At 43.3% G+C, this 121,111-nt stretch overlaps 5 protein-coding genes and 2 long non-coding RNA genes across 7 annotated transcripts; 4 read left to right on the plus strand and 3 right to left on the minus strand.

Moving 5' to 3' along the window:
* Positions 1-9,303: 9,303 nt before the first annotated feature.
* LOC111949276 (zinc finger BED domain-containing protein 4-like) lies at positions 9,304-16,083 on the minus strand. The gene is made up of 7 exons (XM_023966148.1): positions 13,024-16,083; positions 12,778-12,869; positions 12,488-12,694; positions 12,308-12,421; positions 11,955-12,212; positions 11,224-11,848; positions 9,304-11,140 (listed from the first exon to the last, which is right to left on the minus strand). Exons 1-6 carry the CDS (start codon positions 13,100-13,102, stop codon positions 11,540-11,542), a joined length of 1,059 nt encoding a protein of 352 aa, XP_023821916.1. The 5' UTR covers positions 13,103-16,083; the 3' UTR covers positions 9,304-11,140; positions 11,224-11,539.
* A 1,718-nt stretch (positions 16,084-17,801) lies between these two features.
* LOC111949273 (interaptin-like) lies at positions 17,802-20,594 on the plus strand. The gene has a single exon (XM_023966136.1). The coding sequence runs from the start codon at positions 18,085-18,087 to the stop codon at positions 20,440-20,442; it is 2,358 nt and encodes a 785-aa protein (XP_023821904.1). The 5' UTR covers positions 17,802-18,084; the 3' UTR covers positions 20,443-20,594.
* Positions 20,595-30,300: 9,706 nt separating this feature from the next.
* On the minus strand, positions 30,301-31,961 carry LOC111949284. The gene is made up of 3 exons (XR_002875294.1): positions 31,771-31,961; positions 30,658-30,806; positions 30,301-30,549 (listed from the first exon to the last, which is right to left on the minus strand). It is a non-coding gene; the product is annotated as an uncharacterized LOC111949284 (long non-coding RNA).
* A 2,228-nt stretch (positions 31,962-34,189) lies between these two features.
* LOC110013973 (interaptin) lies at positions 34,190-37,158 on the plus strand. The gene has a single exon (XM_023966135.1). The coding sequence runs from the start codon at positions 34,649-34,651 to the stop codon at positions 37,004-37,006; it is 2,358 nt and encodes a 785-aa protein (XP_023821903.1). The 5' UTR covers positions 34,190-34,648; the 3' UTR covers positions 37,007-37,158.
* Positions 37,159-51,755: 14,597 nt separating this feature from the next.
* LOC101161122 (peroxisomal acyl-coenzyme A oxidase 3) lies at positions 51,756-71,835 on the plus strand. The gene is made up of 19 exons (XM_023966140.1): positions 51,756-51,876; positions 52,076-52,238; positions 53,332-53,429; positions 53,502-53,637; positions 57,594-57,668; positions 58,338-58,427; positions 58,510-58,653; positions 60,872-60,960; positions 61,197-61,293; positions 64,353-64,535; positions 65,100-65,222; positions 65,350-65,470; positions 65,541-65,663; positions 65,852-65,965; positions 69,041-69,156; positions 69,691-69,865; positions 69,931-69,998; positions 70,075-70,161; positions 70,650-71,835. The coding sequence occupies exons 2-19, from the start codon at positions 52,119-52,121 to the stop codon at positions 70,767-70,769; spliced, it is 2,079 nt and encodes a 692-aa protein (XP_023821908.1). The 5' UTR covers positions 51,756-51,876; positions 52,076-52,118; the 3' UTR covers positions 70,770-71,835.
* Positions 71,836-74,874: 3,039 nt separating this feature from the next.
* On the plus strand, positions 74,875-77,148 carry LOC110013669 (polyamine-modulated factor 1-binding protein 1-like). Its single transcript, XM_020700130.2, has one exon. The coding sequence runs from the start codon at positions 75,567-75,569 to the stop codon at positions 76,557-76,559; it is 993 nt and encodes a 330-aa protein (XP_020555789.2). The 5' UTR covers positions 74,875-75,566; the 3' UTR covers positions 76,560-77,148.
* Positions 77,149-96,919: 19,771 nt separating this feature from the next.
* On the minus strand, positions 96,920-99,916 carry LOC110014245. The gene is made up of 2 exons (XR_002289369.1): positions 99,754-99,916; positions 96,920-97,395 (listed from the first exon to the last, which is right to left on the minus strand). It is a non-coding gene; the product is annotated as an uncharacterized LOC110014245 (long non-coding RNA).
* Between the last annotated feature and the right edge of the window lie 21,195 nt (positions 99,917-121,111).

Consider the following 121,111-nt stretch of genomic DNA (forward strand, 5'->3'; position numbering starts at 1 on the left):
CCCGGATAAGCGGAGGAAGATGGATGGATGGATGGACCTATAGGTTGGGATAAGATAGACTAGGCAGTGGTCGGAGAGTCCCAGGGCAGCGCGGGAAACAGAGTGATATGCGTCCGTTATTGTTGTGTAGCAGTGGTCCAAAATGTTCAAGCCTCTGGTGGGGCAAGTCACGTGCTGTTTGTATTTGGGTATTTCAGCCTTGAGGTTTGCTCTGTTGAAATCCCCGAGTGTAATCACCAGAGAGTCGGGGTGGTTTCTTTCAACCTCTGTGATCTGGTCAGCGAGTTGCTGTAACGCCTCCGTTACGCACGCCTGTGGTGGAATGTAAACACCGACCAGCACGAACGAGGAAAACTCCCGCGGAGAATAGAATGGTCTACAGTTTATGAAAAAAGACTCCAAGTGCGGGCTGCATGTCTTCTTTAGCACAGTGACATCTGTGCACCGACCTTCGTTTATATAGAAGTATATTTATAACAAAAACTCTTCCTCTCACTCTTTTCCTACAACTTTCATGCTCCTCCTACAATAAAGCTTGACTAAGCTCCTTTCAATGCAAGTAAAAAACCTGCACAAATAAAAATAAAGTAAAAAATGAAAAAAATAATACCCTTAAAAACCTACGGCAATAAAACAGAACTTACAATACTACCAAGTATCTCTTAAATTTATACAATTACAGTCCAAATACATAAAAAAAACGATTGGAAGACAAAGCATTTTTTAAGTACAGCTTTGCCTTCTAAGCAAAGAACTAATCGGCGTCAAATGTTCAGTATAATGGCTGATATCACAATGGATCCACCCACATCTTAATAAAAACAGTGATCTCTCCTTCATTTGCTACATCTATCTTTTCAAACATCCAGGACCTCTTTTCATTCAACATTTGGTAAGAATTGCTCTTCTATGTTCTCATGAACATAGAAGTAGACAGCATTGCAAAGGGAGGAGTGGTTAATCTGACCCCTGCAGACCTGCTGACCCTCTGGAGAGAAAGGAATGTGGCTGCATTTTTAATCAAAGACAGGCAATTTAAAACTTATGGAATGAAAAAAAATCCTTAAAATTCACCAGTGAATGTTATATTTCTGCAAATATTCAGGTACCATTCGTGACATGCATAGCTATAAGTCTATGAAGTTTGGTGTTGGTAGTTGAGAGATGATAAAAAAAATTTGTTTGAAGTCCAGATGGAAAAAAAGCACAGAATTTGTGATGTAAAAATATTTGAAGACGTACCTGACTTGCCCATGGATTCTGAAATTGATGGTAAATTATTTAAGCTCGAGTATTGTGAATATGACTAATGGTATACCATTTGTACCATTTTTAAAAGCATTTAATTGTTTTTTTCTTTCACAGAAAATGGCAAGCCCCACTAAGCTTCCAAAATATGACACACCTGAAGTAAATGACCTCAGAGTCAAGCTACAAATTCTGGCACTAAGTTCTAGACTGAAACTGGGACTTTAAAAGCCTTATTTCCCTTTTTTCCCAATAACTGATATTATATTTTTTTGCTTTTTAGAGCAAGAACCCTGATAAAACAAGTGCAGAACTGAAACAGATCATGATAGGAATCTATGTGATCAAACATCCATGTGGAGATGCTGCTCAATCACCAGAGGACATAGGGATCCTCGTTGAAGGTGTTACAGTCCTTCAGGAACTCAAAGATGTTGCCAGTGCTTATGCACTACTGTTTGGCCTCGTGTATGGCCTTAACCTGAGCTACCCTTCTGACCTCAAGCACACTTTTGAGTATATTCAAAAGGTCCTCATGGAGCTAGAGTCACATCAGCTTTCAACAAAAGTCCAGAAGTTAAAGTACAAGCTGCTGAACTAATGTCCTACAGTTTTTGTTACCTTGTTCATTGTGCATAGAGATTTTATGTTGCTTTCCGCTGATTGGCTATACCTGTTAACTTTTTCATGAACTGGTATTTAAAGAAAAGCCTGTTTTGATGGTTTTGTGCTCAAACTCTAGAAGGTGCTGTTAAGACAAATGTTGTTGCTGTTACCCCAGACATAGTATATGAAGATATGGGCATTTTCTGGCTGGAACAGTTAACTAAAGAAAAAGACCATTTTGCCTGTTTAAATAAGACCTATGACTAATTTGGTCAATTTTCTTTTTCCCCTTCCACCTTAAAAGCTTTATTAATATATTAGGTAATTTCTAGGACAAACTAAAGTCAATTAAGTTTAACTTGACTACACTGAGTCATTCTAATTCAATAACATTGTTTAGCTTTAATATATTTTCATAATATTGACTGAACTTAACCACATAAACATATGTTCAATGTGAATGTTGTACATAGAAACAAAGCAAACCATTTCAGTAGCACCAACTTAAGAATGCACTGTACAACATATTCCTAAGAAAACGCTGTACAACGTACTTAATTGAAATGAGTTTTTGAGTGCAGAAGCCATCTTTCATAGTTTTGTTTCTGCATTTATGAGGTTAAACATTAAATATACAAGCAACATAACAGCAGGCTACAAAAGAATGTATTCTAAATTGAACGTTTGAATAGATTTTGTAAGAAGTAGACTGCTGCTGGGGAATCTCATCTCTTTGAACTGGGATAAAGCTTTCGTCTATACTGTACCTAGGACCTTCGAACTTTTTAAGTTTTGCATGTAACCCTTGTGCTTTCCTAGGCACTTTAACGTTGGGTGTTGGCTCATGTAGACCCACTAGACAGTGCTCTGAACCTTTTTTCTTCAATGATTTGTGATCTTTACTGGTGTCCATGGATTACATGAAATCTTTCCACCTTTATCATGGTAGGAATAACACGTCAATGCAAAGGTGGGGTCATCCAAGATAGCACAAGGGTTATATCTTCACATTTGACTTTTGTGACAGCCAAGGAATGCTCCAATTAAACACTAGATGTGTGTTTTTAAAAATTAACTAGTCAGGTTTTTGGCTTTTCAACCTGAGTAGTGATAATTTCTGAGACATTTCCAGTGAATCCCATAGCAGCCTAAAATATTTAAGACAAATAAGAACTTTGTGATTCAAGCTTTTCAGACAGTTGACTCAGCCAGTAGATATCAGGGTTTAACAATTCAGAAAAGGGACTTTTTCCACATGTAGACAATAGTATGTGCAGCTGAAGATCGCAAAATGTAAATCTAAATGAATATGAAAGTGGCTGGAAACAAACAAAAGAATCTAAGAAGCCATCTCTACTGTGAATTAGAGAGATTATATCATTTCAACAAGCCTTTGGGCTTTAATTTCTGCCACAGAAATGACAATGAGATGACAAGGGCAGCACTGAAACATGCTGATTAAATACTGAAGAGAAAACGAGGAGCAAGGAACAGCTGAGGCAATTCATGACCAGCAGGTGAACAGTCACAAGCTACAGCTTTTATACAGCTGTTGTATTACAGCTTCTATGTAATACAAACAAAGCATTTAAAAATAAAAGTAGGGGCTCGGAAAATAACTTTACAATCTGGACAAAAAACAAAAGAAAAATATTTTCAATATAGGATCAAAATCAGAAAGTCAGAAGAATACAGCCTTGGAGTGTGGGGTGTCCAGTAACCTGCCACTGCATTTTAAAAAATTTGGCTCTGCTGTGAGGAAACTGTATTTGGGAATCTCTTCATACCAGGAACCAGCCTGGCGGAACATCGCCACAGTGCACACCCAGACTAGGGCGCCTGGAGTCATATACTTTCCCAGCATATAGGCATTTGTGTGCTACTGCTTCCTAAATATTTTCAGAATTAAAAAAGCTACAAGTGAATTTTGAGACAATTTTCATTCCAAAAAGGTCAGAAAAGTTGTTTTTAAGAAAACTACGAACACACACACATATGTATATAGATATGTATAGATATATATCTATATATTTAGATATATGTATATATTTTTATATATATATATATATATATATATATATATATATATATATATATAGATATATATATATATATATATATCTATATATATATATATAGATATATATATAGATATAGATATAGATATAGATATAGATATAGATATAGAGATATAGATATAGTTATAGAGATATAGATATAGTTATAGAGATATAGTTATAGAGATATAGATATAGAGATATAGATATAGAGATATAGATATAGATATATAGATATATAGATATAGATATATAGATATATAGATATAGATATAGATATAGAGATATAGATAGATATAGAGATATAGATAGATATAGAGATATAGATAGAGATAGAGATATAGATATAGATATAGATAGATATAGATAGATATAGATAGATATATAGATAGATAGATAGAGATAGATATATAGAGATCGAGAGATCGAGATATCTAGATATCTAGAGATCGAGATATCTAGAGATCTAGAGATCTAGATCTAGAGATCTAGAGATCTAGATCTAGAGATCTAGAGATCTAGATCTAGATATCTAGATCTAGATATCTAGATATAGATATATAGATATATAGATATATAGATATCTAGATATAGATATCTAGATATAGATATCTAGATATGTAGATATCTATATATAGATATCTAGATATAGATATATAGATATCTAGATATAGATATCTAGATATCTAGATATAGATATCTAGATATCTAGATATAGATATCTAGATATCTAGATATCTAGATATAGATATCTAGATATCTAGATATCTAGATATAGATATCTAGATATAGATATATAGATATCTAGATATAGATATATAGATATCTAGATATAGATATCTAGATATAGATATCTAGATATCTAGATATAGATATCTAGATATCTAGATATAGATATCTAGATATCTAGATATAGATATATAGATATCTAGATCTAGATATCTAGATCTAGATATCTAGATATCTAGATATCTAGATATAGATATCTAGATATAGATATATAGATATCTAGATATAGATATATAGATATCTAGATATAGATATCTAGATATCTAGATATAGATATATAGATATCTAGATATAGATATCTAGATATAGATATCTAGATCTAAATATCTAGATCTAGATATCTAGATATCTAGATATCTAGATATAGATATCTAGATATCTAGATATAGATATATAGATATCTAGATATAGATATATAGATATCTAGATATAGATATCTATAGATATATAGATATCTATATATAGATATATAGATATCTATATATAGATAGATAGATATAGATAGATATCTATATATAGATAGATAGATATCTATATATAGATAGATAGATATATCTATATATAGATAGATAGATATAGATATATATATAGATATATAGATATATATCTATGTATGTACATGTATATATATGTATGTATGTGTATATATATGTATATGTATGTGTGTGTATGTATATATGTGTATATATATATATGTGTATGTATGTGTATGTATATGTATGTATATATATGTATGTATATGTATATATATATGTATGTATATGTATGTATATATGTGTATGTATATATGTATGTATATATATGTATATGTGTGTATATGTTTGTATATGTGTGTATGTGTACGTATATATGTATATGTTTATATGTGTATGTATATCTGTATATGTGTATGTATATATGTATATGTGTATGTATATGTGTATTTATATATGTATATGTCTATGTATGCATATGTATATGTCTGTATATGTGTATGTATATATATGTATATGTCTATGAATGCATATGTATATATATGTATATGTGTATGTATATATATGTATATGTGTATGTATATATATGTATATGTATGTATATATATGTATATATTTGTATGTATAGGTATATGTATATAGGTATATACGTATATGTATATACGTTTATGTATGTATATATACTACATTCAGCGAAGCCAACACAAGTTTCTGTAACATGACTCAAAGACTGATGGTTTTTTCTTTAATTTGCTGTAATGAAATAAAGTGACTTTATTGCTAAATAGTCCATTCAAAAAATAACAGATTAAATATTCATGTGTCTCACCTTCAGCTGATGCTCCAGCAATTCTATTTCAAAGTCACATTTCCTTATTTTACGCTGGAGATAGACCTTATAAAGCTCTTTGGCAGGCAACTACAAAGACTAAGTAATTCCACGATTAGTATTTGACGTTTGCAATACAAACCAAATATTAACATGAGATATTGTATCTGCAGAAATGTTCTTACACTGCCAAGATTTATGGTGGAGCTGCATTGACAGTCATCTGCAGTAACATCCCAAGCAATACTGTGAAATTGCAATGACAATATGTATCTCATTGAAAACATGAATTAAAAGCCTGGCGGGACATCACATACCTCAATGGGTCTAGGTCTGTCAATATCTGTCACTGCAGATGCGGTCTCTTCATCCTCATCCTGCAGTGTAATTATGTAAAGATGTTTGATGTACCAAACAGACAACTAAGGATCTAAAGACATTAATCACTTACAATTATGACAGACTGTGGTGATGCAGGAGGCTCCATCAATATGTACTGACAATCGGCATCTGCAATACAGTAAAAACAGTCAGATACTCCATGGATTTTCTCAAGCAAACACCTAATAAAGGAGAATCAGTATTCATTAGACATCATATGCAGTAATATTGAATAGGGGGGAGCCGGTTTAGCTCGTGCTGGTTTGCAGCACCTTCCGTCCGTGAAACCAGGGTTCAACTCCAGGCTGCTCCCTGTTCCCTTCTCTACCTCTGTGCCAGTCCCAAGCCCGGTTGCTTTGAGAGGGTTGCATCAGGAAGGGCATCCGGCGTAAAACATTGATAAGTTTACCGTGCAACTCATTCGCTGTGGCAACCCCTGAAGGGAAAAGCCAAAAGGGAAACAACAACATGCAGTAATATTGAATAAAATATACAATAGAAATGCATAACACATAAAAGTAATGACTGAAATATGCTTTCTAAATTTGTTTAAATGGTGAATGTAGATTTGATGTATTCAACACTGAAGCACAGTAAAATCGTCAATTCTTCATGTCTTATAATGTGAAATACCTACATTTAATTAAACCACTTATGTTTGTTGCCACTTCTGATGAGGTGTTCCCTGGAATCCCATTCACAGGTCTCCCTGTAATTGATGGAAATTACAGGGTGAGTGAAGGTGCAGGTTAACCCCTGCCTGTTTGACGGGCCTCAGCCTTTTTTCTATTGGCTACATAATCACATTACATGGAATATTCCATTTCATGACAATTCTGAAAGTTGGTATCTTGATATTAATATTTTACCTTGTTGGAGAATCTTCTTGTGCTTCATTTTGACTTGCGTCAGGGTCCTCCTCGTTTTGGAAGTATTACAGCTGATAACAAAGGAACCACAAATCATATATTAGTCTTAGATATATATGTAAACTGCTTCTCATCTCCCCATAAGCAGTTTGCATTGCTATGACAATGGAAATAAGATTATACTCATGCGTTCACTCTACCCGTGATTTTTGTTTTTGTTTTTGCCAAGCAGCCATTTGCTCTCTCGTTGATGCAGCGGTATTACTTTTCCTGGTGATTATATGCTTAAATTCCTCGTATGCCGTCATCAAAATCTCCAACTCCAACGTCTTGCTACGTCTTGCTACAGTAAAGGGCTCTCTTTTTTCCTCCACTCGTTTCCATGGTGACTCGTGAAATCTGCGATCCATTGAGAATGTCTTTACGTACCTGCCGTTTGCGTGCATTAATCCAGTGTTAACAAGTCCAGCGTAATTACGCTTACTCATATCCAGTCTTTTGGAACCCACATACCCAAATTAAGCAAGTTCAGGCGGATTTTAGCCAGAGTTCAGGGTTAAAGTCAGTGTGGTTTAAACATGCTTCCTGGAATACTTCCCTGGTATCATCATTATGTGTTAAAATGGAAGTAGTTCACCTGTAGACCAGGTGGTAGCTATTAACGCGTTTTTCAAAAATGTTTTACATATGTCGGGACAGACGAGGATGTGGAGAGATTGATCCGCCTGCAGATGGAGAAAGAACCTGTTTTCAGGCAAAATATTTGCCTCAGCTGCTGGATGGGAGTAAAGATACAGCTCAGATTTTACTCATTTACCATTAAAGTGTTAATCGTTGTCATTTGGGGAAAAGGTTTTTGCTGTTACCTTGTATTTAGAGCAGTGATACGGGAACTGGGGCTGACAGAATTTATTAGTCCAGCCAGAGCCGCAAAAAAATGGGAGAACCTAAAGTAAACATACAAGGTTTGTGAAGAAATAAAGCCCTAGAAAAGTCTGTGTAAACTTAATTAAGAGATTTTTTCACAAGTGTCCTTTTGGTATTTCAAGGAACTTCTAAGGCCTACCACCGGCAGTGGCACTGAGGCAGGGGAAGCTTCAGCAGCATCCTGGAAGTATGTGGTTCTCCCTGATGCATGAGGCAAAAGGCAGCAGAGCATCTGTTAGGCCTCCATGACTCATGCTGGGAGAACCCTTCCACATCCTCTGGAGCATCCTCTGCCTCAGTCCAACTGTCAGGCGTCGGGGTCGTCCCCGCACACCTGCTTGAGGATCCGGTCTTGCACACCTGTTCAGCATCCAATCAGGGAACCTATTTTAGTCCATCTTGCCCTCCAGCCAGTGTCGGTTCGTCTGCTCTAATGAAGGACTCGCCGATCCAAGCCAAAGCCTACGCTAAAGCCTACTCTGAAGCCTACGCTGAAGCCTACGCCAGAGCCAACGCCAAAGCCAAAGTCAATGCTTAAGTCTATGCCAAAGCCTACGCCCAGCCAAAGCCAAAGCCAAGCCAAAGCCGACGCCCCAAGCCAACGCCAAAACCAACATCCAAACCAAAATCATCAGAACCCAAGCCACAAGAACCAAAGCCACCAGAACCCAAGCCTCCTGATCAAAAGCCACAACAAACTCTGAATCCACCTCCACAGAACAAAAACCCAAAGAACCAAGACCAACGCCAAGGATCCAACACCCAACCCCTTCTTTTCATCCTCCAATAAAACACACTAAATCATACCAAGTCCCTGTCTGCCTTTTTGGGTCCAGCAACTCCAAACCTAACACCAACAACAGCAGCAGCAGGCAGGGGAAGAGGAGGATGAGCGACCGCCAGCTAAGAGGCCACGAGGCAGCCTAAGAGGCAGCCTTTTCAGTATTTTAGAAAAGGCAGAGAGCAGAGAGGAAGAAAGAGCCATAAGAGAGGAGGAAAGGGCCAGAAGAGAGGAAAAGAGGCAAGAAAGACTCTTACTAGTTCTGGAAAAGATTGTTGAAAAAATGTAATGTTGTTTTTATTGTTTCAATATGTTTAATAAATTCATGAACAGAAATGAATTATTAGCAAGTATTATTTAAACCTGAGCCATTTTTAACAATCTCAAAAACATTATCAATCTCATAAACATCAGAGGTAAATATTTACAATTTCATCTTATATTTAACCTCTTTTTTTATATATCTTAACAATAATCGTGGTCTTCTAGAGCCATTTGTGGCACAGTTGGAGCTGACAGGAAACCAGAGATTTGTCCTCGCAGACGGATGCCACTTTGCTCGTCCTGCTGGTTCCTGTTGTCGTCCTGCTGTGGCTCAACAACTGTGGGCTCCAACCAGTCCCCTTCACTGATGCACATATTGTGCAGGATGGCGCTGCAATGATTTTGACGGCAAATTTTGTTTTAACTTCCAACGACCCCAGAAATATGGCTCTCCACCTCGTCTTCATCATTCCAAAGGCTCTCTCCACCACAGAGCGTGCCTTGGCGTGGTGCCGGTTGTATCGGGCCTCAACTGCATTTCTCAGGGGTTCCCTGTAGGGTGTTAGCAGCGTGATGGGTTGCGCAATGCAGGGATTCCTACCATCACCTAAAAGGATGTATCTTTCAGGTGGGTACGTTTTATTGGCGTAAATTGGGCTGTTGCGCAGAACCCGTGAGTCATGGACCGATCCAGGATATCCAACAAAAATGTCTAAAAATTTGGCATTCGAGTCACAAACAGCCTGCATTTGAATTGAATAAAATTAGCTTCCGGTTAAAATAAGAAACTGGATCTTCTTTTGGGGCCTTGATTCTGATATGGCAGCCATCGATGCTCCCCACGATTTTTTGGAAGGCAGCAGACCCAGCGAGCTGCTCAAAACCGGAGGCGACTAATGGTAGTTCAGCCCTACTGGGAAGGCGGATGACCCTGGACATCAGCTGGAGGATGCGGTCTGCCGTCCTGTGGACAATGTCACTCACAGTGGACCGTGGCATGTCAAAGGCCCTGGCTACCACACGGTAAGATGTTCCACACGCCAGCCAGAAAAGGAACATCAGGACCTCAGTGTCCTGTACCCCCCCAGAGTGTGAGGAACCCGAAGCTGCTCCACCAGATACTTGATGGTCCTGCGGGTCAACCGAAAATCCGGTCTTGTGTCAGACTGACCGTCAGCGTAAAGGGCCAGGACAGAAACCTTTATGTTGGGAAGGCAGTAGATGCGCGGAAGATCCTGTAAAATGGAACATTATTTCATTTTGGAAACTAAATCTCAGTTTTGGAATGTTTCTATTTATTCTGATGTCTTACATTTTAGTTTATAAAGTATTTTTGAATGCTGGAAAATCTCAAGTTTCTTTGGCTGGGTATTTGGGTTTTCATATTAATTTTTAAAAATGAAAGCATTTTTGTATAAAACAAGTGTGCTGCAAATCTTTTTTCTAAATAAACTGGTATACAATACTTTGTGTTGAAGAACAGCGGCATCTGGTGGCAGACAGGACGTATATCATCTACTCCACTAATTTCCTTGCCCTTGTAACACTTCAGTGTGGAAATAAAACAAAGACGATGTTTGAACATTTGTGAGAAGTGCTTGTGTTACATTGTGAATGCCATATATTAAGTGAGAATGAGTGGTTGTGAACCAGGGTCTAACATGACTGGGTGGGATACATGTTATAGATTTTTATTTAAAAACCGAATTTTCTCCACTGTGCTGGGCTTCAGCCTGTTTCGTCTTTGGCTGACGATTTCGCCAGCCTTGGAGAAGATCCTCTCACAAGGCACAGATGAAGCTGGTGTGCATAAAAACTTCATTGCCAGCTTGTAGAGATGTGGGTATAAAACCTTGTGGGTAACCCAGTATCTCAGTGGGTCCTGAGTCCTTGGGATGTGAGGTTCCTTTAAGTACCTAGAAGGACATTAATAGCCTATTGTCATGCACCAGTCTAAAATGAGCAGAAGTTATGATGAGGATTCTAATCCTTACTTTACCTCTGAACCTCCACTGTTGCACTGGCAGTTGTGCTGGTCACCTGCTGTTGAACCCCCACATGCCTGTCCAGCAGGGCCCAGAGACCACCATCTTCCTGCTGACTTGAAGGACCTTCTCTAGGTGGCGACTGTGGCTGTGCCTCTGGAAGTAGCGCCTGCACTGTTGCAGCACACTCTTTAGTGAGTCGCTCTATGGCCGTGTGGGCAGAGCCTTGGCTGCAGAACCCCAGCTCTTTAAACCTTGGGTCCAACAAGGTTGCCATTGACAGAGCAGTGACCTTCTCCAGAGCTGAAAACCTCTCATGGAGATTGTTCTTCAAGTTAGTGGCCAGTTTTTTTCACCAAGTGGGTGTGTGATCTGACCACACCTGCTTGAGATGTAATGTTTCAGCATTTTGACCATGGGAATGACTTTGGATGCTGACACTCGTTTTTCTGTCGAAAGCTCAACTGTGGCCTCTTGAAACGGTGAAAGAACACTCAAGCAGTGGTGTATGGCCTGGTAGTCCTCTGAGGTGAGTGGAGGAAGGTCTGTATGGAGGGTGGCCAGAGCTGCCCCCAGTGGCTCTCTCTCCTTAAACAACCTTTCCAACATATTAAATGTGCTGTTCCATCTTGTTTCCACCTAAGATAAGACAGCAAGCACATTTTAAAGGAGAGAAGAAAGTAACACAATAAACAACTGCAAAAACATGTAAAATCTTAGATTTAAAAAAAAGAAAATGTTTCACCTCTTGCATTAATTTGTGCTCTGGCCTGGCCAGCTGTCGCTCCATCTCTGACAGCTTCTCCTTCGCTGTGGTGCTGGATTTAAAAAGACCGACAATCCTACGCCCCTTACTTCGGACATCCTCTAGTTCAGGGGTTTGGGCTAGGGACTTTTTCACCACCAAATTAAGCATATGTGCAAAACACATTATGTGCCGAAGCAGTAATATATTAGCACATGCAACCATGTTGGGAGCACAGTCTGTAACCAGGCCTGTCACCTGGAAGAAAGATTACATGTTCACAAATCATGTATATTAGGTAGTGGGAGGCCATGTTGATGAATGATCTCGTACTTTATTGATCTGGCTCGCACCTTCCCTTTAATTCCCCATTCTTCCATGAGAAGATTTTTGGCCTCAGCCAAGTGAGCTGCGGTGTGGGTTTGGGGAAACTTCAGAACCCCCAAGACCACAGAGGCCAGCTCCACCTAGAATGAACAAAATCAAACTGAGATACATAAAACAAAGCATTGCACAAAGCAGGGGATACCTACCTCCTCGGTGATAAAATGGCTTGTTACAGCCAAGTAAGCGTCCATGTTAATGGATGTCCACATGTCTGCTGTAAGGCTGACAGCAGAGGCCCTGCTAACCACATCTAAAGCCTTCTCCTTTTTGGCTTTGTACTTCTCCTCCACCATTGTCCTCAAGGCCTTCCTATTAGGAATTATGTAGGATGGGTCCAAAAGGTTGACAAAAGCCTAATAGTGACAAATAAAATACAGCTTATTATGTACACAAAGACATAAATAATGTAAATGCTATATAATATTAGCCACCTTACCTTGAAGCCCTTGTCTTCAACAATTGAAAATGGTTGTGCATCCATTACAATCATATCCACCAATGCAGAATCAAGTTCTTGCTTTCTTGACACTGCAAAATATACATATGAAGATAAAAAAAAATTAATTGTAGAAGCTGAGCCTCAAACCCACAACCTCAGCATACTCATGTCACTGATTTTTCCACTGAGCTATCTGTTTAAGTTCTTACTTAGTGTGCCATTAGTTGGATATATTCTTATTACCAATATGAGGTGGATTGAAGGCTTGATTTGCCGACTGCGGAGTTTCAACATGATGAACGGAGCGGAGATGTCGCATCATGGAGGATGTACTGTCATTAAATGCAAATTCATGTTTGCAAATCAAACATTGCACCTAAAAAAGAAATGGAAAGAATAAAAATGATTCCTTTCAACTGACAGACATATCTATAAAACTGACATAATCAGCAATGGCAACTAATAAAATAACGTTAATAGTGTATTACCTTATTTGGAGAAATCAAGTTGAAATGATCCCAAGCCACAGAACGTTTTTTTTACCGGGTGCCATGACGTTGATTCTTACGATACACGGGAAACAACAGAACTGGTCGGGAAACGTTGTTTGGGATTCATCTGTATTTATAGACAACAGCGCGCCCTTCTGATCAAACACACCTGAGATCTGAAACCTGGTTCAGGTGAATGATGCATTTGGCGCGTCATACGTCATCAATCACGTGATCTGCGCTGGTTGACACACGCTTCGAAACCTTGTGCCGAAACACTCTGTTTCATGAAGGTGAACCGCGCGCCGAAGCCCCGTGTCAAACGGGCCATCCCTACTATGTTCCCCGTCCCAAGATCCAACCTCTCACGAGTGACGGCAGCGCGGACCTTTCATTCTACGGCTCAGGAGATCGGAAACCCTCGGCACCCGCTAACCGTTTCTAAACCCTCCAGCCTCGCCACAGCCACGTCTAGTCTGGACCCTCTTCAACCATCTTCACCTCTGGAGAAAATAATAAATCCTTTCTCATCATCCACTTACCTGTCTTCCTTCTGGGTTGCAGCAACTGGGTTCCTCATCTTTGTGAGATCATGACAGAACAAACTGGCCCAATTCCGGACCCAGCTGATCCAGAGGGACTTCGTTTTGCCGTCAGCCAGCAAGACATCGCCCTGGGCCGTCAAGCCGACGCTCTGTCGCAAGTATCCTCTGCCCAACAGGAGCTTTTTTCGGCGTCTGGACGGCCTAACGCAAACATTGATGAACTACCCCGAAGCGCCTCCTCCCGCTTCCAGTATCGCCGCCACTTCCGCCTCTGGTCCGTCACCTGAAAACTACCGCCTACAGCCGGAACCATTCTTCGACTACGTCGAAGCTTGTGGAGGGTTCCTGCTGCAATGCAGTCTCCTGTTCCAGCAAGCTCTGAGGTATTATGACTCCGACCTCAGCAAGATTACGTTAATCATAAACTCACTCCGCAATAAAGCGCTGCAGTGGGCTCAGGCTTACCTGGCTGCCAGTCCTGTCACCCTTTTAACGTACAAGCGCTTCATTAATGAATTCAGGCTGGTTTTTGACCAACCCCGTAAGCGGGAGGAAGCCTCACGGAAGCTTCTCGCTCTTAAGCAGCGAAATCGGTCAGTGAGCGACCACGTCATAAACTTTAGAATTCTGGCGGTGGAAGCCGGCTAGACTGATCCAGCATTCTGGGGTTCTCCTGGCTTCGTCACCACAACCCGCAATTTGATTGGGTCCATCATCGCATTATCGGTTGGAGCGAGTTCTACCTCGCTAACTGTTTGCAATCCGCTGTTCCACCTGCTAATTCTGCCTCCATTAGGTCTCCTGAAGAGATCGATCTGTCTAACGTGCCTAGTTGCTACCACGATCTCCACACCGTCTTCAGTAAAGTTAAGGCCGGTACCTTACCTCCCCAACCGGACTTACAACTGAGCCCGAGCCGCTCACATGGCTGCCGTACAGCCTGTACCCCGCCTTTGCCCAACAGTAGCTGGGACAGGCTCCAGCAACCCTGTCACTCTGAAAGGGATACAGCGGGTTAAGAACTCTGAACTTTGAACTCTTGCCTCGCTGCTCAAATTCTGCTGCACCCGTTGCTCAAATCACGCTGCAGGACTTCAGATACCATTGACTTGACATTGAAAGTGCTCCTCCTGACGTGCAAATCACGTTTGTTGTTTATGCAGCTTCAGATGCTCAAACATTTAGAAATTTAGAAAATAAATGTAATGAAAACATTATTCTAATCTTGTCCATAAAGTCTAACCTGATGATGCTGCAGTGGGATTGAAATCATTACGTCAGTGTTTGTATTTTTTGTAATATTTGCTTCATCAGTTTGACATTTTCATGCATTTAGTGCTTGTATGTATGTTTGCTACAATAAAAATGAAGTTCATTTTCTTTGTACATATGATTTCTATATTTTATAATGATCTTTACAAAGTTCTTGAAATCTTAAATTTCACTTTTTTAAATCTGTGACCATCTTGACAGTGTTTGTATTTTTTTCAATTTGAGTATATTTACCAATTTGATTTACTTAGTTTGTTTTAACTTGTGGTAAAACCAGCATCAGCTCAGTATGTTGTGGTATTTATTGGGATCAATAGATCAAACTCTCAGGGATCTATTGATTGCTGAGAGTTTGTTTGTCTGGAAAAACCACATGTATGAGCTTGCATACGCTGTTGTACTCGGAAGAATCCGTGAATAAAACACACAAAATGTTCAGTGGTCTGCTGTTCATTTAAAGTGTGCAACACATTTCTGAGTATTTCTTTATTAATTCAGGAGCAGATGAAAAAGTGCTGTTTGAAAAACCAAGTAGATCTGATGGGTGGGGGGCTGTAAGATAGCAGGAGAGTGTAAACATAGGGATGATTGGAAATTGGAGCAGGCTTCTAAATTACTCCATGCCATATGCTCCGCCCAAAATATAGAGGTGAATTTCTGATGAACTCTGCAAAAAACCCAGTTTTATTTTGTTTTTGTCTAAAATCGGCATAATCATTATTAAAAGACCACTGGCAACACTTTTACTATGAATCAAAAAATGACTGGAACAAAAAACCCGTGCCATTTTCCAGGACATAGTTTCTGCAGAGCGACAGTTTATCACAAACTCACCTCTTCACAGTTTATCTGCTCCATTCTATCTTTATCTCCATTCTCCTGTCCACTTTTATCATCATCCTTCTTTAGGTCTCCTTGGTCCCCTTTTCTAGTTCTCCTCATTATTTCCTCAATTCTCCATTTGGACTGTTGGCGCAGAAGTGAGCCATGACCCCTTTGTTTACACTCTCTTCCACTAACTTACAGCCCCTCACATTACCGGTGCAACAAAAATGGTGAGCAATATTGACTTTTTGATCCAGATTCCAGCTCAGACGAGGTAAACAAAGACGTTTATGGATCTATTTGTCTGTAAGTGGATGTTCTCAAAAGTCCAGTTTTTTTTTCCACAGAATCTACAGCTGCTTGTCCTTCTCTTGTCTATGAGGTGAAATATTTAAAATCTTTTTTGTGTTAATAGTTCTGAGCTCTCAGGTTCTGGTTCTCTGGTTGGGTGGTGGACACAGTGCTGTCAGCAGATTAGTGTATTTTACTGATAAAGCCTGAGTTTATAGGTTGGGGATAATTAAGTCACATTGTTGTGGGACATGATGACAAACATTGAAATGAGAGACTTTCTAATGAGCTTAGGCAAAGAGGAAGGGGACAGTTGGAGGTTGGTGTGGTAAACATCAGGCTCCTCCATGACGGTGGCCTTTACCTCCTGAGAGTATCCTGGGGGACACGCCTCAGTAAATACAGAGCAGGACTCTGTGCCAAGTCTCACTAAACGACAAGTAGTCTGTTTTTTGTAAATTAAATGGTATTAAAAAGGCTTTGTTTGACGAAGACTGGGACATTTTCTAAAACAGAAACAGGACTTGCACTTTAGGCGAAGGTGGAGCTGGCCAAAGTCCGTGTGTTTCCCAGTCGACCGGACTGCCTTCACCCGTTAGTGTTGGTCCTTTGTTAGCGGCCTTTGGATGATACAGCCAGTAATGTGTTGGCTATAGGCCAAAGTTGGTTTATTTTTTCCAACTGAACAAAGGATAACATGCAGCATCAACGCCACAGGCGTGCAAGCACCAATGGAAAAAAAGACTATTGGAGCAGAATTTAAATCAAGTAAAATAAGGGGGAACAAACAGATAATTAAAAAAAAGAACTTTCATTATGAGATAATTTCTGCATCATTTTAGGTTTTAAATCTTGTTTATGAACGAAAATGTGATTAAAAGTCATTCTTAAAGAAGGAATTGGAACATTTAACACCCCTCCATTAGCAGTTGTGAAAGTTCTATTTTGTTATTCTTGGTATTTTCAAGGGTTGTAGACAGGGCCTCAATAAGAGGTGTCAAACTGGTTTTGGTTCGGAGGCCACATTCAACCCGTCTGATCTCAAGTGGGCCGGACCAGTAACGTAAAAGCAAAAAAAAACAGCTTTGTTTTTCTTTTTTTTACTGAGTTAGAAAAAAGGCCTCAACCAACATGGTATCCTTTTCACTTATTATTACACATTCATTCATTCCCAGAGGCCAATGGATCTCAAAGAAAATGCATTTCACTTTTAAAAAAAGTCTGTTTGTTCAATTTGATGCAGACTGAATATTTTACATCTGACACTGAAGCAATCCTGATAGTAAACTCAAGAGGGGGCTACAGAAAAAAATGAAACCCACTGCCTAAAATGTAAATGTGCAAATCAATGAAAAATTCAACTAAATTGAACTTGAAACATTTGTGAACATAACAAGAATTTGGAGTTAACCTCCCTTTCTCTCCTGAAACTTCACCCGGCTGTCAATATCGGGATTCAAATCCTTTTTAGGTTGTTTGATTGTGTGTGTTTTCCAAAGGTGTGTTTTGTATGCTTCCTTAACATAAAAATAGATTTTAGGTAAAAATTTTAAGTAATACACCCCCCCCCCCCCCCCCATATCAAAGCTGATTGCATCACTACGCATCACACCACCAATGACATAACTCATACATCACATTAGAACATATGATGTCATATCACTTCAAATGAAAACATTTGATGTCAAATGATGTCATATGATGTAACATCATCTGTCATGATGTATTGTTAAAAGTTCCTTTATAGAACCAAAATCTTCAGATTTTCATCCACACAAGGTTCGTCTATTGCAAAGAACCAAGTATTAAGTTGAAGAAGTGCCATCAGTTACAAAGAACTTTTCTTGTCAAACTGATTAGAAACCTCAATAAATCGTACCATGGAACCATCAAGACGCCGTCCTGTCCGAAAAAGCACCAAGAATTTGCAACTCAGCTATTTTGATTCTGTTGTGGAGAACGAGTCCACTTTTTATTTTAGGTTTGATTCTACCCGTCCTAAAAATCTAAACACTTTCATGGACTGGGATGACACTGACGAAGACAATGATTACCCTCCCCCTTCAGATGATGATAATGAGGAGGAGGAATTTCCTGAGACTCCAGGAACTCCTCACTATGATTATTCTCCCCTTTCTGAAAATGAGGATGAAGAATTTACTGAGATGCCAGAAACCCCTGAACCAAAAAAACAGCAGGATTGGGGAAACCTCAAGCCTAAAACCTGCCCAGAAAACCAAACCTTAGGGTTAAAACCCTTAAGTTTTGCTCCACCCGTCTCCTTTCGTCCAGCTGCATTCTTTCCTGTGAAGCCGGTGTCTGTCCCTAAATCAGCTCAGCCTGAAGAAATCAAACCCTTGGGAAAGGGAAAACAAAGTGCAACTGCTTTGGATGAGCCAACTTCAACCTCTGAGTCGACCTCAGTGGAGAACGCAGAAGCACTTCAAGTAGAGAACACTGCTCTGAAAAGTGAAGTAGAGCGTCTGAAGGAGCTTCTCCAGCAGAAAGATCAGAAGCTGGCGGATGCTGCTCTCAAAGCTGATCACTTTGAAGAACAGATGAGCCACAAGACAGAACTTTTAGCAAAAGAGCGTCTTCTAAATGACCATCAGCTGGCATTAACAGAAGCCAAAAACCATCTGGCTAAAGAAAGAGAAGAAAACACCTCCCTCAAGCAACAAATGGCTGAACTAAGAAAAGCTCATGAGCAGGATAAGGCCGCAAATGAAAAGAACTTTCTGGAGGCGCTCTCCAGTAAAGAGAAGAGCATGGAACAGTTAAGAGAAACCATCACAGGAAAAGAGACCATCATGAGCAAATTTGAAAAGGTCTCCAGGACAAGGATCGTAAAACTACTAGGTCAGATCGACGACCTAAAATTGGAGCAACGGAAGAAAGATTATATGCTGCGGGAAGCCGCTCGGAAAGCCGATGAGTTGGAAGAAGAGATGAGCCAAGAAAGACAGCAATGGCAGGAAGAAAAGTCCTCTGTCTTCCAAGAAATGGCTCAGCTAAAGTCAGTTCAGGAGGACAAGGAGACCCAGGTGACTGAGTCTAAAAGAGTCTCCAAGAAAAAGATGGTCCAACTACTCCGTCAGATGCACGACCTAAAAGTGCAGCATGAGCAGGAACATTTGGACCTCACCAGCAAATGGGAAATGGAGAAAGAGTGTCTTCTAAATTACCATCAGCTGACATTAACAGAAGCACTAACTCAGCTGGCTAAAGAAAGAGAAGAAAACACCTCCATCAAGCAAGAAATGGCTGAACTAAGAAAAGCTCATGAGGAGGATAAGGCCGCAACTGAAAAGAACTTTTTGGAATTGCGCTCCAATAATGAGAAGAGCATGGAACAGTTAAAAGAAACCATCAGAGAAAAAGATGTGATCTTAAGCAATTCTGTAAGGGTCTCCAAGAAAAAGATCGTCCAGCTCCAAAATCAGATTGAGGGTCTAGAAAGGAAGCAACAGCAGGAACGTTTGGAGCTTACCAGAAATTTGGAAAAGGAGAAAGGGGATCTTCAATATCACTATGCTATGATGTTGGAGACAGAACAAGATCAGATGGATGAAGACAGAGAAGCATGGAAGAGGGAAAAGGACTCCATGCTGGAAAAAATAGCTGAATTAGAAAGAAAATGTGAGGAGCATAAGGCAGCCTGTTACCAAAGTGAAAAGAACATTTCAGAATTGCTCTCCAATAACAAGAAGGCCATGGGAAAATTAAGAGAAACCATCAAAGAAAAAGATGCGGTCATAAGCAATTCTAAGGTCATCTTGAGGGAAAAGCTGGAGCAAAAAGACCAACAGCTTGAGACGGTAAAAAAGGCCTCTGACAAGAAGAATTTGGACCTCAGCATGAAATTACACCAAGTGGAAGAAGAGCTTAAACAAGAGAGGGTCAAAACAAATCAAGCCAAACACAGCTTTGACCTGGAGGTAGAGGAGTCCACCAAATTAAGAGCTGCTTTGGTCCAGAAAGAACTGGAAGGCCAGCAGCAGCTGGAAGAAGAAAGACAACAGCTGGAAGAAGAAAAGTCCACCCTTTCACAACAAATCGCTCACCTAAAGAAAGTTGTCAAGAAGAAAAAGACCATCATCAGAAAAACTCAAGAGGATTTCCAGCTCCAAGTTCATCAACTACAGCAGCAGGTGGATGAGCTGAAAGAGAAGACGACAAAGAAAAATGTTGGTCGGAGGTTCCTGAACCTGTTTAGAAGATCTAGAAAAAAAGACTAAGTGGACCCCCCACCACAGCTCTGGAGAGAGAGCCTTCTACCCCTCACCCCCACCACACCACCACAACCCTGAAACGACCGCGGTGCAGCGGTAGGGCGGTCGACCCCTGATCGAATTGTTGCAGGTTCAATTCCTGTCTTGCACGCCCTTGTGTCCTTGGGCAGGACACTGAACCCCACCATCCCTCTGGTGGAAGGTTGGCGCCAGTGTGTAAATGTGTGTGTGAATGTGTGTGTGACCGTAAAGCGCTTTAGGCCTTCAAAGAAGGTGGAAAAGCACTTTATAAGTAAACGCCATTTACCTCACACAGACCAAGCCCCCCCCCCCAACACCCACACACATTTAGGCTTTAACCCTTTAACACCTTAGATGGAGTTATGACCGTCCAAGAACGGCCAAACAATAGGAAAAGCTCCAGTGTTAAAGAGTTAAACATTGAATTGTTATCGTGTGGGTAAAAACTAGAGAGGCTTTTTCCTCTTTTTCTATTCTAAATGTGTATCTTGTAAATGTGTATCTTCTAGTTTATTTTTTAATTTATTGTTTTAAAGGTAACTTTCCACGACTCCCCTTTTACGTCTTAACTAGGTTTTTCTTTGACTACTTCAGTTTTGTTTTACTTTTTGTCTGAATTTTTATTTTGTTTGGTTATGAAAAAAAAGTTTATTTTAATGACTGTACAGTTTTAGTTTAGTTCCCTAATAATTAGAATAAAAAAATAAATAAAAAGAAATGACAAAAAATAGCAAAAGTATTATGTATTTTAAAAGTTACAAAAATCCCCCCTCCTTGAATTGCCACCTTATTGCGGTGGAGGGGTTTGCGTGCCCAAAAATATAAAATATGTAAATCAAGATTGGTCAGGGTTCAGATGCTAGTGGGAGTGTGTGTAGTGATTGAGTTCAACTTTTATGGATTTATTTTAATTAAAAAAAACGGGCTGCATGGTTAAATTGGCGTGTTCTTTCCATGCATGCGTGGGGTTTTCTCTGGGTGCTCTAGTTTCCCCCCACAACCAAAAATATAAAATATGTAAATCATGATTGGTCAGGGTTTAGAAGCTAGTGGGAGTGTGTGCAGTGATTGATTTCAATTTTTGTTTTTTTGTTTTTGTTTTTTAATTGAAAAAACGGGCTGCATGGTTAAATTGGCGTGTTCGTTCCATGCATGCGTGGGGTTTTCTCTCGGTGCTCTAGTTTCCCCCCACACACACAAAAAAGTGAAAATCACGATTCCTAAATGTAATGACACAAGACACTGGTAATATCCAGGAAAACATTGAAAAAGATTTTAAGAACATTTATTTTTTGTGGTTAAATTGAAGCTTTTAACAAAAATGTTCATGTTTACTTCCAGTCATTAATTAAAACTGTATTATATTTTATTTCCATGTATTTATGAAAATGTATATAATGTACAAAAACTAGTTATGTGTTAGCATGTAATAAAAAATTAAAATTAAAAAAAGGAAAAAAAAAACATATATATAATCCAGCCTCAGAGAGTCACTAAGCTGTGTACTTTCTGTGATGGTCCCAAGCCCATAGAAATGGAGAGGGTATATATGCTGGTTGGACTCCAGGTTTTTCTTTGCTTCCATGTTCAGTCAAAAAAGCAAAAGGCACTGGTAGATGGAACTCTGGCTTCAGCTAGACGGGGTTCAACTCCCTGCAGTGTCCTTGATAATTCTTTGACATGAAACATCAAAGTAAATAGTCTTCCAAAAAATATGATTCTAAAGTTTTAAAGATTATATGTTGATAAGAATTGATCAGGCATTGATGAATATAGCAATATTAAATGTATTTCATGTAAATGTATTCTTTTTTAACTCAGTTGCTTGCATTGGTTTGTATTATGATTGTACCAACCTGACACTTTTTCCCCTTAAGTTTCAGATATGAGGAGGCAGCTGCTGTTCCTGGAAATGTCTTCATGTCAAACCAAAGATTGAGCTCCAGTTGAAAAATGCTTTAACCTCTTCTGTTCCAGAAAGGTTCAACACTATTGGGTTCAGAGAAAGTCTTGTGTTTTCTCTTCATAGTAAAACCATAGTAGCCTTCAACACAAAGTGTTTCATATTTAAAAAAAACAATTGAAAATCCAAAATTCTAGCCAAAAAACAACATGAGATTTTCCAGTATTAATACTTTATAAATGAAATTGTGAGACATCAGAATAAATAGAAACATTCCAAAAATGAGACTTAATTTTTAAGTGGGGGGGTACAGGACACTGAGGTCCTGGTTGGCGTGTGGCACATCTTACCGTGTGGTAGCCAGGGCCTTTGACATGCCACGGTCCACTGTGAGGGACTTTGTCCACAGGACGGCAGACCGCATCCTCCAGCTGATGTACAGGGTCATCCGGCTCCCCACTGTGAATGAACTACCATTAGTCGCCACTGGTTTAGAGCAGCTCTCTGGGTCTGCTGCTTTCCAAAAGGTCATGGGGAGCATTGATGGCTGCCACATAAGAATTAAGGCCCCAAAAGAAAATGCAGTTTATTTTAACAGGAATCTTTTTATTCCATTCAGATGCAGGCTGTATGTGATTCTAATGCCACATTTTTAGATATTTTTGTTGGGTATCCAGGATCAGTCCATGATTCACGGGTTCTGCATAACAGACCAATTTATGCCAATCAAACATTCCCACCTGAAGGATACATCCATTTCGGTGATGGTGGGTATCCCTGCATTGCTCATCCATCATGCTGCTCCATGCTAACAGAAGCAAATCACATTTTTTGCAGTTGGGAGGGAGCAGGAATAACAATGACAATGGGATGCTTGAAGTACCCACAGATATCCTTACCATACAGGCCATTGGCTGGAACAAGCGGAAGGTGGAAAAGCTTGACCAGACACTAGCTAAAAGATGCATCAAGGTAAAAACCAGATATGTTTTTTTAAGTGTTTTTACTTTTTTCATTCAAACATTACTCAACAATTTTGCAATGTTTTTGACTGTAAAAAGGATTTCTGAGGCATCAGCAGACCTTGATCAGCTGACAACATAACTATTGATACAAGAAGACACTGTCCAGCAATGGGTGTCTGATGTTAAAAAGTGGGCTGCAGGTGCTGTGGAACTTAATATACTGTATATATTGACACTTTTTTATGTCCAATAATTACTCTAGTAGTGAACTCTAGTAATATCAAGTGAACGCCTTTTTATAGCATCTTGCCTCAAGTCAAAATGTCCAAATACTTTTTGTTCCTAAAAGAATTGTGCTAACTTTTCTCCCCACAAAAACCAACCTTGAAAATCCATTGAAGGACTTTATCTGAGCCCAGCAGAGGAAATATGAGCAGTATCACCAGACAGGTGAGGGATAAAATGCAAAGATCTTGAAGCAAATATTATTTAATTTCATTTGCCACTTAGAAAGTTTTGTTTACAATGTCTTGGCATACATATTACTTCATATAAAACAAGTGGCCTTAAATCATTGCAATAAGAAAGATGTGCTGTACAGATATGTACCCTTGGATTTGTATCAGTATGAAATAAAAAATAAAGAGCTTTACATTTCATCAAAAATGTTATGTAAGGTTTTCTTTTTTGCCTCATTGGCTTATTGTTCTGCTTCAGGCATTTGGAATTTTTTCAGCTGTTATGAGACAGCTTTATGTTTCTGCTCATCACTCACTTATGGAGCTTTACTTGACCGTCATGTATACCAGCAGGTGGCAGTAGTAAACCAGAACATTGTTTCTGGAGACTAATATTTACACAGCTGTATTTTCAGCTGTTCATGACAATATTTAATGTTTCTTTTAAATAACATTTTGAAAAAAGCTGACATTTCAAAGCTCAAAAACAGTGAATGTGTGGAAGCATTTGTGTAGCATAGTTAAAAATAAAAGTCAAAACCAGAAATACTTTTTCATTTTTAAAATAAGCTGCATTTTGTGGCTTTGTGACGGCTGTGCACTGTTGATGATTGTACACAGCTCATCAGGACTACGTAGCAGCATTTCCGCCTTCCGCGGTCCTCCTTCAGATGTATAATCATGACCGTTAGAAAAGCACATTTAGAAGATATTCTCCTGCAGCTTGGCGCTGATTTTGCTGTTCGAGGACAGCTGGAGCCCCATCAACAACTACAGCACATTTCGCCATGCTAAACATTTGCCGTTTAGACCAACACGTATCGTCTAAATGTCCTTTTATTACTGTTATGGTTAATATTAAGGGCCTGCTCGCTCATAATTGTTTAATCTGTCTGGTCAGTGCTTTTTTCTTGGCTCCAAGGACCCGATAGAAGGGTTAGCATGAGGCTAATACGTGCTAAAAGCATTAGCCATGGAGGAACTCCATAATGCAATAATTAGCATCTTGGATGTAAATATGTGGGAATAACATCAGCCTTTATTGTGTCTGGACACCACTGGAAAACCAAATTCATATAATGTTTTAGAGTTTCTCAGATCACTTCGGCGATCTGGAGCTTCGGATGGCGGGGCGTCGCGCTCCGCTCCGCTACGCTACAGCTCTGCCAGTCCGAAGACAAAGCTAGTCCGGGGGGAAGTTTCGCCGAAAGAGGACCGCGGAAGGCAGAAGTCTCGCTGTACCATGCCAAGCCATGCTTCTTCTTAAGGAGGGTTGCAGGGGCCGCTCCTCTTAGAGTTTTCTTTTATCTTTGTCAGATTATGTTTGTTACTCTCTTTATTTCTCCATTCTGTAACTGTTTTTTTTAATGTTTTCATGTATTTCTGGGTTTTCATGTCAAATGGTCGAACATGCTTCATAAGTTTACATTTATTGGAGAATCTAAATTGTCCCGATGTGTTGATGTGAGTGTGTGGTTGTGCGGCCTTGCAGTTTGGCCAAACAGAATCAACTATTTACCCGGACCATGGTATCATTTCTGATATGTACACTTCGTCAGCCATTAACCCTTACGTAACTTCATTCACATAACAACTACTTCACTATACATTTAAAGATACATTTCCCGACAATGGTACATTCCTTTTTTATGGCAATGGTACATTCCATTTTCATAAAGTCCCTTAAGGGCGGCCGAAAAAGCCTCAAGGGAGGGAAGGACAGACCTTTGCTCCACCGAGGATCCAAAAGACCCAAAGTCCCACAGCAGCAACACAGGTCAAACCCCCGTATGGGTGCATGTGACTACGGCTTAATGTGTTAGAGAGAACAGCTCTGATAAAGTCAAAGTGTGCTGACCACACCAGCTGATGATTAACAGACCACTCCCAGAAACAGATTTTTGTGTTGAACTTTGGTTATCCTGTAAGTTAAAAGACACAAACTTCTGTGATATATTTGCTTTTGTCTTGGATCATATTTTTAAAATGGTAAATACTTTAAAATTGTTAGCATATATAATGCAGCGTTGAAACTGGCCTGGGTCGCATTTGAAAAGATCGGATCTGTGTCATTCAGACTGTCATGAAGAGATCGGAATTGGGGCAAAAAAATCGGAATTGGGTCGTTTCAGCCTGCAGTATGAACGTAGCCTAAGAGGCAGCTTTTATGTATTTTAGAAAAGGCAGACAGCAGAGAGGAGGAAAGAGCCATAAGAGAGGAGGAAACGGCCAGAAGAGAGGAAAAGAGACAAGACTCTTACTAGTTCTGGAAAAGATTGTTGAAAAAATGAAATGTTGTTTTTATTGTTCCAATATGTTTAATAAATTCATGAACAGAAATGACTTATTAACAAGTATTATTTAAACCTGAGCCATTTTTAACAATCTCAAAAACATCAAAGGTAACTATTTACATTTCATCCTATATTTAACCCCTTTTTTTATACATCTTAACAATAATCGTGGTCTTCTAGAGCCATTTGTGGCACAGTTGGAGCTGACAGGAAAGCAGAGATTTGTCCTTGCAGACGGACGCCACTCTGCTCGTCCTGCTGGTTCCTGGCGTTGTCCTGCTGTGGCTCAACAACTGTGGGCTCCAACCAGTCCCCTTCACTAGCCGCGGTTACATGGGCAGAATATCTTGATCGGATCAATGGTCGGGTTAAAATTCACCCGTGCACATGGGCACAGAAAACCTTTTTCCGATTAGAACAAACGTTCCCATGGCTCACACTCTCGTTCGGAATGAATAATTTGGGCATGCGCAGTAGTGTAAAATCACCCGGATGAGGAACTAGGTCCCGTTGTAAACAAACCGCTGCCACAGACATTTATGCAGCAGCTCGGTAACATACGAGACGATCTTCCAAACGTGCTTTTATTAATGTTATGAATATTATGAAGTGCCTGTTCGCTCATCGTTATATTTAATCTGTGTGGTCTGTGCTTTTTTTTGGAAGAATTTAGATGGACGTAAGCTAAGGACAGGCTAACACGGGCTAACATCATTAGCCTGATGGATGGACACAAAATCCAGGACCGTGCGGGAAACGCAGCAATCTGCAGCTTTCTAAGGACTGAGTGACATTTATTTCTGCTCTGAAAAGTTCACACAGACCGCCCCAAAGCCACTCTGTGAGCTAGCGGCCCAAGCTCTGTTCGAACACGGTTCCTCCTGAGTCCTGCAGCCGGTAACCCAGAGCGGCGGGACGGCTCGTCGCAGTCTGAATTCTCCCACACAACAAAACAACAAAACGCACATGTAAAAAAGCACCCCCCCCCCACACACACACCCACACACACAAAATTATTAATCCAGCTGCTCTGCTCACTCAGGTGCCAGTGGACCGAGTGAGCGTCGGGGCCACGAAGCAGTCCTCCTCTGAATCTCCCCCGTGAGGGGTGAAAGAGAGGGGAGAGCCGGAGGGGCGAGAGCGGAGTGGCGTTTTTCACGGGGCGTCCGCAAAGCAGCTGGTCGGTCCCGTATGCGCTCCAAAGCTTTCTCTCAGCGAAACACCGTCTATGCATGACGTAAACCAGAGCAGCAGTGACACACGATCGGAATGACCGTTTACATGCTCCACGATCGGATAAACGATCGGTATAACCCACCTATCTCGATCGGAAAGAAATTCTGATCCGATTGAGTCTGATCGGGGCAGAGTATTCCGAACGGCGCGTTTACATGACGCATTTTCTTTCCGATCAGGCGTTCATTCCGATTACTTTTGTCAGGACCAGGTCTTGAGGACCAACAAAATATGACAGACCCAGGAGTGAGAACTTCAGAGTTTATTTGAGGACCAGAGCAGGCAGGATGATGGCTGAAACTTGACACCAGAGGGAGCTGAGGCAGACTTGTGGGTGATGAGGAATGAGAGGAGGAGGGGAACGGAGCAGAGTCCAGAGCCGGTCTAGGAATGAGGAAGTCCGTGAACACAGAGTTTTGTAGATGAGGAATGTCTTACTGCTTGGTATCTTGAGAGAGGACTTGGCAGTGAGAAACTGGAGGTCACAGGCAGGTAGGTTGATTGTTGGAAGCTTGAGGCAGGCAGGCAGGCAATCTGAGAGCGTGGAGCAAAAAGCAGGCTTGCAGACAGACTGAAACCACAAAGCATGAGTAAGCTGGGAATCAGGCAGAAGACTTGACGTTCCAGCAGTGAGTGGAGCTGCATGGCAGCAATATATACTCAAGTGAACAGGTGGAGTGAATCAGAGGTGACGAGCAGCAGCTGGGGGGGCAGGGCAGCTGCTGTCATGACAACTTTTGCCCATGTAAACGCGGCTACTGATGCACATATTGTGCAGGATGGCGCTGCAGGCAATGATTTTGACGGCAAATTTTGTTTTAACTTCCGATGCCCCAGAAATATGGCTCTCCACCTTGTCTTCATCATTCCAAAGGCTCTCTCCACCACAGAGCGTGCCTTGGCGTGGTGCCGGTTTTATCGGGCCTCAACTGGATTTCTCAGGGATTCCCTGTAGGGTGTTAGCAGCGTGATGGGTTGTGCAATGCAGGGATACCCACCATCACCTAGAAGGATGTATCCTTCAGGTGGGTACGTTTTATTGGCGTAAATTGGGCTTTTGCGCAGAACCCGTGAGTCATGGACCGATCCAGGATAACCAACAAAGATGTCTAAAAATTTGGCATTCGAGTCACAAACAGCCTGCATTTGAATTGAATAAAAAAGCGTCCTGTTAAAATAAGAAGCTGGATCTTCTTTTGGGGCCTTAATTCTTATGTGGCAGCCTTCAATGCTCCCCACGACCTTTTGGAAGGCATCAGACCCAGCGAGCTGCTCAAAACGAGAGGCGACTAATGGCAGTTCAGCCCTACTGGGAAGGCGGATGACCCTGGACATCAGCTGGAGGATGCGGCCTGCCGTCCTGTGGACAATGTCACTTACAGTGGACCGTGGCGTGTCAAAGGCCCTGGCTACCACACGGTAAGATGTTCCACACGCCAGCCAGAAAAGGAACATCAGGACCTCAGTCTCCTGTGGCCCCCCCCAGAGTGTGAGGAACCCGAAGCTGCTCCACCAGAGCTTGATGGTCCTGCGGGTCAACCGAAAATCCGGTCTTGTGTCTGACTGACCGTCAGCGTAAAGGGCCAGGACAGAAACCTTTATGCTGGGAAGGCAGTAGATGCGCGGAAGATCCTGTAAAATGGAACATTATTTCATTTTGGAAACTAAATCTCAGTTTTGGAATGTTTCTATTTATTCTGATGTCTTACAGTTTAGTTTATAAAGTATTTTTGAATGCTGGAAAATCTCAAGTTTTTTTGGCTGGGTTTTTGGGTTTTCATATCAATTTTTAAAAATGAAAGCATTTTTGTATGAAACAAGTGTGCTGTAAATCTTTTTTCTAAATAAACTGATACAGAATACTTTGTGTTGAAGGCTGATACGGTTTGATGGCGTACCCCCAAATGCTAAAGTTTAACTCACAAGTTGTTCATATCTGGCTAGGGCAGCCAGAGGAAATCTTCTGAAAATGAGACGTCTGCTTCTGCCGCTGTGAGAAGCCTGGTTCTGCTCCTTGCCGCCTTGTCAGTTCGTTTTTGGACTGATGTTGCAAAAAACAATCAAATTATTGCCAACAGAAAAACGGCCAGATTAATATTCCCCATTTTCTCCTCGAACGGGACAGTAAAGGGTCAAGCGGCGCGAAAATAAATATAAACATTGCCATGGACTGGTAAACTTGCCGCTTTATTTCTGAACAAATACATTAGATCCACACCAATGTGTTTGTAATTTTATTATTTATAAATCAGTCAAATTTTACATCATCAGAACACAGCAGATTCATAAACACAGTCTTCGTAAAATCTTTATTTATATTTTTTTTTACTTTGGATAATTTGGTTTCGTCCTAATCTGTTAAAGTATAACTAGTTCATCTCCAGACCAGGTGGTGGCGGTAATGCGCCACTTTGTTTTCGTGTCAAGCGCCATATGAATAACACCCGAAAGAGAAAAGTAGTGAGCACGGGTGTCCGAATTGCTTTGAAGATTCAGAGAACTATAGAGAACTATATAGTGCCGCACTATATAGGGTTTTAGTAGTTAGGGGTTAGGGTAGGAATTCGGACACAGCCAGAGTTTGTGTGGTGCAAGATTTGAAGTGTTTTCTTTCATTTTGACAAAATAAATAAGTTATGGTAAAACTACAGAACAATATAACACACAGAACATTCATTCAAAACATTAAACTTTTAAGACATAACTAGTTTGTCTTAAAATACTACTAATAAATGTAACTTATACTGTAAATAACTGTAAATAATAAACATGATTTTTCCTTAGATTTGGGGATTAAGGGTCAAACCAAGAAATGTACGTTTATGAATCTTTTCAAAACGGGGATTTCAAAGTCTCTGAATTAACAACGATTTTCCATGGAATCTAGGTAAGTCTTGGCTTTTAGTTTTTTTATTGTTGCAATAATTGGCCATATATATTCGGTTGCTGAATATCTGGTGCATCCCTATCTGTTAGTACACAGAAAACTCCTTCCTGCTTTTAATAGAGCTTTATCGGATTTGTTAAGACAATAAACGATCATTTGGCAATGGATTTAAAAAATGTTTTTCACATTTTTAATTTTCTTTTACCTGGGTCATGGGTACCAGCTTCTGTCCCTGTAAACCACCTTTCTTGGCATACACCTTCAAGAGACGAGGAGACAGATCATCCAATTCCATGAAGAACTTTGAGTGCAGCTGGACTGTTGTGATTCTCTGGAACTCTGCATTCAACTTTAAAAAAATCCAAACACAAAGAAAACAAAGTAACAAACATTTCCCAATTGATGAGCTCCACAGTCTTTCCCAAAGTGTTATTCCTTCACAACTTAATTTGCTTACCTGACCCACGCTGAGGAGTGCTGGCCACCTTGTTTTGAAATCAGGAATGATGGGTGCCTCTACGACAACATCCTGCCTTCCACGTGAAAAGGACTTCTCCATCATTGACACATTGACGTCATTGTTTTGCTGACTTCCAATTTGCAAATCTTACAGAACAGGAAAAGGAACTTTATTATTTTTCACAACTCCGAAACAGCGGCTGGCCGCGCATGTATGCCCTCCACCACTCACACACCCCCCCCCCCCCCCCCCCCCCCCCGTTCCTCAGCTCAGACACACTGGTTTTAACACACACTCACAAGTGCTCACTCCCCCCTCCCTTCCTGCATGGCGTGATTTCAGACACACCGGTTTTGGCACGCGGGCGCGCGCTTACACACACACACACATATACACACTAGACTTTGAAATGCGCCTTATGCTCGTGAAAATACCGCACGTCTGAACAATCTTGTCGGAAAAACGTTTAAAGAGGACAACGCTGAAAGAAGTCCGGCAGCATGCAACACGAAGAAAAACAAACCCTGTAGGCTAGGCTTTTAATATGAATTTTTTATCGCAACAGGTGATTCAAACAGTGTTTGCATAATATTCACAATATTAATCAGATACATTACAAGAACTGCCCCCAGCCCCTTCCCCCACCCCCGCAAGGCTTACCCGGTCCGCGGCCACAAAATAGAAAAAAACTATACATTTAAGACTGCGCTTATCACTGGTGATCCAGAAGAAAAAAAAGCTATTTTGAGGACAACTTTTATGAAAAAAAAGTTAACACTTATCACTTGTGAAGGACAAAAAATAAAATACAGTTGTGAAAAATTAAAAAATAAATACACAAATAATAATAATACAATATGGAAAGTTTATTTTAAACAGTCATTCTTTTAGAACTTATGAAAGTAGTAAGAAAGCCTACGTGTCATTGCACTGCAGCTAGCTTACCCTGCGTGCACATGCTAACGGTCGTAATAAAAGAAAAACTCTTGTCAATCATGTTCACTAACGCATTTAAATGTTGGTAAAACTTATAAATGAACCATAGACAGTATATTAAAACAAGATATCGAAAGAATTCACGAGGATTCACAAGGATTGTTTTCAGCTTACCTGTTCAGTGCTCGGGATCTGTGAAAAATGTAACTGTTTCCGTCTTCTTCCCTCCCTTTACACGTCTTCCGGTTTTGAGTTTGAACATGATTTTTTCAAGCCACCTCAACATGATTAAATTTAATAAATATGAAACGAAGCAAAATCACGGGAATATAACATGAATTTAATATGTTTACGTTAAAAACACGTTTTTATTATGTACAAATTAAATAAAACATTTTCATTAGATGTACAAGGTGTCAAATTCCTTTTTTTGAGTGTATGAGCTTGCATACGCTGTTGTACTCGGAAGAATCCGTGAATAAAACACACAAAATGTTCAGTGGTCTGCTGTTCATTTAAAGTGTGCAACACATTTCTGAGTATTTCTTTATTAATTCAGGAGCAGATGAAAAAGTGCTGTTTGAAAAACCAAGTAGATCTGATGGGTGGGGGGCTGTAAGATAGCAGGAGAGTGTAAACATAGGGATGATTGGAAATTGGAGCAGGCTTCTAAATTACTCCATGCCATATGCTCCGCCCAAAATATAGAGGTGAATTTCTGATGAACTCTGCAAAAAACCCAGTTTTATTTTGTTTTTGTCTAAAATCGGCATAATCATTATTAAAAGACCACTGGCAACACTTTTACTATGAATCAAAAAATGACTGGAACAAAAAACCCGTGCCATTTTCCAGGACATAGTTTCTGCAGAGCGACAGTTTATCACAAACTCACCTCTTCACAGTTTATCTGCTCCATTCTATCTTTATCTCCATTCTCCTGTCCACTTTTATCATCATCCTTCTTTAGGTCTCCTTGGTCCCCTTTTCTAGTTCTCCTCATTATTTCCTCAATTCTCCATTTGGACTGTTGGCGCAGAAGTGAGCCATGACCCCTTTGTTTACACTCTCTTCCACTAACTTACAGCCCCTCACATTACCGGTGCAACAAAAATGGTGAGCAATATTGACTTTTTGATCCAGATTCCAGCTCAGACGAGGTAAACAAAGACGTTTATGGATCTATTTGTCTGTAAGTGGATGTTCTCAAAAGTCCAGTTTTTTTTTCCACAGAATCTACAGCTGCTTGTCCTTCTCTTGTCTATGAGGTGAAATATTTAAAATCTTTTTTGTGTTAATAGTTCTGAGCTCTCAGGTTCTGGTTCTCTGGTTGGGTGGTGGACACAGTGCTGTCAGCAGATTAGTGTATTTTACTGATAAAGCCTGAGTTTATAGGTTGGGGATAATTAAGTCACATTGTTGTGGGACATGATGACAAACATTGAAATGAGAGACTTTCTAATGAGCTTAGGCAAAGAGGAAGGGGACAGTTGGAGGTTGGTGTGGTAAACATCAGGCTCCTCCATGACGGTGGCCTTTACCTCCTGAGAGTATCCTGGGGGACACGCCTCAGTAAATACAGAGCAGGACTCTGTGCCAAGTCTCACTAAACGACAAGTAGTCTGTTTTTTGTAAATTAAATGGTATTAAAAAGGCTTTGTTTGACGAAGACTGGGACATTTTCTAAAACAGAAACAGGACTTGCACTTTAGGCGAAGGTGGAGCTGGCCAAAGTCCGTGTGTTTCCCAGTCGACCGGACTGCCTTCACCCGTTAGTGTTGGTCCTTTGTTAGCGGCCTTTGGATGATACAGCCAGTAATGTGTTGGCTATAGGCCAAAGTTGGTTTATTTTTTCCAACTGAACAAAGGATAACATGCAGCATCAACGCCACAGGCGTGCAAGCACCAATGGAAAAAAAGACTATTGGAGCAGAATTTAAATCAAGTAAAATAAGGGGGAACAAACAGATAATTAAAAAAAAGAACTTTCATTATGAGATAATTTCTGCATCATTTTAGGTTTTAAATCTTGTTTATGAACGAAAATGTGATTAAAAGTCATTCTTAAAGAAGGAATTGGAACATTTAACACCCCTCCATTAGCAGTTGTGAAAGTTCTATTTTGTTATTCTTGGTATTTTCAAGGGTTGTAGACAGGGCCTCAATAAGAGGTGTCAAACTGGTTTTGGTTCGGAGGCCACATTCAACCCGTCTGATCTCAAGTGGGCCGGACCAGTAACGTAAAAGCAAAAAAAAACAGCTTTGTTTTTCTTTTTTTTACTGAGTTAGAAAAAAGGCCTCAACCAACATGGTATCCTTTTCACTTATTATTACACATTCATTCATTCCCAGAGGCCAATGGATCTCAAAGAAAATGCATTTCACTTTTAAAAAAAGTCTGTTTGTTCAATTTGATGCAGACTGAATATTTTACATCTGACACTGAAGCAATCCTGATAGTAAACTCAAGAGGGGGCTACAGAAAAAAATGAAACCCACTGCCTAAAATGTAAATGTGCAAATCAATGAAAAATTCAACTAAATTGAACTTGAAACATTTGTGAACATAACAAGAATTTGGAGTTAACCTCCCTTTCTCTCCTGAAACTTCACCCGGCTGTCAATATCGGGATTCAAATCCTTTTTAGGTTGTTTGATTGTGTGTGTTTTCCAAAGGTGTGTTTTGTATGCTTCCTTAACATAAAAATAGATTTTAGGTAAAAATTTTAAGTAATACACCCCCCCCCCCCATATCAAAGCTGATTGCATCACTACGCATCACACCACCAATGACATAACTCATACATCACATTAGAACATATGATGTCATATCACTTCAAATGAAAACATTTGATGTCAAATGATGTCATATGATGTAACATCATCTGTCATGATGTATTGTTAAAAGTTCCTTTATAGAACCAAAATCTTCAGATTTTCATCCACACAAGGTTCGTCTATTGCAAAGAACCAAGTATTAAGTTGAAGAAGTGCCATCAGTTACAAAGAACTTTTCTTGTCAAACTGATTAGAAACCTCAATAAATCGTACCATGGAACCATCAAGACGCCGTCCTGTCCGAAAAAGCACCAAGAATTTGCAACTCAGCTATTTTGATTCTGTTGTGGAGAACGAGTCCACTTTTTATTTTAGGTTTGATTCTACCCGTCCTAAAAATCTAAACACTTTCATGGACTGGGATGACACTGACGAAGACAATGATTACCCTCCCCCTTCAGATGATGATAATGAGGAGGAGGAATTTCCTGAGACTCCAGGAACTCCTCACTATGATTATTCTCCCCTTTCTGAAAATGAGGATGAAGAATTTACTGAGATGCCAGAAACCCCTGAACCAAAAAAACAGCAGGATTGGGGAAACCTCAAGCCTAAAACCTGCCCAGAAAACCAAACCTTAGGGTTAAAACCCTTAAGTTTTGCTCCACCCGTCTCCTTTCGTCCAGCTGCATTCTTTCCTGTGAAGCCGGTGTCTGTCCCTAAATCAGCTCAGCCTGAAGAAATCAAACCCTTGGGAAAGGGAAAACAAAGTGCAACTGCTTTGGATGAGCCAACTTCAACCTCTGAGTCGACCTCAGTGGAGAACGCAGAAGCACTTCAAGTAGAGAACACTGCTCTGAAAAGTGAAGTAGAGCGTCTGAAGGAGCTTCTCCAGCAGAAAGATCAGAAGCTGGCGGATGCTGCTCTCAAAGCTGATCACTTTGAAGAACAGATGAGCCACAAGACAGAACTTTTAGCAAAAGAGCGTCTTCTAAATGACCATCAGCTGGCATTAACAGAAGCCAAAAACCATCTGGCTAAAGAAAGAGAAGAAAACACCTCCCTCAAGCAACAAATGGCTGAACTAAGAAAAGCTCATGAGCAGGATAAGGCCGCAAATGAAAAGAACTTTCTGGAGGCGCTCTCCAGTAAAGAGAAGAGCATGGAACAGTTAAGAGAAACCATCACAGGAAAAGAGACCATCATGAGCAAATTTGAAAAGGTCTCCAGGACAAGGATCGTAAAACTACTAGGTCAGATCGACGACCTAAAATTGGAGCAACGGAAGAAAGATTATATGCTGCGGGAAGCCGCTCGGAAAGCCGATGAGTTGGAAGAAGAGATGAGCCAAGAAAGACAGCAATGGCAGGAAGAAAAGTCCTCTGTCTTCCAAGAAATGGCTCAGCTAAAGTCAGTTCAGGAGGACAAGGAGACCCAGGTGACTGAGTCTAAAAGAGTCTCCAAGAAAAAGATGGTCCAACTACTCCGTCAGATGCACGACCTAAAAGTGCAGCATGAGCAGGAACATTTGGACCTCACCAGCAAATGGGAAATGGAGAAAGAGTGTCTTCTAAATTACCATCAGCTGACATTAACAGAAGCACTAACTCAGCTGGCTAAAGAAAGAGAAGAAAACACCTCCATCAAGCAAGAAATGGCTGAACTAAGAAAAGCTCATGAGGAGGATAAGGCCGCAACTGAAAAGAACTTTTTGGAATTGCGCTCCAATAATGAGAAGAGCATGGAACAGTTAAAAGAAACCATCAGAGAAAAAGATGTGATCTTAAGCAATTCTGTAAGGGTCTCCAAGAAAAAGATCGTCCAGCTCCAAAATCAGATTGAGGGTCTAGAAAGGAAGCAACAGCAGGAACGTTTGGAGCTTACCAGAAATTTGGAAAAGGAGAAAGGGGATCTTCAATATCACTATGCTATGATGTTGGAGACAGAACAAGATCAGATGGATGAAGACAGAGAAGCATGGAAGAGGGAAAAGGACTCCATGCTGGAAAAAATAGCTGAATTAGAAAGAAAATGTGAGGAGCATAAGGCAGCCTGTTACCAAAGTGAAAAGAACATTTCAGAATTGCTCTCCAATAACAAGAAGGCCATGGGAAAATTAAGAGAAACCATCAAAGAAAAAGATGCGGTCATAAGCAATTCTAAGGTCATCTTGAGGGAAAAGCTGGAGCAAAAAGACCAACAGCTTGAGACGGTAAAAAAGGCCTCTGACAAGAAGAATTTGGACCTCAGCATGAAATTACACCAAGTGGAAGAAGAGCTTAAACAAGAGAGGGTCAAAACAAATCAAGCCAAACACAGCTTTGACCTGGAGGTAGAGGAGTCCACCAAATTAAGAGCTGCTTTGGTCCAGAAAGAACTGGAAGGCCAGCAGCAGCTGGAAGAAGAAAGACAACAGCTGGAAGAAGAAAAGTCCACCCTTTCACAACAAATCGCTCACCTAAAGAAAGTTGTCAAGAAGAAAAAGACCATCATCAGAAAAACTCAAGAGGATTTCCAGCTCCAAGTTCATCAACTACAGCAGCAGGTGGATGAGCTGAAAGAGAAGACGACAAAGAAAAATGTTGGTCGGAGGTTCCTGAACCTGTTTAGAAGATCTAGAAAAAAAGACTAAGTGGACCCCCCACCACAGCTCTGGAGAGAGAGCCTTCTACCCCTCACCCCCACCACACCACCACAACCCTGAAACGACCGCGGTGCAGCGGTAGGGCGGTCGACCCCTGATCGAATTGTTGCAGGTTCAATTCCTGTCTTGCACGCCCTTGTGTCCTTGGGCAGGACACTGAACCCCACCATCCCTCTGGTGGAAGGTTGGCGCCAGTGTGTAAATGTGTGTGTGAATGTGTGTGTGACCGTAAAGCGCTTTAGGCCTTCAAAGAAGGTGGAAAAGCACTTTATAAGTAAACGCCATTTACCTCACACAGACCAAGCCCCCCCCCCCAACACCCACACACATTTAGGCTTTAACCCTTTAACACCTTAGATGGAGTTATGACCGTCCAAGAACGGCCAAACAATAGGAAAAGCTCCAGTGTTAAAGAGTTAAACATTGAATTGTTATCGTGTGGGTAAAAACTAGAGAGGCTTTTTCCTCTTTTTCTATTCTAAATGTGTATCTTGTAAATGTGTATCTTCTAGTTTATTTTTTAATTTATTGTTTTAAAGGTAACTTTCCACGACTCCCCTTTTACGTCTTAACTAGGTTTTTCTTTGACTACTTCAGTTTTGTTTTACTTTTTGTCTGAATTTTTATTTTGTTTGGTTATGAAAAAAAAGTTTATTTTAATGACTGTACAGTTTTAGTTTAGTTCCCTAATAATTAGAATAAAAAAATAAATAAAAAGAAATGACATAAAAAAGCAAAAGTATTATGTATTTTAAAAGTTACAAAAATCCCCCCTCCTTGAATTGCCACCTTATTGCGGTGGAGGGGTTTGCGTGCCCAAAAATATAAAATATGTAAATCAAGATTGGTCAGGGTTCAGATGCTAGTGGGAGTGTGTGTAGTGATTGAGTTCAACTTTTATGGATTTATTTTAATTAAAAAAAACGGGCTGCATGGTTAAATTGGCGTGTTCTTTCCATGCATGCGTGGGGTTTTCTCTGGGTGCTCTAGTTTCCCCCCACAACCAAAAATATAAAATATGTAAATCATGATTGGTCAGGGTTCAGATGCTAGTGGGAGTGTGTGCAGTGATTGATTTCAATTTTTGTTTTTTTGTTTTTGTTTTTTAATTGAAAAAACGGGCTGCATGGTTAAATTGGCGTGTTCGTTCCATGCATGCGTGGGGTTTTCTCTGGGTGCTCTAGTTTCCCCCCACACACACAAAAAAGTGAAAATCAAGATTCCTAAATGTAATGACACAAGACTCTGGTAATATCCAGGAAAACATTGAAAAAGATTTTAAGAACATTTATTTTTTGTGGTTAAATTAAAGCTTTTTCATGTTCATGTTTACTTCCAGTCATTCATTAAAACTGTATTATATTTTATTTCCATGTATTTATGAAAATGTATATAATGTACAATAACTAGTTATGTGTTAGTCTGTAATAATAAAATTAAAATTAAAAAAGTAAAAATAAAAAACATATATACAATCCAGCCTCAGAGAGTCACTAAGCTGTGTACTTTCTGTGATGGTCCCAAGCCCATAGAAATGGAGAGGGTATATATGCTGGTTGGACTCCAGGTTTTTCTTTGCTTCCATGTTCAGTCAAAAAAGCAAAAGGCACTGGTAGATGGAACTCTGGCTTCAGCTAGACGGGGTTCAACTCCCTGCAGTGTCCTTGATAATTCTTTGACATGAAACATCAAAGTAAATAGTCTTCCAAAAAATATGATTCTAAAGTTTTAAAGATTATATGTTGATAAGAATTGATCAGGCATTGATGAGTATAGCAATATTAAATGTATTTCATGTAAATGTATTCTTTTTTTTTTTTTTTTTTTTTTTTTTTTTTTTTTAAACTTGTCCTGTCCAACAGCTGGGCAGACAGATGAGAGCTGAGGGCCTCTTGTGTTGGACAGATTTTACTTTAACAAGAGGGGTTATTAATCTTCAGACAAACCAAAGGTATGTCTGGATAAACCCCTTTTGTAATTGAGGCCAAACTTTATTAATTTCAATCATGTCTGAAAATCTTTGGTGTTGGACCGGACGGAAAAGGAAAGAGGGGAAGAAGAGAGAGGGACGATAGAGAGAGGGGGGGTAGGGGGTGATAATAGGAGGGGAAGGGGGATAAGACCATGAAGCAGCATAAAGCAACAAGTTTACTGGTTGTTAATCATTATGGTAAGGTTCAAATGTAGTACAATAAGGGCGGAGCCTGTCCACACACACACTCAAATGTTATAAACACACCTGCTAGCTGCAAAAAATGTCCACCTGTCGACATATATACAAAACAGATAGTGTTCACACGCATACTTATGCCTTAAAACCAACTAGTGTGAAATATTTCAGTCATTCAGTCATGCAAACTGTAAGTGCAAAGGTGAGCTAACACCTGTGCTCAGGTGAGTGTTTATGTTCTTCTAAAATGGATGGTGGAACGTGGAAAGAAGGAGGGAGAGTGCCCAGCCATCCCCACCCCAAGACCCCCACCGCAGCAGCAGCGGCAGCCGGAATCCCCCCAACGCCACACGGGAACCGGCAGGGAACAACCGCCGCCCGGGCGACCAAGCCCGCCACCCAGGCCAGGGCCAGCAAGACCGCCGCAAGGCCCCCAGAGCCAGAGAGCAGGGAAGCACGGAGGGAGAGAGAGCGCCGCCCCAGCCCAACCAGGAGAGCAGCCCCCCCGCCGCGCCGGGAGAACCCAACGCAGGGCCCCACCGGAGACGGACGCCCACAGCCCCAGACGAGCACCCCACCACCACCCAGGAGTTCCGGGCATCCCCCCGCCCCAACCCCAGGTACGAGCCAGGACCCCCCAAGGGAGACCCGCTCCGCGCTCCAGGCAGCCATCCGCCCGGCCCGCGGCTGGTCCAGGGAGGAGCGGGGCAGGGGCCCGCCGCCCCCGCCCAAGAGGGGGGGAACCCCGGAGAGGGTGTGTGTGTGCATGTGTGTGTGTTTATGTTGGAATGTATATATTGAGGGGGGAGGGGTGTGTGTGCTAAGGGGGGTGCAGTTAAAATTGGCGGGTAGGGCACTGAGGGGACATCTCCTGATTACTCACAGTGACGTCCCCTCACCCTCCCCACCAAGGGACCCTAAATGTCTAAGGTGTGGTTAAAATTGGCGGGTAGGGTGCCAGGAGGACATCCGCTGCTTGCTGGCAGTGATGTCCAAGCACCCCCCCTACCAAGGGCCCTACATGTCTAAGGTGCAAATAAAACCGAAAGAGGGGGGGCCCACTCCATACGGCAACCATGGGAGGGGGGCCACTGCCTAGTAAACCCCCCCCCCAAGGCTCATCGCAGGCTAAGCCCCCCACCCCCTCACCCTATTATGAGGTTATATGAGGAAGGGGGTAAGTTGGGGACAGCTGGTAGACTGTCCCCCGGTGGTCAGACAGCTGCCCCCCCCCCCCCCCCCCCCCCAGCAAGGGGGCCAGGCCCACCCAGCCCAGGGGCCCCACCCCCGGAGGCGCCGACACCCCAGGCCCAGCACCACCCCCCCCCACACAGAGAGAGAGGAGCCAGAAAGCGTCGGCCCCCCCCAGGAGCAAGCCCAGGCCCCCACCCCCAAACGCCGGCCCTGGAAGAGCTCTGGTCAGGCCTCGACGGGACCGAGGCAGCCGACCGGCCGGGGAAACCGCCGATGGCCTCAGCGGAGACCCCGACCCGTCAACCCCCCCTGCCCCGTACCAATAGTGCCCCCCCCCCCCTCCCCCAGAATGCCCCCCCACAAGGCAGGGCCGACAAGACCCCCCACCCCACCACCCCCCAGACCCCGCAGCCAAAGCGGATGACACCCAGAGCGACCGGGGGCCCCAAGAGGGTTGTCCCGTCCCGCCCCAGAGCCAGGGAAGGGCCGATCCCAGCCCCAGGTGTAGGTGGGAAGCCCATCCAGCGCCGCTGGGCCCCCCCCGAGCAGCGCCCCCCGCCAACCCCCCCCAGCACAGGCAAAGGGACCACCCCCCCAAGCCAAGCCAGACCACCACCCCACCCCCCCACCACGCACCCCCACACCCAAGCCCAGAGGACCACGCAGCGCCCCAGCCCGCCCAACCCAGGCGCCGGACCCGACCCCCCGACCAACGGAGCCCCCACCACCCCCCGCCAGGCACCGGAGGCCCCGACCCCCACCCCAGCCCACGGCAGAAGGGCAAGGAGCAGCGACGACCAGGCCCCCCCCACCCCCTAAGTCACGGAGTTAGCTATGGGAGACCAGAGAGACTGAGTTCTTTCAAAGTTACTTGAACCTTGGGCTGACATTTTTTCCAAGCTGATATGATCAAGCAGCAGATTTCTGTGTTGACTTATATTTATATTTTTCTTGCTTTTCCAATTTATTAAAATAGTTTTTTTAGCAATGCAAAGAGTTATGAAAATGATAGAGCCTAATCCTCCTTCTACATCGATGGCACTCATGTCACCAAGCACACAAAGTGACGGTGAAGCTGTGATTGAAACCTTAAGCCAGACTGATAGATCGGCACATACCTGCTGCCAGAGAGCCTGGACAGGCGTGCAGAACCGTAGTGCATGCATGTAATTGTCGGGTAGATTACTGTCACAGTGCTGACAAATGTCTGAGTTACTGAGACCCATCTTGAACATCCTCTGTCCAGTGTAGTAAATTCTGTGAAGAGTTTTGAAATGGATTAGCTGCAGATTTGGACTTTTTGTCAGTTTAAAGGTGTTTAGACAAAGTTCTGACCAAAAGCTTTCATCTGTGCTGATGCTCAAATCCGCATCCCATTTTATTGTCGGAAGTGAAATATTATTATCTAAATTACATAAAAGTTTGTATATTTTGGAGAGAGTTTTATTCATTGTGAAATTGATCAGAGTGGTAACTACATCTGGTAGCTTTAAATCGTTGTCTCTGTATTTAAACTTTTTAGTAATAATTGATTTAAGTTGCTGATATTCCAAGAAGTTATTTATTCCATGTTTGTCTTGAAGTTCCTGGGGAGTTATGAATCTTCTATCAATAATTATGTGCTCTAGTTGTTTTATGCCCCCTGCCTGCCAAGCTGGGAAGTGGATAATCTTTTTGTTTATGAGGATGTCTGGGTTGTTCCAGATGGGTGTCATTTTGCACGGTTGAATTGATGATTTTGATATTTTGAGAAATTCCCACCAGGCTGTTAAGGTGGCATTTATATTAGTACTTTTGAAACAATCCTGTCTTTTAACTATTTGGCTGATAAATGGAAGATCTGACAGGTTGATCTTTCCACATAACGCCTGTTCCAAGTCTAACCATGAGTTGGTTTCTGGATTATTTTTTAACCATTTTAAGATGTATTGTAGTCTATTTGCAAGAAAGTAATTGTGGAAATTAGGTAATTCTAATCCTCCACAGCTTTTTGCAGATTTTAAAGTTTTTAGACTAATTCTTGCAGGTTTATTGTTCCATAGAAAGCTTGATATGGATGAGTCTAATGTTTTGAACCATTTTAATGGCGGTTGTGTGGGAATCATTGAGAATAGATAATTAACTTTGGGTAAGATTTTCATTTTTACCGTGGCTACCTTGCCCATAAGGGACAAAGGCAGGTTGGTCCAGCGTGTTAGATCGTCCTGTATGTTTTTCCGTAATGGGGTGTAGTTTAGCTGCACCAGTTCTGATATTTTGGGGGGAAAATAAATACCTAGATATTTTATATTGCCTGATTTAACTGGTATTGTGGGTCCTTGCTCCGCATTACTGTTCAGTGGTAATAAAACAGATTTATTCCAATTAATGGAATAGTCTGATATAGAAGAGAATTCATTAATGATTGTTGCCGTTTCATTTACAGAATGTATATTACTTAAAAACAGTAATATGTCATCTGCATAGAGACTAATTTTATGATGGCTGTGTTTGGTTTTAATTCCTTTAATACTCTCATTCTGTCTTATTGCTGCAGCTAGAGGCTCGATAAATATTGCAAAAAGAGAGGGGGAGAGTGGGCAACCCTGTCTAGTTCCTCTTCCAAGAAAAAACCTGTTGGAAGTCTGTTTATTAGTTCTAACTGATGCATTGGGGTTGTGATATAATATTTTGATCCAATTGATGAATGATTCTCCAAACCCAAACTTATGGAGGGCAGCAATGAGGAACTTCCAATTTACTCTATCAAAGGCTTTTTCAGCATCCAGTGATAGTATAGTCATTTCCTGGTTTTTGATGGTGGCAAAGTCTATTATGTTAACGAGTCTGCGGACATTGTCATCCGAGTGTCTGCCTTTGATGAATCCAGTTTGATCAAGGTGAATTATGTGAGGAGTGACTTTTTCTATTCTCTGTGCTAGTGCTTTGCAGATAATTTTTACATCTGCATTAATTAAAGAAATGGGGCGATAGCTTGAAGGACTCGTGGGGTCTTTGTCTGGTTTTAGAAGAAGGATAATGTTGGCAGAGTTCATGTTAGGTGGTAGAGATTGGCTTTCATTGATAAATTTTACCGTTTTATAAAACGTTGGTGCCAGTTGTTCCCAGAATTCCTTATAAAACTCTGCTGGAAAGCCGTCGGGTCCTGGTGCTTTGCTGTTAGGCATAAGTAACAGAGCTTCATGAAGCTCAGACAACGAGAGCGGAGAGTCTAAATTTGTGATTTGATCTTCGTTTAACTTGGGCAGGTTTATATTGTTAAGAAATGAGTTGATGCTTTGTTCTGATGGATTGATCTGTGGAGTGTATAAGTTTTGATAAAAGTCTTTAAACGCATTATTAATTTTTACCGGGTCATGGGTGACATTCCCTGTTTTGTCCATAATAGAAGCGATTGTTGATTTTTCTTTATTAATTTTAAGCTGATTAGCTAGAAATTTGCCAGATTTATTTGAGTTTTCATATCTTTCCAGTCGAAGCCTTTGTATCTGGAATTGTGTTTGTTTATTGATGATGTCATTAAACTGCAGCTTTAAATTTTTCAGGTCGCCCAGTATGTGTTCCTGTGCAGAAGCAGCATAAGCAGTCTCCAGGGTTTTGATTTTATTTTCTAATTCTAATAAATCTGCTTTCTCTTTGCGTTTTTTATGCGTTGAATAAGAGATGATTTTCCCTCTCATGACTGCTTTTGCTGTTTCCCAAAGAATACTTGGTGATATTTCAGAAGTATTGTTGAATTCTAAGAAGGTTGCCCACTCTTTTTTAAAGAATTCAATAAATTCCTGGTCTTTTAACAGAGACGTATTAAATCTCCAGGTTGAACCTGAGGGTGTGGGTACTTCCCTTGAAATAGTAACAGAAACTGGTGCATGGTCACTGATAATAATTGGATGAATGTTGGAACTTTTAATTTCTTTCAAAAGGGAGTTACTGACTAATAAATAATCTAAACGAGAGTGTGAATGATGAACTGGAGAGAAAAAGGTGAACCCCTTAGTGTTTGGATGACATGAGCGCCAAGCGTCGCAGAGACCCAGATCATTCATGTACTGCTTTAGAATACTTGCAGACTGCCATGTACGCTGGTTTGCTGCTGTGCTGAGTCTGTCAAGTTCAGGGTCCAAAACCAGGTTGACGTCTCCTCCTATAATGATTGTGGAGTCAGAGTGAGCTGAGAGTGAGGTGAAGAATCTGTGAAAGAAGGAAGAGTCGTCAACATTCGGACCATAGATGCTGGCGATGCAAAAGTCTTTATTCTGAATGGATATATTAATGATTACAAATCTGCCTTCTGGGTCAGTTACTGTGTCCTTATGAGTAAATGTAACATTTTTCTTAATCAAAACTGCAACCCCTCTTTGTTTGGAGTTGAAACTGGCAGAATACATAACTGGATACTGGGAACAGCACAGGAGATGACCAGCTGATAAAGATAAATGGGTCTCCTGCAGCAGAGCTATATCTGCTTTAAGATCATTCAGGTGATTTAACACTTTCAATCTCTTTGGCCCAGAACCAAGTCCACGCACATTCCAGCTAACGATGTTAAGACTGTTCATAGCTGTTCTAACCGGGAGAGTGCAAGGCTAAATAGTGCGTGTGCCCGTCCGTGTGCGCGTGCCCGCTGTGCGTACCTGCTACACTGACAAGCGCTGTGCGTAGGAGGTGGACATGTCTTGGCTGTGAGCTGCATGTTGCGTGCGTCCTGTGTGAGCCTAAGTGAGGTTTTTGCAGTTTGTCAACGTGTGTGTGCGGGATCGCGTGTGCATGCTCTTATGCGCGCTAGTATGCGCGCGCGCCCGTTCCGTGCATAAATAAATACTCACCGTGGTTACGTTGACTTTACCTGATTCACATATGAGGACATGGGAAGGGGGGGGGACAAGAGAAAAGAGAGAGGAAAAGAGAAAGAACAAAAAACAAAAACAACGAAACAACAACAGAAACATGAATGTGAGAGAAAGAAAAAACACTTTTCCTGAGAGGTGTGGATTATTGATGATCCGATTATTTCCTATTCAATTAAATAAGTTTGCGGGTTTCTTCTGGGCGGCGCAGATGTCAGTGCGCCTCTGAAAGCCTTCAGCACAGCCAGGGTGTTACCTCTGGGTCCCGGAACAGCTTGCCATTCACAAAAAGTTTATCAACGGCAACCACCGCGCGTGCTCCAGCAGACAGGTGCTTCCTCCTCAGCGGGAAGAGGATTTTCCGCCGGCGGAGGATCTCGCCTGGAAACTGATCATTCACGCTGTAATGTGTGCCTTTCAGCTCGCGTCCTCTGCTTTTTACCTGCTCCTTTTGTTTATAATGTTCAAATTTAGCAACAATAGGACGGGGACGCTGATTGTCCGGCCTTTTCCCTCCGAGCCGGTGAACCCTGTGGAAGGAGATCTTCTGGACTTCCTCCTTGGGGATCTTCAGATGGTCTTCCAAAAAGATGTAAAAATGTATTCTTTTTTAACCCAGTTGCTTGCATTGGTTTGTATTATGATTGTACCAACCTGACACTTTTCCCCTTAAGTTTCAGATATGAGGAGGCAGCTGCTGTTCCTGGAAATGTCTTCATGTCAAACCAAAGATTGAGCTCCAGTTGAAAAATGCTTTAACCTCTTCTGTTCCAGAAAGGTTGAACACTCTATTGGGTTCAGAGAAAGTCTTGTGTTTTCTCTTCATAGTAAAACCATAGTAGCCTTCAACACAAAGTGTTTCATATTTAAAAAACAATGGGAAAATCCAAAAATCTAGCCAAATGAGATTTTCCAGCATTAAAAGTTTATAAAATAAAATGTCAGACATCAAAATAAATAGAAACATTCCAAAAATGAGACTTAATTTCATAAATAGAATAATTAATGTTACATTTCACAGGGTCTTCCACCTCTCTACTGCTTTGCCAACATTAAGGTTTCTGTCCTGGCCCTCTATGCTGATGGTCAGTCCGACACAAGACCGGACTTTCGGTTGACCCGCAGGACCATCGGGCATCTGGTGGAACAGCTTCAGGTTCCTCACACTCTGGGGGGGTACAGGACACTGAGGTCCTGGTGTTCCTTTTCTGGTTGGCGTGTGGCACATCTCACGTGTGGTAGCCAAGGTCTTTGACATGCCACGGTCCGCTGTGAGGGACTTTGTCCACAGGACGGCAGACCTTATCGTCTAGCTGATGTACAGGGTCATCTGGCTCCCCACTGTGAATGAACTGCCATTAGTCGCCACTGGTTTAGAGCAGCTCTCTGGGTCTGCTGCCTTCCAAAAGGTCATGGGGAGCATTGATGGCTGCCACATAAGAATTAAGGCCCCAAAAGAAAATGCAGTTTATTTTAACAGGAATCTTTTTATTCCATTCAGATGCAGGCTGTATGTGATTCTAATGCCACATTTTTAGATATTTTTGTTGGGTATCCAGGATCAGTCCATGATTCACGGGTTCTGCGTAACAGACCAATTTATGCCAATCAAACATTCCCACCTGAAGGATACATCCATTTCGGTGATGGTGGGTATCTCTGCATTGCTCAACCATCATGCTGCTCCATGCTAACAGAAGCAAATCGCCTTTGTTGCAGTTGGGAGGGAGCAGGAATAACAATGACAATGGGATGCTTGAAGTACCCACAGATATCCTTATCATACAGGCCATTGGCTGGAACAAGCGGAAGGTGGAAAAGCTTGACCAGACAATAGCTAAAAGATGCATCAAGGTAAAAACCAGATAGGTTTTTACTTTTTTCATTCAAACATTACTCAACAATGTTTTTGACAGTACAAAGGATTTCTGAGGCATCGGCAGACCTTGATCAGCTGACTACAGAACTATCGGTACAAGAAAACACTGTCCAGCAATGGGTGTCTGATGCTTAAAAGTGGGCTGCAGGTGCTGTGGAACTTAATATATATATTGACACTTTTTTATGTCCAATAATTATTCTAGTAGTGAACTCTAGTAATATCAAGTAAACCCCTTTTTATAGCATCTTGGCTCAAGTCAAAATGTCCAAATACTCATATAATAATATGAAATGTGTTAACTTTTCTCCCCACAAGAACCAACTGGTCAAAATAACCTTGAAAATCCATTGAAGGACTTTATCTGAGCCCAGCAGAGGAAATATGAGCAGTATCACCAGACAGGTGAGGGATAAAATGTAAAGATCTTGAAGCAAATATTATTTAATTTCATTTGCCACTTAGAAAGTTTTGTTTACAATGTCTTTGCATACATATTACTTTATATAAAACAAGTGGCCTTAAATCATTGCAGCAAGAAAGATATGCTGTACAGATATGTACCCTTGGATTTATATCAGTTTTTAAATAAAACATAAAGAGCTTTACATTTCATCAAAAATGTTATGTAAGGTTTTCTTTTTTGCCTCATTCTTCTGCTTCAAGCATTTGGAATTTTTTTAGCTGTTATGAGGCAGCTTTATGTTTATGCTCATCACTCACTTATGGAGCTTTACTTGACTGTCATGCATGCCAGCAGGTGGCAGTAGTGAACCAGAACAGTATTTCTGGAGACTAATATTTACACAGCTGCATTTTCAGCTGTTCATGACAATATCTAAATGTTTTTTTTAAATAACATTTTGAAAAAAGCTGACATTTTAAAACTCAAAAACAGTGAAGGTATGGAAACATTTGTGTAGCATAGTTAAAAATAAAAGTCAAAACCAGAAATGCTTTATCATTTTTAAAATGAATCTGCATTTTTGTGGCTTTGTGACGGCTGTGCACTCCTGATGATTGTACACAGCTCATCAGGACTACGTAGCAGCATTTCCGCCTTCCGCGGTCCTCCTTCAGATGTATAATCATTACCGTTAGAAAAGCACATTTAGAAGATATTCTCCTGCAGCTTGGCGCTGATTTTGCTGTTCGAGGACAGCTGGAGCCCCATCAACAGCTATAGCACATTTCGCCATGCTAAACGTTTGTCGTTTAGACCAACACGTATCGTCTAAATGTCCTTTTATTACTGTTATGATTAATATTAAGTGCTTGCTCGCTCATAATTGTTTAATCCGTCCGGTCAGTGCTTTTTTCTTGGCTCCAAGGACCCGATAGAAGGGTTAGCATGAGGCTAATACGTCCTAAAAACATTAGCCATGGAGGAACTCCATAATGCCGTAATTAGCATCTTGTATGTAAATATGAGGGAATAACATCAGCCTTTATTTTGTCTGGACACCACTGGAAAAACAAATTCATATAATGTTTTAGAGTTTCTCAGATCACTTCCGCATTCGGCGATCTGGAGCTTCGGATCGCAGGGCGTCGCGCTCCGCTGCACTACGCTGCACTACGCTCTACAGCTCTGCCGGTCCACAGACAAAGCTAGTCCGGGGGGAAGTTTCGACGAAAGAGGACCGCGGAAGGCAGAAGTCTCGCTGTACCATGCCAAGCCATGCTTCTTCTTAAGGAATGTTGCCAGGGCCGCTCCTCTTAGTTTTCTTTTATCTTTGTCAGATTATGTTTGTTACTCTCTTTAGTTCTCCATTCTGTAACTGTTTTTTTTAATGATTTCATGTATTTCTGGGTTTTCATGTCAAATGGTCGAACATGCTTCATAAGTTTATGTTTATTGGAGAATCTAAATTGTCCCGATGTGTTGATGTGAGTGTGTGGTTGTGCCTTCTTGCAGTTTGGCCAAACAGAATCAAGTATTTACGCGGACCATGGTATCATTTCTGATAATGTACACTTCGTCAGCCATTAACCCTTACGTAACTTACATTCACATAACAAATACTTCACTATACATTTACAGATACATTTCCCGACAATGTTACAATCCATTTTTATGACAATGGTACAATCCATTTTTATGACAATGGTACATTCCATTTTCATAACGTCCCTTAAGGGGCGGCCGAAAAAGCCTCAAGGGAGGGAAGGACAGACCTTTGCTCCACTGAAGATCCAAAAGACCCAAAGTCCCACAGCAGCACAGGTCAAACCCCCGTATGGGTGCATGTGACTACGGCTTAATGTGTTAGAGAGAACAGCTCTGATAAAGTCAAAGTGTGCTGACCACACCAGCTGATGATTAACAGACCACTCCCAGAAACAGATTTTTGTGTTGAAGTTTGGTTAACCTGTAAGTTAAAAGACACAAACGTCTGTGATATATTTGCTTTTGTCTTGGATCATATTTTGAAAATGGTAAATACTTTAACATTGTTGACATTTATTATGCAGCGTTGAAACTGTACGCTACGTTAATGGGACCCACATTTGAATGGACTTAAAATTTCCCTTTTTTTCACAAGTTTTGTTCATAAAATATTAACTTTGAGAACACGGGACACGTTAAAGACACAGTTTTCCTTCACACTGAAATCAAAGTGTTGGAATGTGCATCACTATTTTTTCCTGTTCTGTCAAAATGGATAACCATGGCTTGATCCTTGTGGGTAAAATACATTTATATCTAACCCCTAATAGTTGATAGTTGATGGGTTTTTTGCTGCCAACATTCTTGTTGGACAGTTTGATGGAAAACCAGCAGCAGAGTTAATAAATGGAAACAAAAATCGGTGTAAAACTTACTTTATGTTTATGCTCATCACTCACTTAAAGAGCTTTACTTGACTGTCATGTATGCCAGCAGGTGGCAGTAGTGAACCAGAACAGTGTTTCTAGAGCCTAATATTTACACAGCTGCATTTTCAGCTGTTCATGACAATATCTAAATGTTTCTTTTAAATAACATTTTGAGAAAAGCTGACATTTCAAAGCTCAAAAACAGTGAATGTGTGGAAGCATTTGTGTAGCATAGTTAAAAATAAAAGTCAAAACCAGAAATGCGTTTTCATTTTCAAAATGAATCTGCATTTTTGTGGCTTTGTGACGGCTGTGCACTGTTGATGATTGTACACAGCTCTTTAGGACTACGTAGCAGCATTTCCGCCTTCCGCAGTCCTCCTTCAGATGTATAATCATGACCGTTAGAAAATCACATTTAGAAGATATTCTCCTGCAGCTTGGCGCTGATTTTGCTGTTCGAGGACAGCTGGAGCCCCATCAACAGCTATAGCACATTTCGCCATGCTAAACGTTTGCCGTTTAGACCAACACGTATCGTCTAAATGTCCTTTTATTACTGTTATGATTAATATTAAGTGCTTGCTCGCTCATAATTGTTTAATCCGTCCGGTCAGTGCTTTTTTCTTGGCTCTAAGGACCCGATAGAAGGGTTAGCATGAGGCTAATACGTGCTAAAAACATTAGCCATGGAGGAACTCCATAATGCCGTAATTAGCATCTTGTATGTAAATATGAGGGAATAACATCAGCCTTTATTTTGTCTGGACACCACTGGAAAAACAAATTCATATAATGTTTTAGAGTTTCTCAGATCTGCGTAGCAGCACTTCCGCCTTCGGCGATATGGAGCTTCGGATCGTGGGACGTCCCGCTCCGCTACAGCTCCGCCAGTCCGAAGACAAAGCTAGTCCGGGGGGAAATTTCGACGAAAGAGGACCGCGGAAGGCAGAAGTCTCGCTGTACCATGCCAAGCCATGCTTCTTCTTAAGGAGGGTTGCCAGGGCCGCTCCTCTCAGAGTTTTCTTTTATCTTTGTCAGATTATGTATGTTACTCTCTTTATTTCTCCATTCTGCAACTGTTTTTTCATCTATTTCTGGGTTTTCATGTCAAATGGTCAAACATGCTTCATAAGTTTATGTTTATTGGAGAATATAATTTGTCCCGATGTGTTGATGTGAGTGTGTGGTTGTGCGGCCTTGCAGTTTGGCCAAACAGAATCAAGTATTTACCCGGACCATGGTATCATTTCTGATATGTACACTTCGTTGGCCATTAACCCTTACGTTACTTACATTCACATAACAAATACTTCACTATACATTTACAGATACATTTCCCGACAATGTTACATTCCATTTTTATGACAATGGTACATTCCATTTTTATGACAATGGTACATTCCATTTTCATAACGTCCCTTAAGGGGCGGCCGAAAAAGCCTCAAGGGAGGGAAGGACAGACCTTTGCTCCTCTGAAGATCCAAAAGACCCAAAGTCCCACAGCAGCAACACAGGTCAAACCCCCGTATGGGTGCATGTGACTACGGCTTAATGTGTTAGAGAGAACAGCTCTGATAAAGTCACAGTGTACTGACCACACCAGCTGATGATTAACAGACCACTCCCAGAAACAGATTTTTGTGTTGAAGTTTGGTTAACCTGTAAGTTAAAAAACACAAACTTCTGTGATATATTTGCTTTTGTCTTGGATCATATTTTTAAAATGGTAAATACTTTAAAATTGTTGGCATTTATAATGCAGCGTTGAAACTGTGAGCTACGTTAATGGGACCCACATTTGAATGGACTTAAAATTTCATAAAATGTTAACTTTGAGAATAAAAGGGACACAGTTTTCCTTCACACTGAAATCCAAGTGTTGGAATGTGCATCACTATTTTTTCCTGTTCTGTCAAAATGGATAACCATGGCTTGATCCTTGTAGGTAAAATACATTTATATCTAACCCTAATAGTTGATGGGTTTTTTTTGCTGCCAACATTCTTGTTGGACAGTTAGATGGAAAACCAGCAGCAGAGTTAATACATGAAAACAAAAATCGGTGTAAAACTTGACACGACTAATCCCAACATGGCAGAGGAAGTTGAATATTTTCATGTGGATTTAGGGGCTTTTGATTGCAGGTGTCGTCCAGGTGTGTGTCTGAGCTCCTGCAGCCTGAAGAAGATGAAGCACCAAATAGCAGACTTCCCCAGCGGGCCGCTGGATATTTACAGGAAGAAGGCCTCCTTCGACTGGAAGGAAATGCTCGGTTTCATCGATGGAGATGAAATCCTCCAGTTCAAGGTGAACTAAGAGTCTCTGCTCCTGCTGATGATCTGCATTGGTAGTTCGGTCTCACTTGCTGGAGTCTGTAAACATGAAACTTGATGTGTAAAGACCCACTCTGATGAAAATTGTTTTTTTTCTGATGGAGGACATTTATAAAGAAAAATAAGCGTAAAATTGAACTTCTGAGTATTTCTTTATACAAACTGGTGTCAATCAGGAGTGAACGAGAAAATACCGTTGGAAAAAGAGCAAATTTGTGACGTTCAACCTCCCTGCTCCAAGCTCTCAGCAATGGGTAGACTAGAGGAATAAAACACAGTTCTTTTCCATTTCTGCTTAAACTGTGTGATCATAATTAAGAGACCATGGGGAACACTTTAAAGATGCTCAGAGTGGAACTTTAAGGCTGTTTGAGTTCAGATTTGCAGCTTTTAAACATCAGAATCTTTCTAGTTCGTATGAAATGAAAGAAAAGACTACAGTGGTTTTTTGGAAAACGTTCCAACTCGAAGAGCTGAAAAATGTTAGATTTCCAGAGCATTTAAATGAAATTTTATTATCAAACTGTGTTTTATAAAATAATTTGTATTAATCTACATTCTTATATTTTGTTGCCAAACATAGGTTGTTTATTGTGTTTTTGTGCAGAGTTTTGAAAGTCAGTGCTTTTCCATTTGACTAATTTTATGTTTGTTTTACTAAACCAAACCTGATGAAACTTTTCCTGGTTGAAACAGTCTCCCTGTAAAAAGTGTCTGGAAATAAACGTATCTGTTCTACGTTCACTCATAGACCATAAAAACAACACTTCCTGATACGGACGCCGCCACGTTGAAACCAGTCGACAGTGATTTGCTCTGAGTCATTGTAACTATGGTAACTACATTGCCATAGATACGATGACTCAGAACGACTCAGACAACTCAATCATTGTAAACTGGTTTCAACATGGCAGTGCCCATACCAGGAAGCAATGGTACATCCTGTTTGGGAAGACGACATGGGAGGGGTTGAGCTGTCCATTGTTTTTACAGTCTATGGTCCCACTACATTGTTTAATGTGGTGCCCTTTTGTTGTGTCTGCATGTATTCTGTATTCTTCATGCAGGAATACATCTTCAAGAGTCTGGAGAACGATCCTCTGTTTGCCCGTCAGCCAGGAGAAGACCTCTCCGTAGAGAAAATGAGAGAGTTGAACTTCCTCAGGTGACCACGTATGATGAATAAATGATCTTGTTCTTCACAAACATTTTCTGATGACAATTTTAAAATCTCCAGGATGAAGCAAATTTTTCGCTACAATTTCCTGACAAAAGAAGAAGAGATTGAGAACCCCTGGAAGCTGATAACCCTGGAGGACTGCCTCGGCATGTACGACTGGTCCTGCCTCGCCAACGTCTTTCTCAACAAAGGAGTGAGTCATAAGGAGCACATTATGGGTCAGTTTGTTTCAAAAGACCTAAATAACCAGGGCATCATAGGTGATTATACCTGTAGTACCTGATAACATTCCAGAAAATATTTTCTGCTTTAAGTAGAGCCACGACCAGGACAAAAACTGATCTGTTCCTTTTGATTCTGTGGTTTGACTATTGTCAGAATTCTCTTCAGCACTACCCAGTTGATTTTTTAGGGATGATGAATAATGTATGTGTGTGTGTACTGTAGCTGTAGATAACCCTTTGGAACAGGAATTGCTCTTTACAAGGAGGACCAGTCTGCCAGTTCAGAGGCATTGTGAGATGTCAAAAGGACATATCACTCAGGATAGCCCCACAATATCCACCTTGGGTGCCTTGGTACCAAGGAGGTTTGACTAGTTCATTGACTGCAGCTTGGGGATGTTGTTGCCCACCCTTGGCAATGTCCTCAGTTGAGTGGAGTAGCTTACCACCAGCTCTGTAGACGGTATTGGGAGAGAACAGTTTTCCCCTCTTGAGGTTTGGTACGACTTGCCATAATTTCTTTGATTCCAACCAATTGTCCCTCTCTATGGCCTCCCCAAACTCCTCTTACACCTGAATGTTTGCCTCTTCAATTAACTGTGGTAGATGCTAATTGGACTATCACTACATGTTGACTGCTTTGGGAGGCCCGGAAGTCAGCCCAGCTCCATAAGACTCCTACAGGTTGATGGCATCCCTTACTTTTGGCGACAGTCCCCAGATCTGTGAATTGCTGCCCCAACTAATACCAGAAATCTTACAGCCACGCCGTCAGTGGACAGTGGTACCTCATTAGAGCTCTTGCTCATAAGGGTTTAAGGACCCCTTCTGACAGTGGGCCCAGCAAACTATGCCCAAAAGACTCCCCCAATACTTTTTAGTCTTCGTGGCTTGTCCGACCTTCTCCTCCACCAGTGGATGATTGATTAACATCTCTGCCCCTCTTTTCATCCAAAAAAAATACACATGACAGAAGGTCAGATGTCACAACGTCAAAGTTGATCATTCAACTTCTTCCTTGGCTGTTCTGGTTCCATGTGCACTGATGGACAACCTTGTACCCAACACGGTGTTTATAATCAACAAACTGGGACTGACACAGAATTCCAAAATCAGGGATTCAGAACAGTTCTCCCAACCATGACCTTCCAGGTATAACTGTCACTGTCCATGTAGGCAACAAAGTCTCTCAGTAAGACAATAGAGTCCCATTTGGAGCACTTTCTAATACTTCTCCTGGAGACTCCAAGAAGGGTGGGTACTCTGTACTAAAGTGTCCCTTAGAAGCCAAGATCCCAGGTAGAGACCTGTCCCTGACAGGTCTCTACCTGGGATCCTCCCTGGACCAACCGTGGGCCGGGCGGATGGAGTGCCTGGAGTGCGAAGCGGGTCTCCCTTGGGGGGTCCTGGCTCGTACCTGGGGTTGGGGCGGGGGGATGCCCAGAACTCCTGGGTGGTGGTGGGGTGCTCGTCTGGGGCTGTTGGCGTCCCTCTCCGGTGGGGCCCTGCGTTGGGTTCTCCCGGCGCGGCGGGGGTGCTGTTCTCCTGGTTGGGCTGGGGCGGCCCTCTCTTTCCCTCCGTGCCTCCCTGCTCTCTGGCTCTGGGGGCCTTGCGGCGGTCCTGCTGGCCCTGGCCTGGGTGGCGGGCTTGGTCGCCCGGGCGGCGGTTGTTCCCTGCCGGTTTCCGTGTGGCGTGGGGGGGATTCCGGCTGCCGCTGCTGCTGCGGTGTGGGTCTTGGGGTGGGGATGGCTGGGCGCTCTCCCTCCTTCTTTACACATTCCACCATCCATTTTAGAAGAACATGAGCACTTACCTGAGCACGGGTGTTGGCTCACCTTTGCACTGGCGGTTTGCGTGACTGAATGACTGAAATGTTTTACACTAGTTGGTTTTAAGGCATAAGTATGCGTGTGAGCACTATCTGTTTTGTGTACATGTTTACAGATGGACATTTTTGCAGCTAGCAGGTGTGTTTGACACTTGGGTGTGTGTGTGGACAGGCTCCGCCCTTTTTGTACTACATTTGAGCCTTACCATGGTGATTAACAACCAGTAAACTTGTTGCTTTATGCTGCTTCATGGTCTTATCCCCCTTCCCCTCCTACTATCACCCTCCTTCCCCCCCTCTCTCTAACGTCCCTCTCTCTTCTTCCCCTCTTTCCTTTTCCGTCCAGTCCAACACCAAAGATCTTTAAACATGTTTGAAATTAATAAAGTTTGGCCTCAATTACAAAAGGGGTTTATTCAGACATACCTTTGGTTTGTCTGAAGATTAATAACCCCTCTTGTTAAAGTAAAATATGTCCAACACAAGAGGCCCTCAGCTCTCATCTGTTTGCCCAGCTGTTGGACAGGACAAGGTAAAAAAAAAAAAAAAGAAGCCAAGATCCCAGGTAGAGACCTGTCCCTGACAATGAATGGCAGTGATGTAATTCTCTCACTCACTGGGAAGAACCTCAACCAATGACTATTCTGCCTGGTCCTTGCCTGTAAGCCCCGAACCCCAGGCCTGGCTCCGGGCTGGGATTATGTTGATGTCAGTCTAGGCCAGGGGTCGGCAACCGATGGCTCCGGGGCCACATGTGGCTCTTTCATCCTTCTGTTATGGCTCCCTGTGACTTTGTAAAATAATGAGTATTTTATAAAAATTCAATTTTATTTTAGTTTGTTCATTTTTCATGGCATTTCAAAGGCGCTGCTGGCTCCATACGAAGCGCGTGCGACGTAAAAAACAGCTTCCTTAATGAATGAGCTCGTATTTATCGGCGAGAACCGCAGAGTTGATAGCAGGAGGACACACGCGGGGCGACTTCAATAAACACTCCGGGTCCGGAGTGGTTTTCTGCCGGGAACTTGACGTGCCGCGGGGCAGAGAGTAGCTCTCTGATGACAGAAAGTTTGCGCTTAGTGTTTTTAAAATCTAAGGAAAATGTCCAAGTCTTTTTCTGCCCCACAGCACATCATGTCCCCGTTAAAAGACCAACAACCGGAGTGTTTATTGAAGCCCCCCCCGCGTTTTTTCTTCCTGCGATCAGCTCTGCAGTTCTCGCCCAATAAATACGAGCTCATCAAGGAAGCTGCGAGGCACGCGCTTCGTACGGAGCCAGCAGCGCCAAATGCCTCACAGTATGCCACGCTCCCCGCATTGCACGGTTTATGACAGAGCATGAAATACGATGGTTGCTGCCTTCTGTCTTTGTAATAAAACGCTTCATCTGTTAATACAAAAGTGTCTTTGTGTAATCTCACTGTGTAATTTTTAATCATCAGTACATAAACAATAATGTTCAAATAAACATGTAACTAATAAACATGACGATGGAAAGAAAGAAGTACTTTTTTTTTAAAATATTTTCTGGACCGCGATCTACACTCATGTCCTTGAAGATCAACCGGTCAATGGCGATCGACGTAATGAGCAACCTTGATATAATATATACATGCATAATATATATAATGATGTCAAAACGGGTTGTAGCTCCGGGTGCTTTTTTTTCATTAGGGGCGGTCCCGAATGGCTCTTTGAGTAAAAAAGGTTGCCGACCCCTGGTCTAGGCGATCTAGCAGGCCTTGTTTTAAAATATTCAAAAGGGGAATTTGAAGTGTTCTTAGTCTGGTTTGTCACCTCAGACTCATTTGCCATGGGAGACCCTAACCAAGGACATTAGCTCCTGGTAAATGCATTTTACAAGATTAGCATAGTCCCTAGGATAATTCAAGCTCTCACACCCCTAGAAGGTGGCAGTTTATATGAATTTTCATAAAAAAATAAATAAAAAAAAGCTATAGGAAATAGTATTCGCATTGAGTTGGATCAAACTATAAATCAAATCATGAACTTATGCACTGATTCAGAGTCTCAGTTTGTATCATTACTTGTGTAAGCATTCTTCTACCCTTTTTCCTGTTAATGTGTTCATTTCAGATGTTTGGAGGAACTATTGCTAATTCAGGAACAAGCAGGCACAGAAAATTTGTTGAAAGCAGCGAAGACATGACGGTAAGAAGAAAGATTAAGGAGTTCCTGTTTGGTTTTAAAGCACCTGCCCAACTCTTGTCCTCAAGGTCTCCCCGTTCAACCAGCAGGCCCAAACGTTTTAGAACGACACAGAAGACTACAACTCCTATACAAAAACTGAAGTGCAAACCAGCAACACGGAAACATGGTGGCAATTAGGCCAACTTTACACAGGCCGGTCTTTTAGCAAAGTCCACCCCCAATTTTCCACCAGCACCTTGTGAATCAATTGCACCACAACTGACCCAGTATGGAAGTTCTGTCAGTGGTTTACATGGTTTATTTGGCTTTAGAGTTACACTGGAGGACATTTTCCTTAAAAATAATTATTTTTAATAACTCAAACTTAGAACTCTGACACCAAAGCGCTGGATTGTGCCCCTTTGTGGTTGCATTATCAAAGTTGCAAAAAACAATCCACTCTATGTGTAAAGAGTATGTATCAAAATTCATTTGAATTGATTTTTTTAAATTCATTGTTAAAAAAAGCATTGTTTTCCCAGAGATTCAAAAAAAATTGTGAGTAACATTGGAGGATCAGGGTTGGGTAGCTGAGCACTGAGAAAACACTTGATGCCACATCGGTGACTCCTGAGTTATTCCTCCCATGAGGCTTTGCTGCCTTTGAATGACTTACCTACGTGTTCTCAGGTCTTTGGCTGTTTCGCACTGACTGAGCTGAGCCATGGCAGCAACACCAGAGCCATGAGGACCACAGCCACATATGACCCATCCACCCAGGTCAGCCCACTCTGCCCATCATCCCAAACAACAAGGCTTGAAATCATAGAGTATAGAGAGACTTCTTTCTGGTTTGGTGTAGGAGTTTGTGATCAACCCTCCAGACTTCGAGGCAGCCAAGTTCTGGGTGGGGAACCTGGGAAAGAACGCCACCCACACTGTGCTGTATGCCCAGCTCTACACACCGGACCAGGTCTGCCACGGCCTTCACTCCTTTGTCGTGCCGGTAAGTCCTTTTTGTCTCACAGATGTAATGATGGTTCTAGCGGAGCCAGTTTAGCTTGTGCTGGTTTGCGGCTCCTTCTGTCCATCAGACCAAGGTTCGAATCCGGGCTCCTCCCTATTCCCTTCTCTGCTTCTGTTCCGGTCCCAAGCCCGGATAAATTGAGAGGGTTGCATCAGGAAGGGCATCCGGCGTAAAACATTGCCAAGTTAACCATGCGACTCGTCCTCGAAGGAGAGGTTGTTTCGCTGTGGCGACCCCTGATGGGAAAAGCTGAAAGAGGAAGGAGGAGGTGTAATGATGGTTTTCACAATATTTTTCCAGCACAGCCCTCAGGTTTAGTTCTGTTTCACAGCGTCATTAGGACAAAACTTCAAAGTTTAGGGGTCACATTGTCAAACGGAAAAAAAACAGTTGTCACACTGTTGAACAAGAGATTTTTTGAAATATTTGTTTTAGGGAAAGCTAGCCGAGCTTTTCCACTTTTACAGCTCAAAATTATGGAAGCGTTTCTGAAGCATAACTAAAAATAACAGTCAATACCAGAAATGCTTCTTCATTTTCAAAATGAAGCTGCATTTCTTGACTCAAAATGAAAAAGCAATCCTTTAAAATCCTTTTTTCTTTTCTACTTCAACACTGCTTATTCTGTCACTTAATTAAAATTATAAAGAAAATAGTATTATACATTTCATTTTCAAAAAGTTCTGGTAAATGTGTAGCAAAATTCATATAGAAAAAATCTAATTTGATCATTAAAATGGATTAACAGAAATGTTTGTTCATTTTTACAATGTAACTGCATCAAATGGCTCAAAAATAAAATTAAATGTCAGTCTTTTAAAATGCTTTTTCATTTTCTACTTCAACATCGCTCATTTTGTGACATAAATAAATCGAAAATGCAAAGAAGGGATTGCATTTTCCTTTTTCACATTCACACTGCAAAAGCTGTAGCAAAACTCAATACCAGTCAGCATTTCCAGGAGGGAGGCGGGGCGATGACATCAGAGCTCACTCGGTGTGGCTACATGCTCAACGCGAGCCAAGCATGTCTCTGATCAGTGCAGCCGGAGTCCTCGAGTTTGCGGGAAGGGGGCTTTGTAACGTACAACTCTCCGGAGGACGCTTCAGACCTCAGTCCGTACGACTGATCTGAGTGAGCTGCCCGGCTCAGGAGGACCGAGTCTCTGAGCAGAGGAGGAGCTTTAAAGGCGGCTTTTGAAGGCGGAAGTGCCGCTTTGGGCAGTCCTGACAAACAAAATGTTTACAAGGGATGTAATGTCAAATCATTATGTGGAAAAATTCCCCCGAACGCCGTCTGCTTAGACAAACTTCTGTCTTGTGTCTGGTGCTGTTGGTTCACATGGTTTTTAGATCACGTGAGGTTTGCAGCTGCAGGACAAATTCTGCACATTTTTTCAGGAAGTATGAAGTTTCCTGATGAAAAAGACAGCCTTCCTTCCTCCTGTAACCACACATGAACATGAGCAGGAGACATGACTCATGTGAACCAACCAAGAATTAGCTATGGTGTTCCCCAGGGCTCTGAGTTTGGACCACTTCCATGTTGTTAAACTATGCTTCTTTAACCCTTGTGCTATCCTAGGCACTTTAACGTTGGGAGTTGGGTCATCTAGACCCACTAGACAGTGCTCTGAACCTTTTTTCTTCAATGGTTTGTGATCTTCACTGGTGTCCATGGATTACATGAAATCTTTCCACCTTTGTCATGGTAGGAATAACACGTCAATGCATGGGTGGGGTCATCTAAGATAGCACAAGGGTTAAAACTGTATGAACTGCAACAAATTTGTTTTTCATGCTGTTTTTTTCTTAATTAAGCTTCTGGCTCCCTATTGAAATAATATATTTCCATTCTGATCTATTTTTGTTTATTTGTACTAACATATGAATGACTGTAGAAACCTTGGATTTTTTTCTAAACGCAAAGACTTAAAATAAAGTCATGAACAGGGACTTGAGTACAATTATAGAGCCTGTAGTAAAAACTGAGATGAAAAATGAAATCTCTCCCTTCATATTGAGTCAGAGCCTTGTGAAACACAGCAGAAACATTCTGATGCTCAAATATCTCCAACATCAAAAGCTAAAAGCTGTTTGATCCGTTTTTCTGTTTATATTTTGTAGAACTTGCACTCAGAATGAGCTTAACTTTATTAATATTAAGTGATCAAAGATGTTCAACTCTGTGCTGCAGGTCAGAGACCCAAAGACCTTGCTGGCGTTGCCAGGGGTTGTTGTTGGAGACATGGGCAAGAAACTGGGCCATAATGGACTGGATAACGGGTCAGTGAGACCAGAGACCGACACTTTGCTGTGTTATTATTTTGTCTGTATCTAATGTTAAGTTTCCAGCTTTTCTCTAGAAGGGCTAGGAGGTGGAAGACACAGAACACAAACTATTATTTCATTTAATAGAATCGTTACCATGGAAACGGATAGGCTTTAGCATTAAAATGCAGATAAATATATCGTAATAGGAAATGTAGGAGTCATTACAAAGTTTGTTTCCTTCATACCAGGTTTGTAATGTTCCACAACTTGAGAATCCCGCGAGAAAACCTGCTGAACAAGACGGGAGACGTTACCCCTGATGGACGCTACGTCACTCCGTACAAGGTCAGAATTCTGCTGAACGAATGAGGATTTTCCCATTTATCCCATGTTTCAGGTGGATGTTCCAGTTTGACCAGTAATCTTTACATTTATCAGCTTCGTGTCTCAAAAAGAAACATGGTCTTTCTGTGGTTTCAACACCTTTGGGGGTGTTGAGATGGGTGGAAGGTTCTCACAGAGGTTTGGATCGTTTGTCTTTCCTAGCTCCTGCTGAACTAATGAAGGTTTAAAGAGCCTGAAGAAAAGTTGGTTTCAATCATCATCTTTGGTTATGTCTTCACTTCTTTTTCTGCTTCTATGTTCATGCAGGTGTCTGTGTGGAGAAAGTTTACAATTTAAGCTTTTTTGTGTTAAACCGACAACAAGAAGCTCAATTTAGCTGCACTAATGTTTTTACACGACTGCTTTGTGACAGAATTAGACTTTCAATTATAGCTTAACCCTCCTGTTATGTTCATTTGTGAGGAACAGAGATGATGTTCACGGGTCAATTTGACCCGGTGCATGTTTTATTAATTAAAAAATGTCTGAAACCCAGAAAATCCTAACAAGCAGTGTGAATATATCTTTACTAACTCCATTAACAGTTATTCTTTCAAAAACTTAGTTAAAATAGTGTTTTTTACCACTAACAGGAAGTGGTTCAATTATTTGATAATTCACTAGTTTTTCTTAAAAATATACATGTTCAAACTTTTTTTGAATTTTTCACTACTGTATTACTTTTGAAAGACCACCATACAAAATACAATACTTTTACATAACATTGAAACATAATCTTGAAATTGTGTTTTACATACATGCACTGTGAACCAGAAAAAAACAAAATCACAATACAACAGACAAGCAATCGCAATATGAACTTGCGTGTGTGTCTGTACATCTACACAGCACAAGAGTGACCAGTCATCACACTGTGCTTTGTGCAAATTAATTTTGCACATTTCGCACAGGTCACGCTTGTCTTGACCTAGGTCTCTTTCTCGTCTCGTCTCGCGCCCCCGGCCGTCCCCCCAACTCCATCTGGATGAAGCTTGTCTGCTGGACTTTAAATATGTAGTTGAAGAGTTTGATAAAGTAATTCCTCTTTATGAGTTCTGGTAAATTGCCTGACCGTCCTGGGGGAGGATCCCTCCTTCATGTGGACACCCCTGAGGTTTCTTATTTTTTTCCGGAATCCGTTTTTTTTATTAGGAGTTTTTCCTTACCGCGAAGGGGGGTCTAAGGGCAGGGATGACAGTTTAGTTTAGTTTTCTTAGTTCGTTCAATTTAGTTTCTTCCTATTGAATTCTATGTATTCATGATCCTTTTGATTTTATGTTTTACTTTTTCAATTACCAATATGAAGCCCATTGAGATGACAGTTGTTGTGAATTTGGGCTGTACAAATAAAATGGAACGGAATTGAATTGAATTAGATTGAGTTGAATTGAATTGACATAGTCACATGAGTCACTGCCATCCTAGTGGGCCTTGGCACTGTCTTTTTTATGTTTTCTGAAGACAGGTTTGTCTGACGCATATTTGAGGATGAAGACCAATATATTTCACCATTCTTTGACATGAATGTCTTGCTTGGAGGAACAGGAATAGCAATTCCTTCATCCGTTTCAAAATCAGAATCATTAGAATCAGAATTTAGCTCAAGATAGTCTTCTTCTGATCATGATCAGTGATGACTTCCAGAGCCTCCTGGACTGTCATCTTTCTGCTTCTGCTGCTCATTTTCTAAAGGTCTGCCTGACAGAGTAATGTTGGAAGGACTCCCATGCAGAGAATCTTTTAAATGTTTGGCCCCTCCCCTGTTGAGTGTCCACTGAATGTGGGTTGAGTTTTCCTACGAGAACATAGATGGTTCCTGTCAAAAGTTATAACAACTATGCACCAGTGTGTGTGTGTTTGTGTGTGTGTGTGTGTGTTTCTATGTGTGTGATTGGGTTGAAATATGTCTCACAACTGCAAAGAAAGCAATACTACTTATAATAAGACATCCTTGTACCTCAATTTTGACTGCCGGGTCAAATTGACCCGAACATCGTCTATGTTATATAAACATGCAAGGGGGGTTGCATATATGTGAGATGAACCATTTTCATAATATATGTTGATTACGCTAATTAAGCCAAGCAGAAGTTTCATGCTGAAAAAATACTTTTAACTATTTTTTCTAGATGTTCAAACTTTAAAACGAGTCAATTTGACCCGGAACATAACATAAAAGTTTATAGGACTGTTCTATTAACATTAAAGGGCCTATATGATGCTAAGTCAATATTTTGAACTTTTAAGTGTATTGTAATGGTCATTGTTCGTGAAAAAAATTCCCAAACTGGAATTTTGATCCATTCACGCATTTCTGAGTATTCCTCTAAAAACCTGCTCTCTGGGCATCAGCCCCTCCCAGCTCAAGGAAGCAAGGGGGTCCTCACATTGTGACTTCACAAAGTGAGGAACCGCCCCTTCCAGGAAGAGTCTGCCAGCCCCGCCCCCAGGCTAACAAACACGCCCACTTTCTCTGTGGAGCTAGCGGTGATCGACTGAACCCTTTCCTTTTATATGCAAAATATCCTCATCCATCATTGCAAAAGTTCAGATGTTGTTTGTTTTTGTGGGTGAGAGGCAGAAACGCTGCCGAGGCCAACTCTGGGATGACGTCATCAAATGGGCGGTACCCACAAGGAGAGAAAGGCGGAGTTTCAGAGATCGAGTCATCTTACTTCTAGGAAGGAAAATGAACTGCAAAAAGAACTCATATTTTAAAAAAATTGTTCTTTAGTTTGGCAAAGGTAATATATTATCATATATATGGATGTACTCTAAAAGACCTAAGAAAAGGAAGATAAAGGCCCTTTAAATCAATAAACCCCGATTCAGAATGAAATGGAAATACATCTGTCAGGTTTAGCTCTACTTTGAGTCATTTAGTGTGTTTCAGAGATTTAGCTTTTGTGTTTTATTCCGATTTCATCAGCAGATTTGACTGTAGTTTTATTACAACTTTGAAAGAAATCAGTTTGTGTGCTGAAGAGTTTACAGTCTTAAGTTTCTGTTTTCTTCTGCAGGACCCCAACAAGCGCTTTGGGGCCTCTCTGGGGGCCCTGTCTGGAGGTCGTGCGTACATCGGCAGGATGGGTGTCGTCAATTTAAAGCTGGCTCTGACCGTGGCGATCCGCTTCTCAGCCACCAGGAGACAGTTTGGACCCAAAGACACGGAGGAGATTCCAGTGCTGGAGTACCAGCTACAGGTGGCTTTGATCAAACTGTCTGATTACTGAATTCCACAATACCTGGAGAAAATTGATCAGCCAATGAATGAAACTCTGTACTGTACTAAACTGTAACAATACTGTACTATTGTAGAGCATTTATCGTATAAATTTTCTATATTTATTGATAAAGTACAGAAAATGTAATGATGATGATAATAACTATAATAATGATTTAACCCTTCATGATAGAGCTGTGCTTCGACTCCCCTTAAACTCTGGTCCCACTATATTGTTTAATGTAGTGGGACTCTTTCTCCCAAAACTTGAAGCAGATTACTTTGAAAGAGAATAATCTGGAGAGAATGAGTACACTTAGGTTTCCAAAACTCAAAGGAATTCTAGCTCTCATGTTACTAAACATTCGGTCCAGTCAGCATTAAATAAAAGTCCGTTCCAGCTTGAAGGATCCTAGCAGACATCCTGAAGAGTCTCAGTCTTCAGGCTCCAGCTCAGACGTTGAGTCTCAGAGGAGAAAAGGCCACCAGAGCTGAGGATGTGGCTGCAGCTGATCACGGATCACGGCTTTTGGTTTCTCTGCAGCAATGGCGTCTCATGCCTTACCTGGCAGCAGCTTACGCTCTGGACTTCTTCACCAAATCTGTCTTCATGAACTTTGTAGAGTTCCAGATGGGACAGATGATGAAGGACAAGAGTGACAGACAGGTGAGTGGACAAGCTGCACGTCTGGACGTCAGGCAAAGGTCATTGATGGATCAGAGGCTCACTCACGGCCTCTGCTTGGAGAAACCAAGCGGCTTCAAGTGTCAGACTTTGCTGGTTTCGTCCACAGGACGAGTTGGGTCGGGAGATCCACGCCATCACCAGTTCCTGTAAACCTCTGGGCTCCTGGACGGCTCAGAGGGGGATCCAGGAGTGCAGGGAGGCCTGCGGAGGACACGGATACCTCGCCAGTCAGCTTCAGCGCACATGCTCAGACTGTGAGCGGGCCTGAGACCTGACTGCTGTTCTTGTGCGTTTCAGTGAACCGACTCGGCAGTCTGCGTGACGACAACGACCCAAACTGCACCTATGAGGGAGACAACAACGTGTTGCTGCAACAGACCAGCAACTACCTGCTTAGCTGTTTCCAGGCCAAACGGCACAGTCAGTGTCCATCTCACTCTGTGATGAGCTTTGAAGTTTCCGGGTTTTTCTCTGAATATTTCCTTCAGTCACTTTGACTCTAACACTGCAGACAGAAAGGTGGCAGCAGAGGCTGAGGCTGCAGCTGCAGCAACCATCAGTGAGGATCTCTGCTTCTCCATAACACCTCTGTGTTTGTCTGCTTTCAGACGCCGTTCACTTTCAGTCTCCTCTTCACTCTGTGGACTTTCTGGACGATTATCAGAACATCCTGAAGACCAGATTCACAGCAGAAACAATGGAGGAGTGTCTGAACTTAAAAGGTCTTCATGTAAAACTAATCACATTTATTAGACAAATGCAGTTTTTTATGGGAACGAAGAGTTTTCCTCAAAGCAGAGTTTAGTTTATCAAAACATATTTTTACCTAAAGAGGCAAGGCAAATTTATCTGTATAGCACAATTCGTACACAAAGTAATTCAAAGTGCTTCACAAAACAGAAAAATGCATTAAAATCACGATACATCATAGAAATAATCAACGTAAAATTTACTTTAAAAGAAAAGAAAAAATTTGAAAATTGATTTAAAAATAAAGGAAGGAAAGAAAAGTGCAGATAGGTATGAGGGGCCGTATAAGACATTATTTATTCTGAACCATTCACATTCATACATTCTTGCTCTCACAGTCATATATACTCTCTTTCGCATACATATGTTCTCTCTTGCACATACATATATACTCTATTTCGCATACATATATTCTCTTAAGCATACATATATTCTCACTTGCACATGCATGTATTCTCACTTGCACATCCATATATTCTCTCTTTCGCATGCATATATATTACATTACACATACATACATTCTCACTCTCATTGTCACTCTTAAAAAAGAATATATGTATGTGAAAGGCAAGTATATATGTGCGTGTGAGGAAGAGTATATATGTGCGTGTGAGAGAGGAGTATGCATGAAACGGAATTGACTTTGTATGAAAAGGAAGGCACTTTGCATGAAAAGGAAGGCAGATGATTTCTCGTGCTCTGATTGGACGAGAGGCCGCCAACTCCTATTTTGAACAGAGGCTAACATGAACTAGCAAGAAGGAGCCACGGTACATATCGCCGTACTTGCTCACTCTTCCAGAAGGATGTTGTTTCCATTCCTTATGTAGTTTCTTTTTGGAATAATTTAGTTTATCATTTAGAATGGAAACAAGATTTGGAATTTACCAGCAAAATACTTTTTAACCAATAAAGTGAAAGAAATCTCATTCAAACTAATCCATAAATTCTATCCATCCAAACTACAACTGCAAAGGTTCAAAAAAAGATATTGATGTTGCCTGCTCTCTTTGTCAAGAACACCCTGAAGATGCTGTACATTTATTTTGGTCATGTCCGTTTTCCACTACTTTCTGGTCTAAAGTTTGTCATTTCATTTCCGCCCACATTGACCCTGACTTTCGCCTGTACTTAGAAAATGTTAAGTTTCGCATCACCCACTGTCCATCTCATAAAAAAGAACAGTTGTACTTCATTAACCTTTTGTTGTTTTTATGCAAATGGCACATTCATAAATCAAAAGTTACGAATCATACTCCTCATTTCTCAATCTTTATCAATGAGTTCAAACAATACATTAAGACAAAAAGAAACTGATAATAAGAACGCCATCAAAATATTAGATCTGTGTGTTAGTTTCACAATATCTGCATAAAATGTATTAACCCCTTGGCTTGTTCCTTCGTTGTTGTTGTTCACTGTTTAACATTGTTCTGTATTGAATTTTTACATTCAATAAAGTTTGAAAAAAAAAAAGGAGCCACGGGGGTACTGCACCAGGCCATCAGAACCTTAAGAAATATTTTATCTTCACCTAACCATTGCCTTTTTTAAGACATGACAGCTGGTTTTCCCACATTTATATGAAGTTATGGATCGAAAACAAAAGGAATTTGTTTTAATGTAAATGCGTGTTCCGGCGTCTACAGGAAGTGTCGCCCATAATTCATGCAAAGGCTCATGGGGGCTAGGAATAAGGTGGATACGGGTTTTCTGTTTCGGTGGCGCTTCTATTGCCATTATTGGCATTTGAGACATTCCTTTGTGCCTCTAGAGATGCAGACAGATTTGTGACCACTTAAGGTGAAGATAAAATATTTCTTAAGGTTCCGATGGCCTGCTGCAGGACCCCCGTGGCTCCTTCTTGCTGGTTCATGTTAGCGTCTGTTCAAAATGGGAGGTGGCGGCCTCTCGTCCAATCAGAGCACGAGAAATCATCTGCCTTCCTTTTCATGCAAAGTGCCTTCCTTTTCATGCAAAGTCACTTCCGTTTCATGCATACTCCTCTCTCACACGCACATATATACTCTTCCTCACACGCACATATATACTTGCCTTTCACATACATATATTCTCTTTTAAGAGTGACAATGAGAGTGAGAATGTATGTATGTGTAAAGTAATATATATGCATGCGATAGAGAGTATATGAATGTGCAAGTGAGTATATATGTATGTGCAAGAGAGAATATATGTATGCGAAGGAGAGTATATATGACTGTGAGAGCAAGAATGTATGAATGTGAATGGTTCAGAATAAATAATGTCTTATACGGCCCCTCATAGATAAGACCTTTCAGTCATATACACGGCTAAACAGAAATGTTTTAAGTCTAGATTTGAACATGAACACAGAAGAGGCCTGTCTTACGACTTCAGGGAGGCTGTTCCAGATTTTAGCTGCAGAATATTAAAACGCTGATTCCCCTTGTTTAGTTCTGACTCTGGGCATAAACAGGAGGCCGGCCCCTGAGGTCCTCAGAGTACGAGATGGTTCATATGGCACTAACATGTCAGAGATGTACTTTGGTGCTCGGCCATGGAGAGACTTGTACACAAGCAGAGCTGCTTTGAAGTATATTCTTTGAGGTACAGGAAGCCAGTGCAGAGACCTGAGCACAGGACTAATGAGATCATACTACCTGGTTCTGGTCAGGACTCGAGCAGCAGCATTCTGGATGTACTGAAGCTGTTTTACAGCTCGTTTGGAGAGGCCGGTGAGCAGGCCGTTACAGTAGTCTAACCTACTGGAGACAAATGCATGAAGAAGTATCTCCAGGTCTGGCTTTGACACTATGGTTTTGATTTTGGCAATGTTTTTCAGATGGTAAAATGCCGCTGATTTTACTGACCTAATATGACTGTTAAGGTCAGAGTCCATGATTACCCCTAGATTTCTGACTTGATTTGAGGGTTTAAGAGACAGAGAATGAGAGTGAGAATGAGTCCAACAGATGAGAAGCAGAAGAAGCAAGAAGCTCCTTTGACGTCTTTGTCTCTGCAGTGTCTCTACTGCAGTCTAACAGCGCCCTCGTCTGTCTCCTCAGTGCCTCTGGATGCCTATAAGTGGCTGGTTTGTTTCCTGATGGAGGAGAGTCAGAAGAGGCTGGAGCAGGAGAGAGCTGCAGGCAGAGACGACTTTGAGGCTCGGAACAACAGCCAGGTAGGAAAAGCAGCTTCATTTCAAACTAAAACTCCCACAGAACGTGATGGATTCTCCAAAAATGTACTGGGAATTGTGGGAAAAATGGGAAAAAATACATTAAAGATTAGTCACTGTATTGTTTTTCCAATCTGTAAAAATGTAAAGCACACATAGTGAAGATGAACACAGAAAAGAAGACTTGGAGCCGCGATCACTATGTTGAACCTGAGTGTCTCCTTGTGAAAATTATCTTATCATGAGATGTTTGTTTTTTATTAATGTTTCCCGTTTTCCAGTTTTTCAGTGGGTTTTTTTTTCAACATGGTCTAATTATTGGTTTCCAGCAAAGATGACATTATATATCATTAATATGACTGAAATGGAGCTGGGAGCTGGACAGATGCAGGAGGATGGAAAAGCTCTGCATTCAGTTTGTTAGAGAAACATGTAACAATAATTTCAGAGAAACAGCTTCATAGAAACCATAATCTGGTCATGAAAACCTCTTGAATTATCCTTTAATATTTGATGAAATTAGTCGTCTTTGTCCAGGTTTACTTCTGCAGGTCTCTGGCCATCGCCTTCATGGAGCACTGCTGTCTGCAGAACTGTCAGCAGCTGATCTCAGATCAGGACACGCCGGCTGCTCTCAGAGCCGTTCTCAGCAAGCTCTTCTCCCTGTATGGACTGTGGAGCCTCAGCAGCCACATGGCCACACTGTACCAGGGTATGTTGAGAAGGAGGCGGTCTGCTGGAGGCAGAGCTGGTAACACAAAGGTGATCTGTGTGCAGGCGGATATGTGAATGGAAGGAGGCCTGCAGAGCTGCTGCAGACAGCAATCCTGGCTCTCTGCTCCCAGGTACACAAAGACATCCACCCACAGAGCAATGACTGTACGGCTGATGATGCTGATGCTGAATCTGTTTGTGGCTCAGCTGAAGGATGACGCCGTTGCTCTGGTGGACGTCTTGGCTCCGCCCGACTTCATCCTCAACTCTCCTATTGGTAAAGCAGACGGACAGGTGAGAGCATCACCAGGAGCCGACTGCACTGAAAATCTTTTCATACCATGTTTCATGTTTCAGCAGAAACGGCTGTTCTTAATGAAGAAGTGTCTCTCCTGTTTGCAGTTCATGGTTTTGACTTGTTCTTTATCAGTCCTGATGTTTCTGGATGATCCAGGCTCCATTTCTCCAAGTTCAGCAGGAAGTTTCTAGTTTAGCGTGGTTCTTTACAGGAGTAATGATTCAAGGCTTTCCTGCAGTTTCTGGGTTATATTCAAAGACCCACTATAATGAAAACTGTGTTTTGGGTGTTTAACACAAACATTTTCTGATGATGGAGGACATATAGAAAGAAAATGAAGATTAAAACTGCATTTTAGTGTTTCTTTATTCAAATTGTCATGAATCAGGAGTAGACAACATAAAGACTTGCCTTTGGAGAAAGCTTGTAGACGTTTTTGTAGCTAATATCCTGTGATTCATCTCCATGTTGCTTCTTCCTGCAGCTCTACAAGAACATGTGGTCGGCGGTGCTGCAGAACAATCAGGTGCTGGAGCGCCCCTCCTGGTGGAAAGAGTTCTGCTGGGACAAACCGGTGGTGGGATCTCTGCGCTCAAACCTGTAGATCTTCATCTTCCTCCTTCACTGTCAACCAAAAATGCTCATTTCTCTCTTTTGGGTCAGATTCACTAAAGTCTCTAATGAGGACAGCAACACTGTACAAGTACACAAAAAGATGACATGTTTCAAACACCTTGACTGTATTTAATTCTAATCAAAAAGGGTTTATTCCAGCCATAATTAAAGATTTAAGAAAAACCTGTGTGTGACAGAATTCTTCCCATATGCTGACTGTCACTGGGTTTGTGGATTAGAGTCTCAGGAGACTCAAGAACTTTAGGCCACAGCTTTAAACAGCAACATCATACAAGGAGGTGAAGACATGGTCTACTTGGACTTCATGTCTGCTGTTTCCCTCAGTTCCAGCTAAAGTTCTCCCTTCTGACAGATGACTCAGCCAGAGGTTTCAACAGACTCACAACATGCAGAGTCTGTCTGGGCTTCTGTTCCACAGCATTTCCAACTCCCCACCAGGCGCTGCAATAATCTGTTCGAGGCAAGTTGTTCATCAAATCGACCTAAACCATTAGAAAATAGTTTCAAAATGAAATAAATCCATCTTCTTGGAAAATACCATTTTGATTGTGAGTCAACACACATGATGTCAGCAAACACGGATCAGTCCATCATTCCAGTCCAATGTGTGGAAACACTTTGAATTTGTAAAGACATGAACATACAGTGTGCTAGAATGTTCTATTTGGATTGGATTCTTTGGATGTGGAAAAACAACAGTGGGCTGGACTTTAGAAAACTAAAATGGGAATGGATTTGACATTCATTCTTGTTTACTTGTTTGTTTGGACACATATTTAATTTAAATGTGATTATCTTCCAATAAATCCAAGGAATGTGGAAAACTTCACCTGCACTGTTCAGTATCAGGTATTTCTCTCTGAGTCACACTGCCTGAAGTTTTGAATAAAGATGTTCTGGATCCATTTTAGGTCAGTGAATGGGATCGAATTGGATTGTTCAAAATGAACCAATATCAACAATGGAGGACCACAAATGACATGTAAAATGAGTCTTTACCCTCCTACTAAATAAACATCTTCAGGTTGTCTGACCACTCTGCCTTTTCTGTCATCCATGAACTAAGAACGCGCAGAGAAAGAGCTGTTTCTGTGCATCATGCTGTTCACACAGACAGAGGAAATTCAACTCAATTCAAGTCTGTCCGTCATCAGCACCACTGTTTTTCACTGCATTTCCCATGATGCATTTCGTTATTGTGACAGCTTCTATTACTGTGCTGCTGTTAACCGTCATGAAGCACAATAAATGCAAACATCTCTTCTAACAGTCTTCAAAACGCCTTGATGAAAGCAGGAAAACAGTTTATTTCTCCTTTAAGGTTTGTGTTGAATAAAAGAAATTCCAACTTTGCGTCGCTGCTCAAGTCATGTCATGAAATGCAAAGAAAAACACTGGCTATGTCCGAATTCCTTTACTACTCACTACATAGTGCACTATATAGGCGTTCACCATTTTGTCTGGATCTACAAGTCCAAAATCCAGTGCCCTGGAAATCTCCCAGAATTCCCTGCGAGAAACCAGATTGGAAAAATATTGACCAAGATCAGTGACGGTTTTAGGAACGGTCCGTACGGGGGGTGGCGCGGGCGCAAATTTAATGTGGGGGCGGCTCAGTGCTTGGAAACAACAAAGATCTGGGCCACTTTTGGTTTTCTATTATCTGTTATATCACAGATTTTAGAACGGCCTAAAACTTGTGAGTTGGCGCCTCCTCCAGCTGCTTCTCCTGTCTCTGACACGGTAAATGTGTGTGAAGGAAAAGGGGAGAAGTGAAGGCCGCAGGCTGCAAGGTGAGCACGGAGCGCAGCCGCGGTTGCGCTAAACCTGGATCATGGCGTGCCTTTAGATGACTCAGCTCATGATGATAATGTAAATCTTTATTGTAGACATTTTTATTATGTGTCTTTATTTTCCATCTAAAATGTATTTTTTAGGTCTGCCTGTTGTTTAGATGGTGTTAGAATCCTATTTGACAGAAAGACAGAAGCTAATGCAGGCAGGAAAACAGCTGCACTGTTTAAGATCAAGATTTCTACTGTTGTAGTTGGTGCACAAAATGAGGAAAATGCCAAATATTTTTGGAGTAATCCTACTGATGAGTTACAATACAGACCAAAAGTTTGGAAACACCTTCTTACTCAAAGAGTTTTCTATATTTTCATGACTATAAATTGTAGATTCACACTGAATGCATCAAAACTATGAATTAACACATGTGGAATGATATACATAACAAAAGAGTGTGAAACAACTGAATATGTCAGATTATAGGTTCTTCATAGTAGCCATAATTGATATAAAAATTTAAAAAAGGGACCTTTGACCTATCATAACTTTAAAAATAAAAACAAGGGCTTAAGAAAAAAGATTGACATTTGACCTATAATCAATTTTAAAATTAAAACAAGTGCTTCAGAACAAACGTGACCCGAGAGTTTTGGAAGATGGTGGAGTGAGTGGCGGTTTTTGGGGCAATTTCTGAAAGAGAAACCAAATTTTGTGTCCAATTAGGAATTGTGGTGAGACCAACCATCCCCAGAAGCCTCAGAAAATCAATATAAAAAAAAGAAGATACCTGATTCAAGATACATTTTTCATATTTTTTCTCTACTTCTCAAAGAATGGCTAACCCAAGGCAAGCTAACGTTAGCGACCATGATTAGTCATTCTTCAGTTATTAGAAGGAGATACGGTGCAAATGGAGCAAGCGGTTGCTGAGTATGTGAATGACCCGATCTGCTGAAACAGCCCAAACCAAAAAGAGTGAAGAAACGAGGAGCCTTGAAAAAACAAGATGGCGTTGGTAATGCTAGCCTCCCTCACGTTGAACAGATTTGACGACTTGGAAAAGAAATTGGAAGGCATAGAGAATCACATGGATGTGATTGGAAAATCTACAAAAGAGAAGAAAGAAAATTTTGTGGAGCTGCAAGAAGGTGTGGAGCATCTCTCATCAGAAAACAAAGAGTTGAGAGAGAAATGTCTGGAGGGCTAAAGATACAAGAGAAGATGGGACCTGGGATGATGGGATTCCTGCATCTTTAGGAAATCTCAGCGTTTATTTAGACACCAAGTATTCTGTTCAGTGTTCATATCTATTTTCTTTGTTTCTTAACCCTTGTGCTATCTTAGATGACATCACCCTTACTTTGACGTGTTATTCCTACCATGACAAAGGTGGTTAAAGGTGGAAAGATTTCATGTAATCCATGGACACCAGTGAGGTTCACAAATCATTGAAGAAAAAAGGTTCAGCGCAATGTCTAGTGGGTCTAGATGACCCAACTCCCAATGTTAAAGTGCCTAGGATAGCACAAGGGTTACATACCAGAGGTTTGATAAATATTACAAAAGAATTCAAGGCAAATCTAATTTTACTGCAAGAAACCCACTCAGGTCCAGCAGATGAAGTCTTTTGGAAACAACAATGGGGAGATACAGTCCTTTATCACACGGCACGAGCCGCTCAGCAGGAGTCATGATTCTGTTTAACAGGTTTTCAGGGAAGAATAATTAGGCATCTTGGAGATAGAGAAGGCCACTGGTTATTAGCAGCTATTGAAATTTATGAGCAATTCTTTATTGTGCTGACTTTATATGGGTACAATAACAAACTACAAAATTAGAATAGGTTGGAAAAACTCGCATGAAAAATTTTCCATTCTACTAAAATCATAGCAACAGATAAAATATTTATTGGAGGAGACTTTACCATTGTTTCAAATTCCTGGCCTGATAGATTACCCATTAAAGGACAACAACCAGAACACAATAATGTCATCAGAAAATTCTAGTTAAACTTGCTCTAAATTCCAACTTGATAAGATTTGTTCAGAAAAAGTAAACAGTGCATTTATACGATCCAGAGCAATCCACAGTGGCGCTGGAGAAGGCCCAGCATCTCCACTTCCTAAGAATACTCAGGAGGAACAACCCGGAAAGGAAGCTGCTGGTGACCTCAGGAGGTGCTCAAGAGCAAAAATGTCTATATGACCTATCTGTATTTATCTTTAAATGTATGTTTTTTTAATTTACATTTTTATTCTTTTCTTACGTTTTTCATTGCATATTTGTTTAAAATTAATTTTAAACATTGTCTTTTATCATTCTTTAAACCGCTGGAGAGAGCTGATACATTGTGTAAGTGGTTGCATCAATCCTATTCTGTACCAAGAAAAGAGCTCTGTTGCCTAGCAACATGACAAAGGCCCTTTGATGATGCCTTAGAGTCATGTTGCTAGGCAACGTGACAAAAAGCCCAAAGTCAAGACCCATTGATGTCACCAACTGCTTTATGATGTCATGATGACTATACCAACCTGATGTTGGTGCTTTGTTAGTTACTAATTAATTAAAAAATAGAAAAAAACAACAAAAGATAAAAGGTATACAATTCTAAAGATAAAGGGAATAGAATCAGGGTTTAGTGATGTCATAAATCTCACGTGACATGAATGCCCTTATGTAATGATGATGTCAGAGCACCTGATGTGAGTTTGTCATCATGACATCATATGACATCACATGACATCACATGACATAATGTGACATAATGTAGACTGCCACTCTAGTTCATAAATACATCTCAGATTTCTAGTTAAAACATTCGCTGTGGTTGAAGAGATCTAAGGTTATTGCTCTAGAAAGAGTACTTTGGAAACGCACTTGGAGCACATTCTTTGCAGAGACAAAAAGCTTTTGTTTCTGAAACTTTCTGGAAACTCTGTCATTTCTGTTATTTTACACCTAACAAGTGGTAAAAATGCCCCGTGTAACTAAGGCAAACAGGCGCAACAATCCAAGCCCAAAACTCAGTGAAGTTCTGGAGGAACTCAACACGCTGAAAAAGGCCCATGAAAACCTCATCCAGGACAAAAAAGGCCAGGCTCTTTCTACCAAGGTGGAAGCTCTTGAGCATGAAAATGCTCAATTGAAGAAAGAACTAGAAGAACTTGCTGTTTCAACTGACACCAAAGAGTTGAGACAGAAATTCAACAACTTAAAAGAAGAGAAAGACCAGACGACTGAAGAACAGTTGACCCTGAAACAGACCAACCTTGACATGGTCTGGGAGCTGGAAGAGTGCAAGGCCGTGTTGATCCAACAAATGGACATCAATGACAAAAATGAAGCTTGCATCAAAAAGCTGAAACAGCAGCTTAAAGATTTCAAAGAGCAGAAGGCTGCAAAGGGAGGCAAAGGACCCAAACCAGACAACAACAAAGCCTTTGAGGACCTTGAAAGAAAATATCAGGAGTCTCAAAAGGAAAATGAGGAACTAAAGGCAGAAAATCAAGTTCTGGTTGATGAAGTTGAAGATTTGGAGAGAGAAAATGCTGACCTAAACAAGAAACTGGAGGTCTCTGCTCAGCATGAATCCACAATTACTGAGCTGAAAGAGCAACTGAAGAAACATGAGGAGGAGAAAAAGGCTCTCCTTGAATTGAACAAACTCAGAGAAAAAGAAGCAGAAGATGCAAAAAGGGAGTTGGAAGAAATGAAGGCAAACAAAGAGAAGAAAACGGTCTCTGTGCAGACTGACTCTGATGCTGAGGAGAAGAAAACAGTCTCTGTACAGACTGGTGATGCATTCCTGATTCCCAGAGTCAAAGAGGGAGAAACCACAGAAGAACAGGTTGAGGTAGAAGAAGAGGAACCAAAGAAAGGAAAGAAGGTCAAGAGGTTTTCCTTCACCAAATTTTGGCGCAGATTGTTTTGCTGTAAAAAAGTCAAGCAAGCGACTGCACACAATTAAAAAAAAAGATCAACTTAGTTTTAAAAAAAGGGGCTGCATGGCAAGGTTTGCATGTTCTTTCCATGCATGCGTGGGTTTTTCTCTGGGTGCTCCAGTTTTCCCCCCACAACCCAAAATAGAAAAGATGTAAATCATGATTGGTCAGGGTTTAGAAGCTAGTGGGAGTGTGTGCAGTGATTGAGTTCAACTTTTGTTTTTTGTTTTTTGCTTTTAATTGAAAAAACGGGCTGCATGGTTAAATTGGCGTGTTCTTTCCATGCATGCGTGGGGTTTTCTCTGGGTGCTCTAGTTTCCCCCCACACACACAAAAAAAAGTGAAAATCAAGATTCCTAAATGTAATGACACAAGACACTGGTAATGTCCAGGAAAACATTGAAAAAGATTTTAAGAACATTTTCTTTTTTGTGGTTAAATTGAAGCTTTTAACAAAAATGTTCATGTTTACTTCCAGTCATTAATTAAAACTGTATTATATTTTATTTCCATGTATTTATGCAAATGTATATAATGTACAATAACTTGTTATGTGTTAGTCTGTGATAAAAAAATTAAAATTAAAAAAAGTAAAAATAAAAAACATATATATAATCCAGCCTCAGAGAGTCACAAAGCTGTGTACTTTCTGTGATGGTCCCAAGCCCATAGAAATGGAGAGGGTATATATGCTGGTTGGAGTCCAGGTTTTTCTTTGCTTCTATGTTCAGTCAAAACAGCAAAAGGCACTGGTAGATGGTACTCTGGCTTCAGCTAGACGGGGTTCAACTCCCTGCAGTGTCCTTGAAAATTCTTTGACATGAAACATCAAAGTAAATAGTCTTCCAAAAAGATGATTCTAAAGATTTAAAGATTAATTCAGGTTGATAAAGAATTGTTGAGGGATTGATGAATATAGCAATATTAAATGTATTTCATGTAAATGTATTCTTTTTTAACCCAGTTGCTTGCATTGGTTTGTATTATGATTGTACCAACCTGACACTTTTCCCCTTAAGTTTCAGATATGAGGAGGCAGCTGCTGTTCCTGGAAATGTCTTCATGTCAAACCAAAGATTGAGCTCCAGTTGAAAAATGCTTCAACCTCTTCTGTTCCAAAAATGTTGAACTCACCATCTGTTAATCCCTGAGCTCCAGAGATCATGCGTGTGTAGCTTTGCAGAATTCTCAGATTTGGACTTGTGTGGAGACAGGACACCCAGGACCACAATTCAAAAGGGAGCACAAAAAAAGTTTATTTAAGGTTATCAGTAAGAAGAGTCCGTTGTTCTGTCAGTCCGTTGGAGCCAGGAGCCTCTGTCTCCATCCATCCATCTTCCTCTGCTTATCCAGGACCGGGTTGTGGGGGCAGCAGTCTAAGCAGAGATGCCCAGACTTCCCTCACCCCAGCCACTCCTCTGGGGGGACCCCGAGGCGTTCCCAGGCCAGCCGAGAGGTGTAGTCTCTCCAGCGTGTCCTGGGTCTTCCCCGGGGCCTCCGCCCAGTGGGACATGCCCAGAACACCTCTCCAGGGAGGCGTGCAGGAGACATCCGGACTAGATGCCCGAGCCACCTCAACTTGTTCCTTTCGATGTGGAGGAGAAGCGGTTCTACTCCAAGCCCTCTGCGGGTGACCGAGCTTCTCACCCTCTCTAGGGGAGCGCCCAGCCACCCTACTGAAGGAGCTCATTTTAGCCGCTTGTCTTTGGAAACAAGCGGAGCCTCTGTCCATAAAGTAAAAACAGAAAAACCCAAGAAGTCCATGGAAAAGTTAAAACACCAGGCTCAGTAAAACCCACTAAAACACACAATTGGTCAAAAAAATAAATAGCATGCACTTGTTAAAACGTGGCTCTGGCGACTAAACAAAATTCTTTCTTGTAGGGATGGCCAGCTTGACACGGCGCTTCGGCGCGCGGTTCACCTTCATGAAACAGAGTGTTTCGGCACAATGTTTAGGGGCGTGTGTCAACTAGCGCAGATCACGTGGTTGATGACGTATGATGCGCCAAATGCTTCGCTTGGTCGAACCACGCTTCAGATGTCACTTGCGTTTCGAACAGTTGGCCGCACTATTCTCTAGAAATGCGAAATGAATCCTGAACGTTTCCCGACCAGTTCCATTGTTTCGCTTGTATTGGAATCAGCGTTAGTTCATTGCACTTTACCATGGCTCCTAGTAAAAAACGTTCTGTGGCTCAGCATCATTTCAACTTGAAGAACGTTGAAAAAAAGAACATTGCAATGTATCTACAATGGCATGTCACTTGCCATGTCAGTACAGATAGCCCAGTGGAATAGTCAGTACTACGTACATCTAGAGGTCCTAGGTTCGAGCCTAGCCTTATACCTTTATTTTTTGCATTTATTTTTTTCTTAAAGTGATCTGTATTTTGCTGTGTCTAGCACTTCTCACAGAAAACATCATGTTGTATTGTTTTTATATGTTTTTTTTTGATAATCATTAACAACATTGTTCTGTTTTAATTTTTTTCATCATCATTTCCACATTGAAGTGTTACAAGGAGCTTTCTTGAAACATATGTCAATATATGTCCAGTCCGCCACCAGATGCCGCTGTTCTGTGTGGTTTCGAAGCCCTGAATGGGTAGTTCATTTTTCCGGCACAATTACAAGAACCCCAATGAGGCTTCATGGGGCTTCTGTTCCCATCCCTACTGTGGCATATTGACTAGTTATTTTGCAAATAACACTAAAGTCTGATTTTATTGTAAGGCAGTGAATGTTACACTGTTAAAGATAAGCATGCGCTGCATCCTGGTTGTAAAAGAGTTGTAACAATGGCGGAATAAAGAGCCAACCTAAAGTAACGTCTCTTCATTGAAGACACTATCCCTACTTTCTTAGGTAATCAAAAAAAATCCATATAAAACAGCAGAGGGGTACTTAGCTCGAAGGGGGGCGGGTCACAACCACACCCCTCTGCGTTCCAACCCCGCTATCCCCTCTGAACTCTGTCTGGCTCTCGGCTCAGCTGCTCCTCCAGTGCTAGTCAGCGCTCATCTATCCTCATGGCAGGGCGTCTCCCTCAAGATGTCTTCCGGCGCCACTTCACCCGGAGATGCTTCACTCCGAGCGTATTTCTTCCGCTGTCTGCCCCGCACTGCTCCGGTGGCTCCTCTCGTTCACACAATCAACAATTGGAAGAAGCACCCCCGCCATCTTCTCACTTCAAAACTGCTCCTCTTGCATTCCTGCTGATCCTTAAATCCAGTCTCTTATCAGCATGCCCCCAGCACACACATCTAATTCTAGCAGCATGAGCTGCTGCCTTCAGGGACCCTCCGGATTTCACAAAGATTAAAAACAGTTTACTCTGTTACACGTGTGCACGCTGAAGACATAAAGGCCCTCTCAATAGATCACTGAATTCATGATCCACCATGGAAAGTGAAGGAGAGAGGAAACTCGTGGCATATTTTTCAGAAGCGGCGTTGGAAGTCTGAATGATTTCATAGAAAGAATTCAAGCCTGTCTTTGCTAAGAAAAGCAACACTGATGCATCACTCAGGAAAGAGGGTCAGCTTGACAAAAACTAACTGGAATAGTAAATGCTGTCTTCCTAAAGATCATTCAAAATTTAATTCTGGAATAAAGAACAAGCGATTAAGGACATTAAAATGATGCCTATTCAATCACCATTCTATAACTAATCAAACGTGACTTTATTTCCTGCCACCAATTATCCATTGTCATGGTTTGGGTTTCTTTCTATTGGTTTTTGCTTTCCATCCTGTTTCTGTCATTTTTCTTGTTTTATTTTGAAAGGTTTCCTGTTTTGGCATGTTCTTGAGTTTTACTTCCCTAGTTCTAATCTCTTCTAATCATGTTCACCTGTGTCTTGTCAGTCCTGTTTGTTTTTAAGTCTTGTCTCTGCGTTCCTCTTGTGCTGGTCCATTAACATCTCTTCCATGTCTGTCTCCCACGGTTAGTTATTTTTTTTTTTTTACCCTGCTTTTTGTTAGTTTAATAAACCCCTTGCCCTGAAACCGTGTGCCTCTGTTTCTCCAATTTGGGTCCTTTATGCTCACTAACCCTCCTTACCTGACAGACTGGACTAGCCATACTTCTTCCTGGACCCAGCAGAGCGGGACATGCAGTTACTGGAGGCCTACTGCCTAGAAGCAGAGCGGACCAGGGCATCCTTGGATTTTGACCTACTCCAGTTCTGCACTCCTGCTATGGAGGGGAGCCGTCTTGCCATGGGGGGGGTCATCATCGCCGCCATCCCCTTCAACGTCCCATTCCTGTTCCGGAGGTGGTCCAGGACACACCACAGCCTGTTCCAGTAGTGGTCCTGGATGCACCCCGACCCATCCCTGCTCCCAGGGGGGTGCTGGCATGCTCACATGCAACTTCATGCTTACTAGCCCTTCCTACCTGACATCCATGAGGTAAAGTCATGTTATAAATTGACTTGAAAATACAGTACTGACCAAATGTTTGGACACACTTTCTCATTGAAATGAATGGGAAGGTGTGTCCAAAAGTTTGGTCTGTACTGTATTTTGTGTTCTAGTTAATGCTAATGTGTGCTTTAAAAAGGCAGGGGGAGCAAAACTAATCTAGTTTAACTTTGACCAGCGACTCCGCCCCTTCATGTCCGTTTGCTGCTGGAGGATGTTGCTCCAGGTCTGAGAGAGCATGAAGGCCCCCTCATCCGGGTTCATGGAGGTGTGGTCTCGCTTTTGGATCTCCACTGCCAGGTGACTCCGCCTCAGTCACAACCTGCTGTTTTTAAATGCGTCATATCACATCACTACCACCTGATGACAACTCTGACGAAACAATAATACAGTACACATACAATATATACAATATATAACAAAAAATGTGAAACTACTGAAAATGTATCTTATTGTAGGTATTTCAAAGTAACCGTTTTCAATTTAAAAATAAAAAAAGTAAACTTTCAACCAACAAAAATTTCCAAATAAAAACAAGTGCTTCAGAAAAAAGTAACCTTTGACCTTATAGAAATGTAAAAATAAAACATTTGCTTGAGAAAGAGTGACTTTGCCATAACAAAAACTTGAAAATCTAATTAAGTCTTCTTCCACTTTCAGCTTCTCCCATCAGGGGTCGCCACAGCGAACAAGTCGCATGGGAAATTTGTTTTACGCCGGATGCCCTTCCTGACGCAACCTTTTCAAACCGGGCTTGGAACCGGCACAGAGGTAGAGAAGGGAACAGGGAGCAGCCCGGAGTCGAACCCTGGTTTCACGGACAGAAGGCGCAGCAAACCAGCAGGAGCTAAACCGGCTCCTGAAAATCTAATTAAGTACTTTAGAAAAAGAGTGACCTTTGACCTATCATCAATTTAAAAGTAAAAACAAATTCTACAGAAAAAAGTAACCATTTACCTAACAAAAAAAAAAACAAAAAACAAGTGACCTTTGACCCAACCAAAACTTGAAAACAAAAACAAGTGCTTCAAAAAAAAGAGTGACCTTTGACTTAATAAAAAAAAGTGAATATTTTTCCCCCCGAATTTTATTGAATGTATTAATTCAATACACAACAATGCAAAACAGCAACAAGGAATGAACAAGCCAGGGGGTTATTGTTACATTTTACACAAATATATTGAACCTGATGCACAGATCAAATGTTTTAATGGCTTATTGGCAGATTTTCTCATGGTGTTCATGTATTGTTTGAGCTCATTGATAAAGATAGAAAAATTAGTGGTATGATTTGCAAAAAAAAAGTGCATAAGAAAAAAAAAGTGACCTGTTAACAAAAAGGCGAGACTGACCCAGATGCTGGAACCTGGAAGGAAAACACAAGGTAGGTAAATTTTAATGTAATGCTGAATGGCTTGGAATCTTGAATTGGCTGAGGCTGAAGAGCAGCGGGTGAAGTTTCTGGAGGCAGCTCATGACGGTTGTGGCTCGTGACGTGGCTGGAGGTCAGAGATGGCTCGAAACGTGGCTGGGGGCTCTTGGTGTTCAGTAATGTTCTGTGGCTCTGGTTATCCGATGACTCAGGTGTCCACTCGTGGTCAGAATGTCCTGAAGGCGAGGCAATACAAAAGTTAGACTGTGAGCATGAAAACTTTGGCAAAACTTAGTTGACAAGAGACCAGGTTATGCACCATCAGGGGCAACGAACTGGCGATGAACGCTGGTTGAGGATCTCCTTAAGTAGGCCAGGTGGGTGATAGAAATAGGTGAGTGGACACAGCTGGGGGGTATTCCAGAAAGCAGGTTATGCTAGCTCCCAAGGTAAGTTTGAGAATAAGGAAGTTGATAAACTCAGCCTTCGGTTCCAGAAATGGAAGTATGTTTCAGGATATGTCAAGTTGCCATAGTAACTCATGTTTTGAACATAACTTGGTCTGGAGCAGGTTTAGTTGAAAGTTAGTTTGTTTTCAGAGAGGTGAAGCAGCATGACGTGTCCATTTGAAGGTGATTTAGTGGACGAAGAAGCTCAGATAATATTTTTTCCCCCGTGAGAGGGTGATAAGACCACATATGGATGTTGGAAAAATAAACTTTTTTACTTTGATCTAACTTAATTATTTGCTTCAGTTAAGATAAATATTTTTTTTATTAAATCAGTTTTAAAATAACACGTAGTTTTTAGACAGTTATTTTACTTTCGTTCAAATTAATTCAATTAAGTAGGTGTAACATTGGTGCTGCTGTTAGCTCGGCTCCGCAAGGGATTGTGGGATACCATTCCCTTTGCCTGTCTGGACGGATTTGGGTTTAAGTGTGGGTTTTTGACCAAATGTGTTTAGTTGTTTAGCTGTTTTACTGTGTTTTGCGGAGTTATTTTGTCCTACTATGCTTACGTCTCTGCACCATGAGTGAGAGTAAAGGAGAGGATGAGTTTAGATAGCACCCCTACCACATAGTGGTGTAATGACAATGACGGAAAATTCTTCAATCAATTTATGCACTCCACACATTTTTTCCCCGTCCTTCTTCTTATTATAAAAATGAGCATATCTGCCGGCTCAAACTTAGACATATGAGAGTTCAAGAAATATAATCAATTAAGATGGAAAAAATATTAATATAAAATATAGATAAATACGTAAATTTTAGTTGTATAAACAACTTTTGAGTTTTGTAGATGTAAGAAATTGAGTTGAATAAAATTAACTCAATCATCTCTCTCTCTCTCTCTCACTCTCGAAGTTACCAAGTTGAGCGTAAATGGGCTAACTCATATCCAGGCCTTTTGGAACCGAAATACCCCGATTAAACAAGTTCAGGCGGATTTCAGCCAGAGTTCAGGCTTCCTGGAATACCCCCCTGGGATACATGAGGAGTAGGGGTGTGTATTGGCAAGAGTTTGGCGATACGATACGTATCCTGATATTTTACCAAAACACATTTTGTTTCTTTTTTTCTTTAAATATGACTTTAAAAAAAGCTCTACCTGAATTTTAATGTCTTCCACTGTAATAAAATTGTCAAATTCAGTTTAATGATCACAATGTTAAGCACTGCAACTGTATCTCATATATAAGTTGCGTTTACCAAAGAAAATTCAAAGTGCTTTTATTTTGATAAGTTAAAATATAGAAAGGGAACAGCCGACATTGTCTGATTTCCACAACAAAGTATTTTTCATTATAAGAAAAACAAAGAATGAATGTGCCTTAATAAATACATTTCTATTAGGGAAATAAAATGCTGTTTAATTTCAACATTGCTTAATGTAGCTTCTCCAGTACTTTTAAACGGTTCAGGAGCCTGAATGGTGCTAAAAAAATAAAGGGTGGGGTGTGGGGGACACACTAATTCTTTCCAGAAACAATAAAGTGTGATGAGGCAGCAGGACAGAACGAAGGAAAGTTGCTTTAATTTGAAAAAGAAGGTGCTTTGTTTACATATCAGTCTGCTCTGCCTCTGCTGCAACTTTGCAGCCACACTTCTCACACACGGAAGTAAACTAACGCTCCTCGCCATGATGTAGGCCTTTTCTCAGAGTGTTGTACACGTCCCTCTGATCCATCAGGTCGCTAAACTTGAATCTATTGCTGGAAGGTTCTGCAGAACTTTAGCCCACTTTGCTGATAGCATTTAGCCAATGCTAAGCGCATTAGCCTATTAGCCGCTGCCATGCTTCACTAGTATTTATCTGAGCTGCTAAAAAGCACCACAATCCTCGTTTTTATATGTTACTGGCAGCAACATGGCTCAGAGTTTCTGTTTGGTATCCATCCCAATTAAAAAAAAGTAGTTCATGTCTCATAACAACAGAACAAGCTGCCTCTGGCTGCAGTCATCCTGTTGTCTTGTGTGCAGTAGAGCTGCTCAAAGAGGCTCTGTGTTCTCTGCTGCCAACTAGCAGTCGGAGGGTGAAGTGGACAACAAGAGTCAGACGCTGAAGGACACTCAGAAATATTTAAATAAATATTGATCTGGCAGCATTTTGAATCGATACAAGTATTGCCAAATGAACTATCGTGATATTTTACAGAATCGATTTTTTTTTTTTTCTTACACCCCTAATCAGGAGCCAAGCAGAGAGGGGAGGTGGAGGAGAGCTAACAGAGGCACCATGACATGAACTTCATAAATACAATAAAAGATTTTGATTCTTATTCTGATTTCTAGCCTTGTAACACTCTACAGTTCATTTAGAGTCTTAAGATTATTGTCGTGGGTTGACTATGGAACACAAATGAACAAATGAACAACCAATTAAATCAAGATTTGTTCTTTAACCATCATAATTTCATTGAACCCAGTCACACTCCATGAATCGCGCTCCCGATTACATTATAGGTCCGTGCACGCGTTTACGATGATTCCCTATTGTCCGTCTAGCGACTCCCACCTTTGTGCGCGTAAGCGCTCCAACGTAAACAATTCCTCCCAAAGTCAAAAGAAACAGAAAAACTGAAATGATCTCACCCCGTCCTTCGGGTTAACGTCAGGGAGTCTCATTTTTCTCATGGTCACTTTCCAGCCACGTCCTTCCCCAAAAGAAATTAATAATAATCCCCGCGGGAGAAGTTGGAAAGGTCCGCGCCAGATCCTCCTCTGTGACTCCCGATGGTCGGTTTCCGGGGTATTCCGTGCGTGCTTGCTGTTGGAAGGGCCCTCTTAGTCTCCCTTTCCGTCTTGTCAGAGTTTGAACTCTCCTTAGGCTTTTAGCCCACCTTGTCTGTCCCTTTTTAACCCGGAAGCCATGCCATGTGTTAACGCACCCATGCTGATCGCATCAGCTGTGAGGAGTGACGTCAGCGGCATCCCCGGTACACAAATACCCAAAATACACACATTCACTAAAATAAAAGGAAAACATAGGACCTCTTCACCTCATAGGGTGTAAAATACAGAAAACATGATACATTTATGTGGCTTTGTCACATAATCCCCCCCTCCAGCCGTAGGCTTCTAAGGACTTAACCCATGATGGGTCTTTAAATTAACCACATGGACGGTATCTTCCTTCTGTGGGTCACCCCAACCAACCCTGTAATTAACAGGCCCTAATCTTTGTATTACTTTTGCTGGCCCTTCCCATCTAGGCGCAAGCTTTGCTGTGAACTTATCAGTGGCTTTGGAAAGTGGATGTGTTCGGACCCAGACTAGGTTACCCGGGAGAAAGTGCGCATCTTTCCTCCGTTGGTTATAGTACCTAGCTTGTCTAGCCTGATGCAACCCCACTCTCCGTTTGACCTCCTCTGCCATTTTACGTTGCCGCTCTACCAGGTTGTACGACCCCAACTGTTCAGGTGATGGAGGTTTGTGAATTAACCGCTGCAGTGGGCCAAGTATGTTTCGTCCTAAGGCTAACTCTGCAGGGGTTTTCCCTGTTGTTTCCTGTTGAGCGGTGTTTATGGCAAAGCGGAACTCAGGGATCCATTGGTCCCAGGTGTTGTGTTTCTGGCCGATAAAGGAGGAAATCATGGTCTTTATGGTTCGGTTGGAACGTTCTGTCAGATTTGTTTGAGGATGGTAGCTGGTGGTTAATTTCGGTACGACTCCCCAGTTGTTACAGAGTTCGTTCAACAGATGACTGGTAAATTGAGGACCCCTGTCCGACACCAAGTATTTTGGTACCCCCCAACGAGTAAATATTTCTTCCCGTAGGACTTTTACAACCCGGGGTGTTTTGCCATCTTTGAGGGGAAACATTTCCACCCATTTTGTATAATAGTCAACGACCACTACAAGAACGGTGTTCGATTTCTTGCTCCTTGGGAAAGGTCCCATGATATCAATTCCCAACATCTCTCCCGGCAGAGACACAGAGGTGTTTTGTAATAAACCTGATGGTTTTCAGTTATCTGCTTTGGTTCTTTGACACACCTCACAGTTTTTTGTATGATCCCATACATCTTTACGCACATTAGGCCACCAGGCTACCTCCAAGACCCGCAACAATGTTTTTAGTTGTCCCAGATGTCCTCCTAGAGGGTTATCGTGGAAATATTTCAGGAAATCTGAGATTAGCAACTTAGGAACCACTAACTGGAATTTTGTTCCTTGGTCTCTCAGAGGAACCCGACGATACACGACCCCTTGATGTTTAATAAAACTGATACGATCGGCAGGAGGGTTCCCTAACTGAGACTGACATAGCTCGTTCACTGTTGAGTCCTTGGCCTGGGCCTCGGCTATGTCTGCTAAGGTTGTTGGTAAGTCGGTGGAACTCTTCCTAGTGATCTTTAAACATGGAGCAGACCTGTTTTCATAATGTTCACAGGTCTGTGGTAGGTTGTTAGAACCCGTGGTTCCCACCTCTGGTTCCCAAACCCTTGATAATGCGTCAGGAACCTGATTGAGACATCCCTTCCTGTAGAGCACTTTAAAGTTGAACTGCTGTAAACGTAAGGTCCAGCGCGTCAACCGGGAAGATGACTTTGGACAATTGAATGCCCATGATAATGCTGCATAGTCTGTATAAATGAGAAACTCCTGACCTTCTAGGTAGTGTCGCCATTTCTCCACTGCCCAAACTACAGCCAAGCACTCCTTCTCGGTGGTGGAATAGTTCTTTTCTGGCCCATTAAGCAGTCTGGAAGCATAAGCGATGACTCCCTCACCTTTTCCAGTTTCTTGGGTCAGAACTGCTCCGAGACCCAACTCACTAGCATCTGTGTGAACTTGGAAAGGAAGCACTGGGTTAGGTTGAATTAATACAGGAGGGCTTTTTAAAGCTTTTTTCAACATATCCATCCTGACCTGGCATTCCTCAGTCCATCTCCACTCAACCCCTTTTTTTTTTTAAATTATGCAAAGGAGCGGCTATATCTGCAAAGTGGGGTATGAACTTGTGGTTCCATCCAACTAAACCTAAGAATCGTTGGAGGGATTTTAGGTCTTTGGGAGCAGGGAAATTGCTTACTGCTTGGGTCTTGTCTGGGTCAATCTCCACACCTTTCTCTGACACAAGGTGACCCAGAAACCTTAACTGCCTTTTAAAAAAATGGCACTTCTTCATATTCAAATTAAGATTGGCAGCCTGCAGCTTTTGAAATACAGTGGCCAAATCTTTCTGATGGTCTGCTTTTGTCTTTGAATACACAATGATGTCGTCAATGTATACAAAACATATCCGTCCTCTCAATTGTCCTAAAACTTTCTCCATCAACCGTTGAAATGTTGCTGCTGCGTTCCGCAATCCGAAAGGCATGCATTTGAATTGGAAAAGTCCCAGGTGTGTTGTAAAAGCAGTGACTGGTTTACTACGTTCGTTCATCTCTACCTGCCAATAACCTGCCTGAAGGTCTAAGGAGCTAAACCAGGAGGCGCCTTCCAGTGACTCCAAGATGTCATGAACAAGTGGCATAGGATATGCGTCAGGCAGGGTCTTGGCATTGATCTTCCTGTAATCCACACAAAACCGATAGGATCCATCAGGCTTGTTCACTAGGACTACAGGAGATGACCAGGCCGACTGCGATGGCTCTATGATGTTTTCTTGCAGCATTTTTTCTACATGTTCCTCAATCACTTTCTTCTTCAAAGGGGAATTCTGTAAGCTCTACTTCTGACTGGTACATCATCCTTTAAGAAAATATTGTGTTTCTCCACATTGGTCTTCCCTAAAACCCCTTATGTGACTGTAGGCCAATCATCAATCAGGGTTCCAAGCAACTCAGGAAAATCTGTGTCACAGGTCACAGGGTCCAGCGTGGTGGTGGCTGCCCAACACGGAGGAAGTTTTCCAGGCTGAACAGCATAATAAAGCTGAACTGATGGCAAAGAAGGGTTGGCTGAGTAATGATCTCTGGACTGCACCTGCATTGGCGAACCGAACTCGTGATACACATAACCTTGGTCAGATCTTAAGCCGTATGAATTCTTAGCCAAGTTGAGAATGGCTCCGGATCTTGAAAGAAAATCCAAACCCAGGATTAAAGGAAAGGCAAGGTGTACATCTTCCATTATATGGACAGACAATGGCCACTGTCCCACTTGTCCTTCCAAACAAATGGTCTTTTTACCAAGGGCTTGATGCACTGTTCCATCCGCCATGACAAACCATTGTCTTTCAGCAGGTTGAATGCTTTCTTCGTTCCGAGCTAATTCTCTCCATAAACCATTCCTCATCAATGTAAACGTGCTCCCAGTGTCCACTACAGCCTCAACTTTCACCCCCCGTATGGTGATTGGGATCATTAAAAGTTTAGGCTCACGACCTTTCTGTGGGTTCTGTTTTCCCACTGTGACCCCTATTGCTCCCTTTGGCATCATTTTCCGGTCAGTTTGTCTTTTGGGTGGTCTATCAGCACCAGCATGCACCTTCTGCCAGTACTCTTTAGCTCCTGAACAGTCCTTCTCCACCATTGAATCTATTTTCACCAGCTGGGCTACCGATGAAACGGTGCCACGCAGACAGCCGGCCACCTTGGGGTTGATGTTATTAAGTATCCGCCGAACTATTTCTTCCTCTGTCATATCTCGTTTCCACTTCAGACACAAAGCCCTATAGTCATAGGCAAAGTCACGTAAACATTGCTCCGGCCTCTGCACAGTTGTTCTTAATTGCTCTTCCACTTCACTTAAATAATCAGTTGGCAGAAAAGCAGATAAAAAAGCCTCCTCGAATGTTAACCAATCATGCACAACAGGTTTAGTGGCTTTCCACCAGCTTAAAGCGGGTCCCTTCAGAACCGCGGACAGGGCTCCTAACAGCTCATGATTTGATAAGGGTCTAAGGTCAAGATAGTTTTCACACTGTTCAATGAAATTCAGCGCATCCGAGGTCTGCGGACCACCGAACGTGGGAAAATCCAACCGAACAGGAGGTTTGGAGTAAAAGGAGGTTGCATCAGACTGACTTATTTGGTGTGAATGACAGGGTGTGGGTGTCACAGTGTAATCTGTTTCGGTGGATATGGCTACTGTTCGCCGAGGTAGAGGGGTACTAACAGTCCTAAGTTTCTTTAGTTGGTTCTGCCATTTCTCATCCCTTCGCAATAAACGGTTCACCACATCCTTCTCTAGTTTTTCTATGCTGGACATTAAAGTTTTTTCTAGCTTAGCAAAGCTGATGTCCACATACTCCCTGAAATTACTTTCTCGGTTAAGAGAGCTTGTGACAGATGCTCTGAAAGTTTCTTCTAATTCCTTCACGTGATCTTTAAGTGCTGCCACCTCCTGAGCTAGATTGTCATTCTCCGTTTGACAGTTTTGTTCTTGTGTATGAGCTTCTTCTGTCTCAGCAACTTCAACCCCAGCATCATCATTCACATCATCCACTTCATCATCCTCATTATCCCCCTGTACGGACCCGTCATCCTCACTGTTATGCAGGTATAAGGTACTTAGTAATGATGATAATCCTCCGTCTGAAGTTTGTCTGCGGGTAACAAATGGCCCAGCTGTGAAATCTAAATCTGTTTCAGCCTCAGCCATTTCTGTTGCTTTATGTCTCAGGAACTTTTTAGAAATTATAGAAGTAATACAAACACAAATCACCCCACACACCCACGAAAACTAATTACAAACAGGATAAATTAATCCCCATACTGGCCACCATATGTAACACTCTACAGTTCATTTAGAGTCTTAAGATTATTGTCGTGGGTTGACTATGGAACACAAATGAACAAATGAACAACCAATTAAATCAAGATTTGTTCTTTAACCATCATAATTTAATTGAACCCAGTCACACTCCATGAATCACGCTCCCGATTACATTATAGGTCCGTGCACGCGTTTACGATGATTCCCTATTGTCCGTCTAGCAACTCCCACCTTTGTGCGCGTAAGCGCTCCAACGTAAACAATTCCTCCCAAAGTCAAAAGAAACAGAAAAACTGAAATGATCTCACCCCGTCCTTCGGGTTAACGTCAGGGAGTCTCATTTTTCTCATGGTCACTTTCCAGCCACGTCCTTCCCCAAAAGAAATTAATAATAATCCCCGCGGCAGAAGTTGGAAAGGTCCGCGTCAGATCCTCCTCTGTGACTCCCGATAGTCGGTTTCCGGGGTATTCCGTGCGTGCTTGCTGTTGGAAGGGCCTTCTTAGTCTCCCTTTCCGTCTTGTCAGAGTTTGAACTCTCCTTAGGCTTTTAGCCCACCTTGTCTGTCCCTTTTTAACCCGGAAGCCATGCCATGTGTTAACGCACCCCAGCTGATCGCATCAGCTGTGAGGAGTGACGTCAGCGGCATCCCCGGTACACAAATACCCAAAATACACACATTCACTAAAATAAAGGGAAAACATAGGACCTCTTCCCCTCATAGGGTGTAAAATACAGAAAACATGATACATTTATGTGGCTTTGTCACAACCTTACACAAATATAAAAATTTGGCAAAAACGGGCCAGCAGCCAGCAGTAGACAGAGCGACATTTGACCTGGTAACACTTTTAAATTTTAAAATGAAATCAAGTGACCTTTGACCCAACCAAAACCTGAAAATAAAAAAAGTGCTTCAAAAACAGAGTGACCTTTGACCTATCATCAATATAAAAGTAAAAACAAGTGCTTCGGGAAAAAAGTGATCTTTGACCTATCATCGATTTAATAATAAAAAAAGTAACTTTTGATCCAACCAAAATTTTAAAACAAAAACAACTACTACAACGAATTGGTGACCTTTGACCTATCATCAAGTTAAAAATAAAAACAAGTCCTTCAGGAGAAAAAAATGACCTTTTACCTGTTGACAATTTTAAAATGAAAAAATGCTTTAGAAATAAAAGTGAACTTTGACCTATAATCGAATTAAAAACAAAAAGAATGACCTTTGACCCAACATAAATAAAAAAAAGAAAACAAGTGCTTCAGAAAGAGAGTGACCCTTGACCCAACCAAAATTTTTAAATAAAGAACAAGTTCCTCATACAAAAAGTAAGCATTAACCGAACAACAGCTTTTCTAAAATTTTACTTAGAAATGACAGGTTCACAGCCTGTGGGAAGAAGCTTTTTAGCATCCTGCTGGATCTGCAGCTGATGCTCCTGAACCTCTTCCCAGATGGCATGAGGGACAACAGTCCATGAGAGGGGTGCTGGGGGTCCCTGATGATGGAAGTTGCTCTGCGTAGGCAGCGCTGCTCGTATAACTCCTCCAGGATCGGGAGAGGTGCACCAACAATCCTGCTTGCAGTCCTGACAATCCTGCTGAGCCGTTGTTTGTCCTGAACTGTGCAGATGCCAAACCAGGATGTGTGAAGCTCTGAGTCAGGATGTTCTCAATGGTGCCCTTGTAGAAGGTGATGAGGTGAAGTGTTGGAATTCCAGCCTTTCTAAAGGCCTGTTCACACCAGGACGAATTTCGCCCACGATTTTTGCCGACGTTTAACGCCTAGTGACTAAACAAAGGGCACCAATGTGAGTGTGCAAACCGACGCGAAAAAACGACACACGTCAACACAAAACACAAACACAAAACTGCCTTGCTGAGCACACATACCAGCGAAGAAGATAGACGCCAAGTTGCATCTACACAGCCGCGAAGAAATAATGAAGGACATTCTAAAATATCCCCGAACCAAGCACCAGTTGGAGCTACTGGTGCTTGAAATATTCATGTTTTCTTTGTATGATTCTGACAAGCGCGTAAATACTTGCTCTTTTCTTCTGAGGGAAAAGCGAGTTTAAGAAGCTTAAAGTTGCGCAGTACCACCTTGTGTACAGGAGTATTTCTGTTTACATTAAGCGCCATCTAATGTCAGGGAATGAAATTCCATGTTCGCTCAGCTCAATGTGAGCGAAAATCGCCTGGGTGTGAACACAAAAAACGCTGGCGAATAACGCCTGGCGAATATTCGTTCCGGTGTGTACGGGCCTTGAGTCTCCGGAGGGGATGGAGATGCTGCTGTGCTTTTTTGATGACCCTTGTGGATTTGGTGGAGGAGGACAGGTCATTAGTGAGGTGCACCCCCAGGAACTTGACGCTGTCGACCATCTCCACAGCAGCACCGTTTATGGTCAGATGTGAGTGGGGGGGATTGCCAGATGCCCTGAAGTCAATCACCATTTCTTTTGTTTTGTCCACATTGATCTGGAAGTTATGAGATGTGCACCACCCTGCTAGCTGCTCCACCTCCATTCTGTAAGCAGACTCGTCGTTGTTGCTTATGAGACCGATCACTGTTGTGTCGTCTGCAAACTTGACAATGTGGTTGGTGCTGTATTGAGCTGTGCAGTCATGTGTGAGCAGACTGAACAGCAGTGGGCTCAGGACGCACCCCTGTGGTTTGCCCGTGCTCACTGAGATGGGCCTGGATGTGTGTCTGCCGATCTTGACTGTCTGCAGCCTGTCTGTCAGGAAGCTGAGTGTCCAGTTGTGGGTTGCCGTGTCCACTCCTAGTAGCTTCAGCTTCTCCACCAGCTGCTGTGGAATGATGGTGTAAAAAGCCGAGCTGAAGTCGATGAAGAGGACTCTAGCGTAGGAGTTTTTTCTTTCCAGATGTGACAGAGTGAGGTGGAGAGTGGTGGAGATGGCATCTTCCGTGGATCGATTTGCTTTGTATGCAAATTGTAAAGGGTCCATGTTTCTGGGAAGACTGTTCTTAATGTGCTTTAGGACCAAGTGCTCCAGACATTTGGTCACAATGGGTGTGAGGGCCACGGGGCGAAAGTCGCTTGGGCAGGTTGGATTTGACTTCTTTGGGACCAGAGTAATAACAGCAGTTTTAAGACAGGTGGGTACAAATGCCTGCCTGAGTAATGTGTTAAAGATGTCGGTGAAGACATCTTTCAGTTGCTCCGCGCAGTCTTTCAGAACCCGTCCAGGGATGTTGGCCAGGTGCTTTTCGGGGATTGATGGTGGAGAAGGCCTTCCTCACCTCAGCGGTTGACAGCTGCAATGCTGTGTCGCTGGAAGACAGCGGGAGCATCTGTGCCTGGGTGGAGTTGTTAACTTCAAACCGGGCGTAGAAGTTCTTCAGTTCTTCCGGTAGGGAGCGGTTGTTCTGGCACATTGTTGAGGGTGGGGGCTTATAGTCTGTGATGTTCCGAAACCCCTGCCACAGTTGACGTAAATCTTTCTCACACACGAAGTGGCTGATCAGTTTTTTGTATGTACAGCCTCTTCGCCTCTCTGATCCCCCGTGACAGGTTTTTCCTTGCCAGACTATATGCTGCTGCATCTCCGGATTTAAATGCCTTGTCCCTGGCTCTCAACAGGGAACGAACTTCTCCTGTTAGCCAAGGTTCACAGTTTTGTCTTGTCCTGATGGTCTTGACCACTTTCACATCATCCACACATTTCCTGATGTAGTCAATGACGGACACTGTATATTCCTGCAGGTCGGTGATATTATTGTGGGTTGCTGCTTCCCTGAAAATGTCCCAGTGAGTGGTCTCAAAGCAGTCCTGCGAGCTGAACTTGCTTCTTGTGGCCAAATTCTAATTTCTCTGACCTCTGACTGCTCCTGCTTGACCCTAGGTTTGTAGGCTGGGTTTAGCATAACAGCCAGATGATCGGAGTTGCAGACGTGGGAGAGGGTAGCAGCTTTATATGCATTTTTAATGTTCGTATACACTAGATGTAGTGTGTTGGGTCCTCTGGTTGCAATGTCCACATGCTGGTAGAATGTAGGCAGAACTGATGTCAGACTTGCCTGATTGAAGTCGCCAGCCGCTATGAAGAAGGCGTTGGGATAATCCCTTTGAAGTTCGCTGATGTTGTTGTGCAGCTCCGCCATGGCTTCCTTAGTGTTAGCACTCGGTGGTACATAAACAGCTTATATGATCACAGCTGTTAGCTCCCGCGGCATGTAGAAGGGTCGGCATTTCACAGACAGGGACTCCAGGTGTGGCGAACAATGGGTCGAAACCACCATGGCGTCTTGGCACCATAGATTGTTGGTGTAAACAACTAGCCAGCCGCCCATTTGTTTACCGGTTAGTGAAGCTAGTCTCTCCGCTCTGTGCGTCGTTAGCCCCTCCAGCTGGATCGTAGCGTCTGTTATGTTCTCATTCAGCCAGGATTCCATGAGAACCAAAACACAACAGTTCCTCATGCTGTGTTGGGAAGCTCTCCATAATCTGATGTAGTCCTTCTTGTTGTCGAGGGATCGTACGTTCGCTAGCAGGAGTGTGGGAATTGCCGGCTTGTGTGGCTTAGCTGCTAGCCTAGCTTTAACCCCTCCATGTTTGCCTCGTTTCTGCGTCCTGTCGCACCGCTTTCGGTGCTTTCCTTGGGATGTTGTTCCGGAGTTGCCGGCAGGCCTCTTGTGGCCTGCTCTTCGTAGGAGTCCGAGCTCGCCCAGCAAAATGAGCAGATGTTTGTCGTTTTGGTATTACTTGTTTCCGAGTTCCAAAAGAAGCTGTCGCTGATACACTAGCCTCTCTTTCGTACTGTTTACATTCAAAACACTAAAAGTCACATTAAAATCCACATTAACACACGATTGCACTGCATTGTTGCTAGGACAGGCCGCCGCGAGTGTCGGTCGCGCCCCCATGTTTTTGTTTTCATTTGGGACATCACTTTTCTGAGTGCTGCAGTGTCAATCAAGACAAAACTGTAACCATAAAGGAATGTCACAGGACTATAAGTCTTGATAGTTCAAAATGAGTTCACTTCACACTAAAGATAAAGCTGTAACATAATGAAGAATAAGATATTAGAACATACATTTTCTACAGTGAATAAAAAGGAAAACAAAGTAGTCCTCTACTCCAGGGGTCTCAAACTTGCAGCTATTTGCGGCCCTCAAGATGATATTTTGCAGCCCCTGCCTTAAATGAAAGTTTGATGTTAATTTGTCCCGCCAGTTTGTATCAATGACACCTTTTCAGTGTCGTGCGCGGAGCTGACGAACCAACCAATCATAGTTGGGTATATGACTCTCGGGGCGTGAGATTGAGCGGGCGTAAAGCAGGGGAACATTTAAGGCAGGAAACCTGACAGCCCCCTCCCCGGACCAGATTTAGGACTTTGTTACTTTCCTTTTTAGAGCGTATTTAATTGCATGTAATTTTCTAAACACATGCAGTCAGAGCTGAACTTGTTTCTGGGTCACACGGACCCCGAGGAGGGTTGAGGTTACAGTTACGTGCGATGACGTGTTAACCCCAACCAAACGGTTCTATTGCGTAGCTGTGACTGCAGCACACCGCTCCCTCAGGAGATGGGTCACTGTGGAGAATAAATGTCCCACACTTACATGCGTGACAGCTAACAGGGCTTTAACATGAAACACGTGCGAGCAACAACAAGATTTAGTCTTGGACACACCAAAAATACGTGGGGAAAATGCAACGATAAACGTGTTTGAGATGAACCAGCGCCTCGCCTGTAACGCTGGTTAGACCAGGCGGCTGCGGGCAGGGAGGGGGGGCATAAGATGAAGGCGAACGCTGAGCTGCAGCAAGACTGAAGGAGAACAGGAAGTTGGAATTCAATTTAGTTTTAATATGCCTCTCCCCCTTAGAATTGATTTATATTCTATTCCGTTTTTGTCCCTTTCGGGGTCACGGGGCTGCCGCAGACTATGCACTTGTGGGCAAAAGCAGGGGACATCATGCTGGACAGGTTGCCAGTCTGTCGCAGGGTAGAGTGTCCGCAATCACACACCAATGCACTCTCACATTTACACCAAGGGACAATTTAAGTTGACCAACTAACCTATGAAGCATGTTTTTGGACGATTACCCTCGCATGCACAGGGAGAACTATTAACTTTGGATGAATTTATACACAAAGACACACGCAACAAAATTTAGTGCTACCTTTACCCTTTCCAGTGGTAGGTAAGGAGACCAATTAGAACTATACCAAGGGCACTCCAAGCTCCCTGTACTTGGATGGGATGAAGAACAGGAGCGACAGTTTAACTGTCTCATGATGCTGACGGTGGGGACACTCATCAACTTTTGACAGAGGGTATTCAATTAATTTCAGTTATTTCCCCCATGAGTATCTTGTATATTTCGGAAAAAATAGTAACTTCAGTAATTATAATGCATCACAACTTACAAATAACTTATCAGGTTTAATAGGCGTGGCTTGGAGTCAAGAATTGAGGTGAGTCGTTGTGCGACTTAGAGTCGTGGTGTGGCTTGGAGTTGAGACTTGAGTTGAGTCGTGGTGTGGCTTGGAGCCATGACGCAGCTTGGACTCCTGGTGTGGCTGGAGGCTTTGGATCTTTAATGAAGCATTGTCTGCTTGTGTGAAAGTACGACCCAGGTTGACACTCATTGCATTTTGTCCTGCAGACGAGGTGGAGAAATAGAAAGCTTGAAAAGGGAGAAAAAGAGAACAAGACAAGAGTTGAGTCGTTGCGTGGCTTGCAGTCATGGCGTGGCTTGGAGACATAGCACGGTTTGAAGTCGTGGCTCAGCTGGGACTCCTGGTGCGGCTCGGACTCGTGGTGTGGCTAGAGGCTTTGGATCTTTGATTAAGCATTTGCTTGTCTGGAGGTAGGACCCAGGACGACACTTGTGGCAACTTTTCCTGTAGACGAGGTGGGGAAGCAGTAATTAAAGCTTGGAAAGCGAGAACAAGACTTGAGAACAGGTAATGCACCATAGAGGGGCAACGAACTGGCCACGAATGCTGGTGAAGGTTCAATCTGGAAAGCAGAGAAGAGAGGGGAGGGGGAGAGGACCCCCGGAGGTACCTGACAAAAGCAGTGTTTTCCAACTGCCTCCTGTAGCTTTCAGGAGCAGAAAAACACATGGAAAAGCTGCAGGAGCTCCTCCAGCTGATCTTGTTTTTGGCCCCAACAAGTCAACACAGGAGAACACTGTTTATAAGAATGGCAATAGTTTTTCATGCAACATCTTACCTTTTAACATATTTTTTACAAGCAGCTACTGGTGGAGCTCATCTGATGATGCTGGCGTTCTCTGGTTACATAGAGTACACCTTTGATCGTTTAATATAGTAAAAGATTTGAAAAATGTATAAAAAACGTACATCTTACGTCAACCTATCAGTTACAGAAGGCCTTCTGTAACTTAGCTTTGCCTTTGCCCGAGGTTTGATCGGTACTCCAGTGAGAATGACATTATTCCTCCTTACTTGTTGTTCCCCATCGCCCAGTCTTTTCTCCAGAATGTCGACCCGGTTTTCTCGTTGCTCGTTTTGAGCCCGAAATCTTCTGAATTCTTCCATCAGTTCAATCAGTGGAGCTAGCTTAGCATTCACTTGTTCCATAAAGGGATACAGCGTTGCTTTGATATCATCAAGAATCTTTTTAAGGTCTTCGTATTCCTGGGTTTTCTTGGGGGCCATGGTCAGCTCTCTGTTTTGGAGAAAATCAACTTTTTATGTCATTTGAAGATAGTTGTATAGCCGCCGTGAGTCCCCACGCGTCTGCGTTGTAACCCGGAACCGGAAATGTTCATGTTAGCTATTCGTGATAGCACAGAGCTTGCGGCCTTAGGTCTTTTAGGTTCATCTTTCACTTTAAATACTTAATTTGTTATCAAATGTCTGTATGTTGAACAACATGGATTGTATGCATATATAATACACTCATAAGTATGCTTTCTCTGTCTTAGTTTTACAGTGGTCTCAGGAGAAAGTTAATAAATCTTCAGTACAAAGAAGTCTCATAACGTCTTTCTGAAGAACTGTTGTCTATAAGCCAAAATGAATCATACATTCACGGAGGGCTTAATAGTAAAAAGGCATTAAATCATCACGTCCTATTTGGAAATGAAACTTCAATTATGGCAAGATCTGCAGCTGATTTGGAAGAGACATTGGAGACAAGATCAAAAGTCTCCAGCTCTTTACGCTCCAGCCAGCTTACATCATCACCTACAGCGCTGCTAGAGCAAGAGCTAAAGCAGAAGCAGCACGAACCCAACTGTCTTTTGCACAAAAGGAAGCAAACATCCTAAAACAACAAGCTGAACAGCTAAAAATGAAAGCAGATCTGGACACTGAATTGCATGTCCTCAAAACACAGAAAGCATCTGTGGCAGCACTAGTTGAGGCACAAGTTTGGGAGATGTCCACCTAAGAAAGTGGAAACGAGCAATCTGTTTCAAGTGCTGTTCATCTGTCTACCACTTGGCTAAAGGTTGTCATACAGCTGTTCAATGTACAGTTTGCGGCAGCGATAGACATAACACAGCTCTACATCCAGAACCCATTCCTCTGAGAACGAAAGATCCTGTAGCCATTTAACATCATGGCGGGGAGCAAATAAACTCAAACTTGCCTGATCTGACGTCGAAATGCACCGAAATCTGTGGTGGATCAGTCAGCACAAGGTCATGCTCTAAAATATGTTTGGTCAAGGCATATCCATCAGGCCAAATAGAGAAAGCAGTTGAGATGTATGTGGTCCTAGATAATCAAAGTAATCGCTCACTAGCCAAAAGAGAATTTTTTGACCTCTTTGACATTAAAGGGAACCTGGAACCATATACGTTAAAGACATGTTCAGGCATTGTTGAAGCAAGAGGGAGACATGCCAGTCATTTCATTGTTGAATCTCACTCAGCTTTCTCTACCCACCTTGATAGAGTATGATATGATACCTGATGATAGAGCAGGCAGTGACAGTCATAATCAAAAATGCTCAACATGATGCCTTTAAAGGGGAGTGTCAATGTCTCAATAGAGGAGAACAAATTTCCACAAAAGGCTCACTCCGGAATTTGTCTCCATTTATGGACAAAGACGGGCATTGGGGGTGGGTGGCCGTATTTGTCACGGTGCCTGTCAGTTCCCCTCCCCCTCCCCAGCACTTCTGCTCTGCTGATTGGAACCAGCTGACCTTCATCTCGTCATCATCCTGCCTGTCTTCATAAGGGAGCTCCTCAACAGTATCCAGGGCCAGTTTGTTATACTCACTCTGGTTCCTTCCATTGGTCACGCTGGTTCCTCACTCCACACTGATTTCTTCATCCTCGGCGCTCACGTCTCGCTCCAAGCTGGTTACGCCGTCCTCGGCAACCAGATAGATAGATAGATAGATAGATAGATAGATAGATAGATAGATAGATAGATAGATAGATAGATAGATAGATAGATAGATAGATAGATAGATAGATAGATAGATAGATAGATAGATAGATAGATAGATAGATAGATAGATAGATAGATAGATAGATAGATAGATAGATAGATAGATAGATAGATAGATAGATAGATAGATAGATAGATAGATAGATAGATAGATAGATAGATAGATAGATAGATAGATAGATAGACAGACAGACAACTTTATTTATCCATTTGGGAGTTTCCTGCATGGAAATTGACATCTCCATCACATACAGCACTGGTTGACATACACATAGGAAAAAGCAGCACAGTAACTAGAAAAATTAGAACAGTAAGAAACAGTTTAAATATCTGCAAAACAGCATATACAAAAAAAAAAGGTCATTCAGGCCCTTTCCCTTTCCTTTTCTGTTGCCCTCCCCCCTCCTAAGTGGTGGTTAAAGAGTTTGATTGCACAGGGGACGAAGGAGTTTCTCAATCTATTAGTCCTGCACCTTGGGAGGAGCAGCCTCTTGCTGAAGGTGCTTCTCTAGCTACTGATGGTCGTGTGCAGAGGGTGGGTGGCATTGTCCAGGATACATGTTAGTTTTTTTAGTGTCCTTCTCTCTGCTACAGTAGTCAGAGGGTCCAGCCTTGTGCCAACCACAGAACCAGCCCGCCTGATCAGCTTCTCCAGCCTGGAGAAGTCTGTCTTTGAGGTGCAACCCCCCCCCAGCACACCACAGCGTAGGTTAGAGCGCTGGCGACCACAGACTGGTAGAAGATCCCCAGGAGCTTCTTGCAGATGTTGAAGGATCTTAACCTTCTCAAGAAGTACATCCTGCTCTGGGCCTTCTTGTACAGCTGCCCCGTGTTGTTCGTCCAGTCCAGCTTGTTGTCCAGCCACAGCCCAAGATATTTATAGGTCTGCACGACCTCCACCTCCTCCACTCCTATCAGAACTGGTCTGGGGTTGGGTCTGTCCCTCCCAAAGTCGACGACCAGTTCCTTAGTCTTGGAGGTGTTGAGCTGTAGGTTATTTTTGTGGCTCCTGACAACAAAATCCATCACCAGGCTCCTGTACTCCTCCTCCTCGTCGCCACTGATACACCCCACGATGGCTGTGTCATCTGCGAACTTCTGGATGTGACACGTGTCCGAGTTGTAGCAGAGGTCCGCGGTGTACAGGGTGAAGAGGAAAGGGGAAAGTACAGTCCCCTGTGGAGCTCCCACGTTGCTGACCACAGTGTCAGACGTGATGTCCTTCAGCCTGACGTACTGTGGTCTGTCAGTGAGGTAGCTGGAAATCCAAGCAACCAGGCACGGGTCCACTCGCATACTGGAGAGTTTTTCCTGGAGTACAAGGGGCTGGATAGTGTTGAAGGCACTGGAAAAGTCCAGGAAAGTAATCCTTACAGTGCCTTTTCCCTTGTCCAGATGTGAGTGGGCTCTGTGTAGGAGGAAGAGGATGGCATCCTCTACTCCAACCTCTGCCCGGTAGGCGAACTGCAGAGGGTCCTAAGCGTGCAGCACCTGGGGTCTAACCATGCCTCGTCTCAAGCTGATCCCGCCGTCCTCGGCGTCCACGCCTCGCCTCAAGCCGGTCCCGCCATCCTTGGCGTCCACGCCTCGCCTCAAGTTGGTCCCGCTGTCTTCAGCGCCCACGCCTCGCTCCCTCTGGCATCCGTGCGTCGCGCCTCTCTGTCTCCGCTGTCCTCAGCGTCAACAGCCCCAAGGATTTCAGGATGTTTCCACGGAGGAACTGATCACCACGTTCTCAGAGAAACTTTATTTATCCGTGGTAAAATAAACCATTCCCAGCACTTCCTTCTCGTGAGTTACTTCTGGGTTTCAGCTACTGGTCTGCTACGTCTACGACATCATGACGGAATGAACTGGCCCTCACCCATACCCAGCTGACCCGGAAGGGCTCCACCTCGCCGTTACCCAGCAGAGTTTAGCTCTCGGCCACCAATGGAATCTCTCAACCAGATGGCTTCCACGCAGCAAGATCTTTTTCGCTGTCTGGACAGCATTTCCCAAGCCTGGTTGAGCTAACTAACCAACAGTCGGCTAGCGCTACTTCAAAGTCCCCACCTTCCGGAGCTGGAAGCTCTAAACTATCCACCACCTCATGGACCCAAGAGAACTTTCGTTTACAACCTGAACCATTCCAAGGTGACCTTAACTCATGCGGTGGGTTTCTCCTACAGTGCCAATTAATTTTTCAGCAGGCCCCGCGGTATTACCATGCTGACCACTGTAAATTTACTCTAGTAGTGAATTTCCTCAGAGGTAAAGCCCTTCAATGGGCTCAGGCTTATTTAACAGCTTACCCTATTTTCCAAGTTCCCTTCGAATGCTTCATTGGGGAGTTTCGATTGGTCTTTGACCAATCCCACAAAACAGAGGAGGCTACCCGCTGCCTTTTGGGATTACGTCAACTCAGCCGATCCGTAAGTGAACACTTAATTGACTTTCGCATCCTAGTGGTGGAGGCTGGATGGCCAGACGTTGCCCTCAAAGGGGTTTTCTATCAGTCACTAAACGATCAGATCAAAGACCATCTTTGTTCACAGCCGGAAGCTAGAACCTTAGAAGAGCTCGTTACTGCGGCCTTACGTTCCGACGTTTGGCTCCGTGAACGCCAGGTAGAACGATCACGACCAGAAAAAAGAACTGTTACCAACTTTGTCTCTCAACTCCCCACGTCAGAACCATCTTCTGCCAGCCCACGCGAAGACGTCAGCCAACCAATGCAGATCGCACATTCTAAGCTCACTCCGGTGGAGCGCCGTAGACGCATAGAAGAAAGTACCTGCTTCTATTGTGGACAATCCGGTCATCATGTTCAACAATGCACTTTACGTTTAAATTCCAGAACCCCCCGCTAGAAGACAGGCCGCGGGAGGGTCCTCCTACTGTTGTCCAGGAAAAGAATTTCCTTTATGTTCCTGTCAAACTACATCACCAGTCTCAAACCCATTCATGTCAGGCCCTTATTGATTCTGGAGCCGAACAGAGCTTTATTGACAGTTTTCTGGTTTCCAAACTCAGTCTCCCCACAGAACAGCTGTACCATCCTGTCAAAGCGGCTGGCCTGGGCGGTCAGTTACTCACCCGCATCACCCATCGTACCAAACCGGTTCAACTTATCACCTCCGGTAACCACCACGAAATCATACTATTTTACATCGCTCAAACTCTTCAGTCTCCTGTCATCCTAGGTTTCCCTTGGTTTCACAGCCACAATCCTCAGTTCGATTGGGCTAACCACCACATTACCAACTGGAGCACCCACTGTCTAGCCAACTGCCTTTGCTCTGCCATTCCTTCGGTATCTCCCGATCTCGATCCCGTTCCTGAGGAGATCGACCTCTCCAAGGTACCACCTTGTTATCATGATCTTAAAAATGTTTTCAGCAAAAACAAGGCTAGTGCCTTGCCTCTCCACAGACCCTATGATTGCTCCATCGAGTTATTAAACGGCGCCACTCTCCCCAAGGGACATTTATTAAATTTGCCCGGCCCTGAAAAGATCGCTATGGAGTAATATATTCATGAGTCCCTTTCCTCAGGTCACATTCGTACCTCCTCTTCTCCCGTCGCTGCTGGCTTCTTCTTCGTTCAGAAGAAAGATAAGACCTTGCGGCCTTGCATCGACTATAGAGATCTAAACCAGATCACGGTTAATAAAAACAAATACGCCTTGCCACTCATCAGTTCTGCCTTAGACTCCGTTCAGGAGGTGCGTTTATTTACTAAATTAGATCTCTGTAATGCGTATCATCTCTTCCGTATGAGGGAGGGGGACGAATAGAAGACTTCTTTTAACACCCCTCTATGGCATTTTGAATATCTGGTGATGCCTTTTGGGCTCACCAATGCCCCTGCTGTCTTTCAAAATCTTGTTAAGACATTCTCCGTGATTTTCTCAATAGGTTTGTGTTCGTCTACCTGGACGACATCCTCATTTATTCATCTAATCAGGAACTCCACACTCTCCACGTTCGTCAGGTCCTCGAACGCCTTCTCGAGAATCAACTTTTTGTTGAAGCCGAGAAGTGCGAATTTCACGTACCCTCTGTCTCCTTTCTTGGGTTTATTATTGAAACTGGCAACATCTGCCCCGTCCCACTCAAAGTTTCCGCCGTGTCTAACTGGGAAACTCCCGACTCACGTAAGCAACTTCAACGTTTTCTGGGGTGGGCCAATTTTCATCGTCGATTCATCCGCAATTACAGTAGCCTTGCCGTTCCTCTTACCCAGCTTACGTCCATTAATAAACTTTTTATTTGGGGTCCGGAGTCCCAAGCCGCGTTTGATAAACTGAAGAAAATGTTCGTCTTTGCTCCCATTCTCATACAACCTAACCCTCAACGCCAATTTATTGTCGAAGTTGACGCCTCTGATACCGGGGTCGGAGCTGTTTTATCTCAACGTGAGGAATCCACTGAGAAACTCAAGCCGTGCGCATACTTCTCTCGCAAACTGTCCCCTGCGGAACAAAATTATGATGTTGGCAATGGCAAACTCCTTGCTATCAAACTTACGTTAGAGGAGTGGCGTCACTGGCTTGAGGGAGCGGAACAACCCTTTATAGTATGGACTGACCATAAACACATCGCCTACCTCCGCACCGCCAAACGTCTTAACTCCCGCCAGGCCCGTTGGTGCCTCTTTTTTGATCATTTTTTTTTCACCGTCACGTACAGACCCGGTAGTAGAAAGTTCAAGCCTGATGCCCTTTGTCGCCTTTATAATTCCCACGACCAACAGGAGGCCGCTCCCATTATTCCTCCCTCCTGTGTAATCAGTAATCTCACCTGGGATATCGAGACACGTGTCCTACAGGCCCAAGATGAGGAGCCCGATCACCCTCTTCCTCCCGCCAACTCATTATATGTGCCCTCCTCTCTTCGCTCTAACGTCCTGGTCTGGGGCCACACTTCCTGTGTATCCTGCCATGGGGGTGCCCTTAGGACACTCAATCTCATCAAACGCAGGTTTTTCTGGCCTACTATGGAGCAGGATGTTAGGGACTTTGTCGCCGCTTGTACTGTTTGTGCTAGGTCCAAAACTTCCAACTCACCTCCGGCCGGACTCCTCCATCGTCTGCCCTTTGCCGAGCGCCCTTGGTCCCACTTTGCCATGGACTTTGTCACGGGGTTACCACCTTCTGAAGGTAACACTGTCATCCTGGCCATTGTTGACCGTTTCTCTGAGGCTGCTCACTTCATCCCCCTGTCTAAGCTCCCCACGGCTGCCGAAATGGCCGACATTCTGGTCCACCACGTTTTCAGGCATCATGGGATACCCAAGGACATTGTTTCTGACAGGGGTCCCCAGTTTGTATCCCAGGTCTGGAGAACCTTTTGCTCTGCCTTGGGTGCTACTGTTAGCCTCACCACGGGATATCACCCACAATCGAACGGCCAAGCCGAACGAGCCAACCAGGAGTTAGAAGACGCTCTTCGTTGCCTGGATGCTCAGAATCATTCCAGTTGGTCCAAGTTTCTGGTATCGATTGAGTACGCCCACAACAATCATCCCTCCTCTGCCACCGGTATGTCACATTTTGAGGCTTCATTCGGTTATTCACCCCCTCTATTCCCATCTCAAGAGCTGGATCTGGCAGTTCCCTCTGTGCAACATCACCTCCGGCGCGTTTGGCGTCCGGCTCAGTCCGCTCTCCTACGTACCCGGGAGAGTAACTGCCGGATGGCCAACCGTCGTCGGAGAGTGGTTCCAGACTATTAACCTGGTAAGAAGGTTTGGCTTTCTTCCAGGAATATCCCTCTCCAAGTCACCTCTCGTAAACTGGCACCCCGCTGCATAGGTCCTTACGTCATCGAGAGGGTCATAAACCCGACCTGTGTTAGGTTGCGGCTCCCGGCAGCTTTGAGAATACATCCCTCTTTCCACATTTCTCAACTCAAGCCCTTCCAGGAAAGTCCCTTGTGCACGCCGTCCACTTCCCCACCACCCGCCCGGCTCATCGACGGTGCCCCTGCCTTTACGGTCAGTCGGGTTCTGGACATTCGCCGCCGGGGCTGCGGTTTCCAGTACATCGTGGACTGGGAGGGTTACGGTCCAGAGGAGCGCTCTTGGATCTCTCGCTCCATGATCCTGGACCGTTCCCTCCTGGAAGACTTCTTCCGGGCCCACCCGTATCGCCGTCCCGGACTGCCTGGAGGCGGTCGTTGAGGGGGGGTACTGTCACGGTGCCTGTCAGTTCACCTCCCCCTCCCCAGCACTCCTGCTCTGCTGACTGGAACCATCTGACCTTCATCTCTTCATCATCCTGCCGGTCTTCATAAGGGAGCTCCTCATCAGTATCCAGCGCCAGTTCGTTATACTCACTCCGGTTCCTTCCATTGGTGACGCTGGTTCCTCACTCCACGCTGATTTCTTCGTCCTCGGCGCTCACGTCTCGTCTCAAGCTGGTCCCGGCGTCCACGCTTCGCCTCAAGCCGGTCCCGCCGTCCTCGGCGTCCACGCCTCGCCTCAAGTTGGTCCCGCTGTCTTCAGCGCCCACGCCTCGCTCCCTCTGGCTCCACGGTCCGACGCGTCCTCGCGTCGCGCCTCTCTATCTCCGCTGTAGTCATCAGCGTCATCAGCCCCAAGAACTTCAGGATGTTTCCACGGAGGAACTGATTACCACGTTCTCCGAGAAACTTTATTTATCCTTGGTTAAATAAACCATTCCACACACTTCCTTGTCGAGAGTTACTTCCGGGTTTCAGCTACTGGGTCTGCTACGTCTACGGTGTCATGACAGTATTCCCTCGACTGACCTTTGATGAAAAATACCCTCTGATCATTCCCAAGACACAGATTGCCACACTCTTGGTCAGAAAATATCATGAGCAGTCAGCACACAAAGGACGACATTTTACTGAAGGCGCCGTTAGAGCAGCTGGACTATAGATTATTGGAGGGAAACATCTTGTGTCCAGTGTAATAAATAAATGTGTAGTCTGCAAAAGACTAAGAGGTAAGCTGGAAGATCAGAAGATGTCAGAATTGCCCTCTGACAGGTTGTCTATGGAACCACCATTCTTTCATGTTGGCTTGGATGTTTTTGGACCATGGGCAGTTACATTTCGGAAAACATGAGGAGGATACGTTCAGAATAAACAATGGGCTATCATGTTTACATGCTTAAGCACCAGAGCCGTGCAGATTGAGGTAATAGAGACAATGACAACTCAAAGCTTCATCAATGGCCTCAGACGTTTCAGCACCACAAGGGGACCTGTCAAAACAGTGAGGTCGGATCCAGGCACAAATTTCATTGGAGCCTGTCAGGAGCTTAAACTCAACACAGAGGATTCTGAGCAATTCATTTGCCCCACATGTTACAAAAACGAACAAGGTGATAGTCATTACAGATGTTCACTCGGTTGCAAAAGTTATCTTAATGAAGAACTGTCGTCCAAAGTTGCTGTGGGAAAGAATATAAGGACATAAGCTGCAGAGAGCAGATCCCCTCTATGTCATTTTCCCTACAAAGCATACGACATTTACTGGACATCTCCTGTTCCAGAGACAGACAGACTCCTGGATCAGCCATCAATTTGAACCCCCTGATGAGTGTGGATCAGGTAGAAGGTCAACACCTCCTCACTTTTGAAGTAAGGATGTACAAGTGATGTCAATGCATACAATCTACCTTAACAGAACATGTCATTTTTACACACTGATTGTCTTCATTAGGTGTTCACAATCAGGAGGGTGAAGAGTTGGAGGTACGATGAACCAAAGAGGCAGATAGCATTACAACAAGTGTGTACTTCTGTGTGTCTAAACACAGTGTGTGTGTAAGTGTGTGTGTGCATGTCACTGCATTTTACTGTTTGGAGTCACGGCTTGGATTGGTTGCGCGGTTGGAGTCGTGGCGCGGCTTGGAGTCATGGCGCGGCTTGGAGTCGTGGCGTGGCTTGGAGTGGTTGCGCGGCTTGGTGTTGTGGCGCGGCTTGGAGTTGTTGCTGAGTTTGAAGTCGTGGCACGGCTTGGAGTTGTTGCTGGGTTTGAAGTCGTGGCGCGGCTTGGAGTTGTTGTGCAGCTTGAAGTCGTGGCGCGGCTTAGAGTTGTTGCGCAGCTTGGAGTCGTTTCTGAGTTTGGAGTCGTGGCGCGGCTTGGAGTCGTGGCGCGGCTTGGAGTCGTGGCGCGACTTGGAGTCGTGGCGCAACTTGGAGTCGTGGTACGGCTTGGAGTCGTTGCTGAGATTGGAGTCGTGGCGCGATTTGGAGTCGTTGCTGAGTTTGGAGTCCTGGCGCGGCCTGGAGTCGTTGCTGAGTTTGGAGTCGTGGTACGGCTTGGAGTCATTGCACGGTTTGGAGTCGTGGCGCGGTTTGGAGTCGTGGCGTGGCTTAGAGTCGTTGCTGAGTTTGGAGTCGTGGCGCGGCTTGGAGCCGTTACTGACTTTGGAGTCGTGGCACGGCTTGGAGTCGTTGCTGAGTTTGGAGTCGTGGCAGGGCTTGGAGTCGTTGCTAGGTTTGTAGTCCTGGCGCGGCTTGGGGTCGTTGCTGAGTTTGGAGTCATTGCGTGGCTTGAAGTTGTGGTTGGGAGTCATGGCGCTGCTCGGACTTGTGGCTCGGCTTGGAGTGGTGGCTCGATTCAGACTTGTGGCGAGGTTCGGACTCGTAGCTCGGCTCGGACTCGTGGCACGGTTTGGACTTGTGGCTCAGCTCGGACTTGTGCCGCGGTTCGGACTCGTGGCTCAGCTCGGACTCATAGCGCGGTTCGGACTTGTGCCGAGGTTTAGACTCGTGGCGCCTTCTGACTCATGGCACGGCTCGGACTCGTTGCTGAGTTTGGAGTCGTGGCGCGGCTTGGAGTCGTGGCGCGGCTTGGAGTCGTGGCGCGACTTGGAGTCGTTGCTGAGTTTGGAGTCGTGGCGCGGCTTGGAGTCGTGGCGCGGCTTGGAGTCATTGCACGGTTTGGAGTCGTGGCGCGGCTTAGAGTCGTTGCTTAGTTTGGAGTCGTTGCTGAGTTTGGAGTAGTGGCACGGCTTGGAGTCGTTCCTGAGTTTGGAGTCGTGGCACGACTTGGAGTCGTTGCTGAGTTTGTAGTCCTGGCGCGGCTTGGAATCGTTGCTGGGTTTGGAGTCATTGCGTGGCTTGGAGCTGTGGCTGGGAGTCATGGCGCTGCTCGGACTTGTGGCTCGGCTTGGACTGGTGGCTCGATTCAGACTTGTGGCGAGGTTCGGACTCGTAGCTTGGCTCGGACTCGTGGCACGGTTTGGACTTGTGGCTCAGCTCGGACTTGTCGCGAGGTTCGGACTTGTGCCGCGGGTTGGACTCGTGGCGCCTTCTGACTCATGGCACGGCTCGGACTCGTGGCACAGCTCGGACTCGTGGCACAGCTCGGACTCGTGGCGCGGTTCGGACTCGTGGCGCGGTTCGGACTCGTGCCGCGGTTCGGACTCGTGGCGCGGTTCAGACTCCTGGTGCGGCTCGGACTCATGGTGTGGCTGGAGGCTTTGGATCTTTGAAGAAGCATTTGGTCGTGTGGAGGTAGGACCCAGGTTGACACTCGTGGCAACTTTTCCTGTAGACGAGGTGAAGAAGTAGTAATTAATAGAAAGCTTGGAAAGTGAGAACCAGAGAACAAGACTTGAGAACAATAATGTGGGGCGGCATAAAAAAATGATCTGCGTGTGTGTGTTCCAGCCGCGTGGCTATTGCAGGCGGCAGTTGGAAAGATCGGTTGAAAGAGGCTAGAAGCAGGGCTATTAAAAAAAACTAACGGGCAGATCAGGGCCAGCGGCTGTGATTGTTCATGCGTTTTCTCATTACTTTGTTCTGTTTTTTTGTTGTCGTTGTTGAAGTTCTCGACTGCAAATAAATTGTTCTTTCTTCATCACGTCTCGACTTTTGACGGGCATAACAATATGGAAGTCTCACAGAGATTTATTGTTTTTGATTTTTGAAAGAACGAATATTGAAGGATGTCGGAAAAAAGACAAGACTTTCTCATGGAAATTAAAGAAAAACTTTTCCAGCTGACTGTTAAAGAGCTGTGTGGTGTGCAAGTTTTTCAAGATCTTGGAAGGTGAACGAGCGAGAGGAAAGAATCAAATTGAACCCCCTGATGAGTGTGGAAAAGGTAGAAGGTCAACACCTCCTCACTTTTGAAGTAAGGGTGTACAAATGATGTCAATGCATACAATCTACCTTAACAGAACATGTCATTTTTACACACTGAAGAGGCAGATAGCATTACAGCAAGTGTGTACTTCTGTGTGTCTAAACACAGTGTGTGTGTAAGTGTGTGTGTGCATGTCACTGCATTTTACGGTTTGGAGTCACGGCTTGGAGTGGTTGCGCGGTTGGAGTCGTGGCGCGGCTTGGAGTCATGGCGCGGCTTGGAGTCGTGGTGTGGCTTGGAGTGGTTGCGCGGCTTGGTGTTGTGGCGCGGCTTGGAGTTGTTGCTGAGTTTGGAGTCGTGGCACGGCTTGGAGTTGTTGCTGAGTTTGAAGTCGTGGCGCGGCTTGGAGTTGTTGCGCAGCTTGAAGTCGTGGCGCGGCTTAGAGTTGATGAGCAGCTTGGAGTCGTTGCTGAGTTTGGAGTCCTGGCGCGGCTTGGAGTCGTTGCTGAGTTTGGAGTCGTGGTACGGCTTGGAGTCGTTGCTGAGTTTGGAGTCGTGGCGCGGCTTGGAGTCGTGTCGCAACTTGGAGTGGTTGCTGAGTTTGGAGTCGTGGCGCGGCTTGGAGTCGTGGCGCGGCTTGGAGTCATTGCACGGTTTGGAGTCGTGGCGCGGCTTAGAGTCGTTGCTGAGTTTGGAGTCGTGGCGCGGCTTGGAGTCGTTGCTGAGTTTGGAGTCGTGGCTCGGCTTGGAGTCGTTGCTGAGTTTGGAGTCCTGGCGCGGCTTGGAGTCGTTGCTGAGTTTGGAGTCGTGGTACGGCTTGGAGTCGTTGCTGAGTTTGGAGTCGTGGCGCGGCTTGGAGTCGTGTCGCGACTTGGAGTCGTTGCTGAGTTTGGAGTCGTGGCGCGGCTTGGAGTCGTGGTGCGGCTTGGAGTCATTGCACGGTTTGGAGTCGTGGCGCGGCTTAGAGTCGTTGCTGAGTTTGGAGTCGTGGCGCGGCTTGGAGTCGTTGCTGAGTTTGGAGTCGTGGCTCGGCTTGGAGTCGTTGCTGAGTTTGGAGTCGTGGCAGGGCTTGGTGTCGTTGATAGGTTTGTAGTCCTGGCGCGGCTTGGGGTCGTTGCTGAGTTTGGAGTCATTTCAGGCTTGGAGTTGTGGCTGGGAGTCATGGCGCTGCTCGGACTTGTGGCTCGGCTTGGACTGGTGGCTCGATTCAGACTTGTGGCGAGGTTCGGACTCGTAGCTCGGCTCGGACTCGTGGCACGGTTTGGACTTGTGGCTCAGCTCGGACTTGTGCCGCGGTTCGGACTCGTGGCTTAGCTCGGACTCATAGCGCGGTTCGGACTTGTGCCGCGGTTCGGACTCGTGGCGCCTTCTGACTCATGGCACGGCTCGGACTCGTTGCTGAGTTTGGAGTAGTGGCGCGGCTTGGAGTCGTGGCGCGGCTTGGAGTCGTGGCGCGGCTTGGAGTCGTGGCGCGACTTGGAGTCGTTGCTGAGTTTGGAGTCGTGGCGCGGCTTGGAGTCGTGGCGCGGCTTGGAGTCGTGGCGCGGCTTGGAGTCGTGGCGCGGCTTGGAGTCATTGCACGGTTTGGAGTCGTGGCGCGGCTTAGAGTCGTTGCTGAGTTTGGAGTCGTTGCTGAGTTTGGAGTCGTGGCACGGCTTGGAGTCGTTCCTGAGTTTGGAGTCGTGGCACGACTTGGAGTCGTTGCTGAGTTTGTAGTCCTGGCGCGGCTTGGAATCGTTGCTGGGTTTGGAGTCATTGCGTGGCTTGGAGCTGTGGCTGGGAGTCATGGCGCTGCTCGGACTTGTGGCTCGGCTTGGACTGGTGGCTCGATTCAGACTTGTGGCGAGGTTCGGACTCGTAGCTTGGCTCGGACTCGTGGCACGGTTTGGACTTGTGGCTCAGCTCGGACTTGTTGCGAGGTTCAGACTTGTGCCGCGGTTTGGACTCGTGGCGCCTTCTGACTCATGGCACGGCTCGGACTCGTGGCTCGGCTCGGACTCGTGGCACAGCTCGGACTCGTGGCGCGGTTCGGACTCGTGCCGCGGTTCGGACTCGTGCCGCGGTTCGGACTCGTGGCGCGGTTCAGACTCCTGGTGCGGCTCGGACTCATGGTGTGGCTGGAGGCTTTGGATCTTTGAAGAAGCATTTGGTCGTGTGGAGGTAGGACCCAGGTTGACACTCGTGGCAACTTTTCCTGTAGACGAGGTGAAGAAGTAGTAATTAATAGAAAGCTTGGAAAGTGAGAACCAGAGAACAAGACTTGAGAACAATAATGTGGGGAGGCATAAAAAAATGATCTGCGTGTGTGTGTTCCAGCCGCGTGGCTATTGCGGGCGGCAGTTGGAAAGATCGGTTGAAAGAGGCTAGAAGAAGGGCTGTTAAAAAAAACTAACGGGCAGATCAGGGCCAGCAGCTGTGATTGTTCATGCGTTTTCTCATTACTTTGTTCTGTTTTTTTGTTGTCGTTGTTGAAGTTCTCGACTGCAAATAAATTGTTCTTTCTTCATCACGTCTCGACTTTTGACGGGCATAACAATATGGAGGTCTCACAGAGATTTATTGTTTTTGATTTTTGAAAGAACGAATATTGAAGGATGTCGGAAAAAAGACAAGACTTTCTCATCGAAATTAAAGAAAAACTTTTCCAGCTGACTGTTAAAGAGCTGTGTGGTGTGCAAGTTTTTCAAGATCTTGGAAGGTGAACGAGCGAGAGGAAAGACGCGACGTGCTCTCGTTAAACTCATCATCAAGTTTTGTGAGCAAGAAGAATTGTTGGAGGAAGAAGACGACGGCATGTCGGTGCTTCTGGAGCTGAAAGATCAGCTGGAGGACGTGTTGCAGGGCCGATCACCAGGAGGCTACGCGGGAGCTGCGCACCTGTCATCACCTGCGGGGGCGGAGCAGTCAGCTCCACCCACCGGCGGCAAGGCCAAGCACAGTGGACGGCAAAAGGAGAAAGCATATCCCTTTCATCACAACCTCAACAGTTTCTTCAAAGAATTTCAGGAAAAAGCAAAACGCAGAACGACAACTCAACGATCAGCCAATGCTGTGCGACTTCTGTTCAGAAAGGAATTTAAGATAAAGGGACGTGGGTGAGTCAACCTCCAGAGACACTCTAACTTTCAGCAGCTTGGAACACCAGATCGAAAGTGGCCTTAGAAAAGGTTATTCAGAGCTGGAAATAATAGAAGCTGTGATTGGAGCTGTGAGTCCTGGCCTGAAATTAAGAAGCTATTTGGAGGGAAAAGCAAATCTAATTTTGATGACTCTCAGACAAATATTAAGAGCCCATTATGCAGAAAAGAATGCAACTGTGCTTTACCAGCAGCTGTCAAAAGCAACCCAAGAACCTAGTGAAACAGCACTTGAATTCCTCATTCGTGGACTTGATCTACGCTATAGGGTTCTGTTTGCATCTGAACGTGCACAGTCTGGCCTCAAATACAACAAGGAACATGTCCAGAGCCAGTGTTTTCAGTCAATTATGACTGGTCTGCTCAATGACAACATCAGGGCTGAAATGCGAATGTACCTGCAAGATGAAAACAGTAGTGATGAAGTGCTACTTCAAAAGATGCAAATCGCTCAGTACAATGAAACGGAAAGAGCTCAGAAAGTAAAAGCTGCAAACAAACACAACAATAAGCCAGTTAAAGAAAGTCCTCTGTTATCAAAAATAGAAGAAAATAACACTGCCATAAGAGACCTCACAGGCCAAGTGGCTTCACTGTTCCAAAGCATCCACAATGACAAGCAGTGCCCCCCCAATAGAGCCTGTGCAAACTTTGTTCGTCGACCTAAAAGACAATGTGCCGCCTGTCAGCGAGACACTATTGACTGTCAACAGTCAAAGGGTGCAGATTTGGAACAGAGTAGATGCCGGGAAACGGGCAAAGGTTGTAGCTGAGGGACGTGCCGAAGCCAAAGAGCCACAGTCCCAAAATCTAAATCCCAAGTCCATTTCACCAGCCAAACCCTTCAACCCAAACATTAACCAACCATTCAAAAGTAAAAGTCCTGTCTATCTCGCTTTGGTACGGCCAAACAATAAGCTGAAAGATCTCCCAACCACGCCCAATAGGCTTCCTTCGAAACATCAAAGAGTTGCACATTTAATTGGCAAAAAATATCTTGTTTGGTGCAAGATGAATAACATAAAGACTCAAGCTCTGTGGGACACAGGAGCACAGGTCACAATGATAAGCAAAGCAAGGATGTCCCAAAACTTGCCTGATATGAAGATCCGTCCCATCAGCGATCTACTAAATCAAAATGGGTTTTTGGACTTGAGAGCCGCAAACGGTTCTGAAATCCCTTTTCAAGGTTGGTTTGAGGTTTGCCTGAGTTTCTGTGGTCCAAAAAAACAATCTACAAGGACAGATGAGGTTTTGGTTCCAGTGCTGGTGAGCAAGGACATTGTCCAATGACCTATAATTGGGTTCAATGCGATTGAAGAAATCGTGAGAGAGAGAGAAAAACCGGCTTTGCCTTGTGAAAGAATAACTCTGCTTAGAAACTCAAATTAGGCACAAGGAAAGCAGAGACTCTCTTGAGCTTAATTCAGGAAACTCCAAATGACAAGATAACATATTCAATTAGGACAGGACACACACCTGTTGTAGTGCAAGGGGGTCAAACAAAGTGTATCAACTGTTCAGTGTACACAAAAGTCGAGGAAGACCATGAAATGCTGTTTGAGCCAGAAGAAATCTGTCATTGAGTGAAGGGCTCAGTGTGTCTTGTCAGTTGATAGAAAACTCCAGGTCTTACCGCAAAGTGAAAATCCATGTCACAGATAATAAAAGATGGCGGCGCGCGTAGGTGCTGCGGCTCTCGGCTCCTCATTCAGTGCTTCCTTTTCTATATTTTCTTTATTCCTTTTCTATACATTCTCGCTTTTATTTTTATTTTTGGGTGCTGCTAACACCCACTACACTCGTCAGACGCTATTGGACATCGAAAACCGACATCAAGTCGCTGTTTCCAGCAACTTCCACCACGAGCACAACATTCCGTGCTACATAGCAAGACCCCCGGGCTCACCTTGGATTGTTGTCGGTACCGGCAGACGACGCAGGCGGAGGAGGGAGAGGAAGCAGAAGCGAGGCTGCAGGTCTGGCGTCATGCTAAGACTACGGAAACAACCACACAAGCCACCTCTACCGAGCCTTTTCCTCTCAAATGCCAGATCGCTGGTTCACAAATTGGACAACTTGAGATTACAGCTGGTCGGAAATTATCATGTCAACAACTGCTGTGCGCTCATCATCACAGAAACTTGGCTTCACCCGGACATACCCGACGCTAGCGTGCAACTCGAAGGCCGCACTCTGCTGCGCGGGGACAGAACAAAGGACTCCGGTAAGAGCAGAGGAGGGGGACTCTGTGTTTACGTGCATGAAAACTGGTGCAACAACGGAACGATCATCGATCAGCTGTGCACCCCCGACGTGGAGCTCATGTCTGTTAGATGTCGGCCCTTTTTTCTTCCGAGAGAGCTGACTGTTGTTATCATCACGGCTGTGTACATCCCGCCGGACGCCAACGTAAACACAGCGCTCTCTCTCCTGCTGAGCGCCATAAACAAACAGCAGCGGGTTCACCCCGACGGCGTTCACATCGTGGCAGGAGACTTTAATAAGGCCAACTTAAAGACTGTTCTGCCGAAGTTCTACCAACATGTGAAGTGTTCTACGAGGGGGGAGAACACTCTGGATCATGTTTACACTAACATCAAGCATGCGTACAGAGCCTCCCCCCTCCCCCACCTCGGGCAGTCAGACCACCTTTCCCTTCTGCTCTTCCCGGCCTACACCCCCCTCATACGCCGATCCAGGCCCACCACAAAGACCATCACAACCTGGCCTAAGGATGCCCTTCCCATGCTGCAGGACTGCTTCCAACAGACAAACTGGGACTTATTCCACCATCAGGAGCTGGAGACACTCACAGGAACAGTGCTGGACTACATACAGTTCTGCATTGGAAATGTGACTGTGGACAAAACCATCAGGGTTTTTCCAAACCAGAAACCCTGGATGACCAGCCAAGTCCACTCCCTCCTCAGAGCTCGTGACGCTGCCTTCAGGTCAGGGGACAGAGCACTATACAGTGCTGCCCGAGCTGACCTGAAAAGAGGAGTAAAAGCAGCCAAGGCAGACCACAGGATGCGCATGGAGGCCCACATTTCCAGCAACAACCCTCGAGAAGTTTGGCGAGGCATCCAGGACATCACCAACTTCAGGGGCTGTGATGTGTCCACAGCAGCTCCAGATGCTACACAGGCAGAGGAGCTTAACTGCTTCTTTGCTCGCCATGAAACAGTCCAACACCACCCCACCACGCCGGACCCACCCCCAACCCCCACCGGCCCCAGCACACCCCCACTCACTGTACAGAAGCACGACGTCAGACGGGTGCTCCTAGCAGTGAACCCCAAGAAGGCTGCTGGCCCCGACGGAGTTCCAGGCAAAGTGCTCAGGGCGTGCGCCCATCAGCTCACCCCCACCTTCACAAATATCTTCAACATCTCCCTGGCCCAGGCAGCAATACCATCCTGCCTGAAATCAGCAACCATAATCCCTGTGCCAAAAACATCTCCTACCACCAGCCTCAATGACTATCGCCCAGTGGCCCTCACACCAGTCATAATGAAGTGCTTTGAAAGGCTGATGCTCCCGCACATCAGAGACCACCTCCCCACTGACACCCACCAGTTCGCATACCGCAAGAACAGATCCACAGAGGACGCCGTAGCCGTGGCTCTCCACTCCGCACTGAACCACCTGGAGCAGCAGCAGAGCTACGTCCGGATGCTCTTTGTGGATTACAGTTCTGCTTTTAACACAATAATCCCGGACAGACTCTGCAATAAACTGCTCACTCTCGGCCTCCCACCCCTCACATGCAATTGGATTAAAAACGTCCTCACAAACCGAACACAAACTGTGAGACTTGGCCCCTACCACTCCTCCACCCGCACACTGAACATTGGGGCCCCACAGGGCTGTGTGCTAATCCCCCTGCTGTACTGCCTCTACACTTACGACTGCAGTCCAGCCCACAACAACAACTGCATCATAAAGTTTGCCGACGACACCACGGTGGTCGGACTCATTCCCAGGGGGGAGGAGTCTGCCTACAGAGAGGAGGTCCGGAAGTTGACAACCTGGTCCTCAGAGAACAACCTCACCCTGAACACCAGCAAAACCAGGGAGATCATAGTCGACTTCAGGAAACATGGCGCGGACCCAGCCCCCCTCCTTATTAATGGGGAGCATGTAGAGAGGGTCCACACCTTCAAGTTCCTCGGCATCATCATCTCTGCAGACCTTTCCTGGACAGCCAACACCACCGCCATCATCAAGAAGGCTCAGCAGCGTCTGCACTTCCTGAGGGTCCTCAGGAAGAACAAAATTAAAACCAACCTGCTGCTGCCCTTGTACCAGTCATCCATCCAGAGCCTGCTCACATACTGCACAACTGTTTGGTTCGGCAGCTGCACGGCCGTGGATAAAAAGAGACTGCAGAGAGTCGTAGAGACAGCTGAGAAAATCATTGGGTGCCCTCTCCCCACCCTGACGGACATCTACTCCGCGCGCTGTCTCACTAGGGCTCAGAACATCATTAAGGACAGTTCACACCCCGGCTCAGACCTGTTCAACCTGATGCCCTCCGGGAGGCGCTACAGAGGCATCAGAAGCAAAACGAACAGACTAAAAAACAGCTTCTTTCCAAAGGCAATAACAATCCTCAATTCCCAAATGCACAGATAAGAGGAAAAAAAACGGAAAAAAAAACATTCCTGTTTACTCTGTCCACAGTCTGACCACAGTGTCATCTATCTACCTCATTGCCACCTCTGCACTTTGACATGTCTACGCACAGTTTTTTCCATACGCAATTTTTGCACTATTATCTCGGCACTCTCCAATACAGTTTACAGCTTATATTGCACACTTGTATATACTGTTTGTTTGCTTGTTTGATTTTATTATATTACAATGTTATCTTTACTACTTTTCCCTTCCTTACTGTTCTTGCACTGATGGTGATGCTTACATCTCATTGTACCATGCACAATGACAATAAAGCCATTCTATTCTATTCTATTCTATTCTATGAACTCACCTCACCATGATATCACTCTGCCATGCAAAAGTGTGATTGGAAGTATGCAGAGAGTCATGGACTCTTAAATGACAATGCTCCAGTGGCCAAACATATAATGCTGTACCTTGACCGTTATACGATGAGGTAAAAAGTCACATACAGGACTTGTTAAATAAAGGTTTTATTCGCAAGTCTAGGTCACCATATGCATCCCCAATAGTTTGCTTGAGAAAAAAAGATGGGACTTTCTTTCATGAAGAAAGTGAGGTCAAAGTTGAAGAGCTGCCTGTCATCCTGATGTTGTTGGAAGTCACTGCCAATGCAGGTCAGAAAATTAGGACTCTAATAGACTTAGCTTCTGACACAAACTACATCACTCACAGAGCAGCCAAAAGACTGAACTTAAAAAGTGAGATAATCACACTGATTGTTCATGGTGTTGGAGGGATGTCAACAAAAGTGAAGTCAAGAAGATACTTCCAAAAAATCAGAGTTAAAATCCCTCAAGGAACTGAAAAAGCACATCCGTTGATATGCTACGGCCTTGATGAGATTGCAAAAGTGCATCAAGTTGTAACACCAGAGCAACTAAGAAGATTCTTTCCAGAGACTGAACCAGAAGACCTACAGAGACCAGACACAATTGACCTGCTAATTAGTCACAGAGAGGGGCATCTGTCTCCACAAAGACTCAAAATGGTGGGTGATCTAGTCCTGTGGGACAGTCCTCTGGGGAAAATTGTAGGTGGAGCTCATCCTGATGTGTTTGAAAATGTTGATGTCTCAGCTCACAGGTCTGAAACACATTTTGCTCGTTCTATGAGAACAGCTGCTGTTAAATATAATGAAGTCTGCAGTTCAAAAGTATCTTCCCAGCATAGGTGTGCGGTTGCTGCGAGTAATTTCCTGGAAATTAGTAATTTCCTGGTGGACTTGGGAGAGTATTGCAGCTGCTTGTGATCCAAAGTGTAGAGGTTGTCGGTGCGGCGTCAGCCAGGAGGTAAAGAAATGTCATTGGTGGAGGAAAAAGAACTTGAAATTATAAAGCAAGGCCTAACCTATGTCTCATCAGACTCACATAGCGACTCACCACACATGGATGGAACTTATCCCTGGATTGTAGATCTATCATCTCTTCCAAACAACAAGAAAGGAGTGGAGCAAACATTTCTGAAAACAGAAAAGCAACTAAACAGGCAACCTGAGTGGAAGATGACTTACGCTGCCCAAGTCCATGACATGGTGAAGAGGGGAGCGGCAAAACAACTCACACAGGAAGACTTGAACAGCTGGAAAGGACCAGCATGGTTTGTGAGCCATCTAATTGCACCAAAGCCAAATTCCATGTCTACTCCTGTGCGTCTTGTTTGGAATAGTAGCCAAAAGTTCAACGGGCTGAGCATGAACGACCTCTTGTTGAAACGACCTGATGTTCTAAATCCCGTACGAGCAGTTTTACTACGGTTCAGAAGAGGAGTGCACGCAGCTCTGGGCGACATCAAGAAGATGTATAACTCTGTATGGTTAGAAGAAAAAGAGATGCATCTTCACCGTTTCCTCTGGAGGGATGACGAAGAACAGGAAATTAGTGAATACGCCATCACCAGAGTGAACATGGGTGATCGACCAGCTGGATGTATTGCTCAACTGGCTATGCGAGAAACAGCAAATCTTCAAATGTTCATCAACCTGGGAGAGGAACGACTGATTGTTGAAGAACATCCAGCAACAACTTGGAGAGCTTGAATGAAAACATAAAGGGAGTCGAACAGATCCTGAAAGCAGGAGGGTTTTTCCTCAAACCATGGATCCAATCTGGCCAAAGTGGGAGGCACACTGAGACTTCAGATCCTCTCACTCCAGCAAATGAAAACAAAATTCTCATACTACCCAATCAAATGAATATGGAGGAAAATAAAGCTCTTGGAGTTGGCTACCTGGTGAAAGAAGATAAACTATATGTAATGACTGCAAACAATTTCTCAAAAAGAAAATACAAAATAAGAGTTGAACAAGATCTTCTGGAAGAGGAAGTATGAAGGAAAACTCCAAACCCCTTAACACGAAGGGAGTTACTGAGCCAAGTAGCAAGTTTGTATGACCCAATTGGTTTAGCCACACCTACAAAACAAAAAGGGGTGATTCTTGTTAGGAAAGCCTTCCAAGAAGTAGGAGGTGGAGCTAAGACCAAAGACACCTGGGACAAACCCCTTTCTGACCACCTGAGAGAAGAAGCAATACAGCTTTTTGAAGATTACATACGTCTCGGTCACATCACTTTCCCCAGGAGCCTCACACCAATGGACTGGGTTAGAAATCCCTGCGGAATAACATTTTCTGACGGAAGTGACAAAAGCAATGGTGCTGTGGTTTACTTCAGGTGGGAAACAATCAAAGGCGTTCAAGTTAGACTGGTTGATTCAAAGACAAAGCTTACTCCACTTAACCAAAAAGTAGACGCAGTCAAAGCTAAAATGTGTGGAGCTGTCTTTGCATCGCGACTAAGACTGTACGTCGGAAAGCATAGCCGCATAAAGATAGACTGCTGGTATCACCTAGTGGACAGTCAAATTGTTCTTGGAGCCATTCAGAGAGACAGTTATGGGTACCAAACCTTTTTTGCTAACAGGGTTGGTGAAATCCAAAAGGTCGGACCCATAGAAGATTGGTGGTGGATACCAGGAGACCTCAATGTTGCAGACTTCATTACAAGAGGTACTGGACCTGCAAACCTCCATGAGGACTCTGAATGGCAAAGTGGACCACCATTTTTGAGGAAACCTATGACAGAATGGCCGTTAATGTCAGCCAAAGAAATTGCTGCCAGTTTCAAAGAAGGAGTTAAACTCCTATGAAAAGCTTACTCTTCTGCCACCACAAGAGCTCAGGCAAAAATCAAGACAAATTCACTTGACAATATGGTTCAAGTTAATCCAGAAAAGGCATCTTGTGAGTCCAAAGTGGAGATTGCTCATGTTCGCAGTCCTTCAGCTGGATCAGCAGTCAAAAAACTCAT

The sequence above is a fragment of the Oryzias latipes genome, chromosome 18 (genome assembly GCF_002234675.1).
Source record: "Oryzias latipes chromosome 18, ASM223467v1".
Classification (NCBI taxonomy): Eukaryota; Metazoa; Chordata; class Actinopteri; order Beloniformes; family Adrianichthyidae; genus Oryzias; species Oryzias latipes.

Bases quoted from the DNA above. Each gene is read 5' to 3' on its own strand.
- LOC111949276 (XM_023966148.1), bottom strand. From the start codon at position 13,102: ATGATGCGACATCTCCGCTCCGTTCATCATGTTGAAACTCCGCAGTCG. The intron at 12,213-12,307 runs GTGCGAGCCAGA...TCTTTCTTCCAG, and splicing joins AATGGGGAATTAAAGGGAAG to GTGACAGGCCTGGTTACAGA. The intron at 11,849-11,954 runs GTGAAACATTTT...GTCTTATCTTAG, and splicing joins AGCACAAATTAATGCAAGAG to GTGGAAACAAGATGGAACAG.
- LOC111949273 (XM_023966136.1), top strand. From the start codon at position 18,085: ATGGAACCATCAAGACGCCGTCCTGTCCGAAAAAGCACCAAGAATTTG.
- LOC110013973 (XM_023966135.1), top strand. From the start codon at position 34,649: ATGGAACCATCAAGACGCCGTCCTGTCCGAAAAAGCACCAAGAATTTG.
- LOC101161122 (XM_023966140.1), top strand. From the start codon at position 52,119: ATGAAGCACCAAATAGCAGACTTCCCCAGCGGGCCGCTGGATATTTAC. The intron at 65,664-65,851 runs GTCAGTGTCCAT...GTCTGCTTTCAG, and splicing joins TTTCCAGGCCAAACGGCACA to ACGCCGTTCACTTTCAGTCT. The intron at 69,157-69,690 runs GTAGGAAAAGCA...GTCTTTGTCCAG, and splicing joins AGGCTCGGAACAACAGCCAG to GTTTACTTCTGCAGGTCTCT.
- LOC110013669 (XM_020700130.2), top strand. From the start codon at position 75,567: ATGCCCCGTGTAACTAAGGCAAACAGGCGCAACAATCCAAGCCCAAAA.